General features: G+C 42.1%; 2 protein-coding genes across 4 annotated transcripts in view; both read left to right on the top strand.

Annotated features, from left to right (window-relative positions):
• The window catches only part of UNC13B (unc-13 homolog B), a 105,430-nt gene extending 85,466 nt beyond the window's left edge, over positions 1-19,964 (top strand). Inside the window, exons 26-32 of one of the 2 annotated variants that reach the window (XM_085303049.1) lie at positions 5,168-5,224; positions 9,773-9,853; positions 10,244-10,391; positions 12,598-12,654; positions 15,413-15,505; positions 16,611-16,770; positions 17,980-19,964. In XM_085303049.1, coding sequence (XP_085159175.1) covers positions 5,168-5,224; positions 9,773-9,853; positions 10,244-10,391; positions 12,598-12,654; positions 15,413-15,505; positions 16,611-16,770; positions 17,980-18,265 — 882 coding nt within the window. In that variant the 3' untranslated portion in view covers positions 18,266-19,964. The remainder of the gene's footprint in view (positions 1-5,167; positions 5,225-9,772; positions 9,854-10,243; positions 10,392-12,597; positions 12,655-15,412; positions 15,506-16,610; positions 16,771-17,979) is intronic. The other variant, XM_085303050.1, reaches the window with a different exon arrangement.
• A 29,063-nt stretch (positions 19,965-49,027) lies between these two features.
• Positions 49,028-121,420, top strand: LOC146596961 (phospholipid-transporting ATPase ID-like). 2 transcript variants are annotated; one of them, XM_085303051.1, is made up of 29 exons: positions 49,028-49,224; positions 49,469-49,700; positions 56,359-56,437; positions 67,866-67,924; positions 78,636-78,749; positions 81,039-81,137; positions 82,167-82,228; positions 83,882-83,954; positions 84,146-84,216; positions 85,655-85,737; positions 88,400-88,558; positions 89,518-89,606; positions 93,934-94,130; positions 95,888-96,096; positions 97,943-97,986; positions 99,573-99,738; positions 100,426-100,614; positions 101,430-101,545; positions 103,084-103,248; positions 105,800-105,911; positions 106,559-106,664; positions 107,065-107,212; positions 109,301-109,484; positions 111,363-111,586; positions 112,729-112,812; positions 113,732-113,977; positions 114,953-115,091; positions 116,866-116,996; positions 118,716-121,420. In XM_085303051.1, exons 3-29 carry the CDS (start codon positions 56,395-56,397, stop codon positions 118,935-118,937), a joined length of 3,534 nt encoding a protein of 1,177 aa, XP_085159177.1. In that variant the 5' UTR covers positions 49,028-49,224; positions 49,469-49,700; positions 56,359-56,394; the 3' UTR covers positions 118,938-121,420. The 2 variants fall into 2 exon arrangements, with proteins under 2 accessions (XP_085159177.1, XP_085159178.1); XM_085303052.1 differs by lacking the exon at positions 49,469-49,700.
• The last annotated feature ends 1,070 nt before the right edge of the window (positions 121,421-122,490 follow it).

Consider the following 122,490-nt stretch of genomic DNA (forward strand, 5'->3'; position numbering starts at 1 on the left):
CATAAAGGATGGAACATCATACTCAGAAGCAGCCCCAGGCACCCTAAATCACTTTCTTCTCTGCCCTCAGCAAGAGAAGGCCCTAATTGTACCCTCTGCGTGTTTGAAAGATGTTGGATGGGGTTTTCCCTCCTAAAATTCCTCTGCGGCTCTTTAGAAGTAGGAGATTCTCATGGTAGAAAAGAGTCCCTTTTATGTTTGGAATGATTTTTCTCCCTTTTCTGTAAACTTACTAGAGGTGTAAAAGTATTTTTAACGGTGGTTATGGAAAGCATAAGCAGCCAGAAGGTTTTCTGCTGGGAACGCAGAAGAGCGTTTAACTCGGCATGACCTTGTCACTGCATAGTGCTTTAACAGCCCGTTATTCTCTGGACTGATTTATTCCACTTGAATTAGCTCAGCCTGTATTACACAGGGAAGAAAATCTGATCTGTCCTCTCATTTTCTGCTACTCCTGGAGGGTTTTGTGTGTATGTGTGGGGGGTATTCAGATGAGGGATCACGGGCAGCTACTGCCTGTGGACACTGTAATGGGAAAGGGGCAGTTTAGAGCCTCACTCTCCAAGGACCTGAGCTCCCAATGTCCTTAATAACTCTCTCAAATGACTGGCTTCTACCTCTCTAAGCTCTGACTGCTCATGGATTGTGAGATTAATAGCAACATGATCGCCAGTAATTCACAGAGCAGTTCACACCTCACTAGTTTTAAGTAAAGATCAACATTTAATTAGTATTCTGTGTCTTGGATGAGAGGATATGCAAACATAGCGCTCTGGGAGTTCTTATTTGAGGGATAAGTGCACATCACTTGAGGATATTAGCAGGACTAGATATACTTTTCCTTCTTTCCCTCCCTGCTTAGCATGAAACTCCAGCCTTTCATCAGTGGCTGATCAGATGAGTGAAGAGCTGCTTAATTTGCACACAGATGATTCCTCTGAAGCCTCTCCTTTATTTCACATGGTACACAGCAGCCCATTTACGTGAACCTCCATTTGTGCTTGCCCCTGCTCTGCTTTTCTCTACTCTTGGCAGACTTTTCTCCASTTAACGAGAACATAGTCCAAGCTAGAAACAAAATCATCTTCAAGCTGCAGATAGATTTTTTTTTTTTGTATGTGATTTCTTGACTGGTTGTTCTTCAGCATCTTCTGCGAGTTATTCTGTGGTGCAGGAGTGTTGTTTTGAGAGGTTTTTCTGAAACCTTTCTTAACTTCTGGGCAGCTTAARTGCATCCTCTCTCCTGCAATAGCTAGAAGTGAAAATGTCCAAAGCTGCCCTGTGGTGGGGAGAGGGGGCTGTCCTAAGCTTGAGTAAAATGCTGTAGTTTTGACTGTCTGCATGAGTCCTGCTAGAAGGTCTGTGAACTGCACACATGCCCAGATATATGTAACAAGAGGATTTTTTTTCCCCCTTTTTTATTCCTATTTTAAAAACTATCTTCTCAGTGTTTAATASAGCACAACACCTCGAAAAGTCTGATTTTTAAAGGGTGGCAGGTAAAGTTGCTGGAAGATAAAGCTTTTAAAATGCACTTAAATGTTGCTAATAAATGACCACCTCTCAYGTTGTTGAGTCTGGGAGGAAAAAGAGGAACTGAGAAAGGAACGTACAATACCAATTAAAACTTCCTTGCATTAGTATGATTAAAAAAAAATAACTCTGAGTAATAGTAAGTTTTCCRAAAAGACTAGAATTCAAAAGACTTKTAGTAGGCTTTTGYTTCTTAATTTTATTTACTCAGTGATAGGACAAAGCTGTGCGGGCTTGAGCCTCTTGGAATAAAATTCAGCACAGTTCTGTTGGCTTCTAGCAAGACTTGTGTCAGCCAATGATCCTTCTCTGAATGCTTTTTCTGGGGAAAAATCTGGTMAAAGATTTAATAGTGAATTCGAAATCTCTGTGCAGCAGACTATGGATGTTTCTGCATATTCCTGTTTCCAAAAAGTTCACCAAGGTAAATGAATTTTTTGAAAAGAWCTAGGAAAACCAGCACTGTTTAAGGTTTGTCCCTTTTCCAACTATGTTTTTCACAGAACTAGGTAAAAACATTTCCTATTAAGGTCTTAATTTCCTCTCACCTTTCATCTTTGACATTTTAATCAATTCTACTCTGGCTTTTTTTTTTCCCCAAGAATGATCTGATATCCAACTATAGTTATATAATTTCATTCCCAAGTGGTGCACATAGAAAAAATGCTACCTGTGTGATTTTAAAGGGTGGTAGCTAACGTAGACCTATGTTTTCCATGAATGAATAACTTTYTGAGGATGTATAGCAACTTATTTACAGGAATGCCGTTTGGCAGAGAAAGGAGCTATCCACATTTTCATTATGCATTACCACTATTGATGACAAACTCTGTATAACAGTGCAGAAACTTCTGCTTGCAGGCATGTTCACAGAGATTGGCACTGATTGTTGAGAATTTTCTTAGTGAGCAAGAAGAGCTGAAGAGCAGTTATCTAAGCAGCTTTGTTCCATGAAGCGTATCAAGTCACTGGGAATTGCTCAGTGTTACAGACCTGCCCTGCTAAGAAGCCTGTGGCAGGGAGACTGCGTGCCTTGGCTAGTTAATGTTGTTGTTCAAATGCATATCAAAAAAATTCCAATGAAGGCTGAAAATACTGAAGCAAGATCCATTAATCTTAGTGTGTTTTGAGGTACTCACTCAACATTTTTATAACTTGGATTTTGAAAAACCTTTTTTTTTTCCTACTTGGTCAACAGGCATGAAAACCTTAAGTTTAAAAACCCATAAATCAAACAAGCTCCATGATCAATCATAGAAAATGGCAAGTGCATCTAACASTATTTACTGCTTAGTACCAGACTACTGGGGGCTGCCATGTCCCTCCAGGCGTGTCCCACCTGGTGGATTACATGATGTGGCCCAAAGTGAAATCTCTCTCTGCTGCTCCTGTTGTGCAGTCATACCCCACTTTGTTTGCTAGAAATACAGAGAATTTTTGTATTCTTTCAGTTTAGAGCATTATAGTGTTTTATCACTATACTTTRGATTTACTGGAGATCTTTGGGGAAACGTGGCCCTTCTGGAGCCAAGGATCCCAAAAGATGATTAGYTTTACCTTTTCCCAAGTGTTTTCCTGAGGAAAACAGGCCATACTAGAAAGTGCCAACCACAAGCAYATCTGCCTATCTTTGAAAGCTTATTTGTCTAGCCTTTCCCAAGCCCTTCTCAACTGGTAGCTGTAATAGTATTTGCACACGCTTTTAACCCTAGCTCCTAATGATTGATTATAAGTCATGAGAGCTGAAAGTCATCTGTGAGAGGACTGCTCTCCTGACCTACTTATGGCTTTCCCAAAGAGGAGGAAAAAAAAAAAAAGATGATGGAGAAGAGTGGTTAACTGGAGAAGAGTAGTTTACTAGAGYGGTGTGTCATAGTCCTTTCGTACAAATCTGACCAGCCTGAGAGGACTGGAGTGGAGAGCAGAAGTTTCATAATGTGACAGATGCACTGTTCACAGCCAGAATTACAGCAGGCTGTGATTTYGTTCTGAGTGGATAACGGGCACTTGTGACAGTTTAAAGAAAAAGGAAAGAACAGATGAATGACAAGAATAGAGTGAAGTGGAAAAAAATAAATTCCAGCATACCCTATAAAGCATCTGTGGGAGGAGAGACTGGAGAACTGCACTGGTTGCTTTTATCTTTCTAATTTAATTTTGGACTTAAGTCCCCAGGCAAAAGAAGTATTATACAACAGAGAAAAGCTGTGGTGGGGCAAAGGAAAAATATCTGTTATCACTATTGTAGGGAGAGTATGTAGAAGTTCATTCCACTAGAGTGCAAGCTATTTGAAGCAAGATTTCTTGCCACTGGGATTTATCATCCCCCCCACCTCATTGGTCATACAGCATCAGTAAGGCTCAGTGTGGGTAGAAGAGCCACTGCCAAGAATTCTGAGATATAAAGAAGTTACTGTAATGTCCACTGGACTTAGTTTGCCAATTGGTTGTCTGAGAACTGCTCAGATCCAGTTTTGTTTCTGACCCAGTATTTGCTTACCCCCATCCCATTCACTGTGCTGTACTTCTGTAGGGAGATTGTCATCAGCTGGACATCTGTTCTCTGCTTTGACCAGTCTTGCAATATCAYTGTGTTCATGTGTATCTAGACTTGATTTGAAATCCAGAGGACCACTTGGAGATGAATCCAATAAGCTGTCTTCATGCCTGGTTTGTGCAACCTWTTTGAAAGGGCATCCTGTTTAAATGGTGACCTCTGTAAGCAAGAGCAAGTCAGTCAGAAGAATATTGTGATCTAAAGTAGGTCTGGATATGGAATACACAGAAATTCACAACAGACTGACCATGAGCCAGCAATGTACGCTTRTGGCCAAGAAGGCCAATGGTCTCCTGGGGTGCATTGGGAAGAGTGCTGCCAGCAGGTCGAGGGAGGTGATCCTGCCCCTCTACTCAGCCCTGGGGAGGCCTCRTCTTGAGTACTGTGTCCAGTTCTGGGCTCCCCAGTACAAGAGAGACATGGAACTGCTGGAGAGAGTCCAGCGTAGGGCTACAAAGATGATCAGAGGACTGGAGCACCTGCTCTATGAGGAATGTCTGCAAGAGCTGGGCCACTTCAGCCTGAGGAAGAGAAGACTGAGGGGGGGATCTTATCAATGTGTACAAGTATCTAAAGAGAGGGAGTAGAGAGGATGGGACCCAACTCTTTTCAGTGATGCCTAGTGATAGGGTGAGAGGCAACAAGCACAAACTGAAACATAGAAAGTTTTATCTGAATATGAGAAAAAAACTTCTTTAATGTGAGGGTGACAGAGCACTGGACCAGGTTGCCCAGAGAGGCTGCAGAGTCTCCATCCATGGAGGTATCTAAAAGCTGTCTGGACACAGTCCTATGCAATSTGCTCTAGGTGATCCTGCTTGTGAGCAGGAGGGTTGGACTAGATGATCTCCAGAGGTCCCTTCCAATCTCAACCATTCTGTGACTCTGTGAAATGCCAGATTTTTCACTAGGTAATTAATGAATTGGCAAGGATTCAAGCTGTGACTGGCCTTGGGGGTTGTTACATAAAGTTGTTATATCTGTGAACCGACATGACGTGCTCAAAAGAAAAAGATGCAAAGCTTGTTTATAATCTTTTCTTTTTTCCCTTTCTTCTTTTGTAACTTGCAATCATAGGGTACACAGTTGATTTTCAGTGCTGCTAAGGAACTGGGACACTTGTCAAAGTTGAAGGTATTGTTGCTGTGCATGGTTTGTGTTGACGTCCTTGTGTGTAAGCATGAAAATGTAATAGTRTGTATAACGTGTCTTGTGCTTCCAGTGGTTTGTGGCTGTGCGCACTTACAGAGAATGTGTGCTTCGAAATGCTGCTAACATTAATATTGTGCTTAAATTAGCTGTTAAATTTTCTTGTGGATTTAGTCAGCTGAGTGCTTTATGTATTCAGTAGAAATAGTGATTAGGTTTTTTTTATATCACTTTAAAATGAAAAAGTAAAGGTCTCAGTGTCTGGCTAATGCCTCTGCATCCCCTTGTGTAAAAGGGGGTCCTTTGTGTCGTGCTTTTGTAGGACACTTYACTTTGTTCCCAGTAATGAGACATCAGTAGAAAAGCCTATTTTGCTAGCTATTGATGAGGGAATTAGTGCACTGTTACAAAAATAACTGTTGCTTCTGGAGAAGAGCCTGTGTCTGTAAATTCCTACTGCGTGGGCTCTCTTTACAGGCAAGCTGGCATTTAGCATGAAGGCTATGTTGATGTATTTTGACAGTGCATGACGTGACAGTGCATGACATGAGCATTACTAAGTGCACGCCACCTCGTAAGCCAATCAAGCTCTAATTCACTGGTCACGACAGGAATGGTATGAAAATAGTGATGCCTTACAATATTCAAATTGCACTATGCTGTGGTTGGAAATGTGCTACAAAATACATTTTTTGCAAGAAGAGGTTTAGATTGGAAGAGTCACAAGGCACAAATGATGCTGGAAGGAAGACCAATGAGAATGCCATCTAGGAAGGTGGCCAGGGAATTTTTTCTATGGCAAATGGTGTTCTCCTAAGTGATTAATGCAATTTCAAAATACATCTGTCTTTTTCCACGGTGTCCTTTTGTCTTGTGCAGTTATTACAGTTATCTTTATACAGCCATTCCCCTTGCTTGGCAGACACATGTTACATATAMAAGTTTATGAGCCAACGCAGTGTGCAATCATATAAGGTAGTACTTATTAGAAAGCCTAGTAGTAATCTGAATATGCAGTTGCTTTCATTAGATGTACGTGCTTTTCTACAGTTACATTTTAAGGCTATAATATAGCAGTTAACAGCAACAACATAAACCCTTCAAGTGTGGTTTCTGAGGAGAATAGGTGTCATCTCCGATCACTTGGAGGATTGCCCCATGCACTCCCAGACTGCACAGCCAGACTGGCCTCTCTGCTGATGGGGTGGCCCCAGAGGAACATGCCACCTCCACCGTTTCCTGCATTTACAATGCTCTGTATCACTTCAGAGACTTTTGAGAGAAATGGGGGGAGAGGAGCTTTGTAGCCAGACTGGGAGAGTGGGAGCTGGACCACAGTGCTGTTCCTGGCAATATCCTCTTTCCCTTCTAAAACCAGCTGTGAGTACTCAACATTYGGAGGTGGAAGAGTTATCCCTGCTCTCTGCATGCACTTCTGGCATCAAAGGGAAAGAGCTCTGTGAATTTACTTCATTACTCTTCACAGGTCACAAGGGTAACAGTTTGTGTACAGATGACTTCAGTTGCTGTAAATTCCCTGCTGCTTTGATGCAGTCAGTAACATTCACTGTTATCTGTTACTTCCTCCATATTTTCCCTTTACTGGAATTTCTGAAAATATGCCAGGTGCCCCTTACCGGGAAGGTGCTGAAAGCTTTGGCCGTGTCCGTTTGCGCTGGTTGTATAAAGGCCATCCTTCAGCAGCAGCGTGTCGTCAGCTCACTTTGTGAGGCCTGTCTTTGGTAACTCTGGACTGTATTTTTTTAAAATGCACATAATCATGCAAATCAGTCAAGCCTTGGTGAGTGTTCAACGCTTTATTTGCATATCCACATGTAAAACTACAGCAGTGCAGGTACGTGGGATTTTATATCTGGCAAGTGAACTGTACACAAGCGTGAACGCATTCTGCCACCTGTATTCAGGAGACTTTTAGTTCAGGCAGATGGTGTGAACTATACTGCATCCAAATGAGATCTTCCAGAAGAATAAAGGTGTTACAAGAGTGTAAATTGTTTGGGTTTGTGAAAACACTGAGGATTTCTTGCCCTTTTGTGCAGACATACACAAACTAACAGGAAAAGCATTAGTGWGTAGCTCTTCAGAGCCCCTCTCATGCGCATTTTACAGCTAAAAATCTGGAAAAATCATGGCATGCACTTTAAGCTTCTATTTGTTTTACACAAAACTGGGGGGAAAAGAGCCCTAGTGAGTCAGATGACTCAGCTGAACCACAGAGGCTGGCAGACCTGATGAGCACAGGCTCCTGACCTGGTGACAGGTCAGTTTTGCGGTGTATTTTAAAATGCTGGGAAGACCACCCATGAGACTGCCCCTTTGGTGCCCCATACCTGCCTTCTGTTYGTTATCAAACCTGTCTGCTCTGTTTGCTAAAGAGAAACTGGGTTGTTGCTGCTGTCTGCCCTGCGGAGCCAGGAGCTGGAAGGAGCGGAGCAGGGAGCAGCCGCCTGTTCTCCCTCACACTGCTTCCGGAGTAATCAGCCGAGCTCTAACTGCAAAGTTTTTCCGAGAGCACCTGTGTAGCGTACAAGAAGGAATACATGAGACCAGGAAAAGATTTTGACTTCRTCTGYTTGAAGTTACGTAATTATTTATTTGATGCAAGTGTTTGTAGCTTGTTCCTGGCTCACGATCTGGGAAGTGCAGGGTAGCACTTTGTGCAGCCCTTTATAGGAACAGAGTGTGGGATGAGCAGAGGGCAGGTGCGCAGGGGAATGGCACTCGTGGGCTCCTTTGGGTGTAGGTGCAAACATTACCAGTCCAGTCACTTGGCTATTTTTACATAATGTGTTGAAGTAAATGGCACTGGGAAACTCTCTTAGGAAGCAGTGACGTGTTGCTCTGCTGTGATAGCATGGACGCAATCAGGCTGGGTGACAGCTCAGTTAGGGAGTGAAGGTTGGTGTTTAGGAGAAAAAATGCTGACCTGGTTTCTATCGCAGCATGGGGGATCTGGCTGGCAGGTGGAGAGAGTCGGTTCAGCAGACTTGAAAGTCACTCTGCCTGGGGGCACGGCTGTCCTGACTAAATAGTCCTCTCCCGTGAGTGTGGCCTTGGGCTCTGGCTGATTGTGGTGCTTAATCTCAGACTGTCAGAGGGAGGAAGAATGATCTGYCCTCTGTGTGCTGAAGTGTGAAGCCACATCGTCTTCAATTGAATTACTCCCAGCTCAAGCAAAGAGGGAGGAGAGCTMTCGCTCCCCTAAGGAAAGCTTGTCGCAGTAGAAGATGCTTTACAGCTCGCAGAATAGCGTGCCACCGCAACGAGGTTCCCAGACTGGCCATAGTTAGGGGGAGGAAAGAGAAGAGTTAAGGCATGTCTATACTACTCAGGAAAGGACAGTGCAAACTTGTCTGAAGTACTGCTGACTTGAGCAGCTTCCTCTGTGTATTTTAATGCAGCACTGTGTAAAGATAACTAGCCGGATGTCTCCGAGAAGCATGCTGGTTTGCCTAGCACTGCTAGACTGCAGGAAGCCTCATCTCCATCAGGCTGGAGGGAGATGGATCGTGACTGATAACAAGCTGAACAACCCCAATTGATGTAGGCTGCAAGACAGCAGACCTATCGGCGCGGAACGCACACGTGAACTAGCTAGGCATGCCTCACTCAAAGATAATTTAGTGGATGTGTCCCCTGGAAAGCGCCTCTTATCAGAAGTTATGCCACGTTTATAGCAGGCATAAATAGCCTGTGTCTGATTTTCCTGTATCTTATTCGTGGATGTCTCTGTGCCCAGGCTGCAGCCGGCTGGCCTGACCCTCAAGCAGCTCAGTTAGTCCGGATTTGTGCAAACCGATTTCCTAAAATGTGCCAGTCTTCCCTAAGACCTAGAGTCAGCATCAAAGAGCTTAGTAAAATCACAAAGGATAATGCATCCTTGTGGCCTGGTAGGAGTCTAACAGGGATATACTCCAACTGCAAGGAAGAAAAACTTCCCAGAGGATACTTGACTGGTATTTAGAGGTGGTAAGTCTTAATGGGAACACCTTTTTCTTGTAACAAAGGTATTTCCTAGAGCATGTTGTTTGTTTGTTTTCCCGTATTACACTAATGATATGATGAGGTAGTAGGATCTTTATAGATAGAAGAATTGAAAAAAAAATCTGCAAAATATCACACAATTTTGCCCAATTTGTGGTTCACAGAATTCTTAGTTTTGAGAGTTTTGTTGTGATTGTTCTAGGATGACTAGAGTAGCATGCAAGCTCCTGTCTGGGTTTTCTGAATGACAAACTGATTTTAAAATGTAGTTTGTTATTTTTGTCCAGTTTCTTTCTGTATTTTTCTCTTCTTTGCCTGGAAGAAACAGAGGAATTGTATGTGTTTTTTCCGGTTCAGCTGTAATAAATGATGACTCTGAAAGACTCCATTAAGTGTTCCTTAAACAACTGAATTAACATTGTGGCCACGTAGCCACAGCATGAATCCAGAAAAAGATGTGATGCTGGCAACTCCTTTTCCTTTAGTCTCTAATAGCATAGTAATATCATATATAATGGTTGTTTGCAGGACCATATGGTGAGAGAAGAAACTAGGAGTCTCACTCCAAAGCAGTGTGCTGTTTTGGATCTCGCACTGGATACTATCAAAGTAAGTGGTCCCACTTCTGTCTCTGTTCTTCCTTTGCTCCGTCCTCCAATACTGTTTGGGAGGATAGTGCCTGTCCCAGTTCAGGAAATGCCAGCAATCTGTTGCTGCTGTTAGCGCAATAAAGGTACCAAGTGAGCCRTACTGCCTTGTTCATGTAAACCCAAACAGGCTCAAGTGACTGGCACATGCTTGGAGCCAGCACATTTATATTTGGAGAGAAGAAAGCCGTGAGTAGGCAGTATTAGCTGATCTACTATCAGCAGGATTTCCAGTGAAGAAGCTGAGTTTGGGCATTTTTAGCTCTTTCCATTCTATCTGCAAAATATCACAGTAAGTGTCGGTTGTTGATTGCAGTTCTTTAACATTTTTCCTTGTTCTTTTTACTCTTAGCAATATTTCCATGCTGGTGGGAATGGTCTGAAGAAAACCTTCTTGGAGAAAAGTCCAGACCTGCAGTCACTTCGGTATGCACTCTCTCTCTACACTCAGACCACAGATACTCTCATCAAAACCTTTGTCCAGACTCAGACAGCTCAGGGTAAGACTCTCTTTCTGTTGTTGGCAAAGTTGAATGGAGCTAACGACTCTGTTCATAATTGCTCTGTCTTGTTCTGCCAGTTTGCAGAGTGCTTTTGGCAGTAACGTTTCTAGAAACGTGGCAGTTGAGAGCTTTTGAAACTGGGAAGGAGGGAAAAGCGATTATTTCCTGCTCACCGTTTGAGAGCATGAAAATATGTGAAATATAAATCCTGAGGATTGTGTGGTCTTTTTCCTCGATGCTCATTCAACAGTCGCATTTCATGAATTAATGTGGGTGGGTGACTTAAAAGTGAAATTTGAAGTTATTGTACTGAAACTTGCACAGTGGTGTGGGAGACAACTTCGGCAAAACATCGCTGCAGAAACTAGTTGGTACCAATATCACAGGCCGGTTTCCAGCAGTTCATGCAGTTCTGACTAATGTTGATTGACAGCGATGCTGTGAGTCAGAGGGCTACATGCTGCCTTTAAAGGGCACAATCTTCAATGAGAGTAACGCAAGCACTGCTCTGTGTGCAGCCAGTACAGGATGCTAGATAGATGATTACAGATCTTAAATATTGAAAGAAAATACTCACTCACGCAGTGTTTTAGGAAACTGCTGGGATGGGTCACTGGCGTTGTTTGGTAGCCCTCTGGGAAGTTAGGGTGCTGTTTCACTGATTCAGAACTGGCAAATAGTTAATTGTCTCTATCGCTCATTTCTTTCATGAAAACATTATTCTTGCAGAGAATAATTYGAACTGTAGTCAGGGACCATCAGTGACTGACTTTGAATCTTGCTAGTCTCAAGAGTCTCAGGAGGGGGATACAAATGTTGTTATAGATTAGGTAGAAAACAGACTGATGATTTAAGATTTCAGGCTGTTTAAGTCTTGGGGCTGGGCAATGGAGCTACTACATTTTCACAGTGAAAGTCATAAGGCTTCATGGTGGATCCTTCTGCCACTTTTTGCTTGGAATCTTGTTTCTTTCAGTTCTTCCAAACCCACTGCAGCTGGCAGCCCCACGGGCCGTACCAACTCTGCCAGTGTACTGCCACACCAAGCTCTGGGAACAAGCAGAAAGCCTTCCTTAGCTAATGCGCTTTTCCCTGGTGTGTGAATGATACTGCTTGATACTGGCATTCCCCGAACACTGGAGAAAGTACTGGGAATTCTGGGGATTTAGAAACTGAACCATCCCTGTCTAGCAGCACAAAGTTTTCTTCCTTTGGTTGAAGTACACTGGATTTAAACACGTAACTAAAGAGACAGTACCTGCATGTGAGAAAATAGTCCTATGACTGTAGGTCCCAGCAGAGCAATGATGACATCCAGTGGCCAGAAAGGTCAAACACTGCTATATCCACAAGGGACTAAGGTTAGAATTAAACTCTCACTTTTCGATAYAGATGCACTCATTATAATTTAGCCAATTATGTCTCATAACTGACTGATAAGCTACTTCACAAAGAAGTGTTATCAGAGACACCTTTGGGAACAGTCCTGGTGGGTCCCCGAGTGGTCCAACCTAACATCTATATTGCTGGACTGAGAATTTTGGACCAGGGAAGAAAAGACTTGAGCTATGCCACATACAGTCTGTAGGATCAGTGGTGGTRTATCTCTGAAAGAGGCACAACTGACTTCTGGATTGGGGGCCAGAAAAATTGAATGTTGCTTGTGTATGTTTTTGAGCAGCCCCAGACCATGCAACGACTTGGAGATCTGCGYATGCGTTGGTGGGGCAGAAGAAGCAGCASTCATACTTGCAGCTGCCACTGGCTTTACAGAGCTCTGACTGGTGTTTCCTTTTGCATAAGTCAAGCTTTCCACAGGCCTATGGGAGGACATGACTTGCCTGCAAAACTGCTAGTAGTAGTTGTGTATTCCAGTTTGCGAGGTCTCTATTGCCCATCTTTTCTTCTGAGCAGACTTCTGTGACACAGTGCTGTTGGCCATTTGTGCTTCAATCCTGGATCAGGGCTTGCAGTTTACTTAGGCTAGCACAAATTCTCACCTCTTTTTAACCCAGAGAATCCCTTACTCTGGGAGCTTTGCTCTCTAAAGCCTGTGTTGGTGCACAAGATCTAAGAGGTTATTTAGTCTGTCAAGAGCTAGAATATTTGTGCTGTATTTGTGTGTCGCCACTAATTGGATTATAATTCACGCTCTTCTCTCTTTGTCCTGCCTGCTTTCTTGCCTTCTGAATTCATGTCTCAGTGCATGATGGGAAAGGTATTAGGTTTACCGCTAATGAGGACGTTCTTCCTGATAAGGGTATGTTCAAGACTAATGTTGTTACCATAACAACATTAGCCAGTTGCAAACTTGCCTTGCTTTTGAAGTCACCTTGCCCATGCACAGAAACCTTTTCCAGAGATCCCTTTTGCGTGATTCCCTGTAGAAGTGGACTGCTTGCACCCTACAGATAGAGCCGTGGGCTGCACGTGGGAGAAGTCTGCCTGTGAGCCTGTCCTGAAGYTTGACGTTTATTCAGCAGATGTGAAAACTGTCCTAAAAATGGACTGTTTTTTGAGAGATGCTACAAACTTTTTCCCTTACCCTCTATCGTGGGCTCTTAAACTTGCATGCGTATGTTCCACCACAGCAGGCTGCTGCGGTACATAGTAACGTCTGATATGCACTCAAAGTTATGGCCAAGCTTGAAACATTTGGTTTTGGTGGGGAGGGGAGCTGGAAGCCTGGGTGCTCAGGAGAATGGAATAAACTTAAGTCTTGYGTTTCATCTCTCATTTTATGGTGTCCAAAACATTTTGGTTATCTTGGGTTCAAATATGTCTGTGACATGTTGCACGAGCTCACTCTGCAATCTCACCTTCCAGTATCACCATACCAACAAGACTTTAATGTCAAGATTAAAATGTGCTTGTCACTCTATATGTAAGCATATGTATGCACACAGTTATAAGTGACCATAGTATTTTTACTGRCTATCTATAGCTATTAACTAATTTTTTTAATCTGAGAGCAGTTCAGTTAACAAAACATGATCTCTGAAGAGAAGACAAAAGTGAAGGTGGAAAACTCTAAATTAAGTCTGTCTCCCTCAAAGGTAATGGGACAGTTCTGCTCCTCTGAAGCATCCGTGTCTCATTTATAGCCTATTAGCCAGTGAGGTATGTAGTCACTACAGCTCAGTAAAATGAAGRCTCAGACAATAATACTTTTGGTAAAATGCTTCTCCTTTTGCAAGTTCAAGGCTCAACGGTTGTTAAGTGACAACTATCCATATTACTGGCTTGCATCAAATGCTCAGCCCTGGTTTACTTCAAAAGCATGTGTGCTGACGAGGCTGGATTACTGCATCTGCTGATCTGCTCGCTCCTTGTAGGAAGGCAGGGAGCTGACATACKCAAGGTCCTTGCTCTCCAAAGTACCTGAGGAGCAGAAAGACTTACGTGTTTYGTAGCTGATGTTTCTGTAACTGTGGTCTGATGAAGTCCAAGAAGATCCCTCTACATAGTGTCAGTAATCTTACCCACTCCTGTGGAAAATGTTGACAATGTGARTGAGGGCCATCACCATCAGATGGGTTAGGTCAAAAAAAAAAAAATCAAGACCTCCAATTTTAACACTGTGCTATGTACAGGAAAGAAAGAACAGTTCTGAGTGTGTGTATGGGAGAAGCATATGCAAGATAATGTACAAATGTTATAGCCAAAAAGCTGTTTATTTTACTTGGGTCAAGAATGAGAATCTGTCCTCAGATAATAATTTGAAGTTCTATTATATTTGCTCATATACTTGCATATTAGTACGATTTTCTTTTGTATACAACTTTTCTGTGCCATGTAATACGCTGTTCAGAAAATTGCACAGATCAGCTCTCAACCTCCTGTCATCTTTTTAAAATGAAGTTTTGCTCCCTGCAGCCTGTTCTTGTAAAAGTTGACATTAGACCCATCTAATCAAAATATTTATTTAATGATATACTTCAAGCTCCTTATCCTGAAGTTCAATTAAATACATCAGTTCTTTCACTTCATAATGTGTTTTAGCCTCAAAATTGACAGAATAGCCCTGTTCTCCATTGGTACTCAATTATTCTGTAGTATCCCAATTACAACTGCAGTGCTAATTGTCAACCTGAGATCAGACAGTTATCAAAGGGAAAGTAAAATAAATCTCACTATCTCATCAAAGAACTTAATTTTCATTTTGCCAAGTAGTCTTGTTTCTGCAATTTACATGAGATCTTGATTTYTTTTTTTCTACCCAGATAAATGTCATTACCCCGTACTGCATGGTAATTACGATGAAAAGTGGAAATGTTGAACACATTCTGATACAAGAATTTTAAGCTCATGTAATCTGTTATTCCCCTTCTGTTGTAACATTACCTTTTGCTCTGTGAAACCACATCTGCTTTTCTCCTGGCTAATTGAGGAAGGGAACTAAGTACACAGTTGGTGAMCGCTTGCTTTCTCTTGAACTTTGGCATGCAACAGTTAAGAGATTCACATTAGGCTCTGATGGGAAGCAGGTAGGCAGTCGGTACGACAACTTTTATCTGAAGTACGACATGGAAGCTTCTCGGAGGGTGAGGCTGCAATATGGCTCGGTGCAAATCGCTGTCATCTTTGTCTTTTTTTTTTCCCCCCTAAACTTCCCCTCTGTTTTCCCCATCACCAAGCACACAGTTCCATAAAATTATAGGAATGCTGAGGCCCAGCACGGGAATGCCTGCATGTATATTCAACAGCTTGACAGGAACTTCAAAAAAAAGTCCTTGTTCTCTGTGAGGGTCCATTGTTGAATTTTAGGACTCTTAAAATTTTTTTTTCTTCCTAGTGTTCTCACCAGGATGTAATTTCTAGTGTTTCTTGCGGGTTAGGCATGCGAGCCTGATGTTAATTGGCATTAGTGTTACATTATCCGTGTTGACTGAAAAACTGGCTATGGAAGGTGTATTGTGGAAAGGATACCGTGTTGCTGAGGCCATAAACCAAAGATGGTGCCAATGAACAATAATCTCTGTATGCGTGGTGGGGGGGTGTCGATTTTCTTCCAACAGGGTCTGGTGTGGATGATCCCGTGGGTGAAGTGTCCATACAGATCGACTTGTATACACACCCAGGAACTGGGGAACACAAGGTCACCGTGAAAGGTATGAGAAAGCATGGATTACCACTCGTGATCTCTGGTTGTATAGAGACAAATTTCCAGCCTAGGAAGTCATTATATTTTTCCGCTAAACTATGCAGTGTGAGTCCAGAATAGTCTTTTCTGTTTCTTGCCAAGAACACGTAGAGAAACAGCAAATGAGCTTGTCTAGCCAAGCCAGTGACATGGCAATGTGCAGTCCGATTGTTTATCAGCAGCGATATATGAAGTAAACAAAAATCAGATGACAGCTGTCCCCAGGCCCTACAGTTTAGCACGTGCTGCAAAGCACAGGGCAGCTTGACAGAGCAGTCTTGCAAAATTGCTCAGTGTGAGCCAAGAAATCACAGAGCCACTAAGAGTTCAGAGGATCCTCTCCATCTTGAAGGCCAAAGTGGTTCCTGAAGAGCTGCTCTGAAAATAACCCACGCAATGATTCATCTCAGGCTTCCTCTTCGTCTTTGGTCTCCGTTGCTTGCCTATAATTTAATTTTCTCTAAAAGTTTATATAAACAGTTCTTCAGGCCTCTCTTCTCCAGGGTAAATCTATAATGTAAAAAAAGTAGCTTTTGTAGATATTTCTTGTGCTTCAGTCTGTCCCCTGCAGTAACCTAGGAGTGATTGAAGATTAAAGAGCTAATAATTTGGGGTTTTCCAAAGCTTTCTGAAAGAACCCACAGTTCATATGCTTTACTGATTTTATCTGCAATCTCATTTTTCAACAGACTTCTATATCAGGCCCAAAATGCCTCATTTTTTTCCTCATTGCACAGCTGATCTAGTGTTAAGCACAGAATTGGCAGGGCAACYTGTATGGAGCTGTACGAATGCCTATTTCTCAGACTAATATTTTGACTCTGCACATGACAAAAGCCAAGTTCCGTCCTAAGTATTAAATTCCCTTTAAAAACCTTAAACAGGAGCAAAAAAAGCCTGTCATTGTAATACAACACAGTCCTTCCCATGTGTGTCAGGACACTTGCATGCTTTGGAGTGAACTTTATCCTCTGAAACAAGGAACTGTGAGTTGATGGGAGCTGGGAAGGTTCCCAGAGCAACGGGGACAAATGAATGTTTATTGGAAAGCAGGTTCTGACTCTCTCTTCCAGTCGTGGCAGCCAACGACCTGAAGTGGCAAACATCCGGCATGTTCCGTCCGTTTGTCGAAATTACCATGATTGGGCCCCATCAGAGTGACAAGAAGAGGAAGTTCACGACCAAGTCAAAGAGCAACAACTGGGCTCCCAAATACAATGAAACCTTTCACTTGTAAGTATGAAAAATAGCCTAAAGATTTGACCTGGAAAGTGCAGATGCTGAGTGCAGATAGGGCTTCCAGTTCAGCGAACAGCCTGACCAGGACTGAAAGGACTACTCAAGCCAGCAGCTTGGCCCCATGCTTGGTGTCCTGGCAGGAAATCCTAGAATATGGAAGTTCTTGCTGTGGGTGGGATATTGTCAGCAGTGTCCTTTGGCTACTTTCTCAAATGCATTGGATATCCTATTAACGTATTTCACTGTGCTCCATCATTTTGATGAACTTTGCCTTTTTTGTTGGTAGAGTTGAGGCTAAAAGTTCATCATGTATTTTGGATTTGTTTTTTTTAAAAACTAAATATTTGTTTCTGTCTTGACTTGACCTACAGGACATGCTTTCTGAATTTGTTTCCAAGGATACAGTCCTTGGAATTAGTAGTGGTTMCATTGCTGTAATTGCAGCCTTTCTACACACTGAGTATTGACCTCTTCTTATTTGGCTTCCATTATTACAAGGCATCTTCCTCCTTGGAAGATGTAACCAAAGGAGCTACAGACCAGTCTTCACCTAACTGTACACTAAGAATGAGAGGAGTAGAGATAACCAGCAAAAGAGTATAAACGTCTTGGAGAGGGACTATCTATACAATTTTTTTATTGCTTTGATGTGAAGAAAGATCTGACAGGCTTCCTTAAATGAAGAGATTTTTGTGCCTTTTTCTCTTCAGAAGTATCAGAAAGTTTGGAGCTTTAATTTTAATAGCTCTTACTTTAATGGAAGGTCTGAATCTTGTTATACTTCACCTAATTAAAATATTAATTACTGAAATGAAGCAACCTTTAGCACAAGCAGAAATGTTCAAAGTTATTTGACTTGAAAATGCTGTTAGCATGGCTTTCATGTTCTCTGCTTCTGTCRTTTCACAGTTTAGCAGAAACGTACATGCAAAAAATATTGTTGGCTTTTTCTTTTTAAATATCCAGATTGTCTTTATCAGCCGTGAAGCATCAAAAACACCCATATGCCGTATTTTTCACTTCTCCCTCTCTAGCCCTCGTCTTTTTTTTTCCCCCTCTCTAACCTGGATTTTTTTAGAGTTTTCCTGTAGAAAGGAGGTTTTCTATGGCTCATCTAGAACTCAAAGCTGCTGCTGACACCTTTTTGCAGAGAAATCAGTATATTCGGCTGAAGCTGTAAACAAACCTGTGTGTGTTTTTCAGCATACTGGGGAATGAAGATGGCCCTGATGCCTATGAGCTCCAAGTCTGTGTGAAGGACTACTGCTTTGCTCGGGAAGATCGGGTACTGGGCATAGCAGTAATGCAGCTCAGAGACATAGCGGACAAAGGAAGCTGYGCTTGCTGGTGCCCGCTGGGGCGCAGGATTCACATGGATGAAACTGGACTTACAGTCCTGCGGATTCTCTCTCAAAGAACCAATGATGAAGTTGCCAGAGAATTTGTAAAGTTGAAATCTGAATCTCGTTCCACAGAGGAAGGCACCTGAGCTGAGCTGTGTAATGTTCCCTTTTCTCTTCTGCCTTGTGCCAATATGTGCAAGTGTTCAACAATTTTCTCTTATTAATTACAAAAGGTTTTTCATGTTGTCTTTGTCAGCTACGATAGCGCACGTGTGCTGTACAGAAAACAAATCCATCAATCTGATGTGAATTATTTATTTTTCAGTAGCTGGGTAAGATCCTATAGAGAATGAGACAATCTCTTATTTAAGATGCAAATTCTGCTTTGTGTATATACATTATTTTATACTGGAGGCTGGGTATGCTGGGTTTTGTTGATACGCAGCACTGTGATTTTATCCTCTGAAGTTGGCAGATGTTTAAAAAGGTTCTACATAATCACACTACAAAACAAACCAATTGCATGGAAACTGGGAGGAGAACAACAATTTGTGGTTTTGACAAAGCAGTTGTTCCTCATTGAATTCATGTACTGTGGAGCTGCCAAGGGATGTTCTTGCACAGATGATACCAGTGCCCCAATATGATAGGCAGACGCCTCAATGTCTGCTTAAAAATGTTGTGTGTTGCTTTGAAGATGCACACCAAATGAATGTATGACATGGATGTGCTGCTGTGAGCCCAGGTAAGACCAGTGGCTCAAGTGCAGAGGGGCCTACGATCTCATAGCCAAAATCTGTAAAGGCCACATACCAGGAGCAGATTGCAACAGTCCTGCTATTGCAATTAGATGGTGTGTGTTGGAGAATATAAATCTCTGAATGCTGCTGGGATTCTTGCATTAACATGGGGGTGCTGTAAGCTGCCAACCTCCACAAGTCACACTTCGGCTACTGTGACCAACGTAGTAAGGAAGGGAACAATTTTAGGGCAATGACAAATAAGGAGGCTGCTATATACATTTTTCACTTCAATATTCCTCTGTTAGTTTTACGTGGGTTTGGATAATTTAATACTCGCGGACTTTCTGTAGCATTTTCTTTCCCTGGAGTAGTGAGACCATTCCTCACTATGAACCCTGAAACGATGACTTGTTTGAGAGAGAGCAACACATCTCCCCTCTGTGACCCCTCAGTCCTCAAGTACTGGCAAGGTGCTGCAGGTCCATTCTGTTCCGATCTTAAAGTTGCTATTAGTCAGGCCGTGGTTGATCCATGCTGGTTGTCATTGTTCTGTGATTAATGAGACCACTGAAAAATTTTTTTGCACTAGTGTGAAGATGCATCCAGGTTTTGTTTTTTTGCAAAATGAAGTGATATCCTGAGCAAAGTGATTTCAGGGATGTCAGAATTTCCAACTGGAGTTTCCTAAGCAGAAAGTACCAGAGTATTGATTATACCTGATGTTTTTGTTTTGTTTTTTTGTTCTTTCCTGTTTTCAGCTGCCCTTATACTCTGGAAAGTTCAGCTGGAATGAGCCAGTCCTTACCCATAAAGTACTGTAATACTGTCCATAAATTCAAGGACTGTGTATTGAATGACTTATTTTTTTTTGTATTTTATTTTCTATTTTCTCTGACACTTGTACAGCTGTATGATAGGACTCCTRTATTTCACAGGCCTGCTTGTAGAGTTCTGAGACTGCACATCTGCTTTGTTCTTGTCCATGGTGTATTATAATAATGCTCTTCAAAACTCCACCCTATTTGTCATGACTTTGAATCATTGTATGTGCCATTGTTACAAGAACTGTCAGTACAGTCTTTAATAAACTCTTTTAGCAGCATTTGGAGTCATCTATTGAAGTGTAACTGTAATTGGGTTTGGTAAATCGTGTAGGGCAGGATCACTATTGCATCTTTGCAAATTAGTCTCATTTAGTACACACTCCCCCCCACCTTGGTATTGTAGATGCCCAGCAAGAGATATGAGTCAGACAGTTCTTTCTCCATGATGTCATGTCTCCATCTTTGACATCTTTCACTGAAGTTCTTGGCTTCTGATAATGCACTGGGATGTAACAGAAAAAGATAGCAATTTATTTCCTTTTATTCTCCTATCTTGCCTTTAAGTCAAGTTTCCTTTGTATTCAGGTAGCCTCCTGAAGGTGCTAGATAGAGTCAGGCAGGCAGTAGGATATTGTACAGATAACACATGAAGAAAAATAATTACGTATCCAGCTTGATTCATAGCTTTCATTCTGATGTGAACATTAGTAGTCTGTAGATGATATTGACAAGAGATGAAAGAATAAACCTTCTTAATGCCAACTAAATTACTCCCTCTCCTTGTTTTTTGGGGACTCTGCCAATTTTCAAGCAGACAAGCTCAAATAACTCAGACTCGTATTTCTTGATAATGCAGGCCTCAGTTCATTGTGCTCTGAGATGCAGGGTTTTTTTGCTTGGGTTAGCATATGCTTAGCGATGTGAGTACAAGTAACTCAGCTAACTTGAGGTCCAGCCTGTTGCTATAATTCTGTTTCTAGCTTGAGCATGTGAAATACCTGAGTTTGATGACATGTCCCATGTGATGGACRATCTAGCATAGCTGTAAAGGCTCACTTACGTGCCATTAGACAGGCAGATKTTCCTAACTCCTTAGTACGTTCACTTGTTGCTTCAGCAAGCACTGCACAAAAGAGAACCCAATAAAGGACTAGTCAAAGGGAAGAAGCCTGAATCAGGCAAGTGATTTGGCCGTTATTAACAGAGCCAGGAACCCAACACTCCTGAATACATTGCTTATCCAGCTGTCTATTGCTTGTCCTGCACACCAAGTTTGTGAACTTCTTAATTATAGAATCAACTTCTATGACTGTTTCTTTATAACATGTTCATCTAAAACTGCCTATCTTGCTTTGTTCTTTGAGTTTCTACTTATTCTCTAAAGCTTTTAAATTTTCTTTTCTGCTAGAACAGAACTGAGCTACAAACACTTGGATTTTCTTGTAGCTGTGACCCTAAAGTGCATGGCAGTGGTTCTTTGAAACTTTCTGGCTTTCTTGGAGATTTTCAGATATCTGAACAGATATCTCCAGATGCCTGGAGCTGTTGCTGAAAGGATAGTGGGGTTGAGATGTCCACTTAACTATTTGATTTCTGGTTCTCTTCACATCCAAAAATATTAGTGTTTAGAGCAAATGCAACARTCAGAAGGAAGGGACAGAGGCTGAAAGAATCAGCTTCCTTGCCTTTCTTTCTGTGATTTTTTTCCCCCTTCATAGAGCCACAGAATAACTTGGAAGGAACCGCTGGAGGTCTCTGGGTCAGTTCCACTCAAAGCAGGCCAAACTCTGAAGTCCTTGTCCAACACCAATTAATTGTATTGGTGGTACACTCTTCAGGTGAAACGTCACTTGCCTCATAGCTAGATGTTTCAGACACCCGTGCTGAGTGAGTAAAGGCATTTCTGTGGATTCCTGTTSTCTTTCCTCCAGCTCCAGGAGCTACAGACCTGCTATCTTGACAGCGATGCTAGGTAAGATAATGGTGAATTCAGGACCATCAGCAAGACATCAGAAATCACAAATACGTTAGTTTCAGAGTGATTTTGAATGGGTATGTTTTTACTTTTTTTTTTTAATGGGGTTACATGACTGTCCCAGAATACAGTTRTGTTTATCAAACTTGAATGTTCCCAGAGCACTTAAATTTATCTAATGTCTTTTCTGATTAACAATGAATTAAAAATGGGCTCTCCAGCAGGTTTCAAAGTAGGTCTGGTGGAGAGATGGGAGAGTAGAGGGTTCCTAATATCTAAGTCCTTGGTCTTCTGATATCTGGAGTAAGTGACTGTGGAGAGCGTGAAAATGATCCACCATCATTTTGTGCACATCGCTCTTTTTACTCTATCTGAACACTACTCACAATGACCACTAGGCATASGCAATATACTGCATCTGGGTATACCTACATTTCCCAACATACTTGGGGTGGGAACATCGCCAGAAGAATTGCAAGAGGCTGTTACAGGAATGTCGTGGCAAAGGCASCAGAAGCACCAGTAAGTGGTAAGTTGCCTGCTCTCCCATTTGGGATGAGCATGTCTGCTGACAGTCCAGTTGCTCTGACTGTAGGGCTTTCTGCTGTGCCTGTGGGAGCAGCTGTGTGGTTTCTATCAAGAGTTTGTCCAGCCCCAATCCTGTCTCCAAGAGTGGTTCAAGCAGCAGTCCAGAGACATGTTAGAATAAGGTAAAAGAATGATGCTTTCTTCTGGTATGTTTTAAGGTACTGATAATTTTTAGCTCAGAGGATGTTCCTAAGCTTGTTATTTCTCTTCAGTAATGCTAAGTTACCTTCTTCTATCTCCCCTTGAGTCTGTGAAAAGGAGGTTTAAGGATTTAGAATTTGTTCCATGAAGACTTTTTTTTTCTTTTTTTTTCTTTTTTTTTGAAACTAGCTCCCACTAATTTAATCTGATGCCACCCATTCTTGTGTTGGAAAAGTTGCTGAAGTGTTGGTCCTATGCACCTTTCCCAGGCTAACCAGCGTATTGTAGACCTCTAATGTATTTCCCCTGCTCCTCCTCATTGTTATTTTTTAGGGCTGTAGTGTCCCAGCTAACACAGTTATCTCAAAACTTTGATAATCCTCATTGCTTATCTCTGAACCTTTTCTATTTATGTGGATAGTTTTTGAACTGTGAAAACCAGAACTACAAGGACCAGAGCAACATCCAGCCTTCAAGATGTGGACGAACTGTGCCAGGAGGACGCCTTTTGGAAGAGGCAGATTGCTCCTGATCTTAAGAGCAGTGGAGTCAGCTAGTCCAAGACAAGCTTTCCAGTTGCAGGCAGAAGACACTGTCAGACTGCTGGGAGGAGCAGGGAGCAGATACACAGCCAGACTCCTAAGGTGACAGAGACACCTTTCCTAGGAATCTGAAGGAGAAGTTAGAGAGTTACTGCAACTTGGGAAGCCAGCCTTGCCCAGAACAAGCCTGACAGAAAGGAGCCATGCTGCTGAGATTCAGTGGATGGTGAAAATCTATTTTAAAAAACCTTTTATTTCTAGCCTTTATTTGAAAAGATTAGACAATTTTCTAAGAATAGAGAGAAAGAAAAAAAGCCTAATTTTGTATTTGATAGACTTACTGTTCTTCASGAAAGTCCCTTCTAAAGTTTTGGCTAGCTCAGGGTTGTGACGCACGCCTTCACATAAATGGTTTGAAGGAGTGACATAGCAGGAATGAAAGGGGTGATGCATGGTTGTGAGTACGTGACAGGGATAGAASGGGCTTACAGGAAAGGACATTGTATTTTTAGGTTTGAGACAAGAGAGGGTAGAGAGCCAAGAGCTGATGTGAGGTGGGTGTTTTGTCAGTCTTCCTGGAAGATACCAGCAAAATGTTAGATGAAAAGAAAGGCAGGAGAATGGGAGGGTCTGGGGACTGAGTAGGACATAGTGAGGAAGCAGCTGGCATTGCCAGCACGGCATTTGATTTTCCAGTTTCTGGGCAACAGCACTGAGGAAGGAGGCAGTGTAGTGGCAATGGAGGAAATTAGGCTGGTTGTGGAATTTCCTCCAGAMACTTGTCATCTTCCTTTTCTGTTCTTATGTTCTCATTTCCTCCCTGTGAGAGAAGAGTCTAGACCTTGATCCCTGTTGTGCTTCCACATGAGTAAAGTTTGTGAACACATGCAAAACGGCTAATAAGGCTGGCAGTATTTCCTTGTGCTTGGTGGAACACACCCTWTGGGTCAGAGCCCTCCCTGGGAGCTAATCCCACCTTCTCTTTTAAACCAGGAGTGTGGACAGGTATTTAACAATGTCTGGAGGACTTTTTTCAGAACTTCACTTCTCCTTTACTTGGCTMTTCTTCTCAATTGTGGCCTCAACTGATGTATGGCCAAATCAGAAAGACTTGTTCTTACGTGAGCAGTGTTCTTCAGTTTGTTTAATTCTCTTCCTTGGTTCCTGATACTTGGATAACTGTTATCTCYGCTAAACTTTGTTCTGCTGATCTGGAGAAAACTTAGGTTTCTGCCTGTAAGAAGTATTCTCCATTTCCAGTCCTTTATTTACATCTGCTCTGAAGTGCAGCTGTTCAGGCATCACTTTTCCCCTAGCTTTTAGAAGAACTCATTATCAGTCTTTTATCTCAAAGGGCTTCTTACAGTGCTCAGCCCATTTCCTTTATGTCACCTCATACTTATTTCACTAAACCAAGTCTCCTCCTAAGAGTTCCTGTCTGGCAATGTATGCAATGCTTTTCTCAAGTCCYGGTAGTTTTGATGTATATTTGTCCCTAGAATTAAGTTTACCCAGCCAGCAGCCTGTGGCAAGATTCRGGTGGCAGAACAGTTCCTGAGTGACTTGGAATGCCTCTCAGCATCATGTGCTTAACCCTGCAAGCTGCCGCTGCTCCCAAGTCATCTCAGAAGCAGTGAAGCAAGCTTACAGAAAAGTAAGCCTTTGACAGGTCAGAGCTCGGAAATCATTTAYGAAAGGACTGATCAAATTGATTCTGCACATTCTACCTTTGCCAAATCCTTTTTTTTTTTTGTCTTTTCTCTCATTTCCCATCCTGTCCTTATTATTGTTTCCTCCAAATTCTAGCCAATCCGTGTCCATTGGGCTGCCTAGCACTGAGCAAAAGCAAGATAGAGAGGCATTTGAGCTGTTTCCTAGTGCAATGGGTAAATTGCAAAATACACTGAAGAGGAGGATAAATTAGAACAGTTATGCATTGAGAAGGAAGAATGATTGATTCTGGAAGCCTACAGAAGACGAGCAGAAATCCTGAAGCATAGCAATAGTTATWTCAGTACTAATATGATGTAATAAATAATGCAAGTGTATTAAAGTTTAGATAAGAGAACCAGATGACATTCAGAATACTCAGAGACTAAAGCTTTTATTGAGAGATATTAGTCTTGTCCTCAAGCATCCTCAGTAATGGCAAGCCTGCAGTGCTCACCGCRAACTGTCAAAGACTTCTTCTAGCCCAATAACAACTTCACTCTGAGACCAAAGCACTAGCTTCAAATTCTACCATGAGAACACACATGGCAGCTCCTCCTTCCTCTGTTCCCTCAGTCTCTGTGCCTCTTATTATCTGAACYTTTACATTCTGTCCCTGACAAGATTAACTCAGATGAACTTTAATGGGTTTTTGCTCCTCTACTCAATTTTCAATGTCTGTGAATTTTTTGTTTTAGAAAGTAAAAGCTTTACAGATTCATATTTATCCTAGCATTTAAACAGCAGGTAATTATTGGACTAGACAGTAGCATCTTATGAGTTGGTGGTTGTAGTATTTTCACAGCTTATTGGAACCAAATCCAGAATGACACCTTCTTTTATTATCCTGGTGACTATGTGGTGACAAGATCTGTCAGTTGTCATGTCTGATAGTGCCATTACTAACAGCAGCTATTCACCAAATGCTGATTTCYTGTAATGGCAACTGTCAGCCAAGCATTTCCATCTACTGGCTGTGAAGTAGGTAAGTGAGAATATCAAACCAGGGAACCAACCTATGGGGAGGGACATTTGACTTACATGGATTTTGCAAAGAAACACTCTTGATCCTTGCTGCGCATCTTCTCTTTTTTTTCCCTAAAATGTTCTTTCCCAAGAACCCCTCTTGTTACTCACTGGTATTCAGCAAACTGAGGAAAGTAAACCTTGCCTGTCTGCATCTTCAGAAGCAGAAGATATAATTAATTTACTGTAGTGTACGTCACCCCTAGTCACAGCTACAGAGAGGCATCTCTTTTCTGTAGCTGCAAGAAGTGACAATGTCAAAAAGCCACCTTTCGTTGAAATCCCTACTAAACATGGTCAGTTTATGCTACTTTTAAGCACAGCAGCTTGTCGTGCTGCAGATCCTTATTTGGACTTATTTTCGTGTGCCTGGAGCCAAGCCCAGGTCAAGACATTTTGTTTTATCAAAGGAGGAAGTTTCTGAGGATGACAATCACAGATGCAATAACCCACACAATGGTGACCAAGGTTTTCTTTCACAGTTTGGCAGACGCAGTCAAATATTCCCCTGTGTGCATGGGGGGGGGGGGAGTGAGCCTGAAGAAACAAACACCCTGTGTGTTCAAAGGAATTTTCTTGTTCGGTTTTAAAATGCTTAAAACATCAACAAAAAATCACTCCCCCACATACGGATACCTTGAGACCCCCTCCCTCCGTATGCTAAGGTCATATGCTAAGTGTCTTTTGGGCACTTTATCCCTTTATCTSCCTTTCCTCCCCCTTGGAAGAGGCAGAACAGTCGTCAGCAGGAGCTTGAGGCCTCAGTCGGTGCAGAACTGTTGTACTGCAGTTACGTAGGCTGCTCTGWGTGATTTCCCTAAATCATCCTTTCCTTATAGTGCTGTATGAACAATCTCAGTCTTAGTTGCATGTTTTTCTGTAGGGGGAGCTTGTAGTCCAGTCTAGAAATTGGAGTTAAGAAAACCAGCAGGAGAATATCTAGTTTATTCAGCTAGAGCCAGATTAAGAAAATTCCTGCCATTGCTCCCTGAATGAAGTGCAAGGGTTTAAGGCAYCTGGTTACTGCTGCATGCTATAAGATTCATTCTCCTAAAATAACAAGCTATGAAGGATATGAAAGTAAAAGCTCTGTCAGAGGAAGTTTGGCCTTACGGATTTTTAGGACGATGAACTTCTCTTCTTTGGGAGCTTTCTTGAAAAAAAGAAACATGAGAAATCCTCTTTCTCACCCCCAGGATAATATACCAAAACCTCTTCCACTGTGGCACTAACAAGCTTAAACCAGACTTCCAGTTTCAGCAGAAGCACTGATTTCCATGGTGGTGAGCCAGTGGTTACAAGCCACACATCTCAGCAGTCATCTAACTGCTGGTATTACAGCACTCAGTGATCACCTCCCCCCCGCCCCATCTGTTTCAGGCCTTTTTGCAATAAAAAAGATACCTCTATTAGCAATGTACAACTCTTAAACTTCATTGATGTAGTGATGTTAACAAGTGCCTTCTGTATTTCAGAAACTTAACACTTTTTGTCTAGACAGTCAAGGTGAGCAGTGCCTCTGCTCACATCTTTTGTTTCTGTTCTTGAGGAACTCTGAGGCATCTCCCATGTTGCCTGCAGTAACTGTAGCAATAAGCCAATTTGCCGAATGTTGAAAATTATTAGCTATGGTTGCATGTGGTTTGAACCACAGGGAAATAGCACATGGGCATAAGAGAAGAATGTGGCTTGAGAATATCCCATGCGCAAGCTTCTCTACACAGTAGATGATGATGAAACAGGAGAAAAAGTGTTTTGCTCCTTGGCATTGCTACTGTTCAGTCTGTTCTGCCTGTCCAGTATCATCCCCAAACCAGTAACACTCATAGTCATGACAACTCAATGTCTGTTACGTAAAATACCATTCTTTCCAATCTAATGAGCCCGAGTAAATTAATGCCGTGCTGTAGCCAATTTTGTACATACTGAGTTTCATTTGAATTATGCACTGTGGTTTTAAAGGACTGACAGAAAAGTGTGATTCAGCAGAAAGCACCACTAACCTGAGTTTAAAATGTAATCCTCTTAAGCAAACAAAAACCATCATCTTCATCGACAGAAGATCCCACTAATTCTTTCACAGTTTACTACCTCCCAGTTTACTGAGTTCGCTACAGACTAATAAGGCCTTTTCCTGGCCTTACTCTGCCTCCGCATGCAGATCTACATGATCTGCATAATGACCACAATATGCCTAACAGCCATAGAATTGGAGCCAAGGAAGAACCAGTAGGTCATTTCATCTCATCTGCTGCATTTCACAGGCTGTAGTCTGTCACCCGGTTCACTCTGTATTGAGCTCAATAGCTCTGGACTTGTCTGTCATCTCCCCCAGACGGATATTCTTTATCTTGTCGCTAAGACACTCTGAAATGGAGATCGGMCCACCTCCTTCGGTACTTGGCTGTATTGGATGACTGCTTAGAACTGTTTAGCTTTCTAATTTTTTTTTATCCACTTGAAGCTTCTRTCCACTGATTCTTTGTTTTGTGACAATCCATTTATTACAGACTCATGATGGGAGGACAGGCAATAGAGCAAGAAAAGATGAGAGGTCTTACTAGATTTTCTGACTGTAGGTTTACCAGAAAAAATATTAGTTGAAATGGACCCAATCAACTTGCAGCCCACAGACCTACAGGGAAAATTAAGTCTAAAAGAAAAGGAAGGAAGGAATGCAAGATTGTAAGCTATTACTAGGTTCTGTGTTTCAATAYTTCAAAAGTTTTGTGGAAAGACCATTATTCCCCCCCCCTTCTCTCTGAACAAATGGTTAGGAATAAACTGAAAAAATATCTACATTTCCTTCTCCCACCTSTCCGTGAAGCGGTTGATCAAAGATTGGCAGTCCACCCTCTGTGGSTCACAGGTTACACAGAAGTTCCCCTTCTGGAATGTCTGGTTGATATTTCTAGCACATGTACTCAAGTTCATACTGATAAACAGATTTGGGTTCAAGAAGAAGTATTATTAAGGAATGTGTTGACTTGGGCTGCAGAGGGCTTCCACCCAGCTCTTCTTTACAACTTCAAATCAATGGCCAAAATCCCTTGGCATCTCTTTCCCAACTAACTTTTTGTTAATGAAAGAGCCTTGCCTTCTGGAGGCTTCTCAGTTCATCCTCTTATCTGCTTCTGGTAAATATCAGGTCTATCCTCTGAGGACTGAAATATTTTTGTCAGCTAGTGGTAYGAGTTCTTACCACCTTCTTTTATGCATCAGATTAGATCATCTAAGGGACTGGATAGAGCTCTGTGGACTATGAATCTTAGAAATGTATGTTTTTCCATATTAAAAACAGGCCCTCTGAACCTTCAGGAGTTTCTTCCTGTTTTACTAACATTGCAAATAATTAAGAAAATGAAGTAGCTAGTTCTAACACAATAAAGACAATAAAAAGCACCTACAACAACTTGTTTGTAACAGCATCAGAAACAATGCTGGAGGACTTGCACAGCTTATGGTTAGGATCCTTACCCAGAATAGACAGTGTCAGGAAGCCCCTGTAGCACCCTGACATTTGTCACGTGCATTGTGGAGCATTTTGCAACTATGTAATAGACTATTTTGAAGCACTGTAAACATCATAAAATTCTGATGTAGGGTATTTAGTGATGATAAAATCATTTTATTGACAAATGATATCAAAGAAATTCTCCTTTTATCCACAGAATAGCAGCACAAGTAGACTTCCCACATACTTACTATGCCGGCATGCTTGAATCCTGGTCTATATATGGGACTTTAGCCAGGAGTATCACGTTCTTCACCACTCATGTAGGTTCTTATTGCTCTTGAGTATCCTACTTGGGTAGGGTAACATTGCATAAGCTGATGCAGTGCAGAAACACGGGGATGAGATTCAGCAAGTGTTTTAGTTTTGCAGGCACAACACTACTGCAACCAGCTATGGAGCCCATTAACTGCATTACGTTTTTCAGGGCTACAGCTGGAACAGACATTGCTCACATCAAGCACAATAAGCCCATAGATAGAATGTAGAGCGATGGCTCATAAGTTACGAGCAAAAAAATATTTTTTTATCAAAATTTGTCAGATATTGGTTAATTTTCATTCTACTTCATGCATCCGTGCATGCAATGATAAGATTAGCTGTGCAATCACAGCGTGTATCCCTGTATTGACTGTTGGGTATTCAGTCAAGGAAAAAGTTGTACTATTTGAACAAAAGGCGTAACCGGAAGCACTACTGTCAACAACAGCAGATCTTTTTGCTGTCTCCTTTGGCATGTACAAAAGACCCTATGTTCCTCACCTTGTGCAGATGTGATGTAAGCGTGCTTCACTGCCATCCAGAGCGTCCCCGCATAGAAACAGTATTTGCTGAAGTTTCCTTTCAGTGCAAAGCATGATAGTCATCATCAGTGGCATGGAATCCACTTGGAGGCCTGTGGCTAGCGGCATCCCCCAGGGCTCAGTACTGGGTCCCATCCTGCTCAACTTCTTCACCAACAACCTGGATGAGGGGACAGAGTGCCTCATCAGCAAGTTTGCTGATGACACCAACAAGCTGGGAGGAGTGGCTAACACACCTGAGGGCTGTGCTGTCATTCAGAGAGACCTGGACAGGCTGGAGAGCTGGGCAGAGAGGAACCTCCTGAGGTTCAACAAGGACAAGTGCAGAGCCCTATACCYCAGGAAAAACAACCCTAGGCACCAGTACAAGCTGGGGGCTGACCTTCTGGAGAGCAGCACTGCAGAGAAGCACCTAGGAGTGCAGGTGGATGACAAGTTAACCACGAGCCAGCAATGTGCCCTTGTGGCTAAGGYGGCCAATGGTCTCCTGGGACACATTAGGAAGAGTGTTGCCAGCAGGTCAAGGGAGGTGATCCTGCCCCTCTACTCAGCCCTGGAGAGGCCTCATCTCGAGTACTGTGTCCAGTTCTKGGTTCCCCAGTACAAGAGAGACATGGAGCTACTGGAGAGAGTCCAGCGTAGGGCTACGAAGATGATCGGAGCGCTGGAGCACCTGCCCTGTGAGGAACGGCTGCGAGAGCTGGGCCTGTCCAGCTTGGGGAAGAGAAGACTGAGGGGGATGTTATCAATGTGCACAAGTACCTGAAGGGAGGGTGTCAAGGGGACGGGGACAAACTCTTTTCGGTTGTCTCATGTGACAGGACAAGAGGTAACGGGCAGAAACTGAAGCACAGGCAGTTCCTCCTGTACGTGAGGGGGAATTTCTTCACTGTGAGAGTGACAGAGCTCTGGACCAGGTTGCGCAGAGAGGCTGTGGAGTCTCCTTCTCTGGATATCTTCAAGGCCCACCTGGATGCAACCCTGTCTACCATGCTCTAGGTGACCCTACTGAGCAGGGGGGTTGGACTAGATGATCTCCAGAGGTCCCTTCCAACCTTACTGATTCTCTGATACCCAGACAGAAGACATTATGTCACAGGGCAAAACACAGCCAGGTAGGAATCAAGTCATGGCCATGGTTTATGCTTGGAGACCTGGAAGTGCTCCTAGGTGACCGGTTTAGTGTGAACAAGGCACAGCTGTTAAACATGCCTAAAACCTGTGATGCTTGATGGCCATGCCGCTTTGCTTGCCTGAGATCCCATGTGCCAGCACTTTGGCTCTCCCTGGGGTGAGCAACCTTCTTGMTGCAGTGTGGGCATGGAGAGGTGACCACACAGCTGCGGGCAGGTGGCCTCATTCTATGAGAGTTTTCTACTCAGATCTGGTTCATAAAAGCTCAGCCCGGGGCTGGTGCTGAGTAACACAGAAGGTTCAATGGCTAACAGTGTCCAGAGGTGGTGGAAGGGGAAGCTGGAAGAGTAAATAGAAAATAGATTTCCCTTTTGCTTTGAAGTYTCACGGATGTGGTGTGAAATCAGCCCTCCTGGAAAGCACAGGGGCTCTCCAGGTTGTAAATTCCCGTACTCTGAAACTCCATCAGGACTCGTTCCCAACTCCTGCTAGCAGGGAGCTGTTAGAGATCAAAGCCCTAGGTAAGTAGGGCACCTATTATGTGGAGCCTCTATCTTTTCTTGACAGGAGATGGGAAATAGCAGGAAGTTTGACTGTGCAAAACTAAACCAAAAWTATTTCTGCAGCTCGGGGATATCAGAGGGGCCTTCACAGCAATTTTGAATTTGCATCTCTCAGCAACTGATGGGTTGCCCCCAGTGTGCARGAGAACATACTCAGGGATTCAGCAACCACACAAGGAAAAGARGAAAAATGTTAACAAAATGTGTCTCCCTACTTAACATATTGTCATGTGTATTTAAACTTCACTTTGTCATTTTTAAAATTATTTGTCTTTTTTTGTAAGATGCCTCTCTTCAAAAGCCTAAGTAATACTGTTGAGGAAGGCAGAATTTTGTGGATATGTCTATGATGTTGTCTTAACTCATACTGTCCCAAGAACACCTATTTAGTTGCTCTGAAAAACATGGTAATGTGAAAAAAATGCTGAAAAATTTAATGCTTTCTTTATCTTCCCTCCCCAAAACTCTCTCAGAATTTTAGCAGCCTCAGAATTATWTTTGGAGAGACCCATTCTSYTCAGTTCAGTGCAAAAGCCTRTATGACGTTGCTARAAATAATTAAGGAACAAAATCTGGATGACATTTGCGCTAGCCGTGGAAAGAGACATTGTGGCAGTACCAGGCTCCCACTGCTACTGAGGCAAAAAGGTTCGTTGGAGCAGACCAGGAGAGCAGGGAGCGAGCAGGGGATGCATTCTGCGGTCTCCTTGCCAAGGCACAGGGCAATTAACAGCTTTTGCAAATTGTCTCCAGTGAAAGTCGTGCTTTAAGAAGGACGTGTGCCGTAGGGGATCATGAAGGGGAAGCAGCTCGTGATGATGGAAACTGAATCATCCAAAAGTGTTGAAGTGAAAGCCAGACAGGAATTTGAGCAGTGGAAGGTATTCTCCTCCACTGTACTCGGCACGTTGGTTTTTCTAGGGGCCCTTTTGACTGATTGCCTGATGTATTAGTTTTGAGATGTCCACATGGCCTGGAAAATTCGAAAACCAGGCAAACCCTTGACTAACATACACTATTGTAGCTCCATTTCTAACCTACACTGGATCAGAAAATAGACCTTAATATTTTGTTCTACAGTAGGGGGAATTGAGTCTTTTCTACTCGGCATGGTCTGTCTTGCTGAGTGAATATGTTAATATGAATCCTTCATCGAAAATGTGGCAAGCTTTGTGTTTCTGCCAAATCTTTGCCAAATTTCTCTGTTACAATGTGTATTGTTGTAGATGAATCTGTCTGTGTGAGCTAAAACCCTTTTTGACAGAGCCAACATGTTAATAGTGGTGGAGTGAATTCTACACGTGCATCTTACTCCTGTAAAGACTCCTTTTYCTCCTATTTCCATTATTTCCAGTTTTATGCCAGAGCTGCCCATTTTTGGGCATGAACTCATTTGTGCACTATTTTGCAATTAATGATTCTTATTGTAATTACTGTGATAATAAAATAAAAGTACAGTGAAAGCATTTTGTAATATTTTAGCGYTCTCTGACTAATTGAAGATGAATGATGCTAAACAAAGGTATGTTGATTATCATTTGCAATAATGCTTTAAATGTTTCCAGTTGTAAGAGTTTGTGTGCACTAAGTGACTATGAATTTAGCACACATTTTGTGATCTTTTACTTGTTCATACAGTTAGGTGCTTGGGGTCAAAATCTAACTCCTATAATGTTAATGATGTTAACTRTGAATTAAATCACAGAAGTAGTAAAGTCGTACCACAGTACAAAGCCTTGACATAAGCTCTGAGAAGGTTAGCACCCTTATTAAGAACAGATTTTGTTATAACTGTTCTTTAGCTGGAGTTTTATAAAGATGTATCATTGCTTTTTAATGATATTTTCTTTTAATACAGACTCTATGTTTAATAGCTAGTAAGATCATTCAGAGAACTGAAAGGTTTCTCTCTTAAGTATTTAACCATGGTTGAAGCTCCTAAGTTCCTCCAGGAGACTCAAATTTTATTGTCACTTAAGAGGTTATATCAGTGGTATTTTAACAAACTACTGGGAAACTGAGATTTTTCACAGGAGCCAAAGGGCGCATAAATCTTCCTGAAGTTCCCTGGAAGGTGACAACTGTGCTACTTGCAAAAGTTAAAATGGAAACTTTGGTCAGAAGTTCTCATGACAGCAGTGGGCTGTAATGATTACATGACCATSTACTTCTTTTAGACTCAGATTGTGACACTCTTTCTTTACTTACATGTCTTATTTTTATTTTAGGTCATGGTGCAAGCATCAGGGAGTCTGTTTGTGCAACAAACATCTGACATGCYTTGGAACAAATCAAACCAGAATTAACAAAGCCGGAGAGGCCTGTCTGAATTCTAATCAGCAACAATAACTGCATTTCTACAGAGCTGTCCCTCCCTTGGGTCTTGTGCTATTCCTTCATGTTTTGGAGTGAAAGGCTGTTTATAGACTCATTATAGGGTGTTTAGCATTAAATGTCAGGAAGCATCTGCTGGCACATTTCTCAGTAGGAGACTTTTAAATTCTGCAAGTGAGTTTGGGTAGCTGTCTTGAATATACATGGGAGTTTCCTCCAGAGATTTGGATCACATCTTTGAAGACAAGTTAAAGCTGCCTTATCGCAAACACACTTCATCAAACAGGGTTCTCAGTAAATGGTCAAGCTGAATACTCGGCAGCAGCAGTTCTCATCTTCCCTCATTTCAGTAACATCCACATTCTGGCCCGTATCATAGGGCCCATGGGAGCCTTTTTGCTGGTGTTATCTGCATGTGTGAAGTTACACTTCCATGAAACACTGGTTTCAGCGAGAAAGAAGTTAATCACTCCTGGACCCTGGCATCACAGTCCCGTGGGTTGTGCCAGCACAAATGTTTGTGAGGCCATATTTTAAACTTAGTTGCTGAAAGTCTGTGTAGAAAGGTAATCCTGTGGCTCCACAGGCATTGCAATAACTACAAATGGGCTTAACCAGGCTCCTTCCAGCTTGTTCTTGCCTTTCACGTTGGGCCTGGTTTTGTGACTGTAGCAGTAATATAGATGAGGGAATTGATCCAACTGAAAATGCAAACATATTTTTTTTGCTGAATCACTTCCTATTCTGAGGATGAGAGTAAACAGGAGCTTCTTAAGGTGGTCTCCCTGTTGAATACAATGTCTTATGAACTAAACTGAAGTTTTGTGGCCTACGGAGTTTRTCTAAACTGAGATTTGTGCCCAATTGCTTTGAGCTGCCTTTAGGCATGAATTCTTAATTCAAAGTGCCTGCTTCTCTTAAAGCACAACCATCACATGTTCTTAAATATTTAACACTCAATTCATATTATTGATAATCCATATAGTCTTTGAGGTCTGTATGGTAGGTTCTAGAGAATAAATTAGGGCTGATCCTTGTCGAAAATGTCATGTGGCTGATGGATTCTTTTGTGTTTTAGAACCAGTCCTCAATTAGATTGGTTTTGTCCTCCTGTTTGAATAGACAGGAGAGCCAAACCATTTTCTTCTGTGTTTGCATCCATCAGTCATGATGCCATGATGTCATGATGTCATGATGAGTTTTCTTATTCTAGGAAGATAGGGAAGCTTATTATCTGCAGAAGGAGTCTCCTTGGGAAACCATTAGAGATCTGTCATTTGCTTTGTGTCTTTCCTAGCATATTACAGCTATTGAGTAGGCCACAATATAGCAAGATATTTCTAAAGCAGCARCTGGGGATGGAGAAACAGGGTTTGTTTGTACAAACAAGACTCTGAATTCATCAAGGGGGRGGAAAATGGGTTTTGAGTACCATCTACAGTCTAGAACCTAGAGACAGGTAGAAGATGGAAARGAGTGGGAACCTCTCCCAGCTTTGATGTATTTTGGAGAGGGGACAACACCTTTTGAAGGATCTCCTCTGCAAGAAAGCTTCGGGGAAAAAATTGAGGGAGATTAAGGGCAGAGCTGTGAGCAATTCTTGCAAAAYGATTTTCCATTAGGCAGCAGCATGTGGCTTTTCTCTTCCCCTTAAATATTGCATCATTCGTAAACAATAGCTTTTTTACTGCAAAGGGATTTCATTCTTATGCTTGGAAATGTTTAATCTCAAGCTCTCAGTTTAATTCCAAATTATTAGCTATTGTTAATTTTAAGTTATTTTTATTTTARTGACTGAAACATCAAACACAGGAAAGAATTATAATTTTGTATATCTTCTCAGAACGATCCTGTCTTCTGTGTGAGAGCTTTCGTACTAGCATACTGACTCATATCTGTCAAAATGCTGGCGCAAGAGCATTTTATGTTACTATTGGTATTAAACCAGAATCCTGCAATGTTGTTGTGACACCATTATTTTTCCTTAAGAAGAAAATTCTATTTTGAAAACAGTATCACAAACCAATACAGGAACTGAAAAGTGAGCAGAAAAAAAAGCTTATTCACTTCTTCCCCTAGAGAAGGTGAGATTTCCATCTTTTTCTTCAACAGATTTTACCAGGACTATGGGATAACCTAGGCTTTGTTACATGAGAGAGGCTTAGCAATTTGTTTCTACTGAGATGTCCTTGATACGATTCTAAATGCCTCATAGTCCTTATTAATGCATCCTACTCTGTCTCTTGAGGAAGTGAAGAGTTGTTATTCCCTTTTGTGAAGAAGAAAATAGAAGTACAACAGTATTAGCAGACTTCCCATAATCTGCCAGATGTGAGAACACTCTCATTTCAGTGTTTGCTCAGTCTGCTATCCTTCCTTCTTCGGATGTTCACATGAGCCTGTTAGTCATAGCTATGGCCCATTATCTAATGGCATAATTTTAAATGAAGCAGGAAGCTTTCGCTGCCATGTTTGCAATACTATCTACTGTACTGAAAACTAAAGAATAAATTTTATTTGAAATAGGCTATAAACAGAAGTGGTTCCAACTAGTCTATTTTCATTRGCTGAGAACAGACAGCCCCCCCAAAAACAGCCAAGATGATTGAGGAGTTCTGAATTACCTTATAAAAAGCCTTCCACTTCAATAATTCGGCATGTTRTAAGGAAAGTTAAAAAAGAAAAAAAGAAAACTATTTCTTTAAAAAGCATTACTTATTACTTACTTAACCTGACACTAATTTTGAAWTTTAATTTTTCAGCCAGAAGATGTCATCAGACCTAAAACAGGTGGTAAAAATGCCTACCAGTGCAAATCAAAGCTTGTGAATTAGCATTGGAAGCTTGTATTACTGAACAGGGAAATCTGGAACGCTAGTATGGCTTGGCGCATGCCATTATTAAGATTTTAAAATAATCTTAAGTTTTCATATTGCAGCCTATCGTAGTTATACTTAGGTGATTTTTTAGATTAGCTCTGACCCTCCTCTGTCTCAGAATTCTCTTTGCAAAATTTTTGGCTGAAGAGGACATTGAATTAAATAATTTAGAGTCAAAAGCTGAATTTATATGTTTTGTTAGCATTACTGTGGCAGCCAGAAGCCTGAATCAGGATCCTGTTGTGCTCAGTGCCATAAAAACCTAAAAGAATGAATTGCCCTGCAGAAGCGACATACATTTTAGTCCTTATAGGAGATAAAGAAATATCTGGCCTTTGGAGAAGAATCTGTTTTGTGTTTGAAATTCTCCAGCTGAGGGCTGTCCAAGAAAATCTATCTGTTGAYTGCAGAAAGTTGAGCACATGTCTTGTCTGCATCTTTAGTTACCAGCTGTAACAACAGAAGTTGATTTTTAAGGCTGTATTTCTCCTGGATGAAAAAGAAYCCTGTTTTGTGGTATCTTCCTTATTAATACCTGATGTCCTGTACAAGTGCAAGGATCAATTGCTTTTTATTTACTCAGTGCTACGCGGTGCCATGTTCCACCCACAGAGTCAGGAACTTTGCCTTTTCTCTTGCAGCTTTTATTGAGCACGTGAAGCACATCCTGTAACTTCTGGGCCGTGAGGATCGCATTCAGCGYGTCCCAGCCTGCGTTTACCTCCAGATCCTGGAAAGCGTGGTGTTCCCTAGCAAGCTTTGCAGCTGAGCTAGAAAAAAGCTAGGCATTCTCTGTTGAACAGTCACCTAGGGATTTTAAAAGAAACTGTGCCTTTTTGAATGGTGCTGAAAAATTCCTTCATGCTTGTCTTGGCAAACAGCTCCAGATAGAAAAGGAGACACAGAACAGCCAGGTAGGCCAATTTCTTCCTGTAATCTAGAAAAAAAGCGTAAAACTTTGTGTAGGAGCCTTGATTTCAGCTATTTTTCTTGTGCATTTTTTTGTTTTAGCATACTGGATTATTCTGCATCTGTACATATTGGTTCTTGAAAGTAAATCTTGTAGTTTAAGCTTTCTTTAGGTAGTGCCAGTCTTACTGTGTCAGCCACACATGAAAAGTTGCATGAGTTGGGACTGCTGAAGCGAAGCTATAACGAAACCTTTCAAAAGCAATGGAGAAGCATGTCTTCGCTTCCCTGGCTTTGGATTTGGGGCTCTATTCCACCTCTGTTTATACTATCTGAAGGGAGAGCCAGGCCTTTGCTTTCTCTAGGGGCTCAGTACTGTCTCTATTCTTGGTGCTGGCAATTGCATTTTGGTTTAACAGTAAAGGCATGACACCCCAGAACTTCTTGCCTCCATCATAAAAGATTTTTGCTTCACAACTGACTATCTCTGGGAAAAAAAATACACTCTAGCTCAAATAGATAGATGAGCAAATCAAGAATGTTGTTCTGTAGCCTGTTGTATACTAAATGAAAATAATGGTCTCGTGGCCTTTAAAATTGGAGAGGGTAAGACCAGAATGGAAGATTTGYATCACTTTCTTAGAACCCTTGAATATCTCAGGTTGTTAAGTTTATTTTACTGAGCACCATTATTTTTGTTTGATTAAACTATTATGTGCCATACTGTGCAAAGAGGCCAACACATGATGCCCAAAGACTTTATGACGGTAGAGAATTTACTAGATGAAACATATTCAAAGCAGCTTCTCTACTACAGAGAAAAATGACTCCTCCTTTCCCAAGTACTTGCTGCTCTGACACAGGGACTCTTCCGGCCTTATTCCGTATCTGATACTGGTTTGACTCGCAGCACATGATTAAACCATTTTAGCCATGTGTGAAAGGGGGATTTTCACCACAGAGCGTTGCTCYTCTCTCTCTGTCCATAAAAACATGGCTATTCAGGCATCCTGACACAGACGAAGGTCCCATAGAAGCCAGCAGAAGATTCGCTGAGTGAGGCTTGCAGGTGTAGAACCCTTTTTGTTTTAGCTAAAGTTAACTTGTCGCAATAACCCTAACGTATGTCTTTGCAAATGAGAAATTAGCTCAAAAATAATATTGAAAGAAAGGTTAAGGCCGTGCTGTTGATGATAGAGACAGTGTCTCTATTAGTGTAACTTGGCTGCAAATTATTAGAGCAAAATATGCTGCCATTCACATTACAGAGGTAGGTGTTTACTTCGTCTCAAGTGAATGGCTTATTTTTATTATAGGTAAAAATTCTCTGTGGAGAATTTCTCTAGTGAAATGTGTGACTTACTGCACTTTAGTTTTGATTCTAATTGTTCGCTTATTCATGACCTACATACAGTTTAGTGTAACTGTAAGTCACTATTCCAAGCCTAAGAAAAAAAAGAAAAACACCTAAAAGGAAGGGAAAAGTGAAGTATGTTAATTTGGCGATACCAAAGTAAATCATATCRTTTGCTGGGAGTATAACTTGTTGTCATGTCAGGCTGGAGACTTAACTTTCAGTTTCACGRAGAATACTTATTCCTTATCAGATAAGACAGATCCCCAGCGCAAGAAGCCGGGGGTGGTTACACGTCTTGCACGCGCTTGGCGTGGCAGTGGTTAGTCTGGGTAGCCCTRGCGTTCCTCGCGCTAATGGGCCGCATCCAGGGCAGAGCGTTAGTGCATTAGTGTGAGCGAGTGCTCGCCACCAGCTGCAGGTGGGAGTACTGCAGGTGCACAGGGAGCAGGATTAGGCTCTCGTATGCGGGTAGTGGGTATAGTGGTGACGAGGTAAATCCACCTGAGACCCCTAGACTTGTTCGCGCTCTAAGATGGGAAAGCTCGGAGAGGTGACTTCTACTCTACTGTCTGTACCTCCTGGAATATACTTAAAACAGACTTTCTCACCTCAAAAGTTTGAATTATGCAGTTTGCCAGTGTTTCCAAAGCCCTGCCCCAAGGAGGAGCRTTGAATGGAGGAAAACCAGGCAAGTCACAGTCCACTGAACACTCTGCTTTTTTGTCACATGCTCCAGTGATGGATAGCAGTGTGAGATGCTAAGACTGATCGCTGGACAGTATTATGGTAAATCCAAGGTCAAAGCTAGGTGCGTGTTCTGTGCACAGGGCCAGTGTCTAACCCCTAGATGAACAAGACTCCTTCTCACTTTCCCTGACTCAGTCCAGGGGCCTATGCAGCTTTCCACTTGMCTAGAGAGCTTATTTACAATATTACACATTCACCGCATTGCTGCCTTCCTACTCCATTATTCATGTGATCCTTACTTTACTGGGACTCTTAGCTACTGATGGTTGCAATTTCACTGACCATCTGGATTACCTAGCAGTTTAACATTAAGACCTTCACTTTCTTTTCATTGCCTTTTGATAAGAGCTGTTGTGTGTAATTTATACCGTTGTTGACATTGTCAGGCATATTGCCAGTGCTTTGTCCACCTGGCATTTCACAACTTGAACAAATAACATTTAGTTTACTTTTCTATCTTAAATCTACAGCCTCAAATTTTCAGCAGTGTAAAGGATATTGATACAAGGGCAACGCGAATAAGAACAATGTTTTTGCTTAAACTGTGGTTGCTTGCAACATGTTGCTGTATTGCATCCTAACAAGGATCGTTCTCCCTGGTTTTCCCTTCCTCTCAATGCTGCAGCACTGCCTGGCTGCCCCATGCAGAGGAGACCCCTCTGCCTTGGTACTCTAGACTCAGAGGAATCAGTCTCTACCTCAGAGAGCTTCTTTCTAAGGGCTCTGGCTCATGTTCACAGGGGTGGCTGGAGYGGTTATGATCTCAACATCTCTTGAAGCCTGAGCCCTCAGAGCAAGGTCAACCACACACACATGCATCTCCTAAGTTGCCATTATTTATAGAAACTGTCATACGAGCATATACTGAAGTTGATGGTGGTTTGTGTTTGTTTGTGGGGCTGCAAACCACAACTTCTCYGAGTAACATCCTCTTTAGCTACAAGACCAACAAATGTTTCAACTGCGTGTGCTAAACTTACCTATGAATGTGACAGGAGCACTGAGACTACAGACATATGAAACATAAGCTCTTATCTGTAAGCAGTCACATTAAACTCACTGATTTCCAGTGCTTTACGTTATGATTMTAATTATCAAGAAATGTGTTTGTCWTTCAGTCTAGGTCTGACTTTAGGGCTGTTTTACTTCATTCTAATATGATTCTAAATTTCCTATTTTGCMTGTGAATCCTTTCACTTCTGCTACTTTGTGTTTACAAGCTCTAAGTACTTTCCCTCTTCCTTTGTGTTTCTTTTCATGCTTGTAAGAGGCTCCAGGGAGGGCCCTTATTGTGTCTTTAACAAACAAAAGACTAGAAATAGGAACCAAAAATAGAAAAACCTGATCAAAGTGTAGGATACTTTGGCCAAAATGTTATTTGTACAAAATAGAAGTCTCAGTGTGGGAGCAAATCTGTGTCTCTGTGAATGAAGCTGGSCCTTTCTGGGCAAACACTCCATGTTCAGCAGGTGACATTCAAAGAGCCATCACCCCTGTGTCTAAGCCATTTGAATCTCTGTGTGCCACTCTCCACTCCAAAGCTAATCCCATTTTTATCTTTTTTAGGAGAAATTATGATTTACATGTACAGGGCATTTATTGTGTTCTGATTACACTGCTGTTGCTACCACTGTTGCAAATATTCATAGGGATTACGTGTGTTTCCTACTACTTTGCTTCATGCCAGGGAATTTGCCCAGGCATTACTGGTCCTCAGAAAACGTTTCTTCWTCTCTCAAGCCCTGAAATACTAGCTTTCAAACTAGCCTAAACAGCTAAAGCGGCAGCTGTATGCTTTGGGTACCGGGGTACTGGAGCCGGGCTGTGGGCAAGACGCTGCCGCTGCCAAACTGTACTTTCGAGATTCACCACGTCTGGGATGAGGAATGCTGTATCACTTGCCAAGATTCAACGTTGTATGAAAGTTAAAAATGCAATTTGWAAATAATGGAAAGTGGAACAAACCCCCCTAAAACAACAAAAGAGACCCTGAAGATTATGTTTAACAGCACAGTTTCTTGTTGTCTGCATTAGCTTGCATGTAGCTTCTATCTCTTTTTTTCAGCTGAGATACCTTGCCATTATCTSAAAATTATTGAAGATGGCTGCTGCGTCCTCTCCCATCCTGGGGCAGAGGAGGCGCGAGCAAAGGTCGAAGTTTTCTTTCTGTGACACACCAAGCCAGATTACCATCAGGTTTTTTACTTCCTTGTTAAGAAAATTCCTTTCTTTAGTTTCCCCTGATTGGGGTTTGGTGCCACATAGTACTGTCCCTACCTTACTTAATTACCTTTCATCTCTGCAATTCTTTGATTAAGTTTTCTGTTGTGTGCCTTCATTAGCACATTCCTAGCTTCAGGCTGTGTGTCACAGCCTTTTGGAGATAAACTGGGAAAACCTTTTAGATTTTATCAGAAATAGCAGATGCCTTTTCTTCTTGCAGCATTTGCAACTTGTTTCATCCTGCAAGCCACACACAAAAACCAAACATGGTATGACAAATGGTAACATTGGGAATAGCGTGTTTAATTTGAAAACCTGCCTCCCTCTCCATGCATCTCCTTGATTGTATAAGGATCTTCTGTGATCTACAGCACATCCCAATAGGAGAAATGGTTATGATTAACCTCAAATCAGAGCTATACCTCTGGCATCTCTGGCTGGAGCACTGTTGTACCTTGTCTCTGGATTTCCAGCTGACTTAGGAGCTGCTGCTGTGTTCTCCCCCTCCAGGCTGTATTTTTTAAATTGTTGTAGCACTTTGGGGAGAAGAACATGTCCTACTTAACACTGCCACCATATCCTGAAGGCCCTGTACACCCATCAAATTATTCCTCTCTTTCATTTGGCTACACAGCGATTTATGTGCAAAACTTCCATTGAAGTTAATGGGAATTCATTACTTAAAAGCCAGTCTGTGTGCACAGAGATGAGAATAATGCAGGTCTTTGTTCTCAGCCGTGCGAGTGCGGAGGAACATGCGTTTCCTTCAAACACCTGCAGAACAGAGAACAGAACAATCCAAAATCAGATAAACTTGTACTGAATAAAGCAAAGGTCGTAAGTGCCAGGCCCTGGCCTGTCCATGTCGTGCTGGCAGAGCCATGTTACATACTGCTTATGTAGCATACAGGTGATTCTGCAGTACAGGCGCAAGCTGTTGGTAAGTATGTCAGGCAGTTTCCTTTCACAGGATCTCCAGGGAAATTAGTAGTTTTGTGCATATTTAGGCCAGTATGTATTAGAACGGCCATTTAAGGTCTTTGGTTAATTAGCAAAAAAATTGATGTTTCAGAGGGGAGACAGATTCTCTCTTCTCAATAAACTAGGTCCTTGGGCCTGGTTTTATGAGATGGCTGTTTCTTTCTGACTCTGTCCTGAGTCACTCCATGCTCCTTTGCCACAAGTCAGAAGTTTCCTCATTAGAGCTCACAGAAGGTGAATTAAAGCTGGTCAGGAAGTCACCCAGTCTTCAGTATAATATATTCCAGTGYGCTTGTGTCACCTTTTGGGAGTGTGCAGGTATGGAGAGGCTCGTGCTGCTGTGTAGCCCTAGGGAGAACGTCCCTCTGGCTCTCCCTGAGCTCCAGCTGACCTCTCAGAAATGGGCCATCTTATTGCCCTCTGGTAAACGGCAGCCAGCAAAAGCTATAATAATACAATAAATGTAATATAGAAACTRATAATATAAAATATTTAATATATCATTGATACAAGAGAGTGTTTCATGAAAAGCAGCAGGTTGCTTCAACATTTTTCCTTGCAGGCTATATGTGTAACCTGGAGAAGGGACAGTACAGATATGTATGCACATATGTATGCACTTGGATATACAGTTAAAGTGTTTCTAAGCATAATAGATATAACACAGTGTTTAAAGGAATTGTCTTGAAGTGCCATGTAAGTTTTTTCTGGTAAGGATAACTCAGTGCTAAAGCAATATAAAATGGAAACAATAAACAGTTTAAACTAATAAATCCCAGGCCTTTGGGTGATGCTTCAGAGAATCCAGTAGCTACCTGTTCCTTGAAGATCCATGGATTTCTCAATGCCTTCATGTATGCTTAGTGCTGAAGTGGCACTGAGAGACGGAGCTGCATTGCAGCCTTATGAAACTGCCTGTGCAGAGTGAAACTGCTGCACGGTGTCCCTTATAACTACAGACYGGACAGCTGAAGTGCAGATCTAGTGCACACCTTTCTCCTCTGCTTCCTGACCTCTCTTAACACATTTATTAGGCATCTGTGCTTGCTCTTCCACTACAGTTGAGAGTCACAGAAAGAGTACCCAGGCTAAGCACAGCTGGGGCTGGAGCATCTGTTAGCATATGCTACAGATGTTCTGGGTCGTGTTATACCACGCCAAAAGTGTCATTTTTCCCAGTGCAGCTCAGGGGGGAACGATGACTCTGTAAAATGCCTAGGCTTCTTGCAAGCTCTGCATTAGGTTGAATTTCCTGTCTTCAAGCAGTGAGTCCCACTGAGAGACATCCTATTTCCTAAGAATTATGCTCTTGTTTTTTGATGTGTATCTGAGGAGAGTGCATATGACAGTGTTTGAAGTGCCACCAGAAACAGCATATGTGTTTGTGGCAGCTACTGGCTTGCAAATAACAGCAGGAGGTCTTGTGTAATACCCGTGTTACAAAGGGCACTTTAATCTGAAGCTCTAACAGACTGGGCCATGGCTTTACCCCCAGCTATTGCTTTTTCTGTTCATGTAGGCATGATTAGCTTTTAATGAGCCCTGCTAAACATTCCCCCTCCTTCACCCATGATTTTGCTTTGTTCACTTAAGATGATCAGGAAATATGTGGTAAAAGCAGCATGGATACACCTGGACTTTGCTGCAGTGGCTGATTTTCTGTATTCTTTCCCCATATAGTCAGGCATGTGCAGAGTCCCAGGCAAACGAAGAGACGCAGATTTATATTCCAAGAATTTAATGCTGTCACAGGTGGATCTCCATCAATTCCCATTGACTTTGGTGACCATCAAATCACTTAATGCTTCACAGGATCACAGCAAATGTTTTAGGCACCTGTGCAAGTTCCTCCCTATTGACTAGCCGCTTCCCTACCAGCAGAAATGAAAATTGTTGGCCGGAGGAAAGCTTGTACACACAAGACACAAAATCCAGTAAGAACCAGACCTCACCAATGGGATGAACTCAGGCCTCGTTCCTCACAGAACTGAGTGCAAGCTTTATCTCCCCTTTGGTGTCATTTGAACTGCTGAACCCATATGAATGCGCTTTGACCAAAATCTCTTTAACTCCGCTCTGTCTCCTATAGACTGCGAAGGGAGGAAGAGGGAAAAACTGTTTTAATTCCTGTTTTAAAACATCAGAAGCTATCCAACTTGCTGGTGTCGGTACCAGGAAGAAGAGACTGATGGTCACCAGAACAAGTTGCTGTTTTCCTTTTGGAAGCAAGAGGCTGCAGCTTTGTCGGTTTCTTATGAATTTCCCCAGACGATCATTTTTTTTATTAAGGGCCAGGAGTACTGAGTGAAGGGCTTGGAAAGAGAAAGGGAATTTCTTGCTACACTCCCTGCTTTCCCTGCTGCAGGTAAGTGGCACTCTACTCAGTCCTGATCAGTATGAGTCACGTTATTCTGCACACACCCACTGAAACTATTTTTTGACTAGTTTCCATTTGGCATGTAACTTATAGTACCCTCTCTGCTCCCGGGTGCTGGAATAATAAGTGAAGTATGGGAATATTTCTCTATGGACCTGCAGTGCTGAAGCTGCTCACCAGACTTCTATTCAGATYGCATCCAAGCAGCTGGATGTACGCTGATAGGAATTCAGAGCGTGCCTCCAAGTTACATAACTTTGAATTTCTACCAATTTCCGTCAGAACTTGGGTCAGTTCTTTGGAGAAGCAGTTAAATGAAGCTGGCTGAGTAGCTTCCAATGGGCAAGGCTACTCTGACAGTAACTAATCCTCCTGTCTAGTCAGTTCGAAAGGTTGCCTTCCGGTGTCCATTTCATTTTCATCCCACAGTCTGGTCATATTAATGGGAACCTTTAGGATTTCCTTTTCCCTTCCTCCACAGTGGAATCATAGTGTGCTTTCTGCTGCCAATGGCCAATTTTACTTGTTACATTCTCTACCAGGACTGAGGACGCTGTCAGTACACTTCAACTTCTCTGCCCTTGCCGGTGATACACTGTATTTTGGGACTTTTAATCTTCTGTTCCTTGCTTTATTATTGTGCTAATGTTTCGTGGCCTATGGCAATTTGCAAAGAGGATGTTATGTGGGTCCTCCTACACTGCGCTTTTTAAACAGTTCTCTGATATTCAAGAGATTGACATCAATACCCCTAGTTGTTCCTTTCAGTCCTGTATCCCTTATGCATGCTACACTGACTTTCAACAGCAACAGGATGAGGAAAGTTTCTTGTAGTAAGAGCAGCCAAGATAAAATGTCCATCTGACCCCTCACAGTGCTTGTAGGCTCTTATGACAATAAGAGACCTGCCAGTGGGCCCCAAAGTGATGTTTGCTCCTTTCCACTCCCCTACAAAGAGAATCTTTTGGCCAGCTAGAGGAGGCGTTTGGTTGAAAGTAGTTTTAATAGTACTAACATAGGGAGGACTTATTGAGCGGACTGGCATTTGGTTTAAGTCTAAACTGCAGCATGCTCCAGGACGTGTTTCTCCCCTGTCATTGAAGTATCATCTCCGGTTGTTTGGAAGCATATTAAGCCACCCAATGCTGCACTAGGTTGCCAGGCAAGTCTGAGTCCTGTGTTCTCCAACGTCTCTGGCTCTCAGARGTTTGCTGTTTAGAAGGACAAAGACTCTCATCTTGAGAGTGGGTTGAGGGTATCCGTTAAAAACCATTAGGTTCTCAGTTTAGTGTCTTGATCATGGTCAAAATCCAACACAGACTGAATGACAGGAAGTCATTCTGCCAGCTATGGTTCCAGGATATGGTTCAAATGGCAGGAATTTAAATCCATCCCGCTCTACGCTAGCCTTCTGTGGCACAGAAAGTGGAGAATTCAAAGGTGAAGCACCAGGCTACAGAGGTAGTTACCTGCCCCAAGTAAATAACTCTTGTTTAAGGAAAAGACAACAACCTAAACATCATCTTCCCACAGGATGCACCAAACTGGAAGGCAGGCCCAGGGCTACAAGAGAGCACAGCAATCTAATCGCTGCTTTGCTGATAGGCTACTATAGACAGAAATTTTCGTTGTTTGGCTTTGTCAACCTGCATCTAGGTTATGATACTTAAATTTAGATGTTGGCACGTGTGCTCAGTGTTTGAKCTCCTACTACCACTGATGGAGACATAATGAATACAGTTAGGGGAGTCTGGAGAGTGCTTTGTCTTACCCAGGTGTAGTCCCTACACCTTGTCAGCCGAATCTCTGCCCCCCACGTCGACTGGCCCACTGACTGCAGTGGGAGCTCAGACACCCAGCATGGATGTAGGTACCTTATGCAGGCGGGAATCCTCTCTAATGTGCACTCTTAAGTGCTTCCTCATGTGCTGAACTTTGTTTACATGAGCAGGTTCATTGAAGTTTGTGGGGAAAGTATAGCTGAGGGGAAAAGCTGTTACTAATGCAGATGATGCAAATTCCAGTGCCAAGAAAAAAGCACGAAAAACAAAACAGCTTACACAACCATTAGCTCTTCTCAGGCCTAAACAACAAGCCCCAAGGCCAGTTGATTTTTATGATGGGGTCCATTCTTGTATCAAATGAAGGAGATTAACCTAAAACTAGGAAGGAAGAGATAACTGGGGCCAGGGTGAAAGTAATAACATGTCAGGATAAAGTTAGCAGCAAAGAGAGAAAGTGGGAGTAGTGTGTAATGAATTGTCATTAGCTAACATGTTAAAATAATAACTAAAAAAAACACCAGAGAAAAGTTCTGATTCTAAGAAGGAGGAAAATTCCAAAATAAAACAAGAACAAGAGGCCTGGAAATTGTGGAAGGACTGAAATTCATATAGAACCTTGTTCTTTTACCATGGGGGTTGAGATGGKGTCTAGGTAGCGAGAACATGAGAAATGGGCAGTGCAGGGGAAATTCCTCTTCAAATTAGATGTTTATCAATCCACAATCCTCTGAAAATGACCTTGGTCTTGAGGAGATCATTCCCACGTGTCCTGTCCCATGTTGGCTGTTTGTATGAATCCTTCATGTTGGAATTAGAAATCAGATTCAATGAATGTTGCCTGAAATAGGTGTAGCTTTGAAGAATAACCCTGATATCAAYGCAAAGGTATACAAGCTCTTGCTCTTCCCTCAGAAATTGCTTAAAGTACAAGAAGATCCTGTTTATTGCCTCTCAACACTTCATCCTTTTGTGACCACTAAACTACTGCCATTGCATCGTCCAGGACCTTCCACAGCTTTTCCACCAATGGGACTTAAGAAAATTTCACCTTCCAGAAAATGCTCTTTGACAAACACTTGACTTTCATGTTCTTAAGATTGATCAACTGATTAATGTATTTGTGGGTAGGACTGAAATTCTAATAGTGTTCACACAAATCCAATGGGAAAACACAACAGATGAAAGAAAAATGAGAGAGAGAAATGCATATAGAACTTTTATATTAAATAGACTTTCTCATGCTGTCTGTAATGAATTGRCATGTTTCTGTCAGGCATTACTGTTGATACATCTTAGGGAAGGATATGGTCATCTTAGAATGAAGCATGAAGGTTGCTTGAAGCTGCAGTTGGCCCAGTTTTATTTTTGTAGAGTAGCCGCTAGGTAAAATGCTGGGAGATGGGTGTATGGGGGGGCACTATAGTGTGAAGGGTCCCTATATTTGAAAAAAAATTTTGATTGTGGTCTGCTGTAGGTGAGAGAGYGTGTGAGAAAGTGCAGAGGCTTGTGATTCTGCTAAGAGCAATTGGCAAGGAGGACCACCTTGACAGCTGTGCACTGTCTGTGAGGCCGTGCGGATGTCAAAGGGGCCAAGGGGAGGTAATTCTGTAAGGGATGAGTAAACCCTTACATTTTGGCGCATAGAGCTGTCCTCTGGCTGACTAGAGGAAGCTCTGTGGTTGAGTTATGCAATTGTGCTTTATGAGTTTTTCTCTGCAGAGTTTGCTCCTCGCAACTGTTAGAAATTGGACTAGGTGGAGCCTTGGGATCAGCTTGTAGGATAGTCTCTATGTGTTTAAAGAACCTGACTAACTTTGGGAATACAGGCAGAGAGCAGGGCTGTTTCTGGGAAACGAGTCCCTTACCAAATTCATCTTTTTGAAAGCAATTTAATATGTTGGGCTCTTTTACTCTCTTGGTTTCCTTTTGAAAGCTTCTGCATCAGCAGGAGGTAGGTAAAGAGAGCAACAGTTGTCTTTGGAATTAAATGGGCTGTTACAGCCCGAGGTGCTTTGCTTTTCTACTTTAATCTTTCACAGCTTGTTGTCCTGGGCATTTTATTTTAAGGGAACTACTACACTCTCCATATCAACAGGAAACAGAATAAAAAAAAAAAAAATGGCAAGGAGCCAAGACTAGTGACTGAAGTAAGAAGTAGGGAACTTAGAGTAAGTTTAGTTACTGGGACTTTGCAGGGCAAGCAGGATCTGCAGTGCGTTTTACAGAATGGGAGACAAGGATACAATGCCTATTTCACCGTGTAAAGAAGCTTTGGTTTCTTAGATGAGTGTCGTTTCTCTGCGACTATGAGCCAAGCTGTTGATCTTGGGAGGGGATAAAGCAGCGTGTAAACGAGAAGAGAGGAGTGTATCGGAGTGCTATGGAGGGCAGTAACTTTGTTGCTGTGACTTTTAGAAGCCTTCAAGGGTAAGACTAAATGCTTTCATTTGACTAATTCCTTTTTCCTGACAGCTTCTGGAGCAGAAAATTTGCATTTTCAGACCCAAGATTTTTGTAAAGCTTAATCAAAGTGCTTTGGGTTGGGTTTTTTATATGCCCACRCTGATAGACTTATGGGTGGAGTGAACTGAACTGTGCATGATTTTAGCCAGCAGCTGTATGAGGAAACTGCTATTGTTTGAACTGCTTCGGAGGGAGCARACTGCAGTTTGCATTTCTTTCCGTGAACACTCTCTTCCTCTGCTGTTGATCAGTAACCTGAGCATTACRACTAACATACCCAAAGGAGCTGAATGCAAATTTTGACAGCCATTCTGGTGTCAATTTAAAGAGAGTTTTAATGAAGACAGATGGAAGATATTAGATCATTACTTTAAAACGTGGCAGATAACAGAAAGARTCTGTTTCTCAGCAATTACAACTAATTGTATTGGCACAGTAGAGTGTAAGGAGTAGGAGCAGTTTGGTCTGTGGATAATTTTGTGAGTTGCTGTACATGTAGTTTGGAACTGCACYGGAAAATAGCTGAAGGTTGGTTCACTTCACCCAGGATACCTGTTCAGGTATTCCTGCTTTAGAAAGCTGGGGACGTTTTAGGCAAACTTTCAGACTCCTTGCAGAGAGCTAGCAAATTTAAATCTGCATCAGCACTTCTTTTGTGAATCCTGACTAAAGATTAGTCTTTGGTTGTTTCTTAAACTTATTCCAAGYTGAATCCAGGCAAATCCAACTACAGCTGCAAAATAACAGTATTATTCTGAGATTAAAATCACAAGTTTCAGTTGCCTGTTCTGCCACTCATTTCCTATATTTTCCATTTGCGAAGTAGGGAGAGGTACAATAAGTGTTTTTTCTACTTTGCTTTTGAGGTGTTCAAACACAARAGGATATAAGGAGGGGTGGAGAAATATAATTCCTAATGTACATTAATGTTAAAGATGACTGGTATTAATTATTTTTAATGGCTGAAATTTTAATGTTTGCTTTAAATAGAGGAAAGCAAATGCAACTTACTCTTGAGAACCTCAATTTGAGCAATYTGAAACTGTTAATACATCAGCACTTTAAATGGGGCCCTTTACAAACATGACTTTTTGTGGCATGTTACAAGGTCAGTCAGTGCCAAGTGTACCAGGCGTTTACACTGCTCTTGCCAGAGCATCAGGAGGCGTTGTGCCAACGGCGATGCCCTTCTGTATGATACCTGTGAGCAAATGTGACTTCTTTTTTAGTATCTGACATTGTACACCCCCCTAGCAAGTATGAAACGAAGGCATGGAAAAAATACGGAGTTAGGAGACTTACCTTATTTAAACCTTTACATATTTTCTCAACTGTTCYTCCAAATCCAGTTTAGAGGGAGATGTGTTCAAAACCTGAGGACTTAGACTTGGTTCATCCCATGGTATGCAGTAGCATTACTCCATCAAGAGCAACAGGCAACACAAGCAGTCTTGAGCCTTTTCTATCGTGATGTCCTGTGCTTGGGATTCTACTTTCTCATATACTGAGCCGTTGATTGGATATTTAGTACTGGAAAAAAAAAGAAAAACAAAAAGAAGGTTCCAAGACCTGTGAATATTTGTGATTGCTACATCAGCTGAATATAGATAAAAACATTTCCTTACAAATCTTGCTCACATACAGAAGCTGACTTGACATGGAAAGCTGTTGAGTGAAGGCATGGCATGCGTTCTGAATTTTCAGGTARACAAAGCAATTGCATGATAAGGATACGTATATATATCACATTATTTCTGGTGACAAAACTGACTGGAGAAATCTTATTTTGCTGCCTATCTTCACTGGACTTTGGGTGCTTGTTTCCACCATCATATCACAATTCATTGCCCCATCAGATCAGCTAATACTGCAGTTTGGACAGGAATTTTGTTCTGTACTGGACTGTACTTCATGATCTGGATTAAAAATAACCCTTCCAAAAATGAATATTTTTAATGTGGTTCACTTCAGAGAGCCTGGGAAGAAGGTAGTGGGAGCAGAAGCACCAAGTGTTCTTTAATTCATATTTATCATTGAATCTGATGTATCATGTAGCTACACCCAGAGAAATGGGTCCAAGAAACTAACCATATTTTCCACTCAGAACGTCTGTTTTCTGTTCATCAGAGTGACATCTTTTCTGATTATTCTACTTATCCTTGCAGCGGCAGGGAGTGCCTCCTTCCATCTCCAGTTTGCAGTAGACTGCCTTTGCTCTTGGTTGATGAATTACCCTTAGCGAGCCATGTTTTTGGATTAGATTGTGGCCTCTGCAAATTCCACTTGTCATAGCTCATCACAAGCTGCCTCTTACGCAGAAGGAACATTAGAATTGTGTTCTCAAGCCAAATCTAGATTCTRGCTTTTGCCTCTCAGGCCTTAAATAAGACTGAGCTTGGATTTTGAAAGAACATCTCCTCCCTATTCAAGACATATCAAAGCGGCTATTCTCATTGTGGATATYGAAGTGCTTGAAGCTCATGATGAAATTGCCAGTAGCCACAGAAGAGTTGGATTGTCTTTGCAGAAGTSTAAGCCCTAGTTAGACAGTTTATAGAGCATTGTATACACGAAAGCCTTCCACAGCGAGGAAATTTATTCCTAGTTCATACCCTTGACTCCCTATAAATGAGGAACAGAGAATTTGATCTTTAAATGATTTTCGCTGTCAGCTCTGGAAAGATGGGGAAGTAACATATGTCCTGTTAAGCAGAGGAGTTGGAACTGCACCACTAATAGAGATCTCTTTCAAATACTGTGAGCCTCAGCTGATTACTGAACAGCACAGGGTACCAGGAGGAAACAGAAATGAAACAGAATAGTCAAGTGAAAAATGGAGCTGCAAAAAAGTCCATCTGAGCTGATGTATTCTATGGAAGACAGCTTGAGGAGATTTAAGCTGTGCTTCACTTTGTATCTGAAAATCATTGGTGCCTGGGAAAATGAAGGCAAACAGGAAGTTGTCTGCATTTTGACTCTTGGAAGCTTTCATATGTTTTATGGTTTTCAGTTAGTTCAGAAATAGGAGGTTGTGAAAATATCATACCAAAATTTGAGAAGTACTTCATACCACATGAAAATGAAGCATATCAGAGACATCATTCTTCCAGAAAGTGCAAAAGGAAATTAAAATCATAGCAGTGTATATCACTGATAAGAGGCTGAAGATCCATTGTTACAATTTTGGAAGGGAAGCTGAACTTCTGATTTAAAAAATAAAGCAAGACATAAGAAAAGACAGCTGAACAGGGGAGTGAATTTTGATCACAACTGGAATACGGAACAAAACCCTGGAGGAGATTGTTGACAGATACAGGTGGAGAGTTTCTTGACTCTTAAGGTACAGCTGAGAGCCCAAAATATGCCAAGRAAAAAATCAGGCTGGCAGAGCTAACATCAGCCAAGAGGAACACATCTTGCTGTAGAAATTGCGCGCACTAGCACAAATAGAACCGTACTGAGAATGGTACCTAGCACTTGAGGACCAGGTGAAGGACACAGCAGCCAAAGCAGTCTGAGGTGATCAAAGCAATCGAAGCCACAGCTAGTACCGGTACGAAGTGCCAAGCACCCACAAAGAGGATAACTCCACCACCGTTTCTTTAGGTTTCTTTCCATACTTGCAGCAGAAGGGCAATGAAGTCTCAGGCTGAAAACAGGCACATAAAAGTATTAAGGTGTATTGCCAGAAGCTGTGCTATTAGCAGACAGGCACACAAAGAAGCTACAGACTGTGAAAAAAACTCAGAGATTAAATTGCTAGCTAAAGGAGTATGAGAATGAGATKTGTGAGCCAAAAGCAAACTGGGAAAAGAAGATATTTGTAATATTATCAAAATAAAGCGTGTACCTTAGCGTGTTACAAGCCTTTCGTGTCATTATGGGTGCACCCGCTGAATACTGACACATTTTCAAAAGACAATGTGGTTTTGGCAAGGCAGGAACTGAATTTTGCTTAGAGGATCAGGTCAACTTTGGAAAAATTTGCAACTCATGGGCTTTAGCTAAGCAAACAACTGTGAAAAGCTGTGTGATGGAAGTAACATATTTGGAAAGGTATTGGTACARGTGTATAGGGTAAAGTTTATCTCAGTCTATGCCTGCTCTAAAATACAAGTTTTCACTAGAATGGTGAGCCTGTAGGATTATTTAATCAAGCTGCCCTTAAAGGTAATTTGAATTTGCTGCTGAGCAAAGATATTCAGCGGATGCAATTCTGATCAAATGCACTGAGAAGCTGAAGAAATTAAAGATGCCCCATGACAAAATAGTGTATTATTGCAGGTTTTTTATCACACAGCTGTCATGCTAGAAACCAATGATTAATGTACCACAGTAATTAACAAAACCCGTGTGTCAGAGCTGAAGGAAGTTTCATGTTTTTATTTATGAGAAGCTGATCTGAACTCTATTGTTTGTTTGACTTTATTATTTGTGAGAGAAGGCTTATAACCTCTCTGCTCTCCCATAAAAATAAACACCTTTTTTCTTTCCCTCTACTGAAATTATATGCCTTTCAATTAAGTACGCAACTAGGAGAGATTTAGTAGTTGCATACAGTCTTTCTAAAGCATTTGGCAAATACAGCAAAGTCTGGAGTTCAGCATTGTACCTGTATCAAATGATTACGACCAGCCAACCCTTTGCAATCTGATGCTACACGTGGACTGTGATTATCAGATCTGCAGCTCTTGGTGCTCTAGGAAGAGTCTAAGGTCTTTACTTATAGGTGTGTGGGGAGCTGGTCTCACTCCTCCCACTTGTTTATGAGGAGCTCATTCTTAGTTAGGAAATTTATATAAGGCCTGGGATTAGCAGTCCCCAAATGATACAGAAGAATATGTTGAAAATGATATGCCAAGGCCAGTAAGGGATGGAAAGTAAAAGAAGTGMTAGGGTTATTTTAAATTAACCTCAAAAGAACAGCAGGATTGAGAAAGCTTTAGGTTGTGACATTGAGTACTGYAACTTCAAGTGGCTTAGCTCCATGGACAGAGGAAACTGTGGAGAAGTATTGCCCAAACTTTTGTTCTGGTGAGCAGAAACAGTTGGATCTATGTGAGTGACTGAAAAAAAGGATCTCTTTCAAGGACAGTGGGTGCAGAGGGGTTCCTGAGCACTGCAGTACCTGAGCACAACCGGTGCACAGCTGGGACAACTGTGCCTGGGCTGCTGTGGGTCCAGGGCCTCCAGCCGTCAGCAGGCGGCTGCAGCCTCACCTGCTGCTGTTGGCAATATTTCAGGCTCATTGAATTACAACTGCTGGCAATAGCTCTGTTTTAGCATRTGGGACAGAGGAGATCTGCACAGAAGTGTTCAACCTATGCAATCGTTGTAGAGCTTTTCTTCAAGTTTATCTTTGCTCTCCRGAAAAGAGTGAAACCCACATTGCACCAGGCGCTGACCAGTGGTGTTGGGTCAGGAGTGCAGCTGGCCACTGGCACAGGCTGCATTSACATTTGTGTGTTTCTGAAATGTGTTATATTGTCTGCTGTACTTTTCTCCTTAGCCAGCCTTGCTTGGGCACAGATAGAATATGATTTAAAGCAAGTGGCACTTTAAAATTAAACAGGAGGAATTGGTTTGTTTTTGTATGAGAGACAATATGAAGATCTGCAAGTTGCTGTGACTCATTGTGGGTGTTCTTTACCCATGATTTTAAATTTTTCTTTATGGAACATAAGCAGTGTCAAAGTACAAAAACTTCATTCTATCACTTAGTTATAGTCATTTAGAAAACTTATTTTAGTTAAATCACGATTCCCCCAAACTTCTCTGATGGGCTCCATTAGCCTGTTTAGCAATTAGTACAGCATTCTTGTTGATTCAGGCTCCAGGTCAGCGAGGCACGCAGAAGAAGACAGCCTTTTCCCAGTGCTCCTGGATCTTCCCAGCCTGTCAGCGCCAACGTGGCCATTAAGTCTCTTGAATAAACAGTGCCACGCTGGCAAAACCGGAAGTTTCATCACCACCAGACTTGATGTGATTTTTCTAATGCTCGGTCTGACTGTCTGGACACGCTAAGTGCCTTAAAAGCATTTCAGGTGCCTAGCTTTCGGCCTCTGAGCCATAAATTTTACAGCCACCAGGGGAAAATTTTTACTTGGAGCTGTATAAGCTAGTCAGCCTCAAACACCGAGGATACCCAGCAGACCGGGAGCTGTGAGCCAGCACATGTTGAGAACAGGCAGATGCACAGGAAGCCAGTGTTTCCCACTGTTTCCCTCTCTTCAGGGAGGCTAGTCTGGCTGTAGATAGTCACCTAACTCCTTTGTATCTTAAATGCAAGCCCTGTGAATATCTTATCCTTTTCATATAGTTAAGGTAGCAGGGAACTTTCTTTTTAGCCTCTCCTTCACTGGCCCTTCTCTGTGCTGTGTCAGGAGATGAACAGATCAAAATGTCCAAGGTAAAGTAACCTACACTGAAGGAGCGCAACTTGCAAACCTGAGATGGTTTTATGTTTAAAACTTACTATATGAAGAACTGTGGCTGTTGATCATATTGCTTTGGAGCTAGTATCTCCCACTGTAAGGCCATAAATCACATGTTCATGTTGCATCGTGTCACACTGTGTGAGTAGAAACCCCCATTGCGAATTATGTTCTCTCTTGTCTTACAGAAATTCCATGGAGTTGGACTAAAATAAAGTTTTGGGATGCCTCTATTTGGATTAAAATTTGGAAAGAAGAAATTGAAAGGTGAGTAAGGTCTGGTAATACCATTGTCACTGTTGACAGCCTAAGRAATATGAACTCAGCACATGCACTAGCCCTTGAGGACATGCTTTGGAGCRTGTCTTACACCCGCAGAGCAGGTGCGGGAAGATGCGTTCTGTTTATTTTCCCTGCATTTACTGCTACCTCAGGGAAGTGCTGCAGACTGGGTCCCRGTGAACAGGAGGGCATTTAAAATAGAACAGTCTGTAAAGTTCTGTTTTTTTGATGTAATTTCTACATGAGTATCTTGGAGTGGAGGGAGTGATACCCAGTGCCCTCTCTCAAGGTGGAAGTAAGTTAGTCTGATAGCTTGGTGCAGTTACTTGATGATGAGAAGTGTTAATGGCAAAGGCCCAGATACTCCCTTTAGTGTGAGGCAAGGAGAAAAGCAAAGTAAAGAGATGCACCCTGAGAGCAACCTGAAGGCTACAGAAGGGAATGCTAGCCCTGGAGTAGAAAACTGGGCCTACACAATTCCTTCAATGTGAGCTCCACGTGGCACCCCGAGATAGTCCCTGAAATGAATGGATATAGAGATAGGGAACACCCATCCTCTGCAGCGTGATTGTCATGAGACTTTGTAGCAGAAATCCTTGCGGAGAGGGATGCTTGGAGGATATTAGCCTTCTTTCTGTGGGGAAGCTACTGCAAGTAGGCTGGAAGAGCTCTCTGGGGATAGAAATGGGGTCATCTGGGTGCTGCTTCAAGAGAGAATGGCATTTCATGCAAAAGCCCTGAATTCCAGGGATGTTCATGTTGAATGTGGGGCTCAGCTGCTTCAGAAGCCTTGTGCATTTAGCTGGTCTGTGTGACTGGCTCTCCTGCTCCCTCCCAAAAGTTCCAGCATAATCTTTGTGCTCTGTCTCAGAGCATTCCTGTGGTTTTTCTCATGCAGACAGGGAGCTAGTGTCATCAACCTTTTTTTTATATGAAGAAGAAAGAGCGTAAAGACAGGAGGTGTACATGCTCAAGCCTCATTCGGAAGCCCGTCTATACGGCCTTTACTCGTCCATTCATTCAGTCCTGAGAGCGTGTGTATATATATATATTGTATCTATTCTGCCAACACTGATTGCTTTCACTGCTCCCCTCACCAGTGTTGTTTATTCCACCCCTCCTGCACGCTGCCCCACAGGATGGCCCACTGAGTCCTGAGAGGGACACAGAAGGGACAAAGGCATCCAACAGGAGGGCGACTGGTGTATCCATACAGTGGACCAGCCTCCTGCAGCTCCTTACGGTGGATCTTCATGTGTACTGGGGCTTTGCAGTAGGAGTAAATGAGCTGTGTCTAGCATTTTAGCACTTCATTTCCAGGCCCAGGTTGCTGTCAAGGTGGCCTGATCTCTTTTCAGGAATTTATGCCAGCAGCTTCTGTGTTGAAAGGGAAAGTCTTTGATCTTGCCTTTCCAAGGGCTCTCGATGTTCCTCCCTGTATAAGCTGGAGACAGAGGTTAATGCCCTACTCATATTTTGACATGAGTATTTTTTCCCCAACCTGTCTGAGCTCAGAAGACTCGATAGCTTTTCCCCAAAGGTTTATGTTTGGAATTGTGCTGCTGTTTCCCATTCCTGATGCAGGGCAGACTGTGTGCCCTGAAGTGAGGACAAGGGCATCTGCTGTTCTGATAGTCCACAAGAAAGGGTTGTGTCTTCTCACAGGGAATCATCTCTGCCAACTGGAGGTCTCTTTCTCTCYCTTGGCTTTGGAGAGGAGATACCGCTGAGCTTGTCCACCCAAGCCATCGCTGCTTATATAGCAGTAGTTGTGCTGATTATCAAAAAGACAAATTGCTGTATTAGGAAAAATTAGTGTTTTGCCCAGTCCCRTATCTGGGCTTTAATGGAGCAGCATTCAGTCCCTTCAAACCAGGTGTTTGAAAGACTTAGAGATTCAGCTCTTCCTAGATATAAAGAAGCATACTTTGCAGGGAAAGCACATTTTATGTGCTTTGATCACCAGTTCAACACCACTGAATTCAAAAACGAARAAGTTCAGAGAGGGCTATGAGAGACTGGGCTGATCAGGGAATGAGGAGCTTCTATAAGAGGAAGCTAGAAAAGGGGGGGGGGGGGTTGTTTTATTTATTTTTTAAATTCCTTTGCCTTGCAGCCGAAAARCCAATGGGGCTATGACTGCTTTTTGCAGACATTTCACTGGAGTACATGCCAGGGATGAAGTGCTATTTTAATAAAATAATTTAGGGGTCTTTGTGCTGGGAGACATCTTCAGGCCTGTGCTGCCTCGGAACAGATGAGGGTCCTCTGCGGGGAACACCCCATTCGCTCTCACTTCCTAGAGGGACAGCGCTGCTCATGGAGAGGTCTAATTCCCATTCCAAAAACAAAGCTGGACTAAACTTGACGTTATACCATTAGCACAGGTCTCAAACGACTTGTAGGGGAGAGAATGGATTATCTCAGGTGTAAATTGCTGAAACTGGGATCAGTATTYCTTCCATCAGAAGCAGCAACATTTCACTCATTCTCCTCAGCAAGATATGACTGTTTTCTTATGATCTAGGATGCAARAGAAATTAGGAGGATTTTTTCAGGATAGATACAGTTTAACTAGAGAGAGTAACATGCTCTGAACTTCTTGGAGTCAAGAATCAACTTTTTATAGTTTTGTGTCCTTTACACAAGGAGCAGRRATATAATTAAAACTGAGCTTCATAAAACAGTAGTATGTGTTTATACACATATTATWCACATATATGAAACAACAACAATCYGTAATATGCCATGTCAGATACTTGCACAAAAACWGTTGAAGGAAACCAGTTYCTAGATGACTAAACCTTAGTTAAGCTGTTCAAGCTGAAATGGGGAAATACATGTTTTAGATAAGCAGCAGAAATGTTTTTGTGGAAAAGATGTCTGACTGAGATCTTTCATGCTGAGGCTTAACCTGCAAGTAGCATTGCCTAAGCAGAGAAGAATGGGGAGACTTTACATTTTTGGAGCATGTAGGAAAAAATAAGCTGCTCTCCAGGACAACCGGTCTACGAGGAGCTGAGCTCTGGGCAGAGCTCAGCGGGATCACGTAGCTCCATAAGGAGAAGCCTGACTGGGAGGGGGACAGTAACTGGCCTGCAGCTCAAGAGTGGCTCTGCCAACATAAAGCTTGGCTGGTTTTGTGACTCCCATTCAGATCTAATAGGAAATCTTTTATGACCACAGACACTGAGTATAAAAATGTATTTATTTTGACATAATTTCCCATGAGGAACATAACTGTGAATTGAAAAACTTTTCAAACTTTTTTCAGAGCTGTATTTATTTTTATGATTTTACATCACTTCCCGTCACTGTGTATCACTGTTATTAACAACATGTGCAATTGTATCAAGCTATGGCATTACCGGCATCCATAGGAGATACTGTCTTCTATTAAAGGATATGATATAGTTTGATCAGTACCAGAATAATTTTTAAAATACAAATAATTAACTATTTCAGCTGTTTTATTTGGCCTGTTGATATTTGTCAAAATATGATGAACCACTATTACTGAAAACAGGATACAAAGTGATATAAAATTCTAAACCAAGTTTGGAAAAATAGGATTTCCAAAATTAAAATTTCCCAAAATRAAGAAGAGACAGATTTTCCACTTGGTAAAATGTTTGAAAGCACTCGTTTTCATTCAGAAGTGGACTGAAAACAGGCGTGCAAACATGTAGACGTTCCTTAAGAAATAATCTAAATTAAGAAATAATTTCGCCACTTCTGAGATGTRGCAAGTTTCACCTTGCTGAGGATCTGGGCAAGGGAGGAGTGAGACCTGCTGGGCAGGAGGAAGGGAAGGACAAATCAGGACTGGTGCTATCACAGGAGAAGGGGGAAGGGAGAGGTGGGGCAGCCTCTGTCCTCGTCGTAGAGACCTGATAAAAGAGTATTTTTTTGTGAGTATTTTTTTTTTTGAGCTTCTCTAGCACTTCTCAGGCCTGTGTCACAGAGGTCCTGCTTGGCCGCACGTGTAGTACACGTTGAGCACAGCTTCTGGAGCCTTCTTTGCCTGCCATCGTTCTCTCTGTCCTTACAGTGATAATATGAAATGCCGCAGGATCTAATACCGAACTTTATCTTTAAGCTAAATATTTACTGGACCTGAGGCAGAAATAATGCCAGTTCACTCTCARTTTTTTTTATTTCAGACCTTAGATCTGCTATATGACAACAGAGATATTTTAGGACATCTCTTGAAGGAGTCCTACATTAGGTGATGCCAGAAAAGATTCATTTTGCATTGATATCTTGTCCAGGAACATGCAAAATGTTTTACCTATGTTGTCAAATTCCAGATGTTATGTAGTGGCCTTTTCAGTGCTGACAGTAGATTTAGCTCTGTACTAGGCACAAAAGAGAGAATCCTTGACCAAAGAGTTTACCTTCTACGAAAGTGTATTTCTTACATTTCATTTCTTCATAAGGAAGGAGGATTCTAGACCTTTCAGGAGTCTCTGTCTTGTTTTTAAATTATGGGAGGCAAAAAGATCTGGTAAGGAAGATTTAAGATTTTCATTTAAGAACAGACAGGCAGGATGGAATAGGGATAAAATCCTATTTATGGTGGTGTATCCGAATGGTCTTGCCTCAGAACTTTTAAATTAAATCCCTCACACTCAGTATAAACCAGAGCGTGCCAAAGATGAAAATGCATGTGAGTGCCAGAAGAAACTATCTCTAACCACAGCAGTCAGAGAGGCTCGAGAGAGGAACGGGCATTTGCCATTTAAAAATGTTCAATTTTATAACATGGAGGCCTTGAGAGCCCCTCCTTTGAGTCAGTAATAAAAAACASGCTTGTTTGCCAGGCACCCGTGCGTGCGCCTGCTCTGAGCGGGGCCTGGCTGCGATCTTCACCTTTCCCACGTCCGTCCCGTCTGGTTCTCACCCGTCCTCCTGCCGCACGCCCAGTCACTGCACCACAGCACGCTTTGGCTGCATTTGAAGTCAGGGATAGGCTTTGGTTTGGTACTATAAAGCAACTGCCACACTTCAGCACCCTGTAGCTTACAGTGTTAGACTGATACACAGGTAATTGCAGTTCATTTTTTSCCTGGGTCCCAAACTGCGTGTATAGTGTAGATATTTAACCCCTGCAAGTTTTAGGCCCTTCATATAGCTCATCTCTTCACCACTTATTCTCTGGTCTTTATTAAAATTGTGAGCTATAAATTGGCTTGGTAAAGATCCTTTACATTATATATATATGTGTGTGTATATATATGTGTGTGTGTGTGTGTGTGTGTATATATATATATCAGTCACTCAATGCAGCTCTAACCCCCGCAGGCACTGCTGTATTATAAATTTAAAATCCTATGGTATTGCTGCTATAAAAATTATACTTGTTCACTTGAACCCAACTATAGGCATTCTGCCCCAGGACAATACCTGCCCATCAACTTGTTGCATGGTTCCTTTGTYGCTTTACGATTGCAAAAGGAAGCAGTTCCTGCTCTAATGTGAAGGGAGACTTTGGCTAATAGCTTGCATAATAACCTCCCTAGGAGTAACAATTTAAATTCTCTAATATAGTATATAATGACTTGCCCTCTCCCATGGRGTTGTCCTTTGGTGAACACTAAAATTTTCTTTTTTAGGGGGATGGGGGACGGAGGTATCGGCACACCRTGGCAGATTTCAGTTACTTGCTCACTTGGAGTAAGTTGGGTGCAGGGCATAAATAAAGGATAATTCTCTTCCTGTGAAGTGGTGGGTGATCTCCTGCATGCCAGATGCACAGAGGCACTTCTGCCGTCCCTGAGAGGTGGTATGGAAAGCTGGATCGCATGGTGCCCCAACAGTAGATGAGGTACCCCAAAGAAGGATCCACAAGTGTAGTGGGGGGATGAGACATGCTGGAAGGAGACTCACCTGTGAAATTTGAAACAAAAACATGCTGCATGGTGGAGGCCTTGGGGAGCTGCTTATAGGCTAATGGGGATGGGGAAGGCCTGAATTGCTGCTGCCCAAAAGGTAGGCTTGGGAAGGTCATACAGCGTGCTCCTGGGAACTCTAAGAACAGTGCTACCTAGTCCAACTTTCACATCGTGGTATTGGTATGCTTTGCTAAGAGGAAAACTGTTTTTGCAAGGAAAACTGAACAGATGAGCCCAGCTCCCTGATGCCACTATTTGTAGCTGATTCTGTGCAATTTTCATGCTCTTGAGGTTGCTTGTTTAAAGGGTGCGGCAGAGTTTTTTTTTTTTTTTTTTTTTTTTTTTTTGATGTTGTCTCTACACTGTTTTCAGGCTTGGTTACTCTGGCACTCCCCTAATTGGGCTGTGTTCATTTCATACATGAGGTATCAGGCCATGGTTTGTATATAACTTGGCACAACCACGCAGGGCTTAACCTCCTGCTCCTTGGAGCCACAAAATCTAATATCTGCAAACCTTTTCCAATGGCCTGTKCAAAGTGTTTCTATTGGCATATGCTCCTTAGCATAAACCACTAGCAAATTTCCAGGATCTCTGACCAGATCTTGAATCTAATCTTTTGTGGGACTTTTCCATACAACAGTCCTAAATGTAGAAGCCTTGTGGGCTGGCCRGTTACATTTATAGCTGATTTTTGGCATGAATTTAACATTATTCAGTACAGATGTTATTCTGTGGTTTAGTTCCTAAATCTGTCTGCCTGAGAAAACAGCCRCTTTCCCAGTGACTTGGTCTCAGTGGTTGGATCAAGAACTGGGCAATAGGCCATATTTGTGTATGCTGAGTTTCCACTGCTGAAAAATTTAAAATAGTTTTCAGTGGCAGTGAAAYGATAACTTGGAGTACAAATCTCATTCCTTCTTTCCAGTGATTTGTGACCACAGTTTGCAGAARCAGAAGGTTTAATATGAGTTGCTTAGAGGTAAAAATGTTTCAAGAATTGAAAAAACTCTCATCTGCCAACCCTTCAGTTTTCCCCTCCCTTTTTCCTTAATGCGTTCAGAATTAACAGTGCATGATAAGACATGTGTGCTTGGATCTACAGCCAAAATATTCYGAGCAGTGGTTTCCAGGCATAGCTGATGTAATGGTAAGGTTTCTCTAGCTTTTTGTTTATAGCAGTTATCCAAGAGGCTTCATTTCTGTCCGAACTGTTACAGAAACAAATAAAAGAGATGTCTGATCTATCATAGTTGAAAACTGCTTGTTTGGGAAACACAGCAGGAGGGCCTCACTGTTCTCTGCTGGCAAAAATAAAACCACTGAGACAGTGCTGTCTTGTGCATGTGGTCAGTGGTGGTTCTCCTTTTGTGTATCTAGAGGAGAGAGATTTGCTCGCTGACCGTGTTGGACGAGGCACCCTTTGCAATTTGTTGTGGCTGTGCTTGCATTAACAAAGGTGTTGGCTGTTATTTCCAATAAGGATAAGGAATATCTTGTCATTAGAAAGTTGCCTCAGACCTTGGCCTTTGGGAATGCCACCTCTCGGAAGGCTGATGACTCTTAAGAACTCGGGTCTCTAGAAAGGGAAGAGTCCTGGTGTTCAGGGTGAATTTGCCAGGGYAGGCCAGAGAATTGCCAGWCAGTTTTGAACGCAGGTTCATGRCTATCTGKGGCTTTCAGGAATGGATTGTCCTASARATCCTCCTCCTAGGTAGCATGTTGATGCTGGTGCACCATTCAGGTGCTTCTGCCCTACTTGTATAGAGGGGAATACATGATGCTGGGAGGCAGTCTGAGAAAGGAGAAAAAAATGCTTTGCTTATCTGAACTCCCCTGTGTAAGCATGTGGCGTGTTGGAACAGCTCTACCTCTGCTTCTTRACAGCCAAGAGCTGAGCTGGCTCTCTGTGCCCTGGCCTAGCAYGAGCTCTACTAGTGCATTGCTACAAGCTGATAGATTTTTCAAACTTTTTTCATCTAATCCCATTTACTTTGAAGCCATTTATCGTTTTAATGGATTTTATGCCAGGACTAAACGTGGAGTCCCTGGGGAGAGGACTGGAGTAGCATTTACTTTAGAGGAGGAAATCTGTGAGCATAGGGAAGTTCTGTTTTTAACAGTGTCTGTCATCTTCTTTGATAATATGGGTTACTCTCAAGAAAATACCTGCAGGGGCACGTAACACAATAGTTAAAGGTCTGCGAGCCCGGACCTCTGATCTCTGCTTCTGTTTTCCTTTTGGACAGTGGACAAGTGACCCTGATCTCTCTGTACATTGTTTTCTCCATTGTGAATGAAGAGAAAAATGTGTCTGAGGAAAGCAGTAAAGGAATTTAGCACTCTGAGGGTCTTTAATGAAGGTCTGTGCTGGTCTGAATCACCCAGCCAGGGCAAATGGGAATTGATTTGAAAATGTCTGACTAGGTATGCCTGAAAAAAAAGGAAAGCACATTCACCTGCTAAGACAGTAAAGAGGGTTTTAAGTACATAATAAAGGACCTGATGACAACAGACAGACATAAAAAAAATGGTGATCTGGAAAAGGGCTTAAAAATTATGGATGCAGTGTTATTTATAGGGTTACTGGAGGGAAAGGAGGAAGGATAGCAGTTCAATGCATTGAATAGCTTACATGTTAGCTAATGCAAGAGTGGATAAACAGGAAGAACTGGATGTCTTAATAAATCATTTAATAGGTATAACAGACGTGATGGGCTAAATCATGAGGTTAGGACATTAATAGAAAAGAATAGAGCTTATTCTGGAAAGGGGAGAGATGTTTTCCTCTTATGTTCATGTGTTCTGATATCCAGCGTGTAGAAAGAAACGAACAAAATAGCAAATCTGTGAGTAGTGATACAAGGGTAAAGAACATTGACATATCAAACTAGGAAGGACAGTCTTTTGTGAACAATTAGTATGGTTATCTGAAATACAGGACATGGTGGTAACAGAGAATTCCAACTATGCAGACATACGGTTGGGAAGGAACATAGGGGAACACGATCTGTTCAGCATGTTCTTGGAGTGAGTTGGCACAACCCTTCCACACAGAGGTGRGCAATTTTTTGGAACTAGAGAGGTGAAGTCATAGTATGATATTTAGGAGAGGAAAAAGTGACAATAGGGAAGTGTTTAAAATGGACTTCAAGAAGGAAATCTTCAGTAAATATGGAGAACTGGTAACTAATGTCTCATGGGAAGGAAATCTGGGATGGGAGGGAATTAAGCAGAGCTGTCATTTCCTTAGATAAATTATACTAAGGGCATAAGTGCAAGCTATCATGTTGCAGAGAAAGCTTTGGAAGGGTGAGTAAAATGGCTAAATCACAAGCTTTTCATTCACTTCGGACCAAAGAAGGATGCCTACAGAAGTTCCACAGCAGRCTGCTTTATCCAGGACAAACTGTGTGGCAAAGGCACAAAGTGACAGAAAGCTATCAAGGGCATAGAGAGCAATAAAAGTTGTTCTGTCACTGTGGGGTTCTCTAGGGTACTGTAACCCTTCAAGTAAGAAGCAGATCAATGAAGATTTATGTCTGCTACTCTGTGAAAAAAAGCTCAGCAAATAATTAAACAGAATCTGCTCCTTTATTTAGTCAGACATGGTAGTATTCCATTAGGTTTAGCTCAGTTGGTTAAAGTGTGGTGCTACTAATGCCAAGGTTGTGGGTTCAGTCCCCRTACGGGCTATGCTGAGGGTTGGGCTAGATGATCTCCAGAGGTCCCTTTCAACCTTACTATTCTATGACTCAACACATTTCTTGCCAGCAATGGAAAGTGGAGGAAGACTTTTGGCTGGAAATAGAGAAGAAACATTTAGGTAAAGTAGGTGTTTTCCTTTGGTTTGACTGCACAAAGTTAATTGTGTACTGAGAGAACTGCCTGGAGCAATATTGTCTTTGGGAGTTTTTGGAGCACAGGCAGGTGAAGTTCAGAAAACTGGGGAAAGAGCGAAAGAGCTTTTTAAGACATYTATCTTGAAACAGGGAAACAAGAAAAGCTGTACAATTATAGACGTATTGGCTTTGTTTCTTGGGTAAATGTTGAAACAATCAGACAAACCACTTCAAAGTACTCGGGGAAGGAAGAGATGATTAACAACCAGCAGTTCAGAAAAACTCCATTAAGCCAAAATTAATTCTGTATTAGTGTCAGGCCTGTAGGCTAGGGAAGAAGGCATAGACAGCTGTCACGTATCTTAAGAGACATGCTTGAGATAAAACCACCACAGTGTGAGTGCCAGACTTTTCAGGAAAAATACACTGACAATAGTTATCAACGATTCGTTATCAAACTCGTGAGATTTATCAGGGATGTATCCTAGATCTAGCATTCAATGTTTTCTCTTCCAACTTGGCTGGTGGAATAAAGAACACATTTACTGAATCTGCAAATGGCACCATCCTGGCAAGAACTACAAGCCCATTGACAGATAGTAGCTACAAGATAGTAGCTACTAAAAGATAGGATTAGAATTGGCTAGTTGGAGAAAAAGTCTGAAAAAAATGGATGCAATTCAATAAGGGCAACTCTACTCAGCTTTGGTAAACCTTCAGCTGCTAACTAAACCCAGTTTGGGCACTGTGCTTCCAGAAAGAGGAAACTAACTGGGAAGCCCACTGGAGATTAGCAAGAGTAATGCCAGTTCTGACTGACCAATAAGAAGCAGCTGAACAAACTGGAATTGTTTAACCTAGGGAAGAGAGGACTAGAGTAAGGCATAACAACYTTCAGATATGTAATAAATTCATCTGTGTTCTGTGTCCTTGGCAAGTAGTACAAGGAATTGCAATCTAAGGGAGAGCAGAAGAGCACTTTTGATCATCYTAGGTCAATTGAATTGAATAATGAGTTTTATGATAGAGAATAGGAAACAGCTTCCCCATAGTAAGGACACYGCAGTCCTGGAAAGAAAGTCAGAAGAATAGCCCTCACTGGAKCTTTCTAGGACATGTATTTAGACTGACAGGCATGACTCTGCCTTGAGGTAGAAGACAGATTTGATGACCTGCTGGAATCCTTTCCAGTGGTCTTGAATTTTGTGCTTGTTGTGATAGTGATGTCGATGTTAGGACATGCATATGTACTGGATGAAGGGCACTAATAGTAGATTCATGGCAACAGAGGGACTTCAGGGGAAGAGGTGGAACAGGTCAGGGGTTTCAAGCACTACTAGTTAAGTGATGATTCTTGCCCAGGAGAATTAATAGAACAGGTGAGCAACCTGATAAAGCAATGCTGGCATTGCAGCGAAATGTGTGYGTGGGAGAGCTGGAGTACAGACTCACATTACTGTCGCAATAGTTCACAGCACTGCCCTGTCAGTGCCACCAGCCTCTTCAGCCCCTTTGCATGGGACATTTAGCACAGAGCGCAGATTCTCTGTGACGGTACCTCTTAGTAAATCTTTCTTTTTCTGCTGCTTTGTTCCTATCTATGTGGATTTTGCTTATCTTCAAGTATATATCAGCTCTTCCTCTGCAGAAGTCTGATGTGTTTCTTCTTCTCTACAGAGGAAGAGAGACAACTTCAAGCAAACAACCGGGACTTCAATCTACAGTTTGAATATGCTGTAAGTAACCAGCATACATTGTTAATGCAGTTGTAATCACAGATGTGGTCACATCAGGTCTTCACATGTGAGGATTTTCTCCTTCACATTCATTTTGTTGTTTCAACTGATTCACATCAGAACATGCTAGCTATGACTCTGCAAAGGGCTTAAGTCTACACTTGATGAAGAAGAATAATTCCCCGGGCTTCCCAGAAAGACCTGGACTGTGCATGTTGTTGTCACCTGTGAAAAGATGGCAGGAACTCTGCCAGAGGGCACATCAGAGAGGTGTGGACCAGGCATAGGGAGATCTGTCTTTGGAGTCAGCCCTGCAAATGAACAATTGAAAGAGGTCTAAGTCTGAAAAAGCATAACAGAGTAACTTTACACACTTCCAGAAAATTATGTGAGTCAAAGTGTTTGCAGGATCAGGCTCCAAGGTCTTTCAGAAACAGAACCTGATTGGAAATTTTCTGTTAAAAATATGGCTCCATTTAAAATAAAACATGAAAGGAAATGTGTCAGTTCCTCAGCTCTTGCAGTGAAATCCTCTCTGGCAGGAAGGTTTTGAATCTGGCCTTCATGGCTTCCTGCCAGCTTTTATTTCCAGCTCCTTAACAGCCTACTTGGGTTCACACTGTGCCACAAAATCTGTGACTCCAATAAGCACCATTACACAGCCTGGCTGTGACCCAAGTCTACCAAGCCCTGATGCCAGGCAGCCCTGTGGGTAAATTGATTTCCAAAGCTTGGGGACCATTTGCTGTAGCTATGCAAGCAGGACAGCCAGCTCAGCAGGTAGGCCAGTGCTTCTTGGCTGTAAGGCAATCTCTCTGTTAAGGCTATCCTGAAGTTATATTCTTTTGAACTTCTTTGCAGTTGCCAACAGATACTGAATGAATATTGTGAAATTTTTGTCCTGTGCATCTCTGAATTCCAGCAGCGAAGCTCATCCTTCAGTTTTACTCAGGAGCTCCTCTGAATCATTTTGTTTTAGGAGCATTATAAGTGATTTTTAGATTTCAGGACTGGAACAATCCAAATTTTCAGAACATTTTAATTTTTCATGAGGTAGAAATTCTTACTTGCCACCAGCTTTGACTATAGGTCTTATGACTTGATCTGTTGGCAAAGTGAACTGCATGTTTTTCAGTGGTCACCTTTCATCCATGAGGCATCCTACACAGATCAGAGACTTCCTAGGTGTGGAGCTGCTGCACATGTACTGAATATGAAATGCCTTGTAGGTTACACACGTAAAGGGCTGTGCACTGTGAATACCTTATCAGGCCTGGTGATTTGAGACTGAGAAAGTGCATATGATTTGCAAAGAGCCTGCCAGTGCAATGGTATGGCCACTATGTACGGCTTTATGTTTTCTGATTGGATGTGGCAATGAAGACTATATGCAAAAGTGGGGCAGTGAAGCAGGAGGGAGAGGTACAGTCATCTCAGGGCACAGAGGAAAAGCAAGAAACTATTCTTGTTCTGAGTCTATTTCTGTGAAAAGCCATCCATAAAACAGATTTTGCATGTCACTGCTTCCTGCCCCAGGATTTGCAAATAACCAAAGTCAAAGAGAGGGTGCTGAGAGCTCTGGAGGGTTTCCGTGAAGTCTGTTGGTTAGATGTAAAAGTGCAGACAGCCAAACAACCAGCTCAGTATAATCCGCTAAAACTTGACAGTGAGTTTGTCTTAACCATGTTAAGACATGTTAGTCAGTCATGGTTCATGATTTCTGGAGCCCAGTGTAAATTAAGGCTTGAAAATCCTAGAAAACTGTTTAGAAAAGGCCAAGACTCGAGGTGGTGTCAGAATGGTGTAGTACTAAAAAACTGTTCTTAAGTGATGATACAAGCACTGTCCTGGGCTGCTTATTTCCAACAAGTCTTGGTAGCTCAGGTCACATTTATTAAATCTCCACTCCATGGTGCATGGAAAGGAACTAACCTTACTTAAAATTACTTAAGACCACACATTATAGATTACTGGACACATATGGAAATGTCCAAAAGAGAGATCCTCCTTTCCCCTTCCCATCAACATATGCATGATGCTCCTGAAAGTTTGCTGCAGGAAAGTTATACTTGTCCTATAGTCTGCTGGAAGGGTGAAAGTGGGGCCCTTTCTTTACTTTCATACTTGTCCAACTGCTCTGGGGTTGCACTGCTAAACACTAGGATATGGTCCAGTATACTGACTCCATACTCTGCCCTGGGCTGCTGAAGAACAGCAGCTGTTAGGATTAGTTGGCTCTGTGTGCTGGCATTTTCTGGGCAGAGTAATTTCTGTCTTCTGTAGCTACAGTCCTCCCTGCCCAAGACATCTTCCCACCTGTATCTATTTAATTTGACCTGTGTATAAGGGGACAACAGAAGACTTTGGCTTGTCAATGCTTCTTTGTGATACTCGGCTCTTCAGGCCGGGAGAATGTGCCTGCGTGGACAGCTACACAGGTGGTTGGAGTCTTTTTCATAGCGGCCAGGGTGAACAGCTGTCATTCAGCTCTTGGTCCCACAACGAGGAGATCAGTCCGAGTCTGAGTGCCTGAGAGTCTTGTCCCAAGGCAGGATTGCCCTCTTGTTCCAGGAAGTTTGCACTATGTAGTAATTCTGGCCAGGTAAAAGGGACAAAAGGCAGAAACTGGAAGGAAACACAGCAACATAACAAAACTTAGAAAGTGTTTTAGACAGTGTAAACTACAGGGGTGAAGTTCACTTTACTCAGTAATTTAAGGCTTTGTTAGCTGTAAAACCTATAGAACAGGTTCTTGTAACAAAGGTAGCTGAGAGGGTAAATGTTTCTGCAGGCTGAAGCAGTTGTTGAGAAAGACCAGTAAGAAAAAGAAAGGGAAATGCAAACAGACATGTAGTGGATTGCTTTACTGCTGCTGCCGGTTGTATGTCACAGCTGGTGCACAGGTTTTTGCCTTTCACTAAAAAGAGAGTTTCATTTATGTTGGTATAGATCAAAGATGCAGAAATGTTTTGTCCCTGTTTAGGCTCAGTGAGAACAGGGAAGTGGGAGCACACAATCAGAGGTAGGTGTGTTGCCCTGAATAATTTGTGGTTATCTTTCCTTCACGGTGCAAAGTCTACAGGATATTTGAAAAGGAAGAAGTGAGGAGCTGAAAAAAAAATCTATTGTGTGTGGAAGTGTGAGAACTTCGTTCTGGCAGTTGCAGAAAGTTGGCCTTCCTGATATGAAGCAAGACTCCTGAATATTCTCAGACCAGCTTTGCAGAAACATGATGCTTCACTATAAAAAGTGGTGTCTGCTGGTTCATGTAAGGGAGTGTTCAGATCCATCACATCTGGGCTTGGAGAAGACTTCAGAAGGCGAATTCCCTTGTTGTGTCAATCAGAACACAGTGCAAGAGGTTAAGCTACAGTGTGTCACTGTGATATTACTCCAGCTACGGAAAGAGCTGAGCAGAGGCAGGACAGGAGGGTTGTACAGTGTGTGAGAAGCTGGGCTGGTGGGGTTAAAGAGAGGACAGGAGTTGCTCATAGTGGAAATCCTATTAACACAGAGGCCTCAAGGGGAGGCAGCAGTCCTCAGAGGAGAGCTGAAGGCCTGTCCCCGTGGACAGAGTGCTATGAAATGCATCATGCAGATAGGCTGGAAGTTTGGGGTGGTCTCCACTATCTGTGTGAATGGAGACAGTGCAGACTGAGAACAGGACAAAGGCACTGTTTTCTTATCTGAAGAAGCACAATGCCTCTTACATGTATCTTCTGACAATTTGTGCTGTGATTAAGGAACAGGAGGTGCCTGTGACTAAGGGCAGCAATGCCAAGTGATCTGGGAGCGCTTTGGTAGATCAGAATTTAATTGGACTTACTGTGAAAGCATTGGTGTATGCTGAACCAGAGCTCTCAGACTGGTCCACCCCCAAACATCCTTGGCTTTACTCTGCACAGCAAGAATGCAGTAGCTTAGAAAAATAATTTGATCATAAAGCAAAGTGCTGTGCAGTTAACTGAAAGGACTGAATGTGAAGGCATGTGCCACTTGCCAGCCCCCAAGAGGATTTAGCAATGAGTCAGAAACCAAGTGTGAGTGAGTGACATGTGCATAGGCACTTAATTCAGCACAAAAATGGGTTCAATATTGGTTTGTTAAAATGAAAGGTCAAGATCAAAACCTATGTTTAGTTACACTGCAGATAGGCAGATTGTCTCTGACTTCCATACACATCTCTCTCATCTGTGTAAAGATTGAAAGAAAGCTGAGAGCAGGGTGCCATACGTGATCCAGTGAGACTTAAGGAGTTTAACTAAGATTCTTATGTGAGGCAATTCAGTGTGGCCACACTGCCTCCAACACAGCTGCAGTGGCAACTGCTGCAGCGTGGATCCACCATGATGGTCCACATCTACACCTCTCTGTCTACAGACACTCTGGAGAAAGAAATTTCTTCTGAAGACTTTTCATGTTTTCTCTGATTCAAATTCTCTTTTATTTCTTCAGTTTTGTGATGGAATTCAGCACAGCTGCACTGGGACGTCATAAAGGGCTGCAAAAACAACTTTGAAATTGGTTTTCATACAATAAGAGAGGAAATGCAAGACCCATGACTCAAAGAAAAATTTCAGGATCTAGGGTCAAATTAGCATCCTTTCTGCAGGACCAGCAATAGGGGGGTTGAATGGACTCTGTTTTTGTTTTCCTTGGTCACCTGATAAATTCCCTAGTAAAATAGGAACGATTCATACAAATTTCTATGCCTGATAGAGCCCTGGGCTGGAGCAGCAGCTGGGATCTCATCTTTTTGAAATAATGAGAGCATGGAGCTCAGACCGTGGGCTCAGATTCAACTCCATTTCCTGTACACTGAGTGATGGGTCGTCCTCCAAGACCCTTGTCAGTGTGGTCAATGGCAGCCTTTTGATCCCACACTGAACCTGCAARTGCTTCCCAGCGTTCTTCACACCCAAGGCTGAAGGGAGTGTTGTCTAATCATGCGAAAAGTGCTCTGAGTAACTCCTGAACAAATAGYTAGAGCAGCAACCTGCAGTACTCTTCCCATATCTAAGGAGATGTTGTGTGGAGCACGCCAAAGAGCAGCTGCACTGGGGAGGTATTGTCAGAGAACAGCAAGGGCAGGGCTGCTCCACGAGTGGGGATAAGCTGGGAGCTGAGGATGACTCCAGTGCAGGTAGAGCCCTCAGCGACCATGGAACAGTCCWGCAGCATCTGATCAAGATGGGCAGGACAGGTGGCTGGTGGCAGGGTCCACCCTGACAGCCTCAGTCAAGGGAARCTGATGAACCATGTCCAGGGTTCCTTCAGTGAGTCAAAGCAGGAACAGCAGAAAATGGGGCTAGAAACAGGACTGAAGGCAGGGCTGGAGACAAGATATCTACAGCATAGGTCTGAGGTCCATCCAGGAAACAAGGATGGACACAGATCTGGAGACAAACGCACAAATGACATAGTTCAGGCAAGGACAGAAGGCCCAGGCCAGAGCTTAAATRGAACTCCTTGGCCATGGGCAGGGGTGTGGGTGAGATCCCTGCTTAGGGAGCAGGCAGTTAAGGCTTAGGGCAGTTAAGGTCTGTTAATGCCCCCAGGACTCTGAAAGGCATAGAAAGGCTGAGCTGTCCCAGATATGAACTGCAGTGAAGTCCATGGACACTCACTAGACCAAGTCCKTGGCTCTTCATTTTAGCTCAATCCTTATGCAGACAAAACTATTGCACTGTCTGGGAGCTTGCTGTGTGAAAATACAGTGACCAGGGGATTGTGGATTGGTGTTTGCTTTCTTTACATTATTCAGCAATGTTCTGCCCTTAACTTCTGTTCAGGTACTGAACTAAGTTGGAGGAGAAGGCAGCGTAGTTAAAGCAGATAACCAGCTGACAGGGCTTTTAGATCCTGTTCTCGGCCTGTCTGCAAGTGATGATGTGACATCAGGCAAGTGATGTCACCCCTTTCTACCTCCGTGCATTCCTCTGCACCAGTAGGGTAAGGATACTCACCGCAGGGGTGACACACTGATTAATAGGTCTGTAATATGCTGACTCCATCTGAAAGAAGTAGCTTAGGAAAACAATCCCAGTTAATATATTTTCCTAGAGATTTTCCCGGAATTCGCAATRTATGTTTATATTCTGGAATTCTTTGCATTATTGCTGCCAGGAGGCAGAGAGGGTCAAAGGGTTATATGTGTAACAAATCCCCAAAGCTATTAATAAAAAGAAAAAGAAAAGAAAAACTAAAAGAAGGGGCACGTGGGTTGGATATGAATCTTTCTCTTTCTGGTGTTATACCAGACCATTACTTCTGTGAATGAGGAKGAAATCTTTGCAGGGCTCGGATGAACCCCAGTTGGTTTCCTGTGGACCTTTCTCACTCTTCTCTTGAGTTGGAGCTGTAGTTAAACAAGATTGCTCTGCATATGGTGGTTGCACACTTTCAAATTGCACTGCTGCAGTTAAACAAAATGTCATTGAATCAAGCTCCAGCATTTATCTTCTAAGGCTTTATCAAAGCACCTGGAAAGGCTGTTTCTGTTTCTTAGCTACTTCGCTGGTTTGCACCTTGTGCTACATTGGCACCAGTGCAAGTGGCAGGTGTCATGGCACAACACCTCCCCGCAGGACATCCACGCTTGCTGTAAGGTYTGCTTTGAGACAGTTTGTCCAGCTGCGAGAAACTAATATGTCACTGATCTGGGAATATAAATTCAGAAGGGCAACTGTTCTCCTACCTGCCATACCCTGCCCTGCCTGAGCATCACCCTTTAGCCCCTGAAACCTGACCACAAAGGCAGCAGTGTCTCATGTGTCCCGTGGCTTTTATGGTGAGGAGATTGTTTGTCCAATGAACAAAGGTAGGAGCCATCTGCTGAGCGTTTGCCTGTGGTCTGCTGTCACAGGCAGGCTTCTGAAAACACCTCCRAAGTAACAGCTCAGCAGTCAGATCTGCAGTGCTGTAAGGACTGTTCTTGGGGACAGCATTTCAGTGGAGTCACACTTCCAGGAGGTGTGAATCCAGCCCCTGAAAAGTGCAGATTAGAATAATCCRTCACCCACAGACAATGTTGTTCTCGTACCAAACTTAGCACCTATAGATCTTGAAACCAAAGGTGGGTAACCACTGTCATTCCTACTGCTTAGGGAAACAGGCACACACAGAGGGCCTGTCCAGGGTCGCAGAGGAGGTCTTGGGGCAGAACTGGGAATAAATTTAAAGCTCCTGATTCCTATCTTTKTAAGTGGCTCATGGGGCTTTTCTTGGATGTTTAGTTTTTAAAATTCTGTAGGAGAATGAGAATTTCCYGTAAGTCCTCATAATAATTAATCACTTCTTCCAAGATTTTTCCTCTCCATCGCTTTTCTCACTTGGACATCTTCCCCACCAAAGACAGAGCACAGGGGAGGTAAGGACAATGTTGCATTAGTGATGGCTGCGTATGGACTGTTTAACACACTGCAGTGCTGCAGGTTTCCTTAGTACCCCTCCCATCCCAGAATAAGGTTCTTGTACAGCTGTAAATGAATGAAAGGACATGGTGATGGTAGGCATCGTGAAGTGGGATAAGATCAAGAGCGGAAGCTAACTGAGGTTTCTCTCTAGTCAGCTGAGAGCTTGGGCTGTCAGAGCATACAGCCCTGGCGTATTGCATGAAAACAGAAATGATTTCTTACAGAGAGCTTCAACCGTATCCTTGAAATRGGAATCCAGAGCCTTGAAGTGGAAAGGCTGAAGTTTTCCCTAGCTTGCTTTTATCATTTAATATTTATATTCCCATAGCCCCTAAGGCCCATGGCCAAGTTTACTTGTTGAATTATAAATTTGCATACTGATTATGCATATTTTTTTTTCTTTTGGTGCTTGGTTTTAATTATAGATTCTGGAACAGTCAGGCAATTAGCTATGATACTACCTATCCTCATCCTGTTCTCCGTAGTGTCCCAGTATCCCAAAAGACAGTGTGTGACAAGCAATATCATAATCTTGAAATACTATGCAGAAAATCATGAACAGCCTGGTCCTTGCTAAGCATTTGGAAGCTGCTATGTTTGGGGTTTGTAACATGCTTAAGGGCAATAGGAAACAAAATGAATGGCTCTGGTTCATTCAGTGGTTTTCTTGACGTAATTAATGGTCAAAAATAGAAGGCAGAAATAGAATTGAAACAAACCACTCCCATTCTTTTCCTATCCACTTCTGAGATTTTGCAGACAAAATCCTTTAAACTTTATGTGAGTGTTTACAGAGCAGTTTTTCTCACATTGTATGTGACTGTCTCCAAAATCTAGTGACGCATGAAGGTCAGGTCCCCTGTACATGCTTTTTCCTGTAGCTACTGTCCTCTACTTTTAAAGTAAGTGGCAGTGATATTTTTCTTCAGATTAGCAGGGAGAAGTCACTTTAGATCTGGGTTTTATTAAAAAATCTGTCAGACTTTGTGTCTACTGGACACTGACTTGTCAGGCAAGTTATTTAATGCTCTACATTGTGGGTTTACAGAGGATGCTGCTATTTCATTGCTTGTGTTTTAGCAGTGTGGTGCCTGTATGTAGTACATATTAGGAACTTTGAAATAAACCAAATTTAAAGCTGGGCAGTGACATTTGCTAGCATTTAGATCACAGACAGAGCTAACCACACCCAGGGATGGCTACATTATGCCAAGAAACCGGCAACATTGTTTAAATTATCATCACTGATAAACATCTCTTCTTCCTGGAGTGTGGTCAACTGGACAATTTGGTTAGCACTTCCATGAAGGGAATTTCCATTTCTGCTGTCTTACTGACTGGCTTGTACATAAGGATAATACATCAAGTTAATGCTGAGGACTGTTACACTTTGCGTCTGGACACAGCCTGGAATCCAGTAACTGTCTGAAATGGAATAGCTTCCCCCAGGCACACCTTATGGTGGTCATGTTGAGTAATTGGTTGAATTGCTTAAATAATTGCTTTAATGACAGAAACAGGCTAATGTGGGTGGGCTTATGAGTAGAAATCCTGGTCTAATGCATAGATTGGATGTGATCTCTAGTTCATATTTAGTAGCTTGTGTGTTCGGAGGAGTTCAGATCCAGCCCATCTTACCAATATCTAAAGGTTATTACAATACCACAATCACCATTCACTATCTAGTGCTAATCTATTACTAGATAGAGGTGTGCTGTGCAGTATCTGCCTCCCTGTGCTGTCACACCTTAGATTCCCATGAGAGGGCTAAATGGACCTTTCTGGAGAGTWTCTCTGGGGTAAATTTAGATGTGCTTGCAACAGCTTGCATACACATTTCCATGACTAAACATGGATGAATGCTTGATAAACTTCATACAAAAAGAAAATCTAGTACACTTAAACTGTGAAGGGAGGAAAGCAGCTGCCATTCCACTGGAGCACTGGCAAAAGCATGTATCAAAACATGTCCTCAGGCCAAGAAAGAAACCTGTGAGTCGCATCTGCCTCTCTGGCTGTGCGTAGCTTTTGTGTCCTTGGAGGCAAGACTCTGTGCTCATACTATACCTCTATGTTTGCTCAGTGTATCGCTGTGTACTTTGTTATGCCTTCAAGACCTTATATTTTAACAGTCCTTCAGACCCAGGCCTATTGATATTCCAACTGAGTGTCAGGTTTGATAATAGCAAATCTCTAGGTTGATGCTAGACCCTCAGTCCAGAGTCCCATGTTGCTGCTACAACCCTGAACACAGTGAGATCTTTGGTATGGTCCAGTCTAGAAAGACAGTATAGAAACAGCAGGTGCTGCTGCTTTGGCTACCACGCTGCTGAGAGGCACAGAGAAATGTGGGCTGTTGCAGCAGCTGGTGTAGCCTAGGGCAGCTACAAAGAGCACTACAAAGTGGAGACAGATCKGAGTTAAAACTACCTGGTAGGCTCAGTCAGATGGCTTGAGCCTGTCCCTTGAGTGGATAGAATTTTATCAGAATGCCATGGGTTTKGGGGAAGAAAATGCTCAGATTTGTATTATCTACCATTGATCTTTCTTCTCTGGTTTGAAGGAGACAGAAGAAGGAGCAGCTATTGCTCATGGCTGGAGGGGCTGCCTACAATTCRAAAAGGAAAGTAGAAATAGGGAGCAAAGGAACAAAGCTGCAGCTTGCCTACAGAAATGATAAGTTCTTGTATTAGTGGCTCTTTGTACMACACTGCATTCAAGTGATCTTTATGGAATAGAAACAAGTAGCCTCTCCAAGTTGCTGGRTGAGAAGCTGCTGAATCACCTGAAAGATCAGACTGCGCTCCTGGGCAGACCTATGGGGTTGTCTATGTGGTTGTCTAGCTGAATGGTGCTCAGAAGTCTCAGGAGAAGTTACGGGTAACTGACACAACRTGCACTTTCTAACACTGCTTTGTTGATGCTAACAACAAAACACTAACATCTGAGTTGTGTTCTGGCTATAGTTTTTAATTCTCTTTGTGTGTCTCATAAGGAAAAAGAATAATGAAAGGAAAATATATCTGTGTGTGTGAGTGAATACACGTATCTGTGCCTATCTGGAATTACAGTGGCATAAACTGAGCATCAGGTTTTCACCAATTCCATGAGGAATTCTGTCTGTTTATCCAAACTCAGCATGACTGTATTGGGGAAAGGAAATATTTTTGAGCTTCTACTGGAAACAATACTATTGCTAAATATAAGCAAGTAAAAACAGAGTTGAAATGGGTTGTGCTGTAATTTTYGTTTCCTGTTTGACTAATCCTATTTTTTTTGCCTTTCTTTCCCTACAGAGCAATTCAATTAAAACATCGAAATACAACTTCTTCACTTTCCTGCCTCTCAACCTGTTTGAACAGTTTCAGCGAATAGCCAATGCTTACTTTCTTTTCTTGCTGATTTTGCAGGTATGAATTCACTGTGCTGTTTCTAGCAGCTCGTGTTGTCTGTTATCAAAGCCTGGCTATGTATTGCTAATTGTAATGAAGTGCAAGCTATACGCTTGTTAGGGATTAGCATCTTAGCAAAGCCTTAATGTAGGTAGAAAGTAGGGCAGAAAAAGCAATTTCYTACCTTACCTTTGAATACGATAATTTGAACTAAGTTAAGAAAAAATTTAATTAAAGTTTTCAACAAATTGTATACATTTTTCATGCCCTGTCCTACTACCCCTTTGTGTCTAATCTGAGTCCTCCTTGCTGTCCTTAGCTCTGCATTAGTAATGCCTTCTGTAGTACAAAAGGAAGTTGTCCCTTATCCAAATGTTTAAAGGCAAATTCTTTGTGTTCCACTGACTGCCTCATAGGAAAYGGCATGCAGAAGAACAAATTTTCCCTGGAAAGGAAGGAGTTAACAGCAGGAAGGCTGACCGTTGCAGCTAGTTTGCATAGAGCTGAATGTTGCTGCTCTCYGCTCTGTAGGGTGAGGAAGGTCTCTAATAGGGAGCATGTCAAACAGTGGCAATGCTTTTGGACCCTGTGGCTCATGGTGGCACTGAGGTGCACTTTGCCCAGTGCTGATGATAATACTACCATATCTGAAAGTAGAGCATATTGGAGAAATTGATATCAGGATTTCTGCCCTTTGRAACTTTGCTAGAATAAGGATAAAAGCTGCGCACTTTGTCATTTCTGAGTCACACTGGAACATATGTTATCAAAAAAGATCTGATTTTTATTATATGGCAAGCATGATATTTTAAATTTGATCATTTCAGTACAAACAAGTTTGCAAAATGGCCTTTTCCAAACCATCTTTTTCTCTCTTAGCTCAAAACTGTAGGCAAAATTTTGTTAAGGTTAGAGCAAACTTTACACAATCTTCTTTGCTTATTTACAGAGACCAAATTTGGGAAATTTCAGCCCACGTATATATTTTCCAAGAAACTATTTTATAGTAAAAAATGCATTTTCAGCTAAGCTGGCAGCACCATTCCTGTGTTGTACTGCACTCTAGCTGTTTGACTATTTAAATTTAGAGTATTTTAAGCTATTAAATGCCTCAGCTGTATCTTTTGCTGAACCATTTAGAAGTGATTGTGTACAAAATGTATAGCTTTCCTGCTTTGTTTGTCAAAGTAAGCTAGGGCAGGCTGCCATTAGTCTTTTATCATATYACCCCATTTAAGTTTGTCCCTTGTCTGTCCACTCGCTCCATCCCTGTAGCACTGAAAGTGTCTCTGCCTGCATCAGGAGTGGCTTTGACAGGCTGGCTGTGGGGACTCTGCCTCCCCATTCCAYTGGCACAGCCCAGCAGGACATATGTTTCCCAGTTACAGGACAGGATAGCAGTTACATGCCTATGCACCCCGCACACACATCTGCATGGGGCTGGGCTTGGCTCTAGATATCATTCCTCCTGACTGGATTTGGTGGTGRTTGTAGGATTTTGGTCATAACAGTGCAGTAGAAGGAGTGATCCCAAAGAGCAGGGCTCCATCCTTAGGAGTGCAGCTGTTTTAATGGCAAATATGTCACTTCAGTCATTCTCATGGAATTGATGCTGCCCAGATCCCTTCTAATGGACAAGTTGGTGCTGGAGTCGCATTGCTTCCACCATTAGTGCTGGTCTTCTAGAGGAAGCAGGGAACTACGCTAGGGTAAGGTGTCTTTGTATTAGTGACAGCAAAAAGGCTTTGACCAGCAATCACTTTCAATTCTCTGGTCCTCACACTAGCAAAAATATGAGAAACAAAAGTGACTCTGTTGATCTAGTAAGGGCAAGGTCAGCCCTGGCAACAGCTGTCTGTTTGTTGACATGAAGTTTACTTCAGCAAAATACCAGGAATTACCAAAGCAAAAAATAGAAGCATTTGAAGGTTCTGCACAGCAGGCCTTGCTCAGATAGCTCTGTGTGCCTCTTGCCAGACTTGCCCATGTCASCACCTCCAGCAAAAATCCACTGGAGAATTTGTAATTCTAGTGGTACAAACAAAGGAGAGCAATCCATTGCATTTCCTGAGCATTTTTATATTCTAGATTAGAGCTTGATTTGTAAGCAAAGCATGATTTTCCTGTTTCGTCTACTTTGTGGGGTGACATGTAAGTGACAGGCAGCATTTCTGTCTTTATTCTATACTCAGATATCATAGAAAGATATGGTCTGTAGCTTCCACAAAGCACAGTGTTTTATTTCCTTCTTTTTGCTAAACTGTCAAAAAAATTCTCAACTCAACTCAAATCTCTTTTTTTCTGCAGCTGATTCCTCAGGTTTCCTCATTGTCCTGGTTTACGACAGTGGTGCCCCTAGTGCTGGTGCTGGCTGTATCGGGAGTCAAGGATGCCATCGATGATTTCGTAAGATTACTGTCCTGTACTTTGGAGTTTACGCATGTTTCTTCAGGATTATGACTAAAGCAAACTACTGAAAATAAACACAGTCAGTGGCACACAGTTGGAGAATTGGTCTGTGGTAAGATGGGGTCTGAGATTCAATTCCCAAATCTATACTTCATTACCTAAAAAGGAGCTAGAATTTCCAAATTGCGGAAATTCCGAACTTCAGCCCAGCAGCTCCACTGACTTTCTCTGGAACTGGTTAGCATGTCTGAAAATGTGATAGAAATACCTGAATACATACACAGGAGTCTATTCTTAAGCTTCCACTTTGGAAAACTCATTCTCTGCCATCTAGGTCCTATGTATGTGTATGGGGGGGAACATCCTGCTGGGAAAGCACCTTTGGTAGGAAGTAAGTATACAACCTGTGTGTGATTTTTCAGACTTGCCCAGCCTTGGCCGAATTCCAYTGACTTCACTGAGTGATGTTAGGCCAAAGTTGAGTTGAGCACCTGATTTTGTCTGTTTTTTAAAGTAAACTTGATGCCCTAGCTTGGTCTATAGGGACTTAGTGCACCTTTGTAATTAGGCAGACAGAGACATTATTGTGGAGTGTAAATGGTCAGGGATGGTGAGGTGCTCTCCCAGGGAACAATGTGAGAACATTTGTGGGCGCTTCCCATATCAGAGCAGAGGAACAGATTTCTCTGGGTACTTAGTTCACAAAACTGTGACGGGCAGGACCAACCCCGATGGAGTCAGGACTGTGCTATGTGTCATATAAGGCCCTACCCTCCTCCCTCCCTCCAGGAGCAAGGCCCATGTCACCTGTTCCTCTTTGCAGTCCAGTTGTGCCATCTCCTACTAGCTAAACATGGCCCCAACTGTGATTCAGCTACGACTCTGAACAGTCTTTGCATTCATGCCTATAGTGTCATTGCCCATTTACGCTAGCTTGGTGAAAACCTGAAATGTTGTTGCACTGCCTACAGATCTGTATGTTTGGTTTCCTGGAAATGTCTTTTAACATGCTGATCAACTTTTCAGAATCGACACAAAAGTGACAAACATGTCAACAACCGCCCAGTCCAGGTGCTGATCAATGGCATGTAAGTCTTGTTTCCTCTTCTGTAATTTCAACTGAGTATTTATCACTGAGAAGAGAATTTTATTGCTATTTTGTGTGTCTGATCCCCAAAGAGCAGTAAACAATTTAAAATGGAATCTTCTTTCACCCTGTTTTTTCATGGTGCTCGGTACAATTCTGGGCTTTTGTATCTGATTAAAGAATCCAAAAGACAGTTATCACAATCAGTGTAGACGTTATGGCTGTGCCCCTGCACAGAGAAAAAGTAAACTATTTATTTTCCATTATATATATCTTTTTTAAATAGGTGATGCCTTGAGAGTATCATATTGTTTTACTTTTTACCCTAGAAACACCAAACAAACAGGGCTATTTGTGTTTGCTGTATTTATTTCTGAGCCAAGCAGAGCTAGGCATAATCAACAAGTGATTTTAGATTAAAAAAACATGAGTAACTTCTCCATCCACGTTATAATACTTTGAGTGTGTCTTCTTATGCATGAAATGCTTCTGTCTTAGAGGTATTTCAAAACATTTCAGCCGTATATCTTAGGCATTGTACTGCTAGCCCTGTTTTTTTTCCTTCAGAAAAAAACATTTCCCTTCAGAAAAAAAAAAACAGAGTCTTTGGCTTTTGGGGCAGGCGGATGAGCTCTGTACTTGCAGCTCCATAGAGCCAGACTTGCAGATCCAGAGTCCAACTGCCCGTACGATGCAGCTGTTGACAGCTGTGAAGTCCCTGGTGATGCTGATATTTTTTTCCTGTACTATTGATAGTAGTGTATTGTGTATATTCCAACAGATGTTTAAATAGTTAAAAATATAACTGGAAACTGAAGAACAGGAACATACTTCTTGTGTTTTCAGCTAAGTAATCTAGTCTCTTAGCTTACTGTGTACTAGTTACTGTCTCTACTAAACACTTGCATTGAAATACAAGTTTACTAATATTTTGCCAGTTTCAAAAAACCTAGAAACCAGGTCCTGTCCAACACTGACTGCTGTCAAATAAGAAATGACTGAGATTAGCTCAAGTTTGAATCCCAGTACTGTTTTGAAATAACTCTTGACATTTTTCATCTTGATATTTTCATCAGGTTTTTTAGATACAGATAACGTGACTTGGATAGGTTGCATTTGCTGTTTAGCTAGACTTCTTGATTATCAATGTAAAGGCCATTGCAGAYGCTGGCTTAACCTGCTGTAGCACCTGGACTTCGGCCCTTTTGACAGCCAGTCCCACATAGAGTCAGAATTGCTGCTGTGGCCCTTAATCCTGCTTAGGAAAACTAGCATAACTGGCAGTTTTCCCAGGCATTCGGGATATCTATTACAATGAAGAAGAGAGTTCTTTATAAGCCAGTGTGGCTCTTTAGGGGAAGGAAGGGAGTAATCAGTCCAGACAAGGCAGTGCACATGGACTACGTTGCTATAGTGGGGCCTGGTTTCAACCTTGCCTGTGTCACCACTTGAACACTGTTACTATCATTTTGTGTCGTGATGGTCTCTTAGAGGTTAGCATGGACCAGGCCACAGGCTGGCAAGCCTTGCTCTGTTTAACCTACAGTCCAGTTCCCCGTAGTGCTTGCAATCTGGCTTTAGGAGCAAAGCTGAGTCTCCTAAGTTCCGAAGCGTATTTGCTTTATGTGCTTACTTAAAAGGAGTTTTCTTGCAGGTTGAAGGATGAAAAATGGATGAATGTCCAAGTAGGGGATATAATAAAACTAGAAAACAACAACTTTGTGACGGTGAGTAGAGTTTCTCTCCATCACGTGCATAACTGGTCTTTGTAATTACTTTTCTCACTCACAAGCAAATTAGACAGTAGTGATGCTAACTGCCTTAGAGACCTACAGTGCTCAGAAGCCACAAGTCACACACTGGTGCTACTGCTCTCTGACTGTGTTAGCTCATGCCACATCTGTTTGTTTGTGTTCAGGCCGATCTACTGTTACTGTCGAGCAGTGAGCCACACAGCCTGACATATATCGAAACGGCTGAACTGGATGGGTAAGTGAGCCTGGCCCTTAGGCACAAGCACTGCTGCCYGTGCAAGGCCAAATCTTGTGTGGTGATCCTTGATGCCATGAAGACCAGCTACCTCTGTGTTTCCAGCACTGCTAAGTTCAGAGCTGAATCACAAGAGCTGTCACCATGTATTCTGCTAGGTCAATGACCAGGATTGTACACGGCTAGTAAAGATCGATCAAGTTTGCCTGCTCTTTCCTCCCTCATCCTACACTTTATYCATACTGAGAACCTTTTAAATACTGTCTTCACCTGCTGAATGTTTGCCTGCCCTATACTCTTATCTTACTATTCTCCAAAGAGTTGAAAATCATTTCAGCTTTCCTGCTAAGCGGATTTATCACTAGATGGAAGCGTAATTGCTTAGCTTCAATATGCAGCATGGAAAGATTTCAGTCAGATCCATCATTTATTCAGTCAAGCAATTATCTGAGGTGGGTACAGGATTAAATCAAAATGCACCTCATTCCCTACAATGACTTTTGTAGCAATAGTTTCTTAAAACTTAGAATAATCTTCAGGTAAGTGTCTTGAAAAAGGATGTCTTCTGTTGTATGCTCTTCACTATCGCAGGTTAAATGTCATATGGGGAGGGGCTTTGTACCCTCTGATTTTTTAGTAACAGTTCTCCTGACACTCAGATTTAGTTTAATTTTTTTTCTGCAATATATGAAGTCAGTGACGGAAGCCTTCTGTTTTTTTATATCTGCCTTAGTCTTTTCTCTTAGCCAAATTATTTAGGTGAAATAATYGCAATGAATAGCTCCAGTAATCTCCTGTTGACTGCTAGATCCATGCACACAGCAACAGCATCCAAACTTTGCTCACTCCAGGGCAACTGGCCACAAGTCAGAGGGCTACAACTGGTCTGTATTAATTGGAATAAACTGGAGCTGACCTCGTCTTTATGATCCAGTTTGCATGCCTGCAAATGCTCGAGGATACTTCTAGGAGGCTCTAACCACGTGAAGTGCTTCTTTGACATTGCAGGACCCCCATTTTCAACTCACTTAGCCAGTTTATCCAAGGACTTCAGTACTCTTAAGGGCCAAGTATCATGGCAGAAGATCCAGAGCTCTCCTATATGCTCAGATACCTCAGGGCTGAGTGTGGTATGAGTGGCAGGGTAGAGAGTGAGCTACTCAGGTAGTTGTGATGCCTGGCCTTACACTTTGCAGTGGAATTCAGAAGACGAAACCAACTCATCCTCTTTGCTAACATGTCCAAYATTTCTCTGGACCACTTGTCTTTGGAGCAGGAAGAGATAAAGGTATTGTTATGGTCAGCTAAAAAAGGCCCGTGACAGCATGATCCATCACATGTCTAAGGAGGAAGACAACTATCCTCCAATAGTTAGATAGAAGTGACTTTTCAGGGAGAGATGGACTGATTCTTTCATGTCTCATGTAATCTATTACAGTGAAACAAACCTCAAGGTGAAGCAGGCCCTGACAGTCACTGCAGAGCTTGGAGAAGATCTTCAGAAACTAACAGAGTTTGATGGTGAGTCCACATAGAAATTTAAATTCCTAAAGCACTTTCCCAGACCCAAAAGTCTGGAGAGAGACTGGGAGTCTTCCTTCCAGGCTATCCCCTGCTCCCTGCATAGGMTTCCTCTGTATGTAGTAGCAACAAAACCCAACTGGTACATTGCAGTCTGTACAATGGATAACGACAGTGTATATAGAGGAAAAGATTTCTCTTTGCTTGTAGGTCTCTCAGGTATGGATATTACTTTAAGTACATTGGGTGTAAACTCTCCTCATAGCTGCACACTTTCTTTAGCATCTGTCTGTACATCTTGAAAGTTCTTTTAATTGCAAATGGGAAATGTTCTCTCAACATTATGGATATCAGACCAATTTTACACTGATGTAGCCTTTAGCTTCCGTGAGGCTGCACTTTCTAGCTACAGTGCTAATCTGAGGACTGACTCTGCACAGTGCATACATGACATAGGACTTACTTCCTAGCTTTGCACTGCCAATATTTCCTGTGCTYTCATCGCTACAACAAAGACAATGTTCTAAAATATTTATAGACATACAGTACAGACGTAGTTAATGGACAAAGTGTCCTTTCTTAGCACTTTTCTCTATATCATAAATATATAGCAGCACATATACAGAAAGCAGACAGATATGTTGAAAACAGTATAACTCATGCTCACACAGTTGTCTCTCTGGTGAGAGGATGGGACAACAGACCAGCTGATGTTAGATGTGTTTTGCAATGCTCTGCTAACTTAGATATGAGGGCAGGACTGCAGTATGCGTCTGTATGGAAAGGGGTGGAGTTGATGTTGCTGTCCCTAGAACTTCTCAAGGACACCATATTCTCAGGAAATATTTTTAGATAAAGACAAAAAATCAAAGAAAAAAACCTCTTTGAAATAACTAGATGATTCCAGGACCAGCAGTGGTGATGTGGCAGAGATTTTGCATAGCCTGGACAGTCTCTGATAGTACTGTCCAAAAGCAGGGGATTTCTTTTGATCTCTACTTTGAGATTTTATGAAATAATGTGTTTCCTCTCAGCTGAGTGACAACTCAGTACATAAAGATTTCTTTGAAGTGAGAGCTGAGGTTCTGAGTGTTTTAGATCTCAAGAAATATGTTCTTAGAGGTGCCATTAGAAGCTTTATGTTAATAATCCCAGTTGCATGTCTAAATTATTCTCCTGAAGAGGCTGCAGTGTGTATCAATTCTGGAAAAAAAAAAWTCATTCTAAATGATTTTTCAAAAAACTTCTGTGTAATATTATCTAAGAATACTGCAATTTTGAAACTGCATAATTATAAAATGTTTCAAAATCTTCTGAAAAATTAAAGCTTTTCTTATCTAACATTTATTTAATCTCCATTTAGTTATGTTGTAAATAAAAGTGACTTCTTTGCAATACTTAAAATGAATAAAATGTTTCCCGGGATGATTTATATTTGGAAGAGTACTGGGAAGAGTGCCTAGAATCAGACCTAACCTTGCATTTCCCCAGCTAACGTCTGTAGCAGCATTTAAATATTTATGTAACTCGTTATCTAATTACTTCTTAGGACAGGAAGAGAGGAAAGGGTCGAGCAGCTAATAGAGGCACCGAGTGGAATGCTTAATGTCAGCTATGTTTGTTGACATTGTGATGGTTCAGATAAGGGAGATGCATACAAAAAGATGAGCTTCTTTATTGGATTTGGGGAACTGGGAGATGAGAAAGGAAACAATAACTTTTCAGTTACCTATCACTAATTGCATACAGGCTTTTTCAGTGTTGAATACCTTTGAGTGAAACACATCAGACACCTTCTTGCTCATAATGGTAGAAGGAGATAGGAGGCATGGGGTCTTGCTGAAGTATCTTCAGCTGCAGAGTTACCAGAGTTGGTGCAGCTATATTGGGTGAATCTCTACAGTATCTCACTTTTTTGGTGACCAACCTAGCTTGGATGAATCTCTTCTGATTCTGCAGTCAGTGTATCAGTACTGTGGATCCACCCACTTAAGTGGAAAGCGGCTCTGGATGTTAACCTGCAAAGTACTCACAAAAGCACTGTCCCAGAGTTTGCATGAGGAGAGGCACAATATTCCTGGAGAGGGATCTCAGCTGCTGAGTCATGCCGTGGTTTTGGTTTACCAAAGTTTCATTGTGTTCTGTTTCAGGTTACACTGCAGAACTTCTGCTTTCTCTGTGCTTTTCAAGTGTTGCAAGGGTTGTAGTGAGATAGGCCTGATTTTCCTACACTTTTAGAGACTTTGGAGTGCCGATATGATGGTTCTGGATTAACTAGATGAGCAATTGTCATCTAAAATTATCCAGTGACAGCCTACCATTATGAACTTGCTGTAGAAGGATTAAAAGTATGTTACTGGTTCAACATGTCTTCTCACCCACATATAAGGAGTGGAAACTTTGTGTTGGATTCTGCCAGTAAAAAATTGCTATGTTCCAAGATTAGGATAAACCCAGCTCCACTGTGGCCCATTCGACTACAACATGAAAATGGGTAAAAGCAATATCTCGAAACATAGGTAGATATACGATAAAGGATGGGCATGACAGCCAGGAGGAGAACTGCAGCAGCATCTGGGGAAGAGCTGAGAATGCACTATGTATTCACCGACATATTTCTAAGCTAGGAAATATGTTCTTGTTCTATCTTCATTTTTTACAGGTGAAGTCAAATGTGAAGCACCAAATAACAAACTAGATAAGTTCACAGGAACTCTTACTCTTCAAGAAGAGAAGTATGCCCTGGACAATGAGAAGATGCTGTTGAGAGGCTGTACTATTAGGAACACAGAGTGGTGCTTTGGTCTCGTTATTTATGCTGGTAGGTTGAAAACTCAACATGTACATTGTGAATTGAAGAACACAGCTATATTAGCATGTGAGCACATAAAACACAGAAAGCACAAAGCAGCCAAATATTTTCCTCTTCAGAAAAACTTTGTTTTTATCAGGTACAAGAGCAAAACTACACATGTGATCCCCTGACTGAACTTCAGGCTAGAAATTTTGTGTACTACAGGGGATTTTAATCTGGAATTTTTTTATAGTTGTCTATAAGAGAAATCTGGATTGCAAATCCTACATTACAACATCCAATTCCATCTTGATGGAGTATTTTTGTAAGCAAAGAAAGTCTCTTTTTCCATAAACTCTTGCAGCAAATAACATGAAAGAAATCTTGACTGGTCAATCAAAGGGACAATTTAAGAATTACATCTGTTTAAGGATGCATTGGCCAATAGAAGATTTTCTGTATCTACAGGTGTGTACAAAATTCCCATTCCTAAGCATTTGATTTAAAATTCTATGTCAGTTCTATATGATTGGAATCTCTGTTGGAATATCAGGATCATTAATGACATTACTGTAGACTATTAGATCTTTTTATGAGTGCTTTTTATGAGTGCAGAACTTCTATTGTTTCTGTAGTGCTGCAGACATTTGAGACAATGTGTAATATTCCACTAATAATAGAACATATCAAGTATTCTACAAAAAGTAATTAAAACTGAAAGGGAGGCTTGACTATTGACAGAAGAGAGAAGGATCGAAACCCAGAATGATTGGTTTTATGTATGAGTCTTTCCATACAATCTAAAGCAAGTGATTTAATGTTTTTCTGCCCTAGTTTCCCACCAACACTATCAACTGTATGCACCTGCCTTTCAGGAAAGCTGTGATGGGTATTTATGTTGTAAAGCACTGTGAGGCATCAGGGGGAATCAGCTTTTGAACTGTTAAGTAATGTTACTAGAAATCATGAGTGCATTTGATCTCCAGGGCCAGACACCAAACTAATGCAGAACAGTGGAAAAACAACTTTTAAACGGACAAGCATCGATCGGCTCATGAATGTCCTTGTGTTAGTGGTAAGTCTGCTGCATTTGTCTTCATTTCTTCAGATGAGCTCATAATTTCTGAATGCTCCACCTCTTTGTCCTCACAAATGAGGGGATATCAGAAGTGGCTAATAATAAAAAGAGGAATTTTGTAAAAATCTGTTAGCCTACAGAGTTCTGCAGTGTCTTGGCCAGTCTGCTGTCTTGCAAAACAAGGCTATTATCGTGTGACAATGTTGCAGACCTTTCTTCTGAGCTTCTCATTTGCTATTCTCTCTCTCCCCACCTCCCTTTTTTTTTTGTGTGTGTGTGTGTGWGAGAGAGAGAGAGAGAGAGAATCACTTTGAAGCTTGCAAATGTGCAAATGTTTTCCTGGTAATTTTGTCATTTTCTATTTAAATATACATTAGCAGTTCTCCTTCTTCTTGATGATTTCTTGACTTTAGCAACATTATACTAATCTTGCTAAGTGAAACTCTTGTATACCATCATTAGCATGTTCCCCCTAGTGTGTTGTCCCCTCAAACTTAGGGGAGGGGACACAGAAAACAAGGAAGTTTGTGCAGCGTAAGTGCTTTATGTTCAGAATTTTGCAAGTATTWGAAAAACTTCACATTTTCTTAGGTGTCCTCTTGTGATGTAGTTGGGAAGGAGAAGGGGTTTCAGGGTCAAGCTATATGGGATCCCCAGGGCAAGGAAACAGCAGAAAAAAACAGAGTAGGGAGCCCAGGATTTAGCACTTGATTAGGGTTTGCCTGCTCTTCTTTCACAAGTTAAGAGTCCCACCCAGAGCTTTCAGACTATTTGGCCTCTCTTTGTAAATGTGAACAAGATAAATTTAGTTCCTGGCTCTGTTCTAAAAAACTGAGCAAGTTGCAGCTGATTGCATCAGCCTCTGCCTAGGCTGGATGGAGCCAAGTGAGTGTTTTTCTCTTTTATGCATTTTTAAGGAACCTAACATTGTGGTCTCTAAGTACAGTTCTGTTTTACCCTAACCACCAGGTTCTTCATACACCGAAGGGAATATGTCATGAGTCCTTTCAGCTCACTGGGTGGTCAAAGTTTACAAAGCACGGTCATAAAAAGAGGCAGTGTGTTGCAGTCTTTAGTCTGGAAATACAAAGGAGCTACAGCTTGCTAAAAATAGGTCATTTTAAGTGAAATGAAACTTGTTCCATGTTAAAACAGGCAAAACTATTTTGTGTTTAATTGTCCATGAAACTTCTAGGGACATAGCAGTGTTTAAGCATGGCATTCAGATAGGGTCCTGGTTAAATGTAGCCCTTGTGTGTCTCAACAAGAGTTAATCAGGAATAAACCTTTCCATATGGAAAACATTTCTTTTTTTTCATATTTGAGAGTGTTTTCCCTGCAAGACTCTTTGGCAGCATAGGGCTGAAATCCGAGGGAGAGGAACACAGTATCTCTCAGAGAAGTCAATGTTCCTTGGCTGAGGACACATCGGCCAGCACCATGAATGTGTTTTGCTCTGAGACTTGCTTTTTCTGTGGACCCGGGTAAGCACACTTTCAGAGAAATGAAGCTGTCACTATTGTTTCTAAATGTCTTACTGCTTCAAATCCCAGAACTGAACTTAAAGTGCCAATAAAGAAACTGAAACAGTCGTAGTTTGACATGAAATGTCTGTCAAAAATCATCTTCTCTTTATTAAAAAAGAAACAAAACTGCTTTGTCCTGCAGAGGACACATGACGTGCACTGCATGGTCTAGTCCCAGAGAGAGAGGATGTTCATAGTGGGAAGCCCCATGACCGTGCGCAGGTCTGTGATCTGGTTTATTCACATCCTTCTCTTGCAGAGACTGTGGTAATGATTACAACACCCTCTACACAGTTGTTTCTCCCATAGAAATTAATCTCTGGGGCTACTGTTGGGTCAACAGCTCAATTTTTCGCATTTGTCTCAAAGTAAATAGTGTTAGCCATCCTTGTATAAGTGTTACACACAAATCAAACTGGTTGTGGATTACAGCAGATATACAAAATATACAAAATTTACATGAAGCAAAATGTATATAAAGCAAGTGCAGTAGCTGGGCTCAGGAACAAGAGCTGCTGTGATTTGGGAAAGTTTATCTGCTGTCCTGGCCCGTGTTTATTTCTGCTGCTAAATCATACTTGTTTCCATGTTGAATTTCCTACATAGAAGACGATATTCTAAAAACTGACAATTTTTAACCTGTGGGTCCTCAGCCAGGAATCTTTCAGGGTATAACAATAAAAGAGCCAGCTAGCTCTTCTAATTCGTTTCTTTTGTAAGAGAATAGGTCTCCAGAGCGAAGCAATATTGGGGAGGTTGGACTAGATAATCTCCAGAGGTCCCTTCCAACCTTACTGATTCTATGATTCTATGATTTATTTCTAGAAAAAAAGGACAAGTTTTGTCTGTTTTCTCCATCTATGTCCATTACCCATCCCCATGTCATGCCTCTATTGTATCCTTAAATCATCATGATTATAACAGCAACCTGTAGTCTGTTTTTAGTGCTGGTCACAAAGATTGAAAAGCACCACATCACATTCCTTACTAGTTGTCTCTGTTTCACAAGTGGAGTAATTTAATGGATTTACTGGAATTCAATAGAAAAGCTACTACTGATGTGGGAATAAAATGGTCTGAGAATGAGCCCAGCACCTTTACTTAGTGCAGTCCTTCTTTAGCATCTTCTTGATATTAAACTCATTTTGGTAGGGTACAAACTTTTAATCGAGTGATTCAAATCACTCCCTAAACACATCCTTCCTCCTCTCACAGTTTACCTCAGCAATACAAATATCAGCTTTATGAGCAAAAGTTTCTCTGTTTGTACTTCAATTATTTTTTCAACAGGTATGTTGTAATATGACTGTTGCTGGGTAGCCTTATACATAGTGGCCCAATTTACTGGCGTTTCCTCCTTAATGACCATGCTTACAAGAGATGATTTTTAATCCCCTATTGTGCTGCCTGTTGATTCCATATCTTCATGTATTTATTAGGATGTTGGTCGTGTTAAGTCAAATATTTGGAAAAGTCCAAATGTTCCCTGTGAACTGAATTGCTCTTATCATCATTTCTCCAGGAATGATGTCATGCTAACTTCAGTTTATCTTTCACAATTTTTTTACCTTTCAAATATTGGAATTATTTGGGCAGTTTTTCAGTATAGCAGAGTTTCCCAGATTTTCAAGCATTGTTAAAAATTAACTCTACTGGTTAAGAGAATTTATCAGCTAGTTCCTTTAAACTGCTAGATTTGAATTATCTGGACCTTCTGTTTTGATAATACACATAGGTAGGAAGATAAACTGTCTTTTTCATTTGCTACCTCATGTGGGACAGGTGTATCCTTCTACTTCATTTCAAATGGAGAAAAGAAATGTATGTTGAACATGACTGCCTTTCCCACATTTCTGAGTTTACTGTTTTCTTCTCTTGATATTTGTATGACTATTAGATTTTATAGCTCAATAATTCCTTACTGTTTATATTATTTTCTTTTAATTTCCCTTCTTTCTCTTCTTTGTATTCACTTCCAAATAATTGTATTGCCATGTTCTTTTAACCAAGAAATGCTTTATGACCTATGTAATGCTTCTGCACCTGTGGAATGGTGTTCCTAAGCGATTCCTAGTTTTCATTAAGGTATTCTACTTTGAAATTCTGTTCCCCCTTGCTGCGCCACCAGTTGCTTTAGGCTTCAGGAAATAGACTTCTTTAAAGTCCAGAGATACACATCACTGGTTAGTGCTACTCTCTGTTTGTTCAAAAGAAATGTGATCAGATTTTGATGGCAGGAACCAAGGCAACCATCAGTTCTCGGTCAGTGATTAACTCTCCTTTTACCATCAGAATGGTATCCACTACTGAATTCCAACTTTTTGAGGATCAGACKTGCTGTATTATAAAATATCTGTAGTATTTTTTCAGAAAATGTAAGAAAAACTTTATTTTTAGCCCATGATACATCCAGCAAATGGCCAGATAAGGTGCTTTGTGAGGTTTCTGCTCCCAAGTATGCAGCCAGATGTTTCAGAAGCAACAGCTCGACTCATTCAACTCAACTCAGATTTRATGTTCTGTAGCCAGCTGCCCATGAGCATGTCGTTTTAGCTCCCTATTTGGAACTTAAATTCCCATGTGTTGATGCCTGGTGATTCCAAATCACCAGAGAGACTGTACAGTGTAATTCTGTCTTTGAATGTAATTGTCATGCTGTTACTCTTTTTCCTTTTTCACTTAGGAACCATTTCCATGTGATGCAGGCTGTCCAACCCAATCTGATTAAGGTCTTTTGATTAACCTGGGCATAATAAATTCGTTATTTCTAAAATGCAATATCTTTGGTTTTTTTGCAGATCTTTGCATTTTTAGCACTGATGTGTCTTATCCTAGCCACTGGCAATGGCATCTGGGAGTATGATAAGGGCTACTACTTCCAGGTCTATCTGCCCTGGGCAGAAATTGTTGATTCTGCCCCCTACTCTGGCTTCCTCATGTTCTGGTCATACGTGATCATTCTAAACACAGTGGTACCAATTTCACTCTATGTCAGGTACGTACCTGAACCTCATTTTGTGTTTCATCTTATGAGAGTTTTGACTTTCACCTTAGTTGGGAGCAGCTCTTTTTCCAATGCATGAATGAATCACATTGTGGGTAGAACACATAGCCAAGGCCAGCTCTGTGTGCCACTGTCAGCTAATGAGGACCCCCTGATAGCCACTGCTTTCTTTGTGGGTCTTGACTAGTCAGAAGAAGCCCCATGTGGTTTTAAAGAATGGGAGGATTAACCTTTTCTTCTTCTCCTTAATTCCCATTTATTTGTCAGGGTCTAAAATCATCTTGTTGGATAACTCCATACTACAGTGATGCTGTTCTTTTTCCTGTTGCCTTGGGAGGGCTCTGTCAGGGCTAGAGCTGGGATAACAGTGAGATCTTAAGAGAGGAGAGGATGACTTTGCAGTTGAAATGAGATTTTCATTTAGGATGGTGTGGGAGTGAAACTGGAAACTTTTTACCATCTTGCTCTCTCATGGTTCCACTGCCCACCAAAGAAAGTTAATGTCACATGTTCTGGATGTGGCTGTAGGGCTCATGTGAGGAGTAGATTCCACATACGAATGTTTAACCAGGCTGAGGATCTGCTGTCCTTGGTGCCGTATGAACAGAAAGAATGTCACCACTTGCCTAGAGAACGTGGTGCTACATTACTTACCGCAGATGGGCAGGCAGGGGTAAAGGGCAGGAAACATGCCTGTCATGCTTTCGAAACCCRTAAGCTAGGATGTAGCCTGACTTGGCCTGGGTAGTTTTTTGTTTGACCCTAACTCTTCAGGGAGATTTCCTACTGACTGCAGAGTGAATCCTTGGTGTAAAATTCGTACAGATCATTTGTGTAAAGTTAGTGATGTCGGACTGCAAAGGACAGCTTGTAGCTGCTGGTGATGCCCTTTCAATAAAGCTGCTGAGAGGGATGAAGAGTTGTGTTCAGGGTGAGGAGTTTGGAAGTTGCATTCTGAGACTCTCTTTTGTGTTATGAAATGTGATGAATTCATTCCATTCCTGTCTAGTATTTCACACTGCCACCAAATAGAAATTCATGTTGTCTGTGTGCTGATAAAGCTTCATGATTATATTAAATTACACAGTGACTCACTTGTTCTGGAGGACTGGGACATTTCAGCCGTGGCTGTACTCAAACCCAGGCATCACAGCTCAGCCCAGGCCAGCCCAGAGTCCACTGAAAACGTGTTCAGTTTGATTACTATTCTCTGAACTGCACCAAATGAAACACACTGCTGCTGCGGTCTCACTCTGTGGACCAACAACATGGTGTACGCACAGCCTATTTGGTGTGCAGTGCTGCTGCTCATTCACAGTAGGATTAATGAAGGTTTGGGAGAACCTGAGTCGGAGTGACTTCTTGCTGTTTTTTAAACTCAGAGTCCAGCCTAAGGCTTTTTATCACAGAAGGATGGCCCTGATAGAAACAAATACAGACTGAAAGAAAGGACCAGCTGTTAAAAGTTTCTTATGCACTTCTGAAACTTTTCAAATATAAGTCGTTTAATAAATAAAGGAAAGGAATTTAGTACAAACCTGACCATTTTTTTCATCTAGACTTAATTCAGCAGTGCTTAGTATAGACTATTTAAGACACTCATGTCTTTCAGATTTTAAGGATCATCTGAGGAGTACTCCCTGTCAAAGTTGCCTTCTAAATGYAATTACTAATGGTAGTGCTTAAGATAAAGATATTTTTCCTTAAACTAATGGATATTTCATCACCTTGTTTTCCTCTTTCACCAGTGTAGAGATTATACGCTTGGGCAACAGCTTCTACATTGACTGGGACCGTAAAATGTATTATCCAGTGAATGACACACCRGCTCAGGCCCGTACCACCACACTCAATGAAGAGCTGGGGCAAATCAAGTACATCTTCTCAGACAAAACAGGAACTCTCACTCAGAATATCATGTGTTTCAACAAGTGCTCCATCAATGGCAAATCCTATGGTATGGTATCTGTTTGTCTTATTCTCTYGGTTTTATTCCATTATATGCCTCAGTCCACAAAGACTAACATGATATCTGGAAGGGATAGTCTTGTAAGAAGTGGGCCAAACTTAAATTGTACTGTGTGAGAATTACTGATTTGAAGTGATGGGCGGTTGCTGATGCCACCAGGCCTGGAATGTGCACTAATATGCTGATGCCAGGATGTTTGATCGGTCTGTCTGGATGTTCTCCTCTGCAGGGGAAAGTATCCTGTACCCTCCAGTCCTCCTGACCACAGAATTTTGTTTGACTCGTGTTATGCTCAGAAAAACAGATTTGGTTTATTGTCCTACTCCAGCTGCAGCGATCAAGTGCAAGGTTGCTTGTCAGATATTCCTGGACAGTTGTGATATCATCATTTGCATATCTTAATATCATTTTTATGAACCTTGATTCTCCTTTTTGCCAGCCTGGTATCTCCCCTTTTCTGACTGAGTATTCTCCTAAGTAAAGAACCTGCCCCTAATTACTTTTTCCCCATTTGTCCCAGTTTTGCTACACCTGTACCCACATTTGTCTTTTCTGGTGTTGCTGCCTAGGTGATCTCAGGGTTATATGGTATTATTAATATTGTTACTTAAGTACTGTTAACCTTGCAAGACTCCACCCACCCSCAAAAAGGTCCCCAGTATTTCCCTCCAATATCCATGACATTCAGCTTGTGAAATCAGACATCCATCATGGCTCTATCTGTAACTTTTGTCAGCTTCTCACACAGTTATCTCTCGCATTCAGCAATTTCTTGTGTCATGAGCAGTAATTTTCCACATCCTGTTCAGGTAGCTTAACCTTAGGCCAAAACCTCCTCAATGGCTTAGTTGTCTGCAGCCGTAACTATTACTTCACCTACTAGAAGAGCAAAAGAGTTGTCAGGAGTTTTGTAAAAAATGCGAAACAAAAGTTATTATTTCTGTTTGATCTAATGGCCATTAGCTTAACAAACTCATTCATTTTCTAGTCCAGAATAGTTTTCTCCATACTCCTCAGGAGGTGCTAAGGATTCACAAACTGTCTAATTGATTAACATCATTGTACTCCCCCAGGGAAAYTACTCACAGCTTGTTTGTAGATTGATGTCTCTTGTGCCTGTGTCAGATCTGCTGATGGACTAGTGTGCCACAAAACTTGCCTTTTTTTCCTCAGTGCTATTAGTTAGTCCAAGTTGTTTCTTGCTTTGCTTATTTCTATAGACCATCATGTCTACAACAGTGCTACTAGGCTAGCTAGCATTAGTACTGCTAATCAGAGTTTGAGAAATATTCAGTCTGTTTATTTGTGTCTTGTAACTGACTTTTCTGAAGTCGATGTCACCACAGAACCTTGACATAGGATGTGGGTTCAAGAAATGAGTGGGAAATGTGCAGAAATAAAGCCGACTGTCTATTCCCCGTTGTTTTCTAAATGTTTAGCTGCTTCTCTGTAATATGCTTCTTTGGATTACCTGCTGAAGTGCATTTGGGAAAGCCATACCAGAAAGGATGAATTGGTTCTTCTGCTTGGGAAGGTACTCTGGCRGCTTAGGCTTTCCTATGAGAAGGACACATCTAAAGGTCTCTTGGCTACAGTTCCCAGAGGATAAACTCATATGCAGTTGAGATGAGATCCTCRATTTTGTCATGGACTAATAAAGGCACGGATTGATATGAATCATCAGTCCTCAGTCTCCATGTCAAAATACGTGTGATTATTGAAACGTTTAAGCTTGATCCTAGCTTTAAAACTTTAGCTAGTTCCTGTAGTAGAGAGGCTCAGAAACTGCACTTAGCTGGTTTGTGGCTATAATCCCAGTCTCTCTTGCTTTCAGGCGATGTGTATGACCTGGCTGGCCAAAGGATAGAAATAAATGAGGTAAGTGCTCAAAAACTAACTGCGCAGGCTCTGTGCTTTCTCCTTAGAGCCAGTGGACTCTTGGTATATTCCACTCACACACAGTTCAAGTTCACCATCCTCTTGATCCTGACAATAGGGAGGTCTGTTCTGATGGCCCTCAGAGGATTGTCAGAGTTGCATTCCCCTTCAGTAGACCTGGTTTAAACCTGCAGACAGGGCATCTTGAGTGTCTGCTATTCCCTCAGCTTCACATAGCATCCTACTGCATGCCCAGCAACTCTGGATACTTGGCCACTGTTGTTTGTTGGAAATCTGGAGATCAGTGAATATTATTATCCTTGGCAGTGAGTTAAAGTTTTAGCTGGGAATCAGTGAGTTCAGCTTGTACCTGTAAGAAGGTCACTGTGAAATTCTCCTAATGCCTGGAYGTTGGAAACTCTGAAAACGAGCTACTTTCCCATTTCTATCTAGCCTCTGCTTGCTGTCACAAACTTGCCTGTCTGGGATTTCATTGCCTGAAATGTTTGAAAACTGTACCCAGTAATCTAAGTAACAAATGGCAAGATGATGATAAAAATCTCATTCCTCATTCCGGTGATTCATTTTCAAGCCCTTTAAAGCCTAAATTATCCATTCACATTGGCTATTTGAACTGAGTGCTGTGCCTACAGACTGCCCTTGCTCAGGCAACAAAATGTGAAGGGCTGACTTGCTTGGGGAGAGATGCTGATTTGCTGCCAACCAGCTGCCCGGCAGCTCCTCCTGCCCCTGCTATCCCACAGAGCAGAATGCTGCAGGCCAAAGGGCTGCTTCTTACACATCCATGGTGTAGCAGAATCTGGAGCTTGTTGTGCTGGCTAGTGGGGAACAGAGCAGGCTGTGCTCTTTTGGTAAATGCTATGTGTCAGCTTGTACAACTCAAAAGCATGACTCCCATCCTGGAAACTCTGAGCTCTCCAGAGATGAGGTGGGAGTCTGAATTGTCCTGGGCAAGCTCAGCCGTACATTCCTGCATGACACATCATGCTTTGAGCTTCTGGCCCTTTCTCTGCTATGTTCCAYTCTGATTGGTTCTCCTTGTTTGAGGCAAAAAAAGGCAGTGCCTGTGGCGTTGAATGTTTACATCACTTGTCTGCCATCCTTTTCCGTATTTTTTTCTCTTGCTATGGGAGAACAGGGTGGGGAACACAGCCTTTTGAATTGTTTTGAGCTGGGCTTCTACATTACCCTGTTGCTGACAGCCATTGAAATCAGGAGCATAATGGCTCCAAAAGGCATGTGTTGTGAAAGCAGGCATTTCTGTGCTACAGAAATCCTTTAGCAGCTATCCCAGAGGAGCATTTGCTTAGCACAGGAGGCATCTTTAGCTAATTAGGTTATCAGTCAGTGTGCTGCTTTGAAAGGCACCTCCAGTGCCTGTCCTATTCTGTGATTCAGTAGCTTACTTGGCCTCCCATTTATTTAGATTCATCAACTTCTGTTGTGAACAGTGCTACAGGAGAGCATTTTCATAAAAGTAAGAAAGAGAGGAGGCTATGGTGGGTGGTCACTGGCATACAGAGATGCTGGAGCTTTACAAATAATGCTGAACAATATTTTTGCAGAACACAGAGAAGGTGGATTTCTCATACAACCCATTAGCTGACCCAAAGTTTGCCTTCTATGACCACAGCCTGGTTGAAGCTGTGAAGCTGAGTGATATCCCGACACACAGGTTCTTCCGACTGCTCTCACTTTGTCACACAGTGATGCCAGAAGAAAAGAAGGAAGGTGAGGACTTTTGAAGGCACCAGACTGAGTGGCTAATGTCCACCCTACATCACAGTATGTCTTTTCTCCTACATCACAGTATTTCTTTTCTGATAGAATGATACTAGTGCAACTACCACATCTCTGGAGTTTTGAAAATTGCAGTGCCACAGCTTYCCCAAGATGTGTAGATGCTTTGCCTCACTCTGCCTCTACTCTGCATCAGTTCCTATAAGGAGTAGAGCATATGGCACTTACCCACTGGAGACTCATTAGTCCTTCTCATCCAGTGTTCCTGGGCTGGTCCCGTTAGGATGAAATTCCCTCTTTCCTCATGCTTTAAAGGCTAGAACTGTTAATACATGTAACATGACAGTACTGATGAGAAAAATACCTGCAGATGTAGGTAGGTAGGTAGGAAGTCATTAAATTAAGTMATTAAACTCAAAGAAGTTGCCCTCCTAGTGAGATCTGTTGGACTCCAAAGAGAGTGATAAACGCCCCCAAAAGAGGCTAGGGTCTCTAGACCTGGAGAATAGAGGGAATGGAACTGTATGGACAGTTGTGGTCACAAGGTACTTTTTAGTGCTACATCTTTGCAGATAGACAGAAGAGCAGATGGTTAACTGCTATGGAAAATATTTGATCTTGTATTTGTTTAGCCTCAGGAGCAAGGCTGAAGTGACACTTTTTTTTCTTGCATGTCAGGTAACTTGGTGTATCAGGCCCAATCTCCTGATGAGGGAGCCCTCGTCACTGCTGCCAGAAACTTTGGATTTGTTTTTCGGGCTCGCACACCAGAGACCATCACTGTTGTGGAAATGGGAGAAACAAAAACCTACAAGCTGCTGGCTATTCTTGATTTCAACAATGTGCGCAAGCGAATGTCTGTTATTGGTATGTCACCCTCACTCTCTTCTTTCCTTCCTGACTTCTTATGCTCTCAAGTTTGCCCTCATTCTACTTTGATGCCATTCTCAAGGACAGCTCCTTTTTATTACTTTCCAAATAACATTTACTTCTGAGTGTTTGAGATGGGCATCCTCAACCATTCAGTAACACAGCAACAGTGCTAGATAAATATCTAACCTGAGTAGATAGGAAGACATCTTCACAGCTGGACCACAATGATGGAACAGCTTCCTGAAGACACTAGGCTTTCTACACATCTCATCTGCTTAGTAACAAAGCAGGAAATGCTTCCTTCCAGTCAACTTCAAAATTACCAGCAAAAGCTGAGGAAGTGGGAACTGAAAAAGCAAAGGCTAGCAGACAAGTAGAGAAACAAAAACTTTGTGTACCTTTATTAATCTTRCAATGTCCTCAAATACTTTAGGGACTGGGATGGCATAACTGTAACGAGAATGGCAGTACCTTTACTAGCAGCAGGATTAGATCTCTAAGAACATACTGTTTTTGTCTTTTGAACATACATGTCCTTGAGGTGCTGTTTGTAGGAACCACATAGTCTAACAGAGCATCTGCTCAGACCAGTGCAGTCTGGGAAATGTTGTCTATCTGCTACCACTAGAGTTGAGAGTAGTTGCATTACCTTCTGTTCTAAGCAAAGCACATCTCTACTCTTGGCAATTTGCCAACACAGAGCAGAGTAGAGATGTTTCTGAAAACTTTTCTATGTTTAGATGCAAGTGCTATGAATGCTGAGTGTCTTAATCTGGTATTTGTAGAACTATTATTCCTTTTCCTTGTAGTGCGGAGTCCAGAAGGTGACTTGACTTTGTACTGCAAGGGRGCTGACACTATTCTTTATGAACTACTTCATTCATCCTGTGGTTCTCTCAAAGAGGAGACAACAGAACACCTGAATGTAAGTGCTTCCTTCTGCACAACAGCTCTACATTTGATGATTCCRTTTTGTCCATGTTTTCAAACCACTCTGATACCTTCCTCTGGGCTGGAAATGCAATTTGTATTGAGATGAAGAGCTGRTCTCAAAAGCAGTACCCAAGCACCAAATACTTTATTATTTTTCATGGAGAGTGGACAAGGAAATCAATTTATAAAGCCTTTGGTCTCAAAATAGTTTCCTAAATATGTGCACCAGGTGCCATTTGAAGTACTCTAGTATATTCAAGACATCTGCACACAGATGGCAAATACAATGCAGGACATTTAGAAGACCTGCGTTTATTCAGAGTAGGAGCTTGAGGCCAAACAAGATAAYTGGGGCATCTGAAATGACACTGCACATTTTGGTAACTAAATTGCACCTAAGTCTACTGTTATTCTATAGTGCATGCACCCAGTGCATTTGAGCATRCCTTGGATTGGAATAACTGGGGCAATCAGTAAARGGCCRCTGAGCCTGCCCCCTTCGTGAATACAAMRTAGATCTGCAGTGATTGTGATTAGGAGGCCTCAGCTGGAAAGGACTACACAGGYACTGARACAAAAGCTGACTCCTCTCGCTTTYTCCCAAATCATGTAGGGGCATATTGACTGGGCAGCATGGAAAAYGTGGCATTCAAACTTGTGGGGTTTTATATCATTAATGGTGTACACTGTGAGGTGGTTACTCACACAGGTGGATGTTTTGGCCAATATTTACTCCCTTGTGATGCCATATTCTGCTGGCACATAGCACAAGGTAACAGAAAGTGTTGATAGAAAGGTTGCAATGGCACAAACATCTTTGCTCACTGCCCTGAGGGAGCCAGGGAACATTGCTGGTGAAGGAAGGGCCAAAGCATCAGGAGATGAGCTGTTGGTGTGGCTGGTTCCTTATGCAACTTTATTTCAAGCCTATTCTTTCTGAATCCACAAGGAGAGAGAAATTTTAAGTCCTCTTATGGGGCGGAGACCCTCAGTTTGCAGAAAAGGTTCTCTGTTATCCGTCAAACATTGAGATTCCTATCTCCGGTTAAGCATATGCAGAAAGGGCACTTACAAAGACTTGTTGGGCCGTCATGACTGATGGTACTCACTCTAAGCAAGCAGTTGGACCAGCATTTGCACCTATAAGAATGTAGAGCACTGCTCAATTTCAATTCAAGGCTGAGTTCAATATGTTTTATTTAGGTCTCATTATTCTGAATCTCACATTGAGAAATGTCAACAAGGGAAAACAGTCCTTCATTAAYGTAAAGTTTTAGAGCATGAAAACATAGGAAGGCCCTTTTGAATTTGGTCTCTGTAAGGACAGTGGCTGGCAGTTACAAAATGATGTGGAACTGGTTGTTAAAAAGTACCTCCAGGTTTGTGGTCTAAGGTGTGATTTTTCACCTTTCCTTTACAGACTTTATGTAAGAAGTTTGAAAGAAAATGGTTATTGTTAAAGAGGGTTCTTTGTAAACCTGAGTGAGGAGACTGTTCTTTGACCTCTTCTGTCTCACCACTGTCTCACAGGAGTTTGCTGGTGAAGGTTTGAGGACACTTGTTGTGGCCTATAAAAACTTGGACGAAAAATACTTTGAGGGCTGGATCAGGCGTCACCATGTAGCAAGCACTGCCTTGGAAGGAAGGGAAGATAAATTGTCGGAGTTGTATGAAGAGATTGAAAAAGATTTAATGGTTAGTATATCATGGAATCTGGGCCAAGCTCTRGGGGAGGTGGCAAGGATAGTGGTTCATCAATAAACAGCTCAGTATGACTTCAGTAAACATCGTTCTGCAAACAGCTTGGTGGGTTGTGTGCTTGGAGTGGTTTGAAACATGGCAGTCCTGGGTTTTCATTAGCATCTCTATGAGGAGCCTGTAATTGGGGTGTCAGCCGTCAGTGCATGCGAACGGTTTTATTTTAACTCACAAGGGTGTCAGAGCAGCTTTCTGTGATGAAACAGCATACCAGAGCTTAAGGGAGATGACAGGGACACAAATATTTCATAGCTATCCTTAGTATGTGTGAATGGCTGATGATTTATTCTTCTATCTTTGAAATGGCAGGCAGTGAATAATCCCCAGGTCCCCCTCCATTTCAAAGAGTATCGTCTTTGTTCTTGCAGCCCTGGGCAAGATGGGGGATGATGTCCATGAAGTTGTTCATGTCAATTTGAAATAGGGCTAACCTGTGATCTTCAATTCATTCTTTTCTCCATGAGTATTAGTACAGCTTTTTGAATGCCACAGGGTTTGCCTGTATTTTAGAGCCATGAATAATGAATGAAAAGGATAAGATGTGAGGAATCTAAGGGGAAGCAGTTCAATTTTTGCACACACAGTCATGTGCTCCTGAAATCTTGGAAACCCTGGGAGCTGTACTGTTGCTCTTTCATAGATATATGTTCAGGATGCCAGCAGGGCTGGTGAAAAAGCGTGAGCTTAGAAGCTGCAGATGTTTGGAGGCAGGTGGAAATTGCATAGTACATGGGGCACAGCCTACTGCTCTCCTGGCTCTCGTTACAGCAATGAAGAGTGTTAGTTGTCCAGTCCAGAAAATATATTACKCAAATTCCTTACAAGTTGGGTTCAAAGCAGGAAAGGCATGAAGGCTTAGGAGGCTAAAGACCCACCTGCTTTGCTAGACAGGACTACGATGCTCACAGTCTGAGTATAGARGAGTATAGAAGTCATCAACTTGCAGGAGGAAGCACTGTGGTTCAGACGGAGAACACTTCTGTTTACAGCAGACCTTCTCTGCACCCTGGACAGGAATGGCTTTACTTTCAAAGGTGCTGCAGGAAGGGTCAGGGAGTTGGTGTAGGAAAGCCCAGCTTGTGACAGAGAATGGGTTTGAAGGACAGTGTCAGGAAAGAAGTAGCAGGGTCTTATGTAGATGTAGAGAACTGTCAAGTATCACAATTTGTTTAACAGTTAAGAATGGGAGTTCCTGAGTTTAATGCTAGGGAGCTTTAGAAGGAGTCAGGAGATAAAGGTAGCATGGTGGAACAGAGATGGAATGGTTATGTTCAGAGCTTTGAATAACACAAATATACAATTTAACATTGACTCTACTAAAATCTAAGGAAGAGCCACAGTAAGGAAGGAAGCATGTTTTTGCCTTCAACAACTTTTATAGCAAGCCATGGGCAAAGAATTAAAGGTTTGGCTTGACTCATGGCATGGTGACAAAACTGTCCCTGTTAGCAGTGCCCAGTCACAGATTCAACAGTGCTATTGTGTTTTTCTGCAGCTCCAGAAAGACAGTGTCTGTGGGGAATACAAACCCTTATTCTGGGTTCCTGGGCATATTTGACATCTGTTTCCATCTTTGGGCTTCTAACCCAGACTTGGAGGGCTGCCAAGGATGAGCAGGTACTCCCAGGAGGTGATTTTGTATGCTACAAGCATTTAAGCTCTTAGTAGCTGTACCATGGACCACTGATGTAAAATGTGGATTGTGCAGCTTTGAGATCCCTATAGAGAAGTTCCCTTAGAGTTGGTGTGGGCATTAATAACACTCTTAGCAGATGAATTATGAACATCCCAGGAAGCCAAACAAGACCTTAGGATGAAACCAAATTGCTGAATTTAGTCCTCCAACAGCAGGAGGTAGGTGGTGGCAGATGCTGCCTAAACCTGAGCTAGCAGTGAAAACTTCATTTCTCTTTCACAACAGGTTAAAGCCAGCAAGTGTCTCCAAATGCAGAAAAAGCAATAATTATATCATAATGCAAGTTTGTGTCTTCTGYAGTCCGTGGTTTATAGTGTTGTGTGGAAGCATGGAACAGGGTTGGAGACAGCTCTGTTGTGGGCTGGAGGAGATGCTGTGCAGCCATATGACAGCTGCTGTACAGTATGACTGGGAGCAAGTTCCACACTGAGAGATGCTAATGGAGGCTMAGGGTCAGGGATCCACAGTTCTTTTAGTCACATAGTTAAATCTCTACCTTCTGGGAAAGGAACACACGGAAAAATAAAGACACTATTTGTAGTCCTGCAAACACGTTGGCAAAAAAATTCATAGAAATTCATAGTCCAGCTTAGTCTGGGAGATTACAAACTGGACTGTTTGGAGGACCAGGGCTGCACTCTGTATGGTAGATTTGCTGAGGAAAAATGAAAGTCAGCTCAACTTTGCTCCTGGATTTCATTTGTGCTTGCTTGAGTAATTACCTGGAGGTCCAGTGCTCCTCCTTTATTAGTGATGGGAAGACTTACAGGTTCCCTACTGTTTTCTGTTAAGCTGCTAGGTGCCACAGCGATTGAGGACAAGTTACAAGACGGAGTCCCGCAGACGATTGAGACTCTTGCCAAAGCCAGCATTAAGATATGGGTCCTCACTGGAGACAAACAAGGTAAAGAGACTACAATTTTGAATGTTCTCTTCTGTCCCATTGTGGGCTGATTCTGATAAGACCCATGTTCTCATCCTTTCTCCTTTTAAAAACTGCACAGAGGTTACGGGATTTTGCTTGGATGCCATCTAGATAAAACTCCAGTTAACTGGAAGTGAACCAAATAACTGTAGCTAGTAATTCTTGTCCTAAGGGTAGAAATAGTATGAATATAACATCTTTTGCCTTTGGAGAGGTGACAGAAAGAATCTCATGGTCCTTGTCACATGCAAAGGAAAAAAGCAACCAGGAAGCTGGGCGGAAGTTGACCTAAATTCCAACATTTTCTTGTTGAATCACACAAAATTGTTGAATCAACTTAAAATGTTTTGGATGATCCGAGGGTGTTGACTTGATAGATGTTTTAAGCCTTTTTGTTGTGGTAGAATTCTTTTTTTTCCGTGGCCTTGCAAAGCCATTAGTGGAGATTTGCCACTATGTTCATCAAAGTGACTCTCCTKACTCACTGAAACTATTGGCTCTGAAAGACTCAGGGCTCTCTTAGACAAGAAGGAGAGTTTTTGTCCTGTATCTAAAAAGGCCACAGAGATTGTGGGTTGAATTCAGGGCTGCCAAGGTGGCTTATCGTCCTGATTTATCTTTCCCAGAAACTGCAGTGAATATTGGTTACTCCTGTAACTTGCTGAATGATGACATGGCAGATGTTTTCATTATTGAAGGCAGCACATCTGACGACGTACTTAATGAACTCAGGTAAATGGCTGAAATATGCAGCTTCATTGCTGTGTRCTGACACTGGTTCAGGGGGAAATGGGGAAGTCAGGCCTTTTTCTTTTGAAGGAGGTAGTTGCCACACAACATGCACATAAAGCTGGGATGGTTTCTGGGATAATGTCCTTCGTGACACTCAGATGATTTGTTAGACTTTAAGTCAGCCCACAGTTAGCGCACACTTGAGAGTTTCAGAAGCATGTGGATGAACTGCATGAACAAGAGCAGATAATTCATGCATGTTGTAGTGGGGATACAGGGAAAATTGACCTAGWCGAAGAAAAGGAAGCATAACATTTTTTTCATAAAATTGATTTAATTATATATATACACACACATATATAACAAATTATTAATTATTATTCTGGGTGGTTTCTTTTAGGAATGCAAGGGAAAAGATGAAGCCAGACTCCTTTCTGGACAGTGATGAAATYAACATTCAGTTTAAAAAATCTTCCAAAAAACCAAAAATTCTACCTGATGAACAAGCAAATGGAGTGTATGGTCTTGTTATCAATGGCCATAGCCTGGTAAGGAAGGTTCAGTCATGTTAAGACTGAGTTCTTGTAAGAACTTTATGTGACAAGGACATACTGGAAGTCTGAAAATGCTTAAAAAATAATCTTAGAGGTCTAGAATTTTTTTTCCTAGATGATGGTTAGATTGTTGGTAGCAACTCAGACTCATTAGTGATTATCTGAGAAATTAAGGGTACTGAACAAGGTTTCGTAAGACTGGAACAGGGAAAAAATTGGTTCTGATGTTAGATGAACAGGAGGATGAGTAGATTAGCTGGATTAATTTTGATTTCTAGAAGGTTACTGGAAAAATAATCATGCAGTCTATGGATACACCAAGAAGATAAGATAACATCAGATATGGATTTCAAGTATGTCAAKAATATAACCATTTAAATATATCTGTTTTCCACTAATAGATAGGATGGATATCATWTAACTCGACTAATAAATCATTTGATATTATCCCCCATGATGTTTTTCTAAGTAAACTGAAGTAATATGATCTAGATGAAGTTGCTATGTGGCAGATGCAGGACTACTTGGAAACTATGGCTCTTGATGGCTCATTGTTGATCTAAAGTGTACACTTAAGTGGCATCTGCAGGGGGCTCCCACATCTATTCAATATTGAGTGTTTTAATTAACTGCTTAAAAAGAGAGCAAGCTTCTTAGATCTGCAGATAACACCAGCCTGGGAGGAACTGCAGACTTGGAGGAGTTCAAGATTAGATTTGAAAATAATTTTGACAAAGTGAAGTGATACTTTGAAAAAGAGAGAATGTATTTCAGTGAGAACAAATGCATCGTTCTCCACTTTCTARTAATCAACAAAACGTATAAAGGAACACAGAGAGATATATGTAAGAGGATCATCTGTAAGACTTGTGCTGGCTGCTGGTGGCAGCATGGGAACACATGCGGTCTTGCTTAAACAAAGCAAAACAACAGAGGTACAGCAGTGTCTGTAGTGGCATCATCTCACAGTTAGTTGATTTGTGCGCAGTGCCATTAGTGGAGTTACTAGATGATAATATTTTGCTAGTGCTATGCAGTCAGGATGTTGTGGGAAAAAACTATCTCTAACTTCAGGGACTGGCCACTATACTAAAACTAAATCATGAAAAAGTCCCTTTTGTTGAGCAAGCCTTCCTGTCGCTGATGGCAGGGAAACGGGGCGTTAATGACTCACAGCTCTCTGGTTTAAGAGGAAAGGACATCTGGCCTAAGGATCGAGCGCCTTATGCAGAAAGGGCAGCTGCTCTGCTGTAATGGCTTAGAGGAGGAGAGAGTCGCATAGATTCCATCCATGAAACTCTTATTGAGTAGAGACACCAAAGCACAGACCCAAGAAGCACAATCAATAAGAAATATGAAAAGCTAATACCGCTCCCTCTTTTCCATGCAGAGCTAGAGGGGTAACCAGACATCTAATTAACTGTACACTTCCAGAAAGGAAATAACACATTGACCAAATTAAAAGGTCAGCACTCAGAACAAAATGATGTTCTGTCTAGTTTTGTATTTTTCTTTCTCATGCCTCCCTATGCATAGCTTTTGCATTTTTTTAATTAAGTACTCCCAAGTTGAAATCTATTCTATTTATAGCATAGATCTGTCAGCTCTTAAAAAAAGAAACAAGAAGAATGAGTAGGAATTCACTCACATGGAGATWCGCAAGCTAGCTCAGGTCCAGAAACAGCTGTGTTAATGCACTGCTCCTATTGTTTGACAGTTCTACTGCTCTGCCAGAGTAAGCGTTGTGTTAATGTGGCTGTGATGCTTCCGAGACCCAAGCTGGTAGGTGTATTCTGCATGGCCCTATATTGTGCAGCATGGGTACTTCCTTAGACCAAATGGCCAGATTGAGATGAGGTCACTTTTAGTGAAGCGATGAGATAGGCTAGGCATTTTTGGTGAAAGAAGCACTTGCTGCAGCACTGAGAATATCAGCTCAGCTCTAAAGACCTTTCAGGCATTTCATATCTTCCTTATGCTGAATGAAAGAACTAATTTAGTTCTTATTTTCTTCCAATGGTTTCTGCTTTGTAAGGCTGTGAGTTGCTGCTAGTCTGACCTACCCTTGCCCTTTCTTYTCAGGCCTATGCACTGGAAGGGAATCTCGAACTGGAGCTGGTGAGAACAGCCTGCATGTGCAAAGTGGTGATCTGCTGCCGGGTGACTCCACTGCAGAAGGCCCAGGTGGTGGAGCTGGTGAAGAAGTACAAGAAGGCTGTGACCCTGGCAATCGGAGATGGGGCTAACGATGTCAGCATGATCAAAAGTGAGTAACAGYGCTGTGTTCTGGCTGATGGCCAGCATACTCTAGCAAACTGGTGTGCTACTGTGCTGCTCTTACTTGCTAAGCGAAGTGAGCAGGAGCAGCTTTTTGCTGTGAGCATACTTCAGGCTATAGGGCTTGGCAGCAGAAATGCTTATTTGAGTGGCTTCTGTACGTTCCTCTTTGTGAATCAAGGTGGCTGGATCCAAGTTTCTGGAGGTTTCTGCAGAGCGCTGTCGCTTTGCACCACTCGTGTCTACTGCCATCAAGGGTGCACACGACCTGTACTCTAGTAGCTGTGCTCCTGCCACCAGAGACACAGGAAGCTAAGACTGCACTTACTGACTATTTCTTCTGTCTGTTTCTTCATTTCTATCCACTGATCTTTCAAGCATGTTTTGTTTATAGCTTTGTTTCTGGGAGGTTATGCTAAAACCTGGCAATGTTCAGCCAGCRTGGGCACTCTACTAGACTTAAGAGAACAGGAAGTTCAACTGTTATGCTCCTGCTCACAGGGASACTTCTCAACCCTTATTTCCTGTGCGAATACTCAAGGAATCAATTTCTGTCAGCATCTCTGGCTGTGTCAAATTGACCTTCATCCTCTGAAGCCCTTAATTTAGATCCACTTGTTCCGCCACTCCACTGCTCCCTAGGGTCAGGTATCTCTCACTTCTTGCCTCCAGAGTGGACAAAAGCCTGTAAGGGCTGTAATGTTTATGTGACTACCAATACAGTGGCAATACTAAGAATAAACAAATTTATTTCAGAGAGATGACAGATCAGCAATGCAAAAGGAAAATCTTCATGCTTGTAAATACTCTGTATAATATTATATGACTTTTTTAAACATTTTCGTGTGACCTGGGGCTACTTGTCATTTATTTCCTTTGTATTATAACAACAGGCCTCCAGCCCCTTTGTCCTTGAGCATCATTTGGTGGTACATTACCTCAATGAACTTATGAAGAAAATCCCTTAGCTAAGTATAATTAAATTAAGATTATTCAGAAGGGCCTATTACTAATCTTCCTTGTGTTAATTTGCAAAAATTGATTAACTGGAGCCTTTTAATTAAGAAAGCAAAGGCTAAGTAGGGAGCTTCAGGGAGATAAGTTAGGCAAACAGTTSAGAAAGAATAAGAAAAGCAAGTTAAAATGTACATGATAATTAGAAATGAACCCACCACTATGAAAGGGTTGGGACTTTGGGATTTTATCAACTCACTGTTCCATGGAAACCTCTCAATCTAAGCAACCTCCAGCCATCAAGATTGCTCTCATTAGTTAAAGCTGTATAATTAGCTGTCACATTAAACTTATGTCCATATTTAATAAACCCAAGTTACTATTAAGAGACATGACTCTTCTAATTATTTGATTGAACTAATAAGGCTTAGAAAATGTAAAATGATTACAGACTGCCTTGCACCACTGCATTTTAGAAATCTGTAAGGAGTTTGTTGATTTATATTCTAGAAGAATATATATGCATATAAATACAAGTCACATCTCAGTAGAAATTAATTAAATTAATAATTAATTTAATTTAGAAATTAAAGGTATTTCCTCATAACAGCAGCAATGTTTTGTGCCATTAATAAACATTAGGAAAGAAAACATATATTGTCACTGACAGTGTAATTCCATTCAAATAACATAAACCCAGTTATTATAAATATATCACTAAAACAAAAATTGTGATACTGCTGAAAAACATAGTTTCTCCAAATCATTTTTTTTTATAAATAACTTCACATTTGACTTTTTCCACTCAGGCTGGGAGGRAATTAACACAATGTCACAATATCGGGGACACTTAAAAACTAGAGTTAACCAAGCTCTCATTGTAATGACATGATCAATAATCTTCCTGTTGYAGCTGCCCACATTGGAGTTGGCATCAGTGGCCAGGAGGGGATGCAGGCAGTCTTGTCAAGTGACTTCTCCTTTGCGCAGTTTCGTTATCTCCAGCGCCTACTCTTAGTCCATGGCCGGTGGTCCTACATCCGCATGTGCAAGTTCCTCAAATACTTCTTCTATAAGAATTTTGCCTTCACATTAGTGCATTTCTGGTATGGATTCTTCTCTGGCTTCTCAGCACAGGTAAGCCAGTTTCTGTTTTCTCATGATCATATTTAACATTTTCAAGCAAAATATCRGGAAATATTTTTAAAATGTAAATAAAAGAAGCCATTCCTTCCACCTCACTGAAAGGTACACAGGGTTGTCTTTCCCAGCTGTACCAGTTTAATGCAGATACTGCTCCCTTCATCGGACTGATGGAAAAGGACAGAGGCCCAAAGATGTTTAGGTGCATTATGAAGCAGATGATAGCTCACGGGATTTTTGAAAGTGTTCAGACTAACTACAGTGTACAGATTAGACGGACACCTGACTAATTTGACGCAGATCTATGGCTGCCTTAGCAGTACATTTAAAGCAGTTAGTTTAACCTCAGATTGCCTGTGTGTTTCAGCAGCTTGTAAAAGAAGCAAATCCCATGCAATGAAATATGCAACATTAGTTTAAGACAAACRTATCTCCACCCCAAATCCAGCACCAGGAAAGCACAGTTAGTGTGAAAATATTAGTCCTGGGCCTGAAGGTGCAGGAAGCACGCTGCCATCCTTGCCTGCCCGCTTGCAGCCTGCAGCAGTCCGTGGCTCCCACCTGCTGGCTGCCACTGTGCCAGCTGCTCAGCAGTGCCCAGAGCAGCACTGCAGGCAGCTGGGGACCCTGGGCCCGCTTTGAACCAGGAATGTCTGCCCTGTTACTGCTGTCCCGGTGCTCAGAGCTTTCTCTCACACAGGAGCACTGCCGCTGAGAGCTGAGTACCTTGGCCGTGTGCCTTTCGTGCTAGGCTTAGGTGAGACTCCAGTGGTGTTCTGGCATTTTATTTCTGCCTAAAGGAAATAGTTGCAGGCAAACTGCGCCAGGCCTGCCATTTCAGTAGGACTCAGGAACAGTCATGCTGTGCCAGGCCAAAGGGCTYTTTGGCCCAGTGTGCTGTTCTGGTTGTAGCCAGTAGTGGAGACTTAAAAAACAGAACTAGCATAAAGTGATCTTTCCGCTGAGTATTCCCTCAGCTTCTGGTAATGAACAGTTACAGATTGTTGAGCTTGACATTATACTTTTGGTCTCAGAACTGTTTTGAACAAGATGTTCCAGCATTGCTTTGTATATACTTTTAGGAGAGGTGGAAAAGTCAGCCTTTTGCTAACTCCATGCTTTGCTTTTCTCTTTAGACTGTATATGATGAGTGGTTCATTACGCTTTACAATTTGGTATATACCTCCCTCCCAGTGCTAGGAATGAGTCTCTTTGATCAGGTATTCTTTCTGTGACTACTTGGATTTTTTTATATGGGTGTTTTGGAATGGTTCCGTGAAGCAAAAGCAACTGACTTTTTGGCTAGCTATTGTGGTAGCCCCTGAAGCAGTTTCTTGCCAGTAATAACCAGGAGCACAAAAAAAAAAAAGGATGCACAAGGGAGGGGATTGTATATTGTCTTGAACTGGACAGTGGGTTTCAGTGTGTGGTGGGACTTTTGGGTTAGCCGGTTGACTACAGTAAAAGCTGCCATTACAACTCTCCCCTGACATAGTCATGCCCTATTAGCTCTGTTCCCTAAAGCCTGACTAGTACCTTTTTAATGGCTACACAGAACAGTGAATGAACTAGACATCTGAAGAGCTCCTAAACCAAGTTTTCTTTGTTCAGCCTTTTTAACTGAGCCCTTCCTGCAGTAATTTCACATGTGCATTGCTACCTCATATGCTATTATTGTTCATCAATACATAGAAGCAATAAGGCTGCTCCTACATGCCTTTTATAAATGAGTAGGCACTTGCCACTTACCCAGTAGTTTACAGTGCTCAGCTCTTTTAAGGAATCTAAGTCAGAGGGCCTTGCCTATGTGTGGACCCAGTGGAGGTATTTCGTGTCCATTAGCTTCCAGGACCCTTTCAGGAGAGCAGGTCATGCAGCCTGCTGAAGAAGAAATGTGCCTTCATTATTTGCAGCACTTGTCATTTTTTTCAGCATGAGAATGGTGAAATTCAGTATGTAAAATGTGCCTAGGTGACCTTAGGATGTGGCATGCTAGTCAGCACAGATGAGTGAATTGTGTACAAAGCCTTTTCTTGTGGAAATGTGCATTCTTAGGCGAATGGGAACATTAAGTGGTCTTGTGAGGTCAGTTGAGCAGGTGCCAGCAAAAGGCTCTAATCATCTCCTCTCTACTTTCAGGATGTGGATGATCGCTGGAGTATGCTGTTTCCTCAGCTCTATGTGCCTGGCCAGCAAAACCTCTATTTTAACAAAATAGTGTTTGTCAACTGCATGTTGCATGGGATTTACAGTTCCCTCATTCTTTTCTTCATCCCTTATGGGGCCATGTACAATACAATGAGAAGTGATGGGAAAGCCATTGCTGACTACCAGTCCTTCGCACTGGTGGCCCAGACCTGCCTATTGATTGTGGTGTCTGTCCAGGTAAAGCATCCCTCGTAATGCTTTTAGGTATTAGTTACTGTTTCATGAAGGCATCATCTGGAGGGGCCACCTGAGATCCTGATACCAGATTATTCTCCTCTTCAACAGATCAACAAATTTGTGTGCCATGAAGGATTAGGGCCACAGGAAGACAAAACCTCTGTCTTAGGAAGTTTACAGTCATAGTAAACAAAACAGTTACAGCTGAGAGAAGAGAAAGACTCATTCTAGTTTTTCAGCATGGGTTTAAAGCACAGGATTGTCTGTCTGCTATCAGTCAGTTATTTATAACGTCTCCATTGTGGTGCTGCATCTGCAGCCTGGTTTGGTATGTGATTCAGATGCTAGAGCTGCACTTGCTGGAAGAAGTAGCTAAGATTAGGATGGTGAAAAATTCAGATGATATTGGCAGGATGAGAGGAACTTCTCAAAAGAAAAATTAATCTATCTCACCTCTCTAGATAATAGTTTCTGCTGTCTGAGGTGTTACAGACTCCTTATAATTTTCAATGGCTAGCTGACAGCATAGGGTAAGGACATAAGCAGTAGCCCCTTTAAACCTAGTATCCTGTCTTAAGTGTTGGCCACCAGTAAATGCTGTGGAAAAGAGCTAGGACAAGGCAAATGTAGTAACGCTTGCCTTGAATGTTCTTCCAGCATCCTGCACCCCCCAGCATTTGGCATATGCTGCATTCCCAGCATGTGTGGCTTGGGTATTTCTTGAGCCTTGAATCATGTCTATGCATCTGATAGTACATACTGTTTTTAATATGGGTCATGGGACCAGCCAAGAGCTTCTCTCTTGGTTATTAAACAGAGATTTTAGAACAGGAAAGTACAGATAGCATAACAAATAATCATCTTGGGTGAAGAGGGGGGTGTATAGAGTTGTGGACAAGATCTCTAGCTGGATTCACCATAGATATGCTAAATAATTAAGGCACTAACAGCACCTGTATTGTACCATTCTTTTAGATTGGCTTGGACACCGCTTACTGGACAGTTGTGAACCAGTTCTTCATCTGGGGCAGCCTTTCTGTTTACTTTGCAATCACCTTCACCATGTATAGTGATGGCATGTACCTGATCTTCACAGCCTCATTCCCATTTATAGGTAAGCCCTGTGACAAATCTCAACTGCATTCAAAGTGGGCAAACTGCTGGGCTTAACTCTGTCAAGTGTTCCTAGTAGGTGTGTAGGAAGAGCTCTCAAAAAGGCAGTAAGTAACATGCTACAGAACATATTGATTGCCATTTCTACAAGAAATGCCATGGTATTTCTGCAGGCTGCTGGGAATGCTTATTTTGATTCCCATCCATCCACGTGGACATGTGTCCCATTTTCACTTCCTTGCAAAAGCAGGCACATTCAAACAGCCACAGGAATGATCCTTTAAATAAGTCCACAGAAGTGGATGGAAAACTTTCTGCTAGCTCTTTGGTATTCTATTTCCAGATGTTTAGTCCTTACAAATATTTAGGAACTTTTTTTTGCAGAAGTATATGTATTCTCTTCTAAATAAGTTAATGTTGGTGTGGTAAAGCATAGAAATCTAGCTACTTTACCTAAAATCTTTCTGAACATGTGCAAAAGGTAAAGAATAATATAAAAATGAATATCTCTCTTGAGACTGTGAGCAGGAAGAAGACAAAAGTTTAGTAAAGTAATTTAGCCATTTTAAACACCTCTGTCCATCTATATCCAGTACTGATAGAACTTTGTTATGAAACTCTACTTCTAAAATCCCGAAGTATATTGTTTCAAATCTCAAATTAATGCCTTTCTTTTGGGATTTTTTAAGCCATTTGTTCTGCTCATCTGTAGTACCAAGGTGCTTGGCTATTTTAGAGATATCTGAGATGCAGGTCAGTTGTAAGGTATTTTCCATGCAGGTGGCCAGATCCACTGTAGAGATGGCTTCTAGTATCTAAAGTTCTGAGTGAGARAAGGCAGAGTGTCTGTTTAGTTTCCAAAGACAGCTGGTAACCCATTTACCAGGGACGTCTRTATATGCTGCTCTGTTGATACTACTAGGCCAAAATACCCATAATGTTGAGTATCACTTAATAAGGCCTCACTGCGATTTTTAATGAAAGTTCTTCAAGTCTGGACTCAATTAACCTGGTTACTTTAACTTCAGCAGAGTTGTAATACAGCAGAATTTGGCTAACTGGAAGGAAGACATTCAGCAACTTTGCTGCCAACAATAGCATCATTAAATGCTGTAAAGAGGCTTTTGCAGGCTGTTTGTTCTATCCTACATTCCTTGAGTTTTTGGAGGAGCCAACAGTGAGCGCTTTGGTTTCAAAGAATGTGTCAGTGTCATGTTACCACATGGCAGCTGCTCTGCCAATATACCCATTAGGCTACTCTCTCTGTGCAGACATCCAGAGCAATGCATGTTCTTTTCATAAAGAACTGTGATCCTACCATCTATTAGACACTCAAGAGTCAGTACCATATATGCTTCAAGAAACAGTACTGGCAAATAAGGAAATAATAGTATTCTTCCTTTTTAACTGGAGTCCTGGCAAGAGCCTAGCGGGCTGGATTGCAGCTGAAGAAGGTCTCTCGAATATTTATCTATCAACCTGTTGCAGTGATTTGACTCTTTATAAGGGGATAAGGCATTCACTCTGACATCCTTGTTTCCCTGAGTAGTTGCTGCAGTTCAGTCTGTTTTCTTCTTTGCTCATCTAAGACAAATATGATGGTGTTGCTGTCCTCTCAGCAGCAAGCTGATTTCTCTGTTGGTTAAAAGGGTCTACTTTTTGTTTGTAGTTTGCTGTTTGCTAAGTGCTTTGAGATCTCAGAGAATGGAAGACTCAAGGTAAATAAGGGGGAGAGGTGCTGCTGTCACGGCTTTAATGATGCTCTTGTTTTTCAGGTACAGCTCGAAACACCCTCAGCCAACCAAATGTGTGGCTAGCAATCTTCCTCAGCGTTGCCCTCTGTGTGTTACCTGTAGTTGGCTATCGATTCCTGAAGGCTCAGTTAAAGCCCACTGCCAGTGATAAAGTAAGGAGATATGCTTATAAACCAGAAATCCTTCTCACTGCCACCTAAGCCTACTGCAGGGTCTTATTGCAGGGGCCTGGCTTTGCTTAATGTATGTCACCAAATTTCTTTCTGTATCCTAGTCCCTTAAAAGGCAGGATTGAGCATGTGTTTTGGCATAGTTCAAGCCATCTGCAGCTGGGAGCAATGCTGAGATTATTTAGACATGGATTAGGTTGCACTGGAGTGAGGAAGCAGCACTATTTTTAGGTGCAGGGTTTCAGGGTGTGGCTCAGTGGCAAAGCAGGGGCATATTTCAGTCAACAGTGACACCTCGCTGCCATACAGTTTTTAGCCTGGCAGACTGCACTCCTTCACCCTCCAGCCATGCATACATGCTTGCTGGGGATTTTTTGGCTTGAAAATTTACTTCCTTTATAGCCAGTGGTTATATTCCCCCTCTGAAACCAGCTGCCATCCCATGCCCAAAAGTATGAAGATGACACTAGTAGGGCAAGGGGAGGCTGAGAGAGATGGAAGGGGCGCAGGGTGCTCAATCCATTACAGCCAAGGAACTCCTGAACAAGATCAGTATAAATACAGCTCCCTGGGCTGCCTTTCAAATAGGGATATCTGCTAAATGTTGCTGCCACCTGGTGCTTCCTTCCTGTTCCTACACTAAGCTGTGAGACACCAGCATCTCTGAGCAAAGTCTCAAGGGATGGCACTTGGTCCTCAGTGGCTGCCTTGATCACCCTTGAGATGTTTGTAAAGGTGGCCAGATGCTATAGAACTGTTTGAAAATGAGTAAAGGGGAATTCCTAGCACTGGCAGAGAGAGTAGGTGGGTGTTAGAGAAGATTGCTGGGTTGGAAGGTCCTCAGCACACTGTTAGAGGAGGAAGTTCAGATCATTCAAAGTACACAGAAGTGGGCTGGATTTACTCTTCAGCTTAGTAGAACACAGATATGACCCTGAATCCCATTCTTAATGCTTTGGGTTAGCCCCTCTCTCTAATGCTAAATCGTTTCACTTTTCTACTGCCTTTAGAATTTGTGTGGGAAGTGAATTGTCACAGGAGAGGAGCAATTAGGTTTTTTGCTAGAGAAATCTCTAGCCTGAAAAGAACTAAACACRGGCCTGATGGCCAGAGAGCCCAAGTACCTGCAGCTGCTACTGTCCCAAACAGGCAGGGCAGATGTTGGGCRTCTCAGTATCCTGCTGAGCCACTGGCACTCTCCCTTTTCCAAAGGAATATGAGAATCAATTGATCACCATTCTCATCATAAAAAACATTCATATGTTGGAGATCCCCTTTAGTAGGCTGTTTTCTAGATTAAATAAGCCAATTTTTCAATCTTTATTTATAGATCATGGGGTTTTTTKGGACTTCCTTGACTTTCATCTATTTATGTTTTTGACTGAAATGTCTGCAGTACCCTAACTAAGGCCTTGCAGTGTTGCGGGGAGTAACAAATGGGTATCATTCTCTCCTGTGTCTTACAGATGACATTCCCAATAATGCCTTTTGGAATAAGATTTGCTTTTCCTTTTGCTAAAGTGTTACCTTGGTGCTGCAATCTTAGTTCCTGCTCTGCAGCCCCTTTGCCCATCCTCTTGTTTTGTCAATCATTTTTGGCTTTGGATACGTGTTTTTGTTTCCCCTTCTGAGCTCCTCTTTTGCAGTGCTCATGAATAATGATGCATTTCCCACTTGTTCRGTCTTATTTTCTGATTTCAGGTCCTACTCAAGATCAAAGAAGCCAAGAAGAGGCCACCTCCACCCTCTCCCAAGAGGCGTCTGCGTCGGACCAGTACCCGCCGCTCAGGCTATGCCTTCTCCCATCAGCATGGCTTTGGAGCGCTTATTATGTCTGGAAGAAACATGCGGCCAAAATCACCTTTTGCTACAACAGGAACATTCTCACCCAATAGTGATAAAAACAAACACAAAGGACTGTAAAAAAAAAAAGAAAAGAAGAAGAAGAAAAAGAAAAAGAAAAAAGAAAGAAAAGAAAAAAACCCTAAAGGGCTGTCAGGAAAGGAAACTGTGCTCCCTGCAAAGCACCGAGCCAGTGGCTGCTCAGAAGTCTGCCATGTGGGCTACCAAAGCAAAGACTTGGTCTTTTCCTTTTACCCACTTGCAGTCTCCAACTGCAGTTTCTGTTCCAAAGATATATGCTGCTCCTAGGGAAGTAAGGAAAGAGTGGGAAGGGCAGGATGAATTAAAGCTGGTTTGTATTCCAGAGGGCTTCCCTGGAACAAGAGAGAGAACATGCTGTGGGAGGCTTCTTCACTCACTAAGATTGTTTATGGTGCCATTTTTTTCTCCCTTTAACTAAATACCTCAGAACAAAGTAAAGTCCAGGCTGAGGAACACATGGAATTGGTGATGACTTTTACATTTGTGTGCCTGCCTTTTTTTCTGTCATGAATCCATTCTGGGCCATATTCCTGGGTTGAAAGTATTGACCCCAGGTGTGCCTTAGCTCCAGCCACACAACCCTCAAATCCCCAATCTTTGTAATACGTGTAATTTTGTAGCCTTTTGACTATAATGTACAAAAGCACTTTGGAAAGTATCAGTTGTAAACAACCTCCTTCCAAACTAATAGTTAATCCAGTTTCTCAGAAGYTGGCCAGTGCCACAAGTGCAACACACTTCCTGCATCTGCAGTCTAGAGGTGCTGCAAGCTCAGAGACATGCCTAGCTGATCAAGGGACAAGGACTTGACATTCACCAGTCTGCCCTGTATCTGCAATGCAAATCTGCTCTTGTTGTAAATGATCATTGTCAGAGCCGTCTCAGGTGTTGTAGCTGAGTACCAATCATTTCTTCTAGACTTAAAATAGAAGGGTAAAAGAATTTCAGGCTTCCATAGAGATCAAGCCACAAAATCTAGCACAGAGGAGCCCATACCTTAGCTAGGGCTMAGCTGGGAGCCTCCAATACCAGGTAGCTTTTCTCATCATAATAGACTGAGTCAGCCTCAGTCTTCTGAGGCACAAGCAGATCAGACTTGATGAAAATTACACAAGAAATAGAGGAGGGACAGATGCTATTTCCCGGCTGGTGCAGAGTGTCCTGCCCTTTACTCCGCTGATGCTGTTGGTCCGTGCAACAGATGAAGTGTGATCTGGATGCTCTTTCACCCTCCCCTGATGATCAGTGTGGTCAAGTTTCAGAGGAACTTAGTGAGGGCTCAGGGGCCTCTGCAGAGTTTCTCTGTGGTGGCTGCTATTTTATGCAGAAAGGTTCATGTATCAATCATCAGTTCCAGATAGCAGAAGGCTCCACCAAATTCTATCAGTCTGACTGCCAGCAGAGGGACCTAAAATGCATAAACACAGCCAAAGATGTGGTGATATTGAGAAACTGAGACTTGCTCACTGGTTTGTTACACAGTACTGTAAAGCTAACATCAGTGGGATTACTAGGTGGAAAGCCAGAATGAGAATCTGCCCCGCCAGTGCTGCTGAGCTGTCTAAATGGAGGGTTTTTTTGTGCAGCCTTTGCTGTTATACTTTCTCAGCTCCTTTATAGAAGTTTAGACTCTTTCCTCATTTTGAATTGGGATTTTTGCCCCCTAATCATCTGATATTTATTGGGAGTGCTCTGCCTTGAGTCTCTGAGCTATCAGTGGAGGCAATGTGTCATGGCAACAATCTAGCCATGTCCCTGCTTCATCTGATCTGCGTGTAACACCTTACCTACTGCCTGTAGTCCTAGTTTCAGCAGTTACTGTATATTTTTTTTAAGCTCTAATAAAAGGTTTCATCTGCCTGGATTTAACTCAGCACAGAAAAAGCGGTCTGTTGCACCTGCTGCTGTGAGAGGCTCATTGCAAACAGTAGTATTAAATTTCAGTATAGCCAGTGCAAATTAGACCCGGGTCTGGATCCAGATTTCAGCAGCCTGGAGCTGCTTGCTAGGGAAGAAGCACATTCTAACCCAGTGATCTCCCCTGCAAGGATATATCTAAATAAAGGGAGAGCCTGCACCCTGACTGAGAATACTCTGCTGTGATAGTTACTGCTCTTCACCTCCCTCTGATTTACAAGTCACATTGCAGAGACAATCATAGGTTTCTGGTTAGGATAATGCCATTCACAGTCAGCCTCCATGAGGCTAGAAGAAAAAAGGAGTTATGCAGGTCAGCAGACACCCCACAATACCAAGGTTGGCTTGTGGACTGACAGACCTGTCAAAGCTATTCCAAGTATGCAACGCAGTGGACTATAATGCTAAGCAGTAGCGAGAAAACTCTGAGACTGTCACTCTTCTCATGTGACATGTTGGTGAGCTTGCTCCAGCTACAGATATTTCAATGGCTTGACAAGTTCAACATTGGAAACATATCAACTGGCAGTGATGTTCAAGTTACATCACTCTTGATTTTTGTAAAATTATTTTTTAAAATAAAGAGAGACCATTGAGATGACGGATTCATTGCCAGTCTGCTAATGATTAAAGGAATTTATAACCAGACCCATTTATGTCATTCCTGGATCTCCTGAAGTGAAAGGATCGACTGTGGGAGGATGGATCTRGAATAATGTTTCTTTTAATTTTATATCCTGATCTGGAAATTGGGAATATAAGCAAGCTGCAGTGGACAACTGAATAGTGAGCCCCTAGGAACAGCCCTGTGAATTAATAGCTGCCAAGAAGCTGTAATTCCACACAATGAACTTCCTTTGTATCCTATAAGTGAGCTCTAGGTGTTCTTATCAGCCATATAATGCTATTTTTTTGAGCTTCTGGTTTCAGTGGTGAAGGGCAAGAGCAAATTCAAAAAGTTTGATGGAGCTTTGTAGTAATGTTTCCTCAAAATTGTTCTACAAACAAACCATTTTGTAAAAAAATGGCTTGTGGGTGTAGGAGGAGTGAAGAGGGAGTACCTAGTTTCTGTTCCCAGTGATGCTAGCAGGTCACAGCAGCTCTTCCATCATTTCTTCACCCCTCCAAGCTATTCCCCTTCTGCACAAAGAGGCAGTGGCAGCACCCTGCTTTGCATGAATGCAGAAAACTGAGTCCCTTCATAGCCATGCTCTGCTGAAGGGACATGTGGACTGCTGTAACAGAGCAAAGCAGCAGCATGCCAGGGACACTCCTGCCTCTGTTTCCCCACTTTGCATGCAGTGGGTGAAACAGTCAGTGGTGTCAGGAGGCAGGACTGCCACCCCATGTGCAGGCAGTTTGGCATAAGTAGTACAAGCAGCCAGTGGGCCATGGAGCAGGTGTCTGTGCTGGCAGGGGGTAGAGGAGGTAGCTGTTGCCATGGTGGCAGTAAGAGGCACCATCGAAGTCCAGAGTGGCAGTAGAGGAGGTTGTTAGTACCAGCGATGGCTGAAGGAGCTGTTCTTGCCATGGGAGATGGTTGTGGACACTGGTTGTGGATGCTGGTGGTAGATAAGAGGGTGATGGATGTTGTGAGTGACTGTTGGGATGTCTGTTGCCAGGGGCAATGCCTAAGCAAGCAGTTAGTGTGTTACAGATAAGAAAGCTGTTCCCA

This window comes from Rhea americana, unplaced genomic scaffold, assembly GCF_003343005.1.
Source record: "Rhea americana isolate MKP2758 unplaced genomic scaffold, rheAme1 scaffold_196, whole genome shotgun sequence".
Classification (NCBI taxonomy): Eukaryota; Metazoa; Chordata; class Aves; order Rheiformes; family Rheidae; genus Rhea; species Rhea americana.